This window comes from Nannobrachium achirus (genome assembly GCF_963921795.1).
Source record: "Nannobrachium achirus genome assembly, chromosome: 6".
NCBI classification, from domain to species: Eukaryota; Metazoa; Chordata; class Actinopteri; order Myctophiformes; family Myctophidae; genus Nannobrachium; species Nannobrachium achirus.
In genome coordinates, this window is record NC_137815.1 from 9,249,657 (window position 1) to 9,380,717 (window position 131,061).

General features: G+C 41.9%; 2 protein-coding genes across 2 annotated transcripts; one reads left to right on the forward strand and one right to left on the reverse strand.

Moving 5' to 3' along the window:
* Window positions 1-2,075: 2,075 nt before the first annotated feature.
* Window positions 2,076-6,153, reverse strand: LOC308286807 (lysophosphatidic acid receptor 4-like; the record flags this gene model as incomplete). The annotated part of the gene is made up of 4 exons (XM_080727931.1): window positions 2,076-2,399; window positions 3,557-3,733; window positions 4,981-5,224; window positions 5,882-6,153. The coding sequence occupies 4 exons, from the start codon at window positions 6,151-6,153 to the stop codon at window positions 2,076-2,078; spliced, it is 1,017 nt and encodes a 338-aa protein (XP_080584057.1).
* An 11,276-nt stretch (window positions 6,154-17,429) lies between these two features.
* Window positions 17,430-89,922, forward strand: LOC308286808 (synaptoporin-like; the record flags this gene model as incomplete). Its single annotated transcript, XM_080727932.1, has 6 exons — window positions 17,430-17,447; window positions 17,602-17,667; window positions 67,104-67,228; window positions 80,729-80,927; window positions 83,170-83,361; window positions 89,647-89,922. The coding sequence occupies 6 exons, from the start codon at window positions 17,430-17,432 to the stop codon at window positions 89,920-89,922; spliced, it is 876 nt and encodes a 291-aa protein (XP_080584058.1).
* Window positions 89,923-131,061: the final 41,139 nt, after the last annotated feature.

Here is a 131,061-nt window from a genome sequence, read left to right on the forward strand (position 1 = left end):
CCAAGAGGCCAAGAAGATCCCTGCCCTCAAAAGCTTTGTGCTTTATCTGTGAAGATAAAGCACAGTGCAGCGTCCCCCTTAGAGGACACAATGATTATGAAACTTAATGAAAGGGTTAATGAATGTGCCAGGAATCTAAGCGACAAGAAGTTCCTTGTAAAACATATTTGTGTCCTGTAAGGGGGACGTTGCACTCTCATCTTCACAGATAAAGCACAATGCTTTTGCAGGGCTGGGATCTTCTTGGCCTCTTGACATGGATATCTTTGGTATCGTCGGTGTCTTCAGCAGCAGTAGTTTATCCTTTTACCACCTTTTACCTGGCACTTTGATGTATGGGATACAACCAAGTTCATGCCTTAACCCTACACTTAATCCAATCATTCATGCCATTTAAATCCTGTGCGATCTGTACACCATCTGGTTTGTGCCCTGGTAGTGCAGATATTCACTCTTTTCTAATCTATCTATGATCAACAAATGTTGTATTTTGGTGATGTGTTAACTCATTAAAAGCCAACCCCGCGATGTCGCGGGAAAAGTAATAGAGTATCTATAGTGCCATCCACGCGATGTCGCGGGAAAAGTAATATATTACTGTAACGGCGAGTAAAAATACCTAGTACAATGGCCGACGCTCCGGAGACGAAATCCGCGCTGATTTGTCATCATCACGGCTCCACGAGCACACAATAGTCATCCCATAACATTGAGGTGGACGGCCGATCTCATCTTTAATGTCCATTATCTCAAAACTACACTTTAGAAGCTAGGATGGAGGCAGATGCTCGCTTATTTTACACAGTTATAAAAGCTCCCGGTCGGCCATTACACAACTCCACGTGGACACGCATCGGTTCCGGCGCACGATCCGATGACGTCAGACCGGAAGTACTTCCGGTCTAGACTTCTGGCCTTCAAAATAAGACAGCGGCCGTTAATGGGGCCGGGAGGGGGCACTCTGGACCCCCTAATCCGTTAATGTCCTGGGCTCAGAATGAGTTAAAAGTTGTTCTTTAACATAATCTAAAATAAAATGACACCAAATCGTCCTTAATGAAAAATAAATACATTTCTATGAGAAAATGGATCTTTTGAGGATCCAGGGGGCAGCCATCTTGAAAATTGAAATTTCAAGTGGCTGGAAGTGATTTCTTGTCATAGAGACTGATCATAATAATTTGCATGCTTGTGTCATTAACTAAACAATGATATTGCTTAATGCTCCATTTAGGTGGTGGCAATCTTAAAAAATGTCTGCCATCTTGAAATTTAAAGTGGCTGTGAGCATTTTCTTGTCAAATGAGCCTTTGAGACAGCTCATGGCAATTTTCATGCTTGTATCACCAAATAAACCATTATATCACTATAGTGCTCCCCTAAGGTGGTGGCCATCTTGAAAAATGGCCACCATCTTGAAATTTCAAGTAGCTGTGGGTGGCTTATTGTCAAGTGACCCACAGAGACTGCTCATGCCAATTTCCATGCTTGTATCATCAAATAAACCCTTATATCAATTAATTGCTTCACTACGGTGGTGGCCATCTTGAAAAATGGCCGCCATCTTGAAATTTCAACTGCCTCGGACAATTTTCTTGTCAAGTGATCCATGGAGACTGTTCATGCCAATTTTCACGCTTGTATCATGAACTGAACGATTCTGATGAAAAAGGGCAGTTAGCCGCTCCGCTAGCAATCTGGCCAGCCATCGTCAAAGAAAAGGTCCTTTTCACTTAACTTGAGCTCAGTTAGTCTGTTTTTGAGAGACTACTGTGTCAGTGGTGCTCAAACCTTTTCATGTGAAGGACCCCCAAAATGATATGTATTTGGCCACGGACCCCCATCTCAAAATATTTAGTTCCAGGGACCACCCAGAAGCAAAATTTGAGTTACAAACGTTCGCTTTAAAAATACATATATTCAAAGATTTGCACACATTTTCAGGACTTTTTCAAAAATAGCAGATCTACAAGCTTACAGCGGGCACTCTGTGCCGCGCTGTGAGCTTGTATATCTGCTATTTTTCAATAGCTAAAGCATTCAATAATTCTAGGCCCTAAATGGGTTTTAAAGAGTCAAACATTGACAAGTTCCTCGGTGGGGTGGTGGCTGCACCGCACGGAGGAGCTGTGACTGTTGCTCAACTGGAACCTCTTCCGCATGGCGTTCAGGTTCACCCTCCTCCGGAAGGTCTCCGTGGTGAAGTAGTACACCAGGGGGTCCAGCATGGCGTTGAGGCACGCCACCATCAGGGCGTAGCGGTAGGCGCCCAGCAGGGGGCAGGGCGTGTCCCGGCGGTAGAGGTAGAGCAGGGCCAGCACGGTGTGGTACGGGAGGAAGCTCAGCAGGAAGATGAAGAGGCTGCCGCCGACCAGCCTGCGGATCTTCTGGCTGTCGACCTATATAGTCCCGGGGGAAAAAAAGGGTAATTTTTTGGCTGAATGTGGATTCTTCGGTTAACGTTTTTTTTCCTCAACTGATTCTTGCAGCTTATAGGGTCACCTCTTAAAGGGGTACTGTCACTGTAAAGGGGTTGAGGGGCAGATTACACTGTGACATGAGCTTCTCTGAAAACGGTCTGAAACAGTCTGAAGCTCATGTCACAGTGTAATCTGCTCCTCGCCCCCCAACAACAGCTGACCAGTACAGTAAGTAGTCATACAGTCAGGCTATACAGACAATTAATTTGATTGGCTTATAATTGCGCATCCCCACGATGACATCATAAAAATATTAACTTGTTTTTTTAAGATGATTCTTAAAGTGACAGTAACCCTTTAGGTGACAGGCCCCCTTTAAGGATTCAAGAGGGTGCCCAGTGTTATCCCTTTAGTTATTAATATGCATTCATCTGAAAGGAGTAGAAAGCAGATCTGATGCATTTGATTTGATTTCTGTCCATGTACAATTTCACAATATCTCAGTGTTGTTCTGGGCATGAAGGGGTTAATATTTAAAAATGCATAAATATTAAAATCTAATGCACCACACATATTCACTTTCATGGATAAACACTGTAGAAAGCAAATTGTATGCATTTAGATCAAGTATTTTTGCATGAAATGCCATAAAAGTCAATTTTGGGTGGGTTTTTAGAGGTTTGGGCATGAAGGGGTTAAAATAAAAATGCCCCAAGGGATAACACTGGGCACCCTCTTGAATCCTTAAAGGGCCATTTCACCTCTGGGACAACCCAATCTTATTTTATTGTGTTTGGGACACGATCAACACAATCCTGAGTTATTTTTTGTGTTCAATCTGTGTTTTTAGATATTTTAGTATTTCAGCATGTACTAGTGATGCGTTTTGCATCATATGATGCGTTTTGCATCACTAGTACATGCTGAAATACCAAAAAATATCTCAAAACATAGATTGAACACAACAAATAACTCAGGATTGTGTTGATCGTGTCCCAAACAACAATAAAATAAGATCGGGTTGTCCCAGAGGTGAAATGGCCCTTTAAGAGGTGACCCTAAGCTGCAAGAATCAGTTGAGAAAAGAAAACGTTAACCCACGAAACCACGTTCACCCCCACAGCTCCCGGACTAACCAGGGGCGTCTGGGCCACGGGGCTGCGCTGCACGGCCCTCACCAGGCCCCAGGAGCAGGCCAGCATGGCGCCCAGCGGGATGCCGAAGCCGATGGACAGCGTGGAGAAGAGGATGCCCGGCTGAGTGTAGGTGTAGACGGGCAGGCTGCCGAAGCAGCGTGGCTCCACGTCCTCATGCTGTTTGAAGCAGAATCGGAGTCGTTATACGAAACTACCCAAAATGTCCAGTCTATACAATATTATATGAGTTTTTTTAAATAAAAGGACCCAGATTGTAACAATATTGTAACAATATCGATATTTCTACGTCCCATTAGTCCGACTAAGGGTTAGGGTAAGGTTTAGGCATAGTTTTACTGAGTTTAGGGTAAGGGTTAGGGTTAGGTTTAGGCATGGTAGCATTCCAAATGTTTGGAGTGACCAAAAAAGTGAGTGCGAGCTATTTTCTTTGTTCCTAGCATTACTGCGTTGGCAGTTTTAGCTCGGCACCGAAGAACGGAGGATGTGCTTTATTTTTCTTTGAGCATTCACCAGGTTAGCATTCACCAGCGTCGGCAGGTTCGCATTTCATCCGTTTAGCATTCACCAGCGTCAGACAAATGTGACGTCAAACTATCGAACGTCATAATAACGCTACGCACCCTCCCAAAAGCTTTCTTGAGGTGTTTATCCTAGTTGACCTTGTACCAGTGAACTGTACTGTCATGAAACTGTGCCTTTTCCAATGCAAACTTCTAATAAAACAATAGAAAGAAGTAAATGAAAAAATGAAATCATCTTTTATATTCTTTAACTCTCCCAACGCTTTGAACGTTCACGTTCGCCCGATTTCGCAAGACCTCTCCGCCAATACGGCGCTCGTTCGGTTCGTTCGTCTGATGACTGTAAGCTGATGAGGGGTCGCGCGGCCGTCTACTGTAAACACATTTTCCGCGGTGATGGTGTAAAAAATCCATTATGCGTTAGATCAACGGAGAACAATTCACTTCCTTGTTGATTTCCTCTGGCTGTAAGGCTCTGTGGCCAGTGACTGGTCTTCTTCTTCTTCAACACATAACAGGCAAATTCACATTCATTCTCGCATGACGCCGCCCTCTGCTGCCTGGCAGACCAAAGTGCACTATTGCACAACCCAAAAAAATAAAAATAAATAAATAAATGTCTGTCTGTCTATCTACTATAACGTCGCAAAGGTAAGCCGCTTTTTGATGGCACCAGACCCAATAAATAAATAAATAATCTGGCAGTAGGAGAGTTAATTACAAAAACTAAAGTTGTCCATTAATGCAGAAGGTCCCATTTCACACCCATTTCACAACTTTTCGAATGTATATAAATGTATGAAATATATTTGGAAATTGCAGATCTACAAGCTCACAATGCGTCGCATCACGATTCCCAGGCTACAGCACACACACACATACCTTCTGCAAGAGGCGGCTCGGCAGGCTGGAGCCGACGGTGAAGACCCAGATGCCGAGGCACACCCACGCCGACTTCTTGCGGGCCTCGCGCACGCGCGACGACATGGGGAAGGAGACGGCCATGCAGCGGTCGAAGCAGTTGCAGGTGAGCAGGAAGACGCTGCTGTACATGTTGACGAGCAGCGCCAGGCCGGCCCACTCGCACAGCCACTGGGGCAGCGCCACGCCCAGGTGGTGCAGGATCCTCAGTGTAGGGGAGGAGGCGATATGGAAAAATACAATATCATAATATTTTTCCCAAGCTGTATCACTGTCACCATACATGATTTTATCGCGACTCTTTTTCACATTGGTTTTTATGATTACTTGACAAAAACTAGACTCTCTGGGTTCCTTTTGGGAGGTCTAAATTGAACTTTACAAGTATGTAAAGTTCTTGTAAAGGGGGGATACAACGCTGAAGAAGACTGTGGAAGAAGACCGAAGGGTCGAAACGCGTCCGTTGACTCTGTCCATTGAGGTAAATAAAATCATGTAAAAAGGAGATTCCTTGACTGCTGGCGACTACTTCTTTCTCATATGCTATTTTGAACTGTGCACCTAAAAGCCTTCAGCTAACTTGGAGTGTTGCGGGCTGTCTGCTTTATTGCAGATACCTTTCTCTACTAGAGTTCAGGGGAGACCTTGACATTTTAAAGTTTGAGAACTACTGATTTTGACCAAAATGCAGGTTTAAATTGAATTCTGCAACGAATCTCTGTATTAACAATTAAACAGGATTTCTTACAAGGCTCCCTCAATTGTATCACGATACATACGATACCTCTGAAAAGGCATATCGTGGAGACATTGTATCGTCTCAACTCTCAACGATAATTATCACCTTATCGCCCACCCCTACCTCAGCGGCAGCACCAGCACCAGCAGCAGGTCGGCCACGGCCAGGTTGGTCATGTAGACGGTGGTGTGCGACGACGACGAGCGCCGGGACTTCATGCCGCCGCCGAAGACGGGGCAGCAGAAGACGAAGAGGGCGGCGAGGTTGGAGACGAGGCCCACCACGAAGGTGGTGCCGTAGACCGCCACGAAGATAGCGCCGATCTCCCCCGTGGAGCTGTCGTCACAGCCGGTTGTGTTGTTGTTGTTGTTGTTGTTGTTGTTGTTGTTGGACATGGTGGCCTCGGAGAGAACATGAAGAGGGAGAAAGACAATAGGCTATGCACAGAGGCCATTTTGGAGAGAAGTTGGGTCTCTTCTCACTTCCTTCACAGGTGTTACTAATAATACTAATGAAGGCTCTGTTGCATTCTGTTCAAACAGAGTGGGTGCTGATATTGAGCATGTTGGCTCACTGGAAACACTGCTACACCGGTGGGTCGCAAAACGTGGTCCAGGGTAACTTGATGGTTCCAAATTACCCCTTAAAAAGGTGTGTAACTCTGAGAGCATACAAATGGAGTTATGAGAGTCCTTGAAATAAAAGGTTTGAGAACCACTGTGCTACATGAAATGAAACAGAGCCTTCATTAGCATCATTGGTAACACCTTTGAAGGAAGTGAGAAGAGACCCAACTTCTCTCCAATATGGCTGCTGCGCATATCGCCTATTCACCCTTTGTCAGCCTTCTTCTGGTTGGTCCCTGACTGACCAACCAGCACGCTCTTTTTATGCCTTTATGCCTACTGAAACCAAGTTTAAAATGAGAATTGAATACACAGAATAACAATACGAAGCAACAGAAAAAAAAACTAATTATTTCAATGGTAGTGGATGGAGAGAAAGAATTGTTGTCCAACTAAGACACAGCAACCAATGGGTGCGAAGAGGGGCGTGACCACGGGCGGGACTTGAGAGGAAAGTTGAAAGTTCAGGGTTTTTTTGTGTCTGTAATTGAGTTCAGGAAACAAAAATGACAAATGTGATGTCACGAGACCTATGTTGGTAATTCGGGGCTATCAAAACCCCCCTTTAAATCGTATCGCACGATTCCATCGTCTTTGCCCGATGTGTTTGCGTTGATTGCGTCTGACTGTCTTTGGTTGTTCAGGTAGACAGATACAGTATACCTTTATTGATCCCACGATACGCAAGAGGTAGCACAGCAGTTCACGTTACGGATACAGGGCATTAGAAGTACATTAAGATAGAGATTAAAGGGATATTTCACTTTAAAAAAAACTTTTGGTAATTTTATCATCTAATCAGGCTTTTATGAACACCCTGAACAGTTTTTAATTTGCTTGATTCAATATTTAGATATTTGATGTAAACTTTACCAGGCCCTCCAGGCCCAGGGCCTCTCCCCACACACACCCATTGTAACTTCAAACTCCATTTTAACCATGATAGATTCCGTGTTTTATCCATAACTTTTTTCATTTATTTTTAATAATTATTTGTTGTATTTCATTTTTTTCCATTTTCCCAAATAATTATTAAAAATAAATGAAAAACGTTATGGATAAAACACGGCCTGCTCACGTATTAGGAGGGTAGTATGAGTCACCAGAAAAAAATAATGGGTGTTTTTAATGAATCTATCATGGTTAAAATGAAGTTTGAAGTTACAATGGGTGTGTTTATGGAGAGAAGCCCTTCCCCTGTTTCCCTGTTGAAAGTGGAATATCCCTTTAAGATTAAGGTTTATAAGAAGAGTAACATTCAATAAAACACTATCAATTATTAGTAAAAAAAAAGAAAAAAAGTATACAAACATTTTCACCCTATACAATAAAAGGTATAGGCCTACACACATACAGTATACAGTACACCCTTATGGAGTAAGCCAGGTGTAGCACAAGAAAGAAAGTATAAGCAAAGTCAAGTGTGACATGTTTTCAAGAACAGGAAACTTACTGAGTTTATCTTTTGAGGAATTCAAGTCTCATTCCCTCTCATTCCAGGATGAAATTGTGTCTCTTCCTGCGCAGCATGTTTCTTATTCATGCTATGTACGTCCATCCAGATAATATGTCCTGAGGCATCACCCTGTTACCTGTTACTGTACATTCGAAAAATCCCCAAATCTCTGTCTATGTAGTTATCTAAACTGTAACTCTCTCTCTCTCTCTCTCTCTCTCTCTCTCTCTCTCTCTCTCTCTCTCTCTCTCTCTCTCTCTTTCTCTCTCTCTCTCTCTCTCTCTCTCTCTCTCTCTCTCTCTCTCTCTCTCTCTCTCTCTCACACACACACACACACACAACACACACACACACACACACACACACACACACACACACACACACACACACACACACACATGTGCGCGCGCTCACACACGCACGCATGCACATTGTTATTCTTTCTAGGTTACAGCTGCAATAAAGGAAGACATTCAAGGAGGAGAATTTATGGTCCAGATTTGTGCCAGTAATGCAAACGTGACTGGACAACTAAAGAGGTGGTTAAAGTGTTGTTGTTTGAGCTCAAGAGGTGGCCTGGGGTGCTTTAGTCCAGTGGTTCTCAACCTGTGGGTCTGGAACCCCAGGAAGGTCCTTTAGGGGCCGGGTTCCAGGGGGTCTCCAGTTAAATTATTCATTAGAATCAGTTTAACCATTTCCCCCCCTCTACATTGGCTGTTTAAAAATACCCGACATGCAAGCTCACAACGCGTCACGTCGTTGCCTGCTTGTAGATCAGTTATCTTACAGTAAAAAGAATTTTAAAACATTCTGACAAAGTTTTTTAAACATTGTAACACAAGGCTTACACAAAACCGAAAATATTTTTTAAAGTCAGAATAGCAATGTTATGCAATCAGGAGAGAGAGAGTGAGAGAAACAGAGACAGAGACAGAGAGACAGAGACACAAAGAGAGAGCGAGAGAGAGAGACAGAGACAGACAGACAGACAGACAGACAGACAGACAGACAGACAAATAGACTGACTGACTGACTGACTGACTGACTCATTGGCTCACTGACTGACTGACATAATATTTGACAATTTGGCCAATGTTTAATTTGTCATTTAAATTGTCACTTTAGAAATGTGCAGATACCCTCCCCATACACTTAAACTTTATGTTGGTTTGTTTACTGTTGAGTGAGGAAAACAATGTTGCACATTAAGTTAATCATCTGCGGACCCCCCAAAATAATTTGGGGACCCGCCTGGGGGTCCCGACCCACAGGTTGAGAACCACTGTCCGAGAACACTCTCTCCTCATATCTTGCCCAGGATTTTCTCTTCACAGATGAGTAAGCCTGGCTATGCGAGGTTACCCTAAACCTAACCCTAACCACACGTCGCACTAATGAGTCGTCGGATCGAAACAACCCGATTTGGAACATCCTCAATATAGGCCTATGTAATCCTGGGCTCTGCTCTCCCTCTGCCGCGCCTGGGGAGACAACGGACTGGCCTCATGCTTCCTTCTGTGCATGACGTGTCCAAGTTGCTTCTTTTCACCCCACAGGGGGGATTTCCCCGGTTTGGACGTAGCGTGTGGAAGGAACACGTTATTCCTAACCAGTTCCTTTCCCCTCCTTCAGGCGCCCCGGCTGGCCAGGGGGAGGCAGTATATAGACCAGGATTACTGCATGTTTTTATGAGGGTATCTACCCTAGGAGACACGGGGAGCACATGCAAACTCCACACAGAAAGGCCCTTTTTCGCCAACCCCACCTAGGGTGTGGGCGCCGATGACGCGGAGGAGAGAACACGTCCCCCCAGCGCCCACAGCGTCCCCTGGTGGGAATCGAACCCAGGACCTTCTAGCTGTGAGGAGACAGCGATACCAACTGCACCACCGTGCCCCCGAATATAGGCCTTTTACTAGTGGTACTGCTACTTTATCCTTAACATCTGAGCACTAGGCCTACAGTAGTACTTCTTCCACCACAGTCTGTGTGATGTTAAACTGCAGACAGGTCAGGCTGCAGCCTTCCATAAAAGGCAGCAGTTCTATTGCATAATACTGTATGCCAGGGACATGCTGGGCCCCTGATTCAGCCCGGGAAAAAGAGTTGGAGAGGCCCTCATTGCGTGCTATAGAGAGAGATCTCTCTCTATAGCACTACTGCTGCTACTCAAAGATTTGCCATTTCAGATCATGACAAGTGACAAGCCAGTGGGCCAATTACATGAGTTATATTTCGTTGTTGTCGGGTGGAAACCTTGTATGTCCAAAACGGTTTGTTTTGTATTTATCATTTTAAAAATGATTTAAACTAGTGAAAACAGCCAATCTACAAGCACACAACGCCTCGCACCGCGAGGCGTTGTGTGCTTGTAGATCTGCTGTTTTCACTACTTTTGTGCGACGGCCTTGAATGATGAAGCAGGGCTTTGCTTTGCGATAAAATGTACACATTTGAAACTTGGAGATACGAGGTTTCTGCCCGACAGTGACAATTTACTTTGTTGGCCGCCCAGCCCCCAAAATGGAACGAAGCCCGACATTTTATTTATTTATTTTTTTTCACTAATGGCCGGCCTGGACCGGCCGGGAATGAACCAGCCATTCGGGAGTTGTCCCGCTTTTCCCAATGGCCAGCACGTCCCTGCTGTATGCGTAAGGCCCGGTCTCTCCTTATCAGACAGAGATCCTAGAAGTGGATAAAGCGCACATGAGAGGAGACAGCAGCTCCTCTCTCCTCGCATCCTTTTGATTTCATGCGGTGAAAAATATTAGCCAATCACATCTAACCGCTCGCTAATCGCATGGACAGAGCCCTTCGGGCTGCGGGCGGTGTGCGTGTGTGTGTGTGTGTGTGTGTGTGTGTGTGTGTGTGTGTGTGTGTGTGTGTGTGTGTGAGAGAGAGAGAGAGAGAGAGAGAGAGAGAGAGAGAGCGGAAGGGACCGATTGGAGATAAAATTAGCACGCTGTCAGAGCAGTTAGTACTTGGCTGTAGAGAAATTGTCATCAGCATAGTCATGGGGAACCCCCCCCCCCCCCCCCCCCACTCACACACTCCATATCTTTATGCCTGCAGTGTCTCTCTCTCTCTCTCTCTCTCTCTCTCTCTCTCTCTCTCTCTCTCTCTCTCTCTCTCTCTCTCTCTCTCTTTCTGCCTGCCTGGGCGATCCAATTAGATGCGAAATTCCTCCAGCTTCTCCAGAGGCTGGCTAAAAAACAGCAATCAGACAGTGAGGGATAATAATGAAGCAAACAGTACAATAATAAAAGCATTGGGGGAAATGGATAATCTGGCTGCACTCCATGCTAACTACACCGTCAAAACCACACAAATTGGTTATTATGTGTATATTATTATAAGTATAAGTGAATCATTCGTTAATTCGCTTACACGCACACCAGCATATGCATATCAGTATAATCAGTGGTGTAAAGTAACTGAGTACATTTATTTAAGTACTGTACTTAAAGGGATATTTCACTTTCAAAAAAACTTTTGGTAATTTTATCATCTAATAAGGCTTTTATGAACACCCTGAACAGTTTTTAATTAGCTTGATTGAATATTTAGATATTTGATGTAAATGTTACCAGGCCCTCCAGGCCCAGGGCCTCTCCCCACACACACCCATTGTAACTTCAAACTTCATTTTAACCATGATAGATTCATTAAAAACACACATTATTTGTTCTGGTGACTCATACTACCCTCATAATATGTGAGCAGGCCGTGTTTTTTGGATAACATTCTTCATTTATTTTTAATTATAATTTTTTTGTATTTCATTTTTTCCATTTTTCCAAATAATTAATAAAAATAAATGAAAAAGGTTATCGAAAAAACACGGCCTGCTTACGTATTAGGAAGGTAAAATGAGTCTCCAGAAAAAAGAATGGGTGTTTTTAATGGTTAAAATGAAGTTTGAAGTTACAATGGGTGTGTATGTGGAGAGAAGCCCTACCACTGCTCCCTGTTGAAAGTGGAATACTGTTTTGAGTTATTTGTCCTTTACTTGAATATTTCCAATTTCCAATTATTTTACTTCTACACCATTACACCTCAGATGCAAATACGTATTGTACTTTTACTCCAATACCACTGACTTTAATTGAAGTTAACTTTTCCCAAATATGGAGATGACTGACATCATAGACCACATGAGACCATATATGTCCATATATGGGCATTCCCCCCGAAAACGGGAATCGTACTTTAAGCATGATTCCCAGATGATGCCCTGCATAGGCCCTGTTAGAGTTTATAGATGCACTGTTAGGGTACCCCCTTATACTCATATATGGGGATTACAATGCACAAGACATAGGCCAGGGGCCAATTCTGATATCTTCACAAATTGGTACAATCCAAGGTGACCGTACATTTTGTACATTTTTTACTTCCTACATGTCTCCAGTTTACATTTTGGTATGATAACCCTTTCTGAGACCCAGCTTAATTGATGTTATCAGCCGCTAGAGTCGGTTTCCCATCGACTTTCTATACAGGAGGAAAATACCCAGAAAACATTTTTGCATTTGTTTTGCACAAAAAAACATTCCTTGGGCTACAAATGGCCCCAGAAAACGATGGTTTAGTGATGAAAAGTGATGACTCATCACTTTTCATCAGTTTTGTGGGCAAAACAAATGCTTGCAATGGATTCAGCATCATGACAAACCCCTAGTTAGACCCCTCACATCCTACTTAAATACCCAGAAAAAAAATGTTTTCTGGGTATTTTCCTCCTGTATAGAAAGTCGATGGGAAACCGACTCTAGCGGCTGATAACATCAATTAAGCTGGGTCTCAGAAAGGGTTATCATACCAAAATGTAAACTAGAGACATGTAGGAAGTCAAACATGTACAAAATGTACGTCACCTTGGTTAGTACCAATTTGTGAAGATATCAGAATTGGCCCCTGGCCTAACATAATTACAATGCCTTGCCCATAATAACAGTAGGCCTAATGTCAACTAAGGACGACTAGAACATCATATCACTACCTGGTTCCCAAACCTTTCAGGTCGAGACCCAAAAGAGAAATTAGACGTTTGCTCTGGGACCCACAGACACCAAACTGAGACTCTGCACGACTCTATACTCCGCACCCAACGGAAAACAACAAACAATGCTTGCAGGGCAGAATTAGGACGATACCCACTCATTATAAAAGTAAAAAAGAGAGCACTTAAATTCTATAATCACCTAAAATAAAGCAACCAGACACTCTCCATAACATAGCCCTCAACCATAGTGAAACTGTACCTTTTCCTATGCAAACTTCAAATAGTCTTCAATCAATCAATCAATCAATCAATCAGGAATAGATAGCACCTTAACTCTGCAGCCGCACTGAGGCGCTCCAACACAATAGTGCATCAGTTCTTTTAGTTGTGCATACTAGCCTAGTATCCACCAAATGTTTCCTCAGCTCCCCTCAAGTGCAACCAGTCATTATACAGACAGCAATGTTAACTTAGCTTAGCTAACGTGAATATTTTTTTGTTTACAGTGAGAAAACACTACAAACATAATGTAATGTCCTCTTCAAAGCATAAAACACAGACTGCAGTGAGGCCTCAGTGTAATCTCTTCCAGAGGGAGATTGACACTAGAAACTCAGCTGTTAACACAAATAGTAGGGGGAAATAAGGGTTGAACCATTACGCGTTGGATACACGCACCAACTTTGGTACACATGTCCCTTGGGTCATCCTAAAACATCCTAGAAGGGGTGCCCAAAAAAATCTTAAACAGGAAGTGAGTTATGGACAAAATTCAAAATGGCCGTCTAAACTGTTGACCGTTGACTCAAAAGACACCAAGATAATCTCCAAAAAGCATGAAATTTGGTACACATGTCCCTTGGGTTATCCTAAAACATCCTAGAAGGGGTGCCCAAAAACTCTTAAACAGGAAGTGAGTTATGGACAAAATTCAAAATGGCAGTCTAAACTGTTGACCGTTGACTCAAAAGACACCAAAAGAATCTCCAAAAAGTATAAGATTTGGCACACATGTCCCTTGGGTCATCCTAAGACATCCTAGAAGGGGTGCCCAAAGAAATCTTAAACAGGAAGTGAGTTACTGACAAAATTGAAAATGGCCACCTACAGTATTGGCAATTTACTCAAAAGACAACTTAAGAATCTCATAAAAGCATAAAACTGGGCACAATTTTGTCCCTTGTGTCATCCTAACACATACTAGTAGGGTTTTCCAAAATAATCTGAAACAGGAAGTGAGTTATTGACTAATTTAAAATGGCCACCTACAGTGTTGACAGATGAAGCAAAGACACCTTAATGAATGTCATAAAGGCATGAAATGTGGTACAAATGTCCCTTGAGTCTTAACGCATCCTACAAGGGGTGCCCAAATAGGTTTTAAACTGGAAGTGAGTTTTTGTCTGACCATGACCATGCACCTAAAGCAGTTGACACAAAAGAAAACATAAAGGGAAATTATTTGGCATGTACTGTACATTAAGTGTTCCTTATTATATCCCAGAAGGGGTTATTTATTTGTTTGGGAAGGGACCATATTGAAGAAATTTGGCTGTTTAAACAGTTGACAACTGCACAGTCTGCATAAACCTGGTGTATTTTCCAGTCTACTTTCTGCGTACATCATCTTCTCCACTCCCTCCACTGGCTCCATGTTGCTGCCCGCACAGAGTAAACACTGATGCTGTCCTTCAAAGCAGCCAAAAATATGGCACCTCCAATCCTCCATGCCTAAAAAAAGGTTGAACCCTACATCTTGGGCAGCCTCTAGCTAGCAAGAGCGTCCATAGGTGTCCATGAATCAGCAACGCATCCATATGTTTCAGGAGATGGTAGAGATTGCAGGTTTCTGGACCAAATGCCAGATTGGTAAACTGCTCGATTTGAATGTTTGTAGCAGTGCAACCTGTATGGGAGGAATGGTTTCCATTGAGAGACAATTTTGAGCTAACATGTCCCTCCTTATCATTGACATTTTCAATGTCAATTGTCTTGTCATACAGAACACAGGTGTATATTTCAAGCACTGTAAAACTGTTTGATTTCTGGGTGAACGCTTCAAAAGGATTAACCATACAAATAAATAACCCCTTCTACTCAATATGTACCAACTTATATAGGCTTTTATGAAGTCCCTTTTTAGGCAACCCTTGTAGGATGTGTCGAGATCACCCAAGGGACATTTGTACCACATTGCATGCTTTTATGAGATTATTTAGGTGTCTTTGCTTCATCTGTCAACACTGTATGCGGCCATTTTTTTATTTAGTCAATAACTCACTTCCTGTTTCAGATTACTTTGGGCACCTAGGATGTCTTAGGATAACCCAAGGGACATGTATGCCAAATTGTATGCTTTTATGAGATTCTTTAGTTGTATTTTGAGTAAATCGCCAATACTGTAGGCGGACAATTTTGTCAGTAACTCACTTCCTGTTTCAGATTTCTTTGGGCACCCCTTCTAGGATGTCTTAGGATGACCCAAGGGACACATGTGCCAAAGTGTATGCCTCTATGAGATTCTATAGGGTTTTAAGGCAATAGCCAACACTATAGGCGGCCATTTTTAATTTTGTCCATAACTCACTTCCTGTTTAAGATTTTTTTGGGCACCCCTTCTAGGATGTTTTAGGATGACCCAAGGGACATGTGTACCAAATTTGGTGCTTGTATCCAACGCGTAATGGTTTGGTCATTTTTTGCCCTTATTTCCCCCTACTAAAAGCAATCTGTTGGACATTGAGTTTGATATGTCCATTCTAAACAACTTTTGCAGTGGGCCGCTAGGCTAGGGGTAGCCTTACATTAATTCGCTCCTGTAGAAGTTTCTGCATTGATGACGTTTATGGCTACAGGAGCGTCTTAACGCTTTGACAGACATGTCGGGAGTATGGTCTGCAAAACTGCTACTGCGGCTCTACACATGCACACATGCGAGATATATCTTCCGTACAAGTTCGTTAAGGTTTTTGCGACTTGTCCGGTAGCCTTGTTTAATGTATTAGTCCGTATTGTTAAATAAAATGAGTTTTTACCAAGTGTGTGTCTTTTCCAAATCTAGCATCTCTGGTTTGGTTAAAGATGGCTGCACTTATCACGTGACGTTCATCCATTCCCCCATTCGCTCATACAAGGACATGACGTAAGTGTATACGGAAGAATGCACAATAATGCTTCCAGCCACCAACGGGCGCTGTTGCAGCTAACGTTGTAGCAAACGAGGAAAAGTTGTACACTTGCAACTCATTTTATTTAACAATACGGACTAATAAATTAAACAAGGCTACCGGACAAGTCGCAAAAACCTTGACGAACTTGTACGGAAGATATGTCTCGCATGTGTGCATGTGTAGAGCCGCAGTAGCAGTTTTGCAGACCATACTCCCGACCTGTCTGTCAAAGCGTTAAGACGCTCCTGTAGCCATAAACGTCATCAATGCAGAAACTTCTACAGGAGCGGATTAATGTAAGGCTAGGCTAGGGGGCTGCCCGGTGGCGGCCCCCTAGCCTAGCGGCCCACCGGGCATTTGCCCGGTATGCCAGATGGCCAGTCCGCCCCTGCAAACTATTCAAAATAGCAGATCTAGGACTACAAGCCCACAATGTTGCAGCATTGTGAGCTTGTAAATCGGCCATTTTTTAGATATGATTATTTGTTTGCTTTAAAATATGTGTTTTAAATGTAGGAAAGAAAATGGGATTTTTTACTTGAGCCGTGACTCGTGACCCATAAATATAGACCTATATCACTGTTAACAGTCCGAACCTATGGAATTAAGCACCTGCTGATTTAATGCCTGGTGCGTAATTGTGCATTTTACGCGCAGAGCGCTGCATGCGTACTGGCTTCTTCTGCAGAGGCGTCAATTGGGTATGGCAAGCTATGGCAGCTGCCATACCTTGGCTACAAGGGGAAATAATAAAATGTACTTTTCATCGTGCCTGTTGCTAAGGTATGGCAACATGACTGGTGTCTTTCATGCGCGTGAGGGCGCGCGTGCAAGACACCAGTCATGTTGCCATACCTTAGCTTTTTCTGAACTGACGCCACTGTTCCTTCTGCATATGGAAAGTGACTTGAAAGCACGGCAGCATTTTAACATATAAGCACGAGTCGACGATACATTGCCGAGCTATAGATTTCCCAAATAGTCACAGGCTACCACTGTTTTTTGTTTGTCTATGCAATGAAAGAAATGTCTAAAAGTGCTCCCTGAAACACACTTGTCTAAGGGAAAAGCAGCAGGAGTCTCACAACGACTCGCCGACTCGCTGTAGGCTACAAAGATTGAGGGGGAAAAAATTACAAAGCGCTTCATCCAATCATAAAAGCTCTTCTTCGTGAAGCCAATCCCATAGCTGTCTCTACGGCACTTTACATTATTCAGCAAGCCGAGCCGAGGATAGCTCGGTGCTTTCCGTATGGAGTAGTAGCCTAATTAGAGAGAGAGAGAGAGAGAGAGAGAGAGAGAGAGAGAGAGAGAGAGAGAGAGAGAGCGCGCATCAATCGGGGGGAGGGTTGGCTTGCATTATTATTGTTTACACTTTTGCTCTCAAATCCAGTGAGAAAGTCTTCTGGAAATGGATACTGCCAATCAGGTTCGTAAATCACTCAAACTTTTTCCTCCCTCTCCTTTTAGAAATGTGCACTTAATAATTCATCTGTTAATTGGACATACAGTAGGCTATAGCCGACAGCTAGACCAGTAGGCTATAAATGATTTGAATCTTTGTGTAAATTGTCCTTGTGCAGCTTGCATCTTCGGGGACATTCCAAGTGCTGAAATTACCCCTGGGATTTATCCGTGTCTTGGAATGGGTAAGTCGGAAGTTTTGCTTTTGCACGAAATAACTTTATTGATGAAGACGTTCTAGGCTACATTTGCAGATGATGAATTACATGTGTCAGCTGTGTCTCACCCGGATTGCAGGGCAGGCTGCCCATAGTGTCTGATGTAGATTGGTTGTAGATTGGCTGTTTTTTGGGGCTAATTTCTCCCCCGGTATCTGACGAATGTTGGGGACGGGGCTCAAGTCAAGTGGTTTATTATAGCCTACCCGACGCGCAGATGATCCAGTTGTCCATGGTTGTGTTTACAGACTTCAGACCCAATGTGCCACACAGAACCAATTGGCTGAAAAAGAAAAACCATAACATTCAGCTTCATTAGCATATGAGTTTGGACTTTAGAGAAATGACTGTAGCCAGAAGGAGAGCATAGGCTACACACCGTACACATTTGTGTTTATTTGTGTGTGTGTGTGTGTGTGTGTGTGTGTGTGTGTGTGTGTGCGTGCGTGCGTGTGTGTGTGTGTGTGTGTGTATGCGCGCGCGCTTGCGTGCGCGCGCGTTTGTGGACAGAGGTAGGTATCAGGACAGGTGTGTGAAGATTTTCTCGAGTGAATGAAATTGAGCAATGAAAACCACTGCTCATCAGACTTGTGTGTGTCACATTTGGGATGGTATAGAAGGCAGTGGTTCTCATAGTGGGGCCTATAGGGACCGTGGAGGGGTCCATTTTTAACCATTTTCACCATTTTCACCTATATTGTATACTCTGGATATTCAAAAATATCCAATCTACAAGCTCATTTAAGTGTTTTTGTGACGCACTGAGCTTGCATATCTTTTTTTTTAAGATTATTATTATTATTATTTACACAGCTCTTGGCACCAACTCTTTTGAGATGGGTGTCTGTCCGCGGCCAAATATAAGTCTCATTTAGGGGGTCCTTGAGATGGAGAACTCTGAAGAAGCATTGGCATAAGAGCAGACCTCTTGGCTGTTGTTTGGTGTGTGACTAGATAGACACAGACATTATATGTGCATGGGCCAGGGACGCGCAGAGAATGTTAGAGAGGCAGGGGCTGACATTTCTAAAAGGGTCTTTTGGTGAAAATATTGAAAATAGCAGACCTCCAAGCTCACAACGCGTCGCACTGCGACGCGCTGTGAGCTTGGAGGTCGGCTATTTTCGTACTTATACCACACTGAACTAAGCATAAAAAAGGCAATACTGGAGATGTGGCGTACGGCATGGATTTCTACACAGAGAGGGCAATTCTTTCAACATAAGATGATGTGTTCAAGTTCAGGAGAGTTTGGACAAGGCAATTCTCTTGAATGCTGCCTTCAGGTATGGCTTGGAAAGGGGGACATTTGCATTTCTTTCACCATAATAAAAACTGCATTCATGGTCTGGAGAGGGCACTTTTTTACAGACGGATAAAAGGGCAGGGGCTCAAGCCCCCTTTGATGTACTGTATATGTGTGCACGTGCCTGGTGTGGGCCATGCAGAGCCAAAAGAACAGGCAGACGATGACCCAAAGCAACATCTGTATGATGATGATAACACTGCAGAGTCCTGTGTGTGGGTGTATGTGCGTGTATGTGCGTGGGTGCGTTCGTGTTTGTGTGTATTCTTCTGAGACAGGCCTACCTCTATATTGACAGTTCATGAGTAACAATGTAATATAAAAGCATTTATTTTATTATTCGTAATAATACTGAAGTTATTATGAGACTATTACCAGTAAGACTCCCTAATCGGGAGATAAGCGACCGCCAGGTCGCATGTATACATGGGCAGTGGCAAGAATCGTCCACATGGTGGCGCTAGAAGAGGCCCATGTGCAGGTAGATGTGAAGATATTAAGTGGCATGTATGCCTATGTGTTGAGGGAATCTGCGTGGCTAATTGCAACAAAAAGGCATGTGGTGTTCATGATTTGCGGAAGGGAGCAAACCAGCAAACTTTAGAAGGCAAACGTTGCCTATCAGGAGGGAATATGGGAAATGGTACAGATGCATGTTGCTGACATGAGTTGCTAAATAGTGTGTACCACTTTGTGTGATTTTTAGGCAAGATCTGTAGGAGAAGTGTCCATTAATGTTGTCACAAAAAGCAGCCTCATGGTGGCGCTAGAACAGGGGCATGTGAGAAATGAGGGGCTGAGAGGTTGTGATTTGCCAGCCGAGGAGTGTGTGTGCAAAGTTTGGCATGGATAGGGGCAACGGTGCCGGAGATAAGGGTAGGGCCAAAAGTGTGACGTGACGTGACGGACAGACGGAGGAACTGACGGACAACTGCTGGAGGTTTTGATAGTAACTGCGATCTGGCGGTCACAATTAGACTACTTACTGTACAGTATGTAAAGTTTACTTTCAGAAATTTTGTTATTATAGGTTTTCCCCCCAAGCAAGAGTTTTCTATATCTGCAACGATAGAGGGCGCTGCAGCTTCGAGGTTGACACTTTATTTTAGGCTCGGTTTAACCACTTAAACCCCATTGTCCGTATTATTTTTCTTTTTCTTTTGCTAGTTGTTTTTATCGCTCTGACCTTTGGACACTGCACTATTAGGTTGTGTTAGTAGTTTTTTTTTAGTATTTCTGCTTGTGTTTGACATGATGTAGAGATACTTGTTGCACTAACTAGCATTGACTGTTATGGTCACTTTGATTTGGGCACTGTATTATATTGATAGTCGTGCTTTAAGACACTTTATGTACGTATATTATTCGTTCCCTTTCCTGTTGTACCTTGCTCTTACTGTACTTACTGTACTCTGTACTCTGTTCTTGTTTTTTCTTTTTATCTTTTTCATACTTCTCTGTAACTTTGTAAATAACTTTATACTGCTGTGCTGCCTCTGGGCAACACATTTTCCCCCTTGGGATAATAAAGGTATCTATCTATCTATCTAAAGCTTTCGCAGTTAACAGCTCACACCGCCTCGCGACCTGTTGTTGAGCTGTTCACTGCAAAACTTGCAAAAGCTTTCCCCACAATTACAAAACAGAAATTACACTAGTATAGAGCCCTGAGGGACTCACGGCTCAACCATATACCATCTTCTATAATATTACCAGGGGCAGCAGTGGCCTAAATGGTAAGATGAGAGAGTTTGTCACAGAATAAAGGTTTGCGAAGATAAAAAAAAAAAAGATCTGGGAGAGGAAGTGAAAGGTCCCCCACCCCCAAGCTTGGTAATAGGTTTAAAGAGGTGGTGCCATGATTCCCCCCCCCCCCCCCCCCTCCCCCCCCCCTCTAAAACATGATTATCAGGTATTATGATTATACTAGGAGGAAGATTTTTTCCAAAAAAGTAAACAGAAAGAGTTAAAAAAAAAATCTTATGTGGCCACACCCCCAGTTCATTAAGTATGCATGGATGTCATGGTGGGTGGTGACCCAGCTGATATAGCCACACCCCACAGTGTTGGGTGAATGGTAATTGGGGAGGAGTTGATACTGTGACACATAGTATCTGTGTTTTTTAACTGACACTTTTGACCACAAGGTGACAGCTTCCAAGAGAAAACAAACAAATACTAAGAGAATACATCATTTCTCAAAAAAACCAGGGGGGCTAATGAAGTACTTTCAACCTCCTAGACACATGAAAAACAGAAAAAGTACAAAACTATGGCACCGCCTCTTTAAAGTGGAGTGATTTGGAGGCTATATTAACTCATTTAGCTGGGGTCCCTGGACACTATTTTGATAACCACAGATTTAAATAATCTCTCTCTAACACGCACCAAGAACAAGCTTGCCTGTGTGCTCAGGCATGCGTGCAGTCTGACACTCACACCAAGCCTCCGGAAAACGCAACCTCTGCTATAAAAATCGCCGATGTCTGAAACCGTTACTTCTCAGGAAATGTGGAAAGAATAATCTGTGTTCACCATTATTATTTGGTCACTATAGCTCTTGTTAAAGGACAACTCCTCCCTAAATCACTTCTAGGCTTATTTTCCTACTTATATTGATCCAAAATTACTGTCCATGGGGTCTATTAGGCACAAATGCCCCTGTTGTCCAGTTTCCCCAGCAGAACCCAGCAGGTCTCGTAGCTTAGAGTGGAGCCTATAAGCCTATCGCTTTTACACTATTTGTTATGGTCAAAAGAGTTTTTATTTTTCATGAATGTGTTAGTAGTTGTCATCACAAACACATCCATGCCATCGTTGTCCCACACAAGCCTTCCCACTCTGCTAAACAGATGTTAGGCTTGTATGTGTTTTGCCAAGTGCCGGAAAAGAAGCCCTGTGATTGGCCAGTACAGTCACTTTGATTGGCAGTTGTGCCAAATGCTCACCCCAAAACATTATTTATGAGATTGTGGTGGCTTGTGTTGGACAACCAAGGCATGGATGTGTTTCTAATGACAACTAGTAACACGTTCATGAAAAAGAAAATCACTTTGGACCACAACAGATAGTGTAAAAGCGATAGGCTTATAGGCTCCACTTTATGCTATGACAGCTGGTGGGTTCTGCTGGGGAAACAGGAAAACAGGAGCATTTGTGCCTAATCGACCCCATGGACAGTAATTTTGGATCAATAGGAAAATGGGCCTAGGAGTGATTTAGTCTAGAGTTGTCCTTTAAGAGAGAAACGGAATATAACCTTTGCCGTAGCTCCTCTTAGCTCCCATCTCAAGAGGAGGAGACTGAAGCCAAGGTTCCCCTCAGGCTGCTATGGTTATGGATGCAAACAATTCAAATCATGACCTAACATATTCTAATGTATTCAAGAGGACAGGTTTGTACCCAGCAGTGATATCACCATCTTATTACAATAATAGCTGGGCTAATGTGTAAAAGATTATATAGGAGAGAGAGAGAAAAAAGATGTTGACTGCACACATTAGTGCAGTGCTTCTCAAAGTGGGGTCCGGGGACCCCCAGGGGTCCCGGGGCAGGTTCCAGCCAGGAGGTCCCCACCACAATTAATTGTGTAATAGTTAGTGTGGTTGCTTTAGGCAACACTATTGTTCTAGGTCAGCTTTATGTCAGCTAAAGTAAACCTTGTTTGTTTGTTTGTTTGTCTTTCTTGTTCATAGAAGACAATGGTGGTGAGACTTCCGGTGGCGAAGTGGTAAAGTCCCTGCCCACCACTGCAGAGGTTGTGGGTTTGAATCCACTTGTGGTGCACCCGGTTTTGTCGAGCGCCTATAAGAACTCAATTGGCCCGGGTTCAGGGGAGGGTGATACAAAGCACATATCCCTACGGCAGCGGTCTTCAACGTTTTCAGGCCAAGGACCCCTTAGTTGAGAAATAGATGAAGCAGGGACCCCCACAACCTGTTCATAGATTCCATATAGCGTAGTTTAATTGTTTGACAGCACAATCGTGAATCGTCAGTGTATTTTGGATTCATGTCACTTTGCGTTTTCAGTTATTTAACCACTTGAACCGTTAATACTTAACCCTTTTAGTGCCTATCCCGAACTAGTTCGGGATATTCGGGATCAAAAACAATTTTTTATTTGCTATTTTACTTACCCCGAGCTGCTTGGAGCAACGTGGGTGGTCCCGGCTCGCCCAGCGCTCACCAACGAGAGACGCTAGATGCTCCGACGATTTATTCCATTGAAAATGGTTTAAAATAAAGTTTAGACCCCCCCCCAATGTTCACCAAATGTTCATTGTAGGCGGCGCGACGTATTCCAGGGTGCCTATCCCGAACATGTCCGGGATATTTAATAAAATGAATTATTTTATCGGAGGCCTCAACGAAGCCCCGGTCTAGACGTCCATCCTTGGCCGGGACTTAGACTCGGCCATCCACGGGCCGTATTCGCGCTAACGGCCAAATCGCGCCGCCCACTCCAATAATAAATCACATCTTTAGACAGGATTTTCTCCGGATTGTGTCCCCAGACCCAATGAGAAAGTTTTTTGCGACTGAAATAGCTTTAGATCGGGCTTCTAAATGGGTTAGCATTTTGGCTACGTGTCAGCTAGCTTCCTCCTCTGGACACCCATAGGATTGACCGGAGTGAAAACACAGGCCAGTTGGGAGAGGGTCGACGAAAGCTATAAAGAAGGTCAATGGAGAAATTTCTGGCACTCTAGCACCCCTTGTGGCCGGATGGCACTGTATGAGTTAATTAACTTGACCTTTCGCTCTGTACTTAGTCTGCTCTTTTTCCCCTCTACACCAAAGCTCTTTGCCGAAAATAGCCGATCTACAAGCTTGTGAGCTTTGTGAGATTTACTATTTTTGGTTAAAGTTCTCAGAATATGGACACTAGGGTTCAAGTGGTTAATTGCGACCGTCAGGTCGCATTTACTAACCTCCACCGGCTTTCTGTCAGTCCGTCAGTCCGTCAGTCTGTCTGTCACGTCACGTCACGTCACGTCACGTCAGGTCACAATTCTGCCCTACTCATATCCCCGCCATCGTTGCCCCTATCCATGTGAGATTTTCCACACACACTCCTTGCCTGCCAAACCACAACCTTCAGGACCCTCGGACCTCCACGGACCCCCAGGGACCCCCTGCCACCGCCGCCAAATAGTGCAAAAATGACCAAATCAACACCCCAACTGGGCTGCTCACGGGGAATTCCCGGGGACCACCGACTCCTAGTGCTCCAACAGTCCTTCACCTTCATTGGTTTAACTTTGCCCCCACCCCTCCCCGCATTGGCCAGAACTTTATTTGGCTTTACTCATCAACCGTTTGTCGTACAAACTTGTGGGTGGTGTCAATTGACTTGATTAAGAGTCCTTAACCTTAATTGGTTTAACTTTGCCCCGCCCCCTCCTATGATTGGCCCAAACTTTATTTGGCTTTACTCATCAACCGTTTGTCGTACAAACTTGTGGGTGGTGTCAATTGACTTGATTAAGAGTCCTTCACCTTAATTGGTTTAACTTAGCCCCGCCCCCCCTCTGATTGGCCCACACTTTATTTGGCTTTACTCATTAACTGTTTGTCGTACACACTTGTGGGTGGTGTCAATTAACTTCATTAACAGTCCTTCACCTTAATTGGTTTAACTTTGACCCACCCCCTCCTCTGATTGTCCGAAACTTTATATGGCTTTACTCATCAACCGTTTGTCGTACAAACTTGTGGGTGGAACCAATGCCACTTACAGGCCTCTTTGTGTATACTGTGACCTGACGGTCGCTTATCTCCCGATTAGGGAGTCTTACTGGTATAAAAAAGGAGAAAAAAAACATTCTATCACTCAAAGATTTGGAGGACCCCCTGTAGTAACTCTGAGGACCCCCGGGCCTAGGGGGACGAACATTATTCATCATAGTTTTAGTCAATTTAGTTGACGAACACTGGGCACAGACTACTAGACTGTCTAGCTTTCCTCCTCAGATGAAGCCACCATGGGAGGAGACATATGGTCGTCAGTGAGATCCGTTTCCACGGCCCCCGGGCGGCCACAGGCATGTGTTGTTTGGATGGCCATTAACGTTTACTTTGCTAACCAAGTCTTGAATGCATCGCCATCGCAGGCTGCGCTGACCGCAACCATGACCAGTGTATAACGGTGCCATTGGTGTTCTTTTTAAATCTTTGACTACACAGGGGCTGTGATAAAAATCCATTTTCAGAGATTTTGTTTGGAGGATTGCAAAGAGAATGTTTTTTTTTTCAGCTCACGTTGTGTGTGTGTGTGCATGGGTGAGGATGTGTGTGAGTGTATTGTGAGTGTGTGTGTGTGTGTGTGTGTGCGTGTGTGCGTGTGCGTGTGTGTGTGTGTGTGTGTGCGTGTGTGCGTGTGTGCGTGTGCGTGTGCGTGTGTGCGTGCGTGTGTGTGTGCGTGCGCGCACGCTTGGTAGATGACATATTACGCTTCAAACGGCTTTAAGGTCCCCTTCTCTCCTCCATCCAGCAAGTCATGCAGAAGCTGTCCTTTGAGATGTGGCCCAACTCGTCATTGTGCGTGCGTTTCTTTGCTTTTGCATGCGTGTGTGTGCGCGTGCGTGTGCTTGCGTGCGTATGTGAGTGTCAAGAGAGAGAGAGAGAGAGAGAGAGAGAGAGAGAGATTGAGAGAAAAAGAGAGAGAGAGTGAAAGTGTAATTGGAGCGTTTATTGGGCATATCATTGCCCGCGTGGAAACCTTGTATGTCCAAAACCGTTCCTTGTTCCTTGTTTGAGTTAGACCAGGGGTCTTCAACGTTTTCAGGCCAAGGACCCCTTAGCTAAGAGACAGATGAAGCAGGGACCCCCGCAACCTTTTCATAGATTCCATATTGTTTCATTGTTTGACAGCATGATCGATCATCAGTGTATTTTGGATTCATGTCAATTTGTGTTTTCAGATATTTAACCACTTGAACTTGTCAATACTTAATAAACTTGGCCTTTCACTGTGTACTTAGTCTGCTCTTTTCCCCCTCTACACCATAGCTCTTTGCCAAAAATAGACGATCTACAAGCTCACAATGCCTCGCAGCGCTTGTAGATCGGCTATTTTTGGCTAAAGTTCTCAGACTATAAAAGGACACTAGGGTTCAAGTGGTTAGTATAAAAAAAAGAAGAAAAAATGTTTCTGTCACACAAAGATTTGGAGGACCCCCTGTAGTAACTCTGAGGACCCCCTAGGGGTCCTGGTCCCCCCGTTGAAGACCCCTGAATTAGACGACGCACAAGCTCACGGCGGGTTTTGTAGATCTGCTATTTTCACTACCTTTTGCTGCACTCTTGTAAGATGAAGTAGGGCAGGGGTGGGCAACTTTGATGATGGCGAGGGCCACTATATTCCACCTTCACTCCAGAGGGCCACATTGCATATCGCTACGTCCTACTTTGTCATTCTAGTATCTCATACAAAAGAAGCAAAAATAGCAGATCTACAAGCTCAAAACGCATCGCGCTGCGATGCGTTTTGAGCTTGTAGATCGGCTATTTTTGCTTCTTTTGAATTGGAATCCTGAATTATTTTTTGTTATTTTTGAATTGGAATAACATTCTGAAATAATTTCAAATGCATTTAGTTATATACTCATGTTAACGTTATGAACCTAAATACAAATACATTGGACATAAAAAAAGAAAAGAAAAAAAAACATTGTAATACTACTATACTAGTCATTAAGCTACTAATATAGACTGACGGAATTAAAGCAGTTCATGTTTGGAATTGTAACAGCTGAAATCAATAATATAACAGTATTCCGGTATTAACCTGCGGGCCGCATGAAGTGAAGGTGGGGGCCGCATGTGGCCCCCGGGCCGCCAGTTGCCCATATATGAAGTAGGGCATTAACTCACGAAAAAAAAGTGACATGGAGATCTGAGGTTTCTGGCCCGACAGCAAGGCTATTACGCAACTGATGTATATTCATCTTGCGAGCTGACACATTAGCACACAGTTTACACAGTGAACTCCATCATATCAATGGCCTCCCCGTGAGTCACAAAATATGACTCCCATGGCGAGTCCTGATTCTAACCATCCGCCCACACCCAGGCCCTCATTTATCAACGTGGTGCAGACCAAAATTTGGTTGTACACCGAAATTTTGGCAAGTCTCGACATTTATCATTTCAACGTGACTTTGACGTTGGCGTAGGGTAGGATCAAATCTCACGTCAGGTTCTGAGGTGGTGTAGGATTCATCTTACACCTCTTATTCCATTGTAGACATGCGGAGCAGCATTGTCTAACTATCTGACTCGTGTATCCACTAACACACTAATAAATAATCCCTGTGAAAATATAACATAGGCTACACACGCAGATTGTATTTCCAAGTTACAATGACAAGCAATTAAAATCTAGAGATATGGAAGCAATCTAACACAAGTGCTTTAACAGTCATTCAAATAAAATTGCCGATCTGACTCAGAGGAAGCTTATAGCGTGCGTGCGTGACCCAGCTGATATAGCCACACCCCACAGTGTTGGGTGAATGGTAAATAGGGAGGAGTTGATACTGTGACATACTTAGTATCTGTGTTTTTTAACTGACACCTTTCACCACAAGGTGGCAGCCTCCAAGAGAAAACAAACAAATACTAAGAGAATACCTCATTTCTAAAAAAAAACACATAAGGGGGTCTAATGAAGTACTTTCAACCTCCTAGACACATGAAAAACAGAAAAAGTACAAAACTATGGCACCACCTCTTTAAATGCCTAATCCTGATTCCAACCTGCATCTTTCACTAACTGCAAGCCTAACTCCCTTTAACCTAACGTAACCATAACACAGCCTCTTCTCTGGTGAGGGTCAGGAAAATGGGTTCTCATTTTTTTTTTTTTTTTTACATTCTACACTTTAGGGCAGTGGTTCTCAACCTTTTCAGGCCACGACAGGAGCACTAAGAGTTGAGGCATTACATTTTGTATAACACTGTTCTATTGTGAAAATAGCAGATTGTCTATTTTCACAAATTCTGCCTCTAATATTTGACAATTTGGCCAATGTTTAATCTTTCATTTTAGAGCTATTAAAAAGTCCTTAAATTATCATGTTAGAAATGTGCAGATACCCTCTGTACACTTCAACTTTAGGTTGGTTTGTTTACTGTTGAGAGAGAAAACAATGTTGCACATTAAGTTAATCATCTGGGGACCCCCAAAATAATCGGGACCCCCACAGGTTGAGAACCACTCCTTTGGAAGTATAGTAATACACACACACACAGACAGACACTGATAATATTGGTGTCCTTGTACGCTCTCCTTTTTGTGTGAGTGTGTGTGCGTGTGGCCGTGCGTGCATTGATTCATATAAATAAGGTGCTCCAGCCGGCTCTCATTGACTGCAATGCAATGCCTTGAACCTCCGGTTCCAGTTGTTCTGCCAGACAGCCTGACTCACATGCGTCAAGCGCTTCTGCCTTGGCGTCTGTTCCTTCTGTATCATTTCTGTCGGCTCTGATATGGTATATTTACAGATGTGTTCCCTTAATAAGTGTGCTTGGGTTGGTGGTAGGCGACTGTAGCTCCTGGGTCTGATGGGATGTTTCCTGATGTGTCAGGTCAGAGTTGAGTTGCCGTATCCCTCTCGGCTCGGTGAGCAACGCTATGCGGTCTGTCTGTGCAGGGAAAGGTTGGCCTGTCTGTGGCAGACATGAGTGGTCAATGAGGCCATCTCTCTCTCTCTCTCTCTCTCTCTCTCTCTCTCTCTCTCTCTCTCTCTCTCTCTCTCTCTCTCTCACTCTCTCTATGCACCCAATAGCCGGGGAGCCACTGTGCCAAAATGAGAGAAGACCTGTGATGTCATGACATACTCCAAATTTTAGTTTTTCCTATTAATTTGGTCAATAAGGTACACAGAATGAGAGGCCTGCTCTGCCGGAAACACTGCGAAAAAAAGTTTCCCATTGACTTCACTATACTGGAAAAAAACACACCAAAAGAAGTAACATGTGAGGGGTCAAACTAAGGGTTCTTCATGATTCTGAATCCATTGCAAACATTTGTTTTGCATGAAAAACATTCCTTGGGCTAGATTTCAGCCTCAAACCTGTGAAAAGTGATGAGTCATCACTTTTCACCGTTATTTTGGTCCGTTTTCTAGCCCAAGGAATGTTTTTCATGCAAAACAAATGCTTGCAATGGATTCAGAATCATCAAGAACCCCTAGTTTGAAGTCGAGGGAGTGAATATACAAATGGCCATAACTCTTTTTCGCAGAGTTTCCGGCAGAGCAGGCCTCTCATTCTGTGTACCTTAATGACCAAATGAATAGAAAAAACAGAAATAAAAAGTATGTCATGACGTCACAGGTAAAACCCTATCCTTTGAGCTTTTGGGCCTGTGGCTCCCCGGCTACAAACACAAACACCCAAACATGGGGACAGAAGACGGCTACTCCCTAATTGTTTCAGGATCTATATTTTGACTATACTGGGGCTATCCACAACTTTCCAACATCCTATCATACATTGCGCAGAATGTGCAGGCAGCTTCCCGGCGCCGCAGCCGAGAGTGATCTACAAGCTCACAACGGTTGCATCTGCGACGCGACGTGAGCTTGTATGTCTGCTGTTAACCGGAGTGTCCCGCAGATAATGCTACAGAAAGTTCTCGCGGAAACAGGTGGATACTGGGGCTATACTGCTGCGACGTTCTGAGCTTATAGATCTGCTATTTTTTGGTGTATGACCACGGCACACAACTAAGCTAGCTGTATACAGGTATAACCCTTAAGGCCCATTCCCACCGGCAGCGATAACGATGACGATAGCCATAAAATATCACAGCGATAATTATGCCTTCACATTTATGTCCGATAAAGTTATCGGACATCAATGTGAAGAGGCGTCAATTAACAACAGCCGCTCGCTCAGAGCGCATCGCGAGCTGTTTGTCAGAGACCCAGTTCCATATCACTGTGATCTATTCTTAACCACATCGTTGTTGATCCTAACGATGTAGTTGTCGGCTATCGTTGTCTTTATCGGTGTTGAGTGGATGCTGCCGATCCACTTCAATTGAAAACCCACTTTTTTAAATCGTTATCGTCATCGTTATCGCTGCCGGTGGAAATGAGCCTTTACCCCAATATGGGAACCCATTCAGATTTTTTTTTACTTTTTTTTATCACACAATTTTGTAACCCATTTTTTCACCCAGTGCCAATAGACCGTTTGTCAGCCTTCTGATTGGTCCCTGAGACTCCCTGACTGGCCAACCAGAAAAAAACATTCACTTTTTGCTATCGGGGGTGGAGTTTGTGCAGTGGAGAATATTGAATGTGGCTTTCAACAACTGTCCGCAGTGCGCGACACGGAGATCGGCCGGTACGGTGATAGCGACGGCAAGCGTCAAGCGATCTCGCTCATCATAACGAATAAGCTTCAACAAACTAGTTCACATGTACCTTATCAATGGTCTAAGAGTCACGATTGGGTACATATAATTTAAATGGGCAGAATTACGAAAAGCCAGCCTATTATGTGAGGAGAAACATTCTCTCTGTCCTCTTCCTAGTACCCAAGATGCAATGCGCTTCTCTTTCTATCTCTGATCCAGAGGATTAAACTAATTAAAACATTTATTTTTCGGGGGAAAACTACTGTTTTGCTATGTAATTACTGTACCTTTTTCTTCCCTTTTTATTAATATCACGTAGATGTGTTTTTTGTGGTACTTTATATAGCTGTAATGAGGCTATGAAGGGAAAAAAAATCCCATCCACTACCACTATAAAAGAATCTGCAAAGAGGATTCTGTCCCACTGGGATTAAACAAATTAAAACATATATTTTCGGGTAAATCCCCTGTTTTGCAATGTAACTACTGTACCTTTGTCTTCCCTTTTTATTAATATCACCTAGGTGTTTTTCCTTTGGTACTTTATATAGCTGTAATGAGGCTATGAAGGGAAAAAAAAATCCCATCCACTTCCACTATAAAAACAATCTGCCCAGGGTTAATGTCCCATCATAGTAACAGGGCAGAATGGGGAGGGATTTGCAAAAGGGTTTATTGCCTATGTAATCCTGGGCTCTGCTCTCCCTCTGCCGCGCCTGGGGAGACAACGGACTGACCTCATGCTTCCCTCTATGCATGAGGAGTCCAAGCTGCTTCTTTTCACCTGACAGTGGAGATTTCTCTGGTTTGGATGTAGCGCGTGAAAGGAACACGTTATTCCAACCAGTTCCTTTCCCCCTCCATCAGGTGCCCCGGCTGGCCAGGGGGAGGCATTATTGAGACCAGGATTACGTGCATGCTTTTGTGAGGGTATCAACCCTAGGAGACACGGGGAGAACATGCAAACTCCACACAGAAAGGGCCTATCGCCAACCCCACCTAGGGAGTGTATACAATCTTTGAGGGCAAATAGCACATTTAAAATAGTACAGATGTAGCAGTAGTTTTTCAAACAAACGCACACACACACAAACAGAAAGACAGAGAGGGGTGGGGGGGGGGGGGGGGAGTAATATTACATTCCTGCTGGGTGGCCCCTTGCAGCCTAGCTAGTAGTAAGTGTGGTGACACACACACGCACGCACGCACGCACGCACGCACGCACGCACGCACGCACGCACACATACACACACACACACACACACACAGCCTAGCTAACAGTAAGTGTGGTGACAGTCACCGCAGGGCACACACAGCTAGGGGCCGGGCTGCAGCCTGCGAGGTCACCTGACTTCAAGTAGCCATGGAAACCCCACTGGGAGAAGACGAGCATCGAGGACGAGAGAGAGAGAGAGAGAGAGAGAGAGAGAGAGAGAGAGAGAGAGAGAGAGAGAGAGAGAGAGAGACTGTGACAAAATAAAGTGGACATGTTCTGCCTGCTTGTTGAGAAAATATCAGAATCAACTTTAATGGCACGTCACTGGTTTCAAAAGCGGGCGGGGCGGGGAGAAGAAATCAAACATTAAATAAGCGCGTCAAAGTGAACATGAAAAGGATCTAGAATAGATACCCACTACAGTACACATAGTATAAGACCAGATACAGTACATACATTGGTAGGTCCACATGACAGCAGGTGTGTGCAAAATATGGTTCATTTGGCTACATTTTGAAAGGAGCATACTTAAATTCCCTATAACCCTATGTTCCCTCAGCTCTCTCAGAGTTAAAGAGGTGGTGCCATAGTTTTGTACTTTTTCTGTTTTTCATGTGTCTAGGAGGCTGAAAGTACTTCATTAGACCCCCTGGTGTGGTTTTTATGAGCAATTATGTATTCTCTTGGTATTTGTTTGTTTTCTCTTGGAGGCTGCCACCTTGTGGTCAAAAGTGTCAGTTAAAAAAACACAGATACAATTACATCACAGAATCAACTCCTCCCCAATTACCATTCACCCAACACTGTGGGGTGTGGCTAACTTAGCTGGGTCACCACCCACCATGACATTCATGCATACTTAATGAACTGGGGGTGTGGCCACGTAAAAACCCAATTTTAACTCTTTCTGTATACTTTTTTGGAAAAAATCTTCCTCCTAGTATAATCATAATACCTGATAATCATGTTTTAGAGGGGGAAAAAATCATGGCACCACCTGGCAGAAAGACTGGCAGAAATTGGTGTGTGCGTATACTGCATGTGTACATCGACTGATGCATCTGGACACATCCTCGGTGATGTTCCTGAAATCTTAGGGCGTTTCGGGTCTTTCAACATCATATACGCCCTCATCCAGGTGACCCAACCAGGGCTGATCTAGTCTGGTAGGATTCACCTTGAAACATGGGCTGCATATTGTTGTAGTGTTTTTGGTTGGTTTCTGTTCTGAATGTTTTGAAGGTTTGCACAGGGCTCTACTTCCTGTATTGTCCCAGCTCAGATTCTGAGCCTGGGACAACTTCCTGCCCAGGAATATCATAGTTTTGGCCCAGAGGTTCTTCTCGCCCCCCTAGTGGCGAGAAAAAGAACCTCTGGGAACTCAGATTGGGGCTGATCAGACCCCATGCAGCTTAGGCCTGGTGACAGCAGGTTTAGGTCAGTATGGCTGCGGCGGCTTCTCTCCTTCCATTCATTTATTTTTCTCTATGGCAGGGGTCTTCAACGTTTTCAGGCCAAGGACCCCTTAGTTGAGAGAGAGATGAAGCAGGGACCCCCACAACCTGTTCATAGATTCCATATAGTTTCATTGTTTGACGGCACAATCATCAGTGTATTTTGGATTCATGTCAATTTGTGTTTTCAGATATTTAACCACTTGAACCGTCAATACTTATAAAACTTGACCTTTCACTCTGTACTTAACCTGCTCTTTTTCTAACCTGACTTTCGCCAGATGGTTTGCAGCATTGCGTATGCCTGCATAACGCTCTGCTTTACCATCTGGGCTCGGTCCAGCACAAGCAATGTAAGGGGCGGGCCATTTTTTCAAATTCTAAAGCAGGTGATTGGATATGGCCGTGCCAACTCCAACCACTCATATTGGCCTGTCTGCATGACGTTGCACCCAGAATCCGCCTCCTGGGTTTCCACGTGGTCTGCAATCAGACTCTATTGGCTCAGAGCCGCTCAGAGCCCGCCCATAGCTGCCGCTGATTGGTCCGGCCCGGGACTTTACGAGTGTTATCAACTGTGCTGGAGCGAGCCCAGATGGTAAAGCAATGCATAAGCAATGCTGCCACCGTCTGGCGAAAGTCAGGTTACTCTTTTTCCCCTCTACACCAAACCTCTTTGCCGAAAAATAGCCGATCTACAAGCTCACAAGTTGTGAGCTTGTAGATCTGCTATTTTTGGCTAAAGTTCTCAGAATATTGATGTTGGGGTTCAAGTGGTTAATCTAAAAAATGAGGGTTAGGGTTAGGGTTAAATCTCACACAAAGATTTGGAGGACCCCCTGTAGTAACTCTGAGGACCCCCTAGGGGTTCCGGGCCCCCTGTTGAAGACCCCTGCTCTATGCTTTTACCACTCTTTATTCGGTTCTGTTCACTGACATGTGTACCTAGTACCAATACGCCCTTTCTTCTTGTTCACGCGTTCCGCTCTGTTCCACTCTCTCAGCTTGTACGGGAGAGGGTAGCAACACGTGTTAGGAGTTTAATGTCGGAGCCGCGTCTCCATGTGAAGTGTGCATCAGTCTGTGATGGCCTCTTGGCCTTCTGTTTTGTACTTAACTAGCTGCCGTAAAATTGCACATGTTGGTGGACAATAGTGATGTGTGTGTGCGTGCGTGTGTGTGTGTGTGTGTGTGTGTGTGTGTGTGTGTGTGTGTGTGTGTGTGTGTTTGTGTGACTATTGCTTCTGCTTGACTGGAGTGAGAGGGATATTTTTACCACCCAGCGCACACGCTCATAGTGAATAACATGCACGTACCGTATAAAAGCGCACACACAAGTGCACACATTCATGTTGACCACGCGTGTGTGTGTACACTCACTCACACACACACACACACACACACACACACACACACACACACACACACACACACACACACACACACACACACACACACACACACTGCTCCAGTGTGAACTCAACACTGTGATGATTCCTATCATCATTGACGTTGAATAGAGCAGGTGGAAGCCATGTACTATATTGCAGGGGTTTTTTTTTTTGCCGTGATGCCAGTCCAGGGGTGTCGCGAGATAGTTTGATAATATTTGGAATTCATCAATATCACTACATCAATATCAATTCACTATGCTTAGTAAAACAGACCTGATTTGCAATGTTCTTGATGAGTTCTTTTTCCATCTACGACAACTCTCTTCACCAAAAATAGCAGGTCTACAAGCTCACAACGAGTAACGTTGTGACATGTTGTGAGCTTGTAGATCGGCTATTTTTGGTGCACCTTCCCCCCAGAATAGGGATGCTGATGGGGTTCAAGTGGTTAAACGTCAAGTATAGCGTTATTTTGAGTCAGTTCTGATGGAAACGGACATTTCTCCAATAGGATGTAAGATTCTAAAAATTAACAGTGTAACTAATGAATGAATGAATGAATGAATGAATGAGATTATGGATCCCACTGGGAAAGAAGGATAACCACGCCCCGGACTCATTTTTGAAGCTTGTGATTGGCTGAACCGGAGGGGGGAGCGCTCCGTTGTAGTCACTTGGACCGCGCGAGGTGCACGGTCCGCTGGCCTTCGCGCCGCTTGCAATGTCGTGGACAATAACTGAAAACGAGCGCTCTATGCCGTTTCCATCCATCTTTCCCAGTGGGATCCATAATCAGGCAGAATGAATGAATGAATGAATGAATGAATGCCACCTCATGGCCCATCCCTCATGTGATTATGTCACACCTTTTCTGTGTCAAACCTCCGTGTACGCTGCCAGTAGACCAACTCCGTCCAAAGCATTTTTTTAAGACATTTATTGACTCTTGATTTGAATTGGCCAGACCAGGGGTTTTCAAAGTGGGTGACGGGGCACCCTGGGGTGTCGCCACGGCAGTCCAGGGGTGCCGCGAGATAATTTGATAATATTTGGAATTTATTTGGACACTTGAAAAAATATTTAGTATCCTTTTAAACTTGAAGTCATTTTCAGTTCTAACCAAAATGGCTATTATCTCAACGTTTTCCTTGCAACATAATCACTAAAATATCGTCACTGTCGGGCAGAAACCTCGTATCTCAACACCTCGCATCGCGAGGCGTTGTGTGCTTTTAGATCGACTGTTTTCACTAGTTTAGTACATTTTTAAATGATAAATAGAAATATAAGTATATACATATAAATAGAAGGTTTTGGACATATAGTTTCCACCCGACAACCACGATATGCTATAAATATAGAAAGGTGCTGGGAGTGAATATTATAATGTAGGGGTGCCTCGGATTAAAAAAAAATATTCATGGGGTGCCCTGAGACAAAAAGGTTTGGGAACCCCTGGGCCAGACTATCATAGAATACAACAGAACTTCAGAAGATACCTCTATAAAATGAAGCATGGATTGGCACACACATCATTCAGTGAAGGCAGTTCAGAAACACCCCAAATATTGGTGTGTGCTGCACGTGCCATGTTTCAAGAATCACATATTGGGACATTGGGTCTGAAAATAAGTCTTGGGATTTATAATATATTGACGATTTCATCAACAAAAGAAACTAGACTAAAATGTTGGGGAGGGACTAGTGGAGAAGAGATCCAGTAGAGCTAAAAGACAAGTCATTTTATGTTTGGTCGTGCTCGCACGTTGCACTCTGAAAATAGCAGATCTACATGGTCACTTGTGAGTTGTGAGCTTGTAGATCGTCTATTTTCAGCATGCAACCAGGTGTAAAATCATCATAGGTCTGCCAAGTGCCAAAACACATTCATAACGACAAAATCAACTGTAGATTTAGTCAACTAAAATCATATTATATTCAGTCGACTAAAACTAGACTAAAACTAAAACCTTTCAGGTGACTAAAATAAACTAAAGCTAAAATGACATTTCATTCAAAAGAGCCTGACTAAGCTAAATCTAAATGTGGGTTAGGGTCAAAATTAACACTGGTTTACAGGTGTGAAGAAGTGGGTGTAATTATTTCGTTTTTTGAGAGTGTTTCGTTTGTGGTTTTCGTGAGAAGAGCGAGCATAGACATAGGGTAGAGCAGTGTTTCTCAGCCACTGTGCCTGGGGACCTTTGGTGTGCCCCTGAGAAGGGTCAAGTGTGCCCCTTGAAACGGCTTGAAAGCCAGTATTGTATTTATCATTTTAAAAATGATTTGAAAACAGCCGATCTACACCTCGCACCGCGAGGCGTTGTGTGCTTGTAGATCTGCTGTTTTCACTACTGTTGTGCGACAGCCTTGTATGATGAAGCAGGGCTTTACTTTGTGAAGAAACGTACAAATTTGAAACTTGGAGATACAAGGTTTCTTCCCGACAGTGACGATACTTACACCCCCGTATTATGTTGGTGTGCCCATGGATTCTTGGGACATGAAAAGTGTGCCCATGCAGAAAAAAGGTTGAGAAGCACTGGGGTAGAGCAAGAAAGGTATAAGAAGAACACAGGTCAAATAAACTAATTTAAGCTATAATTGCGACCAAAGGTCACAGTTTACTATGAGAAACGTCACAGCTTTTCCGTGTGCGTGTAGACGTGCACACAGTTTTACGGCCTATGAGTTTGCCGCACTGACATCATGCTCTGATGTCACTGTGATGTCAGGGGAACCACTCTACCAGAATGGGTTTGCCACTCTGACATCACGCTCTGGCTTCACTGTGATGTCACACTAACAGAATCCCTTTTATACCCATATGTGACTAGGTCTGGTACTTTGTTCCTTATGTCTGCATTGGTCATTTTTCTTTTTTGTACATATTATCCAAGTACAGAATCTAAGCTTTCATATGATGTATCATTTGTTGAAAATGGAGCATATTTGAAGAAGTTATGGACATTTTAAACTTGTTGCACCATAAACCCCAAAGTGCTTAAAAAGCCATTTGAATGCCAGGAACATTTTGACACCTCTAGGTAGCCAGAACTGGGTGTGACAATGGGAGGGACAATAGGTACTTACCTACACCCCTAAATCACTCCCCCCAAGTCAAACCACACCCACAGTGGTATAGCTGTCAACTTCAAATGTACTTTTATTCCACTACAATTATTTAAAACTACTATTTAGTAGTAGACCTGTGGTAATATATTGTGCTATATGGCTGCAAGCACTATAGCACAATATATTACCACAGGTCTACTACTAAATAGTAGTTTCTAGTAGCTCCTACCCTCCTTATATGCTCATCCTGTCATTTTCTCCTTTTTGTAGTTTTTATTTTTCACTAAAATAGTGTATTACAAAAGAAAAAGTTTTTACAGTGTAAAAAAAAGTCTATTACAAAAGAAAGTGTTTACAGTGTACTCTTTAACGTCGGCTACGAAGCTTGCGGAGCATCTGCTGTACACAGCAAATAGTCCAGTCATTATATGAAAAAACCTAAAACAAATTGCAATAGTACTTACTATACACTACACTGTAGTGTATAGTAAGTGAAGGTAGGTAGGTCGTTTTCAAAACTTTCCCCTGATGGGATTCCTTGGGACTTTTTTCTCTCACTAAGGACATATTGAGGATACAAAATCAGTTGAGTTTGCTACTATTGCAATTTGTTTTAGATTTAGCCTAATTTTGGCCTAAAATTACTGGACTATAAAGCAGACAGCTAAAGCAGAAGCAGTGAAGCACGGTCTTCTACAGTTTGATCAATGGATTTACACGTTTTCTTTCTTGGGAGCATTAGCAACACAGAGCACGTTTGCAGCACGTTTTGTAGTAAGAACGTGGGAAGCGGCGGGCGGGCTTGCAAAACACTTTTTAGGGCACTCTAGCTCGGACACAGAACGGAGAAACGTGTCCGTTCATGGGCTGCAGCTTCTCATAATAAACAGCCAGCGCTAGCGCGAAGCTAACGCTATAACGTATCTCGCAACTCAGCCACTCGTCTGTAGTAAAACATAAAGCCCCGCCGTTCTCGAACGCTTCTTGCCTTTTGTGAACATTATATCCAAAAAGTAAAGGTCCTATGCCGGTCTCTCATCTGTTTACTTCATAAGCGTGGAAGAAAATCGAAGCAGCTTGTTGAAATAAAGTTTATATCACTCATTTTGTCAGCCGGTCCTTTGTTTTTACAGACGCTACCTCCCCATGTCACGTGGTATAGACAACGAATAATAGTGGGGAAAATAATGCACCGGCTGACAAAATGAGCTATATAAACTCTTTATTTCAACACGCTGATTGGATTTTCTTCCATGCTTGAAAGGTAAACAGTTGAGAGAAGTGTATAGGACCTTTACTTTTTGGACAGAATGTTCACAAAAGGTAAGAAGCGTTCGTGAGCGGCGGGGTTTTATTTTTTACCACAGACGAGAGGCTGAGAGAAGATCTGTGGTTTTTCCCGCAGGACAGAGAATGCAGCTTTTCTTTTCTTTTTCTCCCTTCTTCTTGGTCGTAGGCTACTGTGTTAAGCAGAAGCCTACTATGATTTGTAATGTAAACGCTGAGTAAGTGAGTTCAGAGTCTCTCAGCAGTTTAATGCTAAAAGCCAGTGAAACAATTAATAAACATCGACCGATTCCCAAGCGGTGTGTGCGTGAGGAGGAGACGCTTGACGCTATGTCACCAATGAGCCCTTACGAGGCAGGAACGGCGGCGCACCCTCTCGTCTGCATGTAATAAACATAAAATACGGTTCGTTACTCAACAAAACAAAGACGGCGTAAGGGTGATGGAAGCCTACTTTACTTAGTGGGAACACTCAGAAACCCCCACCTCACGTCTAAAATACACTTTAATACACTTTTTTTTACCAGAGAATAAACTTTTTCACCGGAGGTTTTAGTTACTCCACACCGCCCTCTACAGATCTTGTCAATAGAAATGTCCATTGACCACATTTTGCCTTACGGTGAAATATTCTGTTATCTGGATAAAAAAGTGTATTTTAGACGCGATGTTGGGAACTCTGAGTGTTCCCACTAAGTAAAGTAGGCTTTCAACTCCCCAAATCCGTCTTTGTTTTGGTGAGTAGTGAATCTGTATCTTTTATTTTCACTACAGACGAGTGAGCGTGTCGCCTGTAATGCCAGCACAAGGACTCATGATGATGACATAGCGTTTTCAACATGCTGCTTCGATTTTCCACGTTTTCTTTGTGTGTCCGAGAGCGACTGAGATCACGATGTATACATAAAAAAAATACATCCTTCCAGAATACTGTCTTCAGCAAACCGTTAACATTAGCGAGATGAAGTTAGTTACTGTGTAGACTGTTTACAAGCAGATAGCACGCTGTATGGGCGTGCTGAAATACGAGACAATGCATTCCTTAAACCAATCGTGCTCCCGTGAAATCGCTATGCAAATCTAAAGAGCTCCATTCTCCGCCTCCTAAAACAGCAGTAAAACTCTCCCAAAGAAGGCAACTTTGCTACACTAATGTTGCCATATACTGACCTTAACAAAGATATCTTATGGAATGAAAACCCTCTTCTATATTCAAACTGTTAATTATATACAAAAACGAAAAACAAAGAAAATTTTAAATCAATCTTATTTTCGCATTTTCTGACTTGTAAAATTGCCGACATTTGGCCGTTTCCACCAGCCTCGGACACACATATATGGAGATATGGAGATCCCTGTGATGCCAGGGTCAGAAATCCCTTTTATACCCATATATGGAGATCCCTGATGTCCACAACCCTGATGTCCACTTTTTTTTTTTTTTTCAAAACATTTTTTTTTCCCAAAAGGATTTTGGGGGGGTGGCGCAGTTCAGGCCAAAGGTGGTACTGCAGCTGAAAATGCTCTGAGAGCCATTCAAAATGAGAGAGGCTCTCTATTCAGGAGTGGTAATTTAGCCTCAAACCTTTTGAAAAACGTTTTTGAGACATAAACAATATGGCATAAATACTTTTTAAGCAACATTAGCATCATTAGCCTAGAAGCGAAAGCATAGCAGCAGGTGCAGTGTTCAATAAGTCATCAAGGGAAGGTGTACAAACCACATTGTCACATGATAGTGTTTCTCAAATGGGGGGACATGCTGGGCTCCTGATTCAGCCCGGGAAAAAGAGTTGGAGAGGCCCTGTAGCAATTCATAATGTAATAACGGCTCATAATGTAATAAGGACTCATAATGTAATAAGAAAAATGTAATACAAACTCATAATGTAATAATCAGCTCATAATGTAATAAAAAAACGAGCGCATAACGTAATAATGGATTTTTCAATAATGTAATAATGTAATAATGTGTTACATTAAGAACCTCCACATAGGAGGTTCATAATGTAATAAAACTTCATAATGTAATAATGTATTTTTATTACATTATGAGCTGATTATTACATTATGAGCTTTTATTACATTTTAATTATTACATTATGCAGTGTTTTTTATTACATTATGAGCTGATTATTACATTATGAGCCCTTATTATATTATGAGTTGCTACACACCCTGTCAACTTTGTTGATGAAGAATGGAGCAACTATCTGCTAAACATGCAGCAAATGAATACATATGGAGAATTGGGGATCATTTAGCTGTACAAAGAGCATACACAATGTTCAACATACAGTTCGTGATTGTATCGACACTGGGTGTTGATGCAACATCGATAATATCCCTGTGTGGTCAGTATGACGACAGTCTGCCATTGCTAGTTCTGGGCCACTTTGCTGAAGGTCATGGGGACCATTATGTAAGCCTTGATGGACCAGTCACACACTTGATTCAAAGAGTCCAGGAAGCAGAGGAGAGCGCACTATCTGTCCCTTACTCTGGCCCTAAGTCTAGCCCTCACTCTGGCCCTGACTCGGTACCTCACTCACTCACAGGCACACGCCGGCCACAAGGGGCGCTAGAGTGCCAGAAATTTCTCTATAGACCTTCGCTCTAGCTTCCGTCGACACTGTCCCAAGTGCCTTGGGATTTCACTCCAGCCAATGCTATGGGTGACGAGAGGAGGAAGCTAGCTGACACGTAGCCAAAATGCTAACCCATTTAGAAGCCCGATCTAAAGCTATTTCAGTCGCAAAAAGATGTGATTTATTATTGGAGTGGGCGGCGCGATGCGGCCGTTAGCGCGACTACGGCCCGTGTATGGCCGAGTGTGGGCCTGGACCATGGATGGACGTTTAGACCGGGGCTTCGTTGAGGCCTCCGATTAAATAATTCATTTTATTAAATATCCCGAACTAGTTTGGGATAGGCACCCTGGAATACGTTGCGCCGCCGACAGTATATATTGAGGTTTTTTTGGGGGGCTCTAAACTTTATTTTAAACCATTTTCAATGGAATAAATCGTCGGACCATCTAGCGTCTCTCGTTGGCTAGCGCTGGACGAGCAAGGACCACCCACGTTGCTCCAAGCAGCTCGGGGTAAGTAAAATAGCAAATAAAATATTGTATTGGATTGAAATAAAGCCGAACTTGTTCGGGATAGGCACTTATAGGGTTAAGTAGGGTGACCAGACGTCCCGGTTTGGCCGGGACTGTTCGTTTTCAAGCTGCGTGTCCCGGTGTCCCGACAAATATCTCTAAAAAACTAATGTCCTGCTTTTCAACATTCACTACAAAATTGTGCCAATAATAGTATCTGTTTTCAGTGGTTGCATAGACATTTATCATGTTCTTTTCACGAAAACATGCTCACTTGCAACACATTCTCACCCCTAAAGCGTCATACAACCGACGCGTTGTCAAGTACTGTACTGCGTCGGACGATAGACGCTTTGGGATTGCCTACTGTTTCACGGGTTGGACGCATTGGGTGGTCTAAGAAGAAAGAAAGAAAGAAAAATTCGATACTGCTTTGAAGGGTTTACTGGTTTACCAGCCACCCGTCGCTACCGCTCACGCCACACTATAAACGACGGAGCCGCGCCGTCTCAGGCGCCGATGAACGCCGAGAGCCGCCGCCGAGGGAGCGGTAGCGACCGAGTCGCCGCGGCGAACGGTGTGAACGGCGCATGAGCCGACTCAGCGGCGTTACCGAATTATGTGCCGTTATGGACAGAATAGTAAATTTTGACCAGGGGACTGCTTCCACGTCCGAATACGACTCAAAGAAGGGACTGTCAAAGATAAAAGCACAAAAAAAAGGGAATTTCCCAGTCGTCTGGTTAGCTCAATCGGTAGAGCATGGTTACGCAAATCCAGGGACCGGGGTTCGATTCCCTGTGACGGCCGTCATCGTAAAATGTTCCAGTAAACACATGTCGGCGCATGCGTACTAAGACTCTCCGTTCTCTTCCTAAAACTCTCCGTTCGCGTCCGACCGTAGACGCAGTAGGTGTTCCCAAAGCGTCGCACGGGTGAAGCAGAAAGCGAGTTGGGAACGTGTCGGACGGGTGAAGCAGAGGGGGTGAGAATGGGTTGTCACTTAAGCAATCAGAAAACATGTACAAATTCATTGCGCATCTGAATTCAACGCTGAGGCTGTTTGTCAATCACTCACTGCCTGTTTACAACCCTGCGGTGTATGTGCGCTTGCACAAACGTTAGAGAATGGGCACGCACATGCACGATAACGTGAGCATTGCTATAGGGTCCCGGTTTTAGGCAACAGTGGTTCGCGTCCCGGTTTGTGCGGCTGAAAATATGGTCACCCTACTATTAAGTCATTGTGCTAATGTGTGGACATCTCTGTTGTTTCATACAGCATCTTTGGGCATATTCTACACTATTGTTATATATAATTTGAGCTTGACTGTGATACATGTGGCTACCTGTTTGATTGATGTTTTTGTGGGATAGAGAAGCCAGGGCTTGTAGTTACTGGACTGTCGTAATTGTTGCTACCTGATACTGTATGCTGGTGGAGAAGGGGAAAAAGTGTGTGTGTGTGTGTGTGGGGGGGGGGGGGGGGGGGGGGGGGGGGGGGGTGTGTGTGGGGGGGGGGGGGGGGGGGGGGGGGGGGGTTTGGTGGGGGGCAACAAACTACAGGGCACCATGAAGGGTAAATCCTGCCCTGCTCTGGCCCTAAATATGGCCCTCACTCTCGCTGTAAGGCCCTCACTCTGGCCCTGACCCGGTACCTCACACTGGCCCTAAGTCTGGACAGATCGAAGTGGTGCGCTCTTTGAATCAAGTGTGTGACTGGTCCATCAAGGCTTACATAATGGTCCCCATGACCTTCGGCAAAGTGGCCCAGAACTAGCAATGGCAGACTGTCGTCATAGTGACCACATGGGGATATTATCGATGTTGCATCAACACCCAGTGTTGATACAATCACGAACTGTATGTTGAACATTGTGGATGCTCTTTGTACAGCTAAATGATCCCCATATGTATTCATTTGCTGCATGTTTAGCAGATAGTTGCTCCATTCTTCATCAAGTTGGCAGGGCGTGTAGCAACTCATAATGTAATAAGGGCTCATAATATAATAAAAACATGTAATAAAAACTCATAATGTAATAATCAGCTCATAATGTAATAAAAACAAGCGCATAATGTAATAATTAAAATGTAATAAAAGCTCATAATGTAATAATCAGCTCATAATGTAAAAAAATATATACATTATTACATTATGAAGTTGTATTACTTTATGAGCCTCCTATGTGGAGGTTCTTAATGTAACACATTATTACATTATTACATTATTGAAAAATCCATTATTACGTTATGCGCTAATTTTTCTTTTACATTATGAGCTGATTATTACATTATGAGTTTTTATTACATTTTTCTTATTACATTATGAGCCCTTATTACATTATGAGCCGTTATTATGAGTTGCTACAGGCCCTCATTCCGCATAGGGATCTCTCTCTATAGCGCTGCTGCTACTTTGCCATTTCAGATCATGACAAGTGACAAGCCAGTAGGCCAATTACATGAGTTATATTTCGTCGTTGGGGGGTAAGTGGGGAACATAGAACCTGGGGAACATAGAACCTGGGGAACATAGAACCTGGGGAACATATAACCTTTTTGGGGGGTAAGTGGGGAACATAGAACCTGGGGAACATATAACCTTTTTGGGGGCTAAGTGGGGAACATAGAACCTGGGGAACATAGAACCTGGGGAACATAGAACCTGGGGAACATAGAACCTGGGGAACATAGAACCCGGGGAACATAGAACCTTTTTGGGGGGTAAGTGGGGAACATAGAACCTGGGGAACATATAACCTTTTTGGGGGGGTAAGTGGGGAACATAGAACCTGGGGAACATAGAACCTGGGGAACATAGAACCTGGGGAACATAGAACCTGGGGAACATAGAACCTGGGGAACATAGGGTGGACCCCGTGTCTTTAAGGGACGTGTCGTTGCCCAGGAAACAGGTCCCCCCTCTCCTTGTCACCAACGAAGTCTGAGGGAAACATAAGAACATGCATACCGTAATTGCTGGACTATAAACCGCACCTGAATATAAGCCAGCTAAATTTAGGAAAAAAAAACAAATGTTTACATACCGGTATATAAGCCGCAGCTGACTATTAAGCCGCAGGTTTCCCTCCTGCTTCCCGCTAGAGCGCACCTGGTGGCCGTTAGCTGTATAAATCTACATATAAATCCTTGTTAAAGACCATTGTAAAACTAACTAACTGGCCGTTAGCTGCAAAAATCTTTATATAAGCCGCACCGTTGTATAAGCTGCAGGGTTCAAAACATGGGAAAAAAGCTCCGGCTTATTAGTCCGGCAATTACGGGTAAATGCATTTGAGAATAAATACAAATGTTACTTTTCAGGATTCAAAAAATAAATAAAAAAATGCTAATAATAATTCCGGATTCCAATTAAGTGCAGAGCCTTTTGAGGTTGTAAATCTGCATTTTTTGCTATTTTTGACTATATACTGTATGCATTGTGGCCCTCTGAAGTGAATGTGAAAATATAGTGGCCCTCTCCATCATCAAAGTTCTAGGGGGATGACCAATCAAGGTTGAAGAGCTCCCCCTGCCCCCTAAAGCCCAGGGTCAACATCAACACGGATGTTGCTTTGTCGGGTATTGCTTTTCGTCCTGCGGGGTGCCTGATGATCACCCTCGCTAAGAACTGAGACGCTCAAGGGGGTTGATGCTTTAGTCGCCGACGGCCCGACCATGAACTGGCAGTACTGGATTACATGGTTACCAGTAGCGAGAATTTTTCCCCGGCCAGACACTAACGCTGAATACAGTGGTGTGTTATTTCTGGATAATGACCGCTCCGCTCAATAACAGAACCTCTGTCTAATCAATCTGCTTGAATGTTATGCCGTATCCAACATGCCATGCCAACTAACACACAATGTCATTTACAACTAAACGTTGTTCTCAAGAATGTTTTTGAAAACGTTTGAAGCGAGAAATAAACGATACAGTATAACCGGAAATGGATTCTATTTGATTCAACACTTATACTAGTTTTCTGAGGCGACCATGTTGCGCTGGAGGATGGCAAGCCCAACACTTAAAGGGGCACTCCACCACTTTTCAACCTATCTTCATATAATAGGTCCTCACTAATGTTCATGATAAAATATCACAATTTTTTTCTACTCAGTGTGGGTCTCATAGGAGAGCTGTGGGTGGGTCAAATCCTTATACCGGTGACATCATCAATGGGAAATGCAAGCTAATAAAAACTGCAGGCTTTCTATTCCTGAAAAAGTTGCAATGTTAAAGTGGAAGCCATTGTTCTCGTGATAATAAAAATCTAAATATATTTTTTTTCAAAAAATATTATTTAATTATTTTTTTGTCAAACGATGATGTCACCGGTAGAAGGATTTGAGAGCTCTCCTATGAGACCCAGACTGAATAGAAAAAAATTGTGCTATTTTATTATGAACATTAGTGAGGACCTATTATATGAAGACAGGTTGAAAAGTGGTGAACTACTCCTTTAAGTATACTTTCATTACAGCAAGGAAATTAGCCTACTGTACATTACTTTTGGACCAATTTATATATTTCTTTAAAGGACAACTTAGTTTTTTTTTTACAAAAAGATGAGTGTTAAAACGTTTTCATTTACTTCTTTCTATCATTTTAGCGATGTTAATGACCTTGATTTCAGTGGTTGAGGGCATGCGTGCAAGTGGCTAGATATGTCTTTTTAGACAAAGATAAGCCCATTCCCAAGATGCACCACAATCTTTCATGGGCAGATGTGACTTATGGGGGCTAGTAGTGTTAGCAATAAAGAAATTCCCGGGTTATTGTGTCTAAAAAGCACATTTAGGCACTTGCATGCATGCCCCATGCACTGAAATCAAAGTAATTAAAATCACCAAAACAATAGAAAGAAGCAAATGAAAACATTTCTAACACTCATCTTTTCTTTTCTCTAATTACAATCTAAAATATGAACCCTTGTTGTAAAAAAACAAAGTTGTCCTTTAAGTAGCCGTGTAATAAACAGGATATAATTGTCAGCTCGCTGTTCGTTGTTTAAAAATAACCTCCTTCAGGATCATTAAACACGTTGGCTTTGCCTCGGTGACAATTACGCCTTGCATACTGCATATCGTCGTAGTCGGGTGGAAACCTTGTATGTCCAAAATCGTTAGTTTTGTATTTCTTCTTCTTTTTGGCGTTTTACGGTGGTTGGCAACCAGATTTTGGTGCATTACCGCCACCTTCTGATCCAGAGTGTGGATCAAACAAAAGTCTTACATTTAACGGTGTACTGTGTCTCTGTGCTCACCCGTAATCCCATAATAATCCCCCTTACATTGTCCAGACACTTCTAATTAACTCATTTCTCAAACCCATTGGTTTCAGATGGCGCAAACCCTTCCCTCAATGTATTTCATTTTGTATTCATCATTTAAAAAATGATCTAAACTAGTGAAAACGGCCGATCTGCAAGCACACAACGCCTCGCGGGTGCGAGGCGCTGTGTGCTTGTAGATCCGCTGTTTTCACTACTTTTGTGCGATGGCCTTGTATGATGAAGCAGTGCTTTAATTTGCGAAAAGATTTACTCATTTCAAAAACTTGGAGATACGAGGTTTCTGCCCGACAGTGACGATATTAAAGGAGCACTTCACTCTTCACATAATTGGTCCATATAATGCTCATTATGAAAGGCTACAGTTTCAGTCTCCTCAGCCCTCCTCTGAGTCAGAATAATGAGCATCAGTGAGCCAGGACCAATTATATGAAGGTTGACAATGGGTGATGAGTGGTCCTTCAAAACAGCACTTCCCAAACTTTTTGTCTCGAAAGTCGACTCGAGGCCCAAAAGTGAAATGTGATGTGTCCCTGTGACCCAGACTAGTGAAAATAGCAGATCCACAAGCTCACAACGCGTCGGCGCGTTTGAGCTTGTAAATCGCCTATTTTCTCTACTTTTAATATTTTGAGAAATGTCTGGATTATTTTTTTTATTCCTGGAAATGGTAACATTTTGAAATAATTAAAAACTAAATGTAGGGGGATATTTACTCGCAACGTGTGTGTGCGTAGCCGTGTGTGTGTGTGTGTGTGTGTGTGTGTGTGTGTGTGTGTGTGTGTGTGTGTGTGTGTGTGTGTGTGTGTGTGTGTGTGTGTGTGTGTGTGTGTGTGTGTGCGTGCGTGCGTGCGTGCGTGCGTGCGTGCGTGCGTTTGTGTGTGCGTGCGTGCGTGCGTGTGTGTGTGTGTGTCTGCGTGCATGTGCGTGCATGTAGTGTGTGCGTGCGTGTGCGTGCATGCGTGTGCACGCGTACGTGTGTGACGCAACAGCGCCACTTGGTCACCAGCGGTATTGCAGTTCACGCTCATGCTACATACCCACACGCATACATACACAGTAACCTACACACACAGTCACGCTTAGGAGTGGTGTGACCACCGCTCAAAAACATTCACTCACAGGCTGTTTGTTTTCTCTCCTGTACATTCCAGCTTTATCGTTCTCTCTCTCTCTCTCTCTCTCTCTCTCTCTCTCTCTCTCTCTCTCACTCTCACCCACTCTCTGTTGGTGCTCCCCGCCCCCATAGTACCAATCTCTCTGCTCCTCTATTCTCCTCCCCACCCCAACCACCCCCCCCCCCCCCCCCCCTCGAACACCCCATCCCATGATGACACCCCACCCCACCCCACCCCCTTTACTCCCTCTCTCTCTGCTTCCCTGAGGAGGCCAGCTGGGAGAGGCAGATAAACACACTGGGGGCTTAACACTCTCTCACACACACACACACACACACACACACACACACACACACACACACACACACACACACACGCACGCGCGCGCGCACGCGCACACACACACACACACACACACACACACACACACACACACACACACACCACGATGCCATGCTCGCCTGTTCAAACGCCCCAGGCAGAAATGAGAGAGGGACTTAAACCCAAATGCTTGAAAGTCACAGAGAGAGAGAGAGAGAGAGAGAGAGAGAGAGAGAGGAGAAAGAGAGAGAATGTTGACAGCAAACTTGATTTAGTTTTGTAATAGTCATATTATAGTCATCTGTTTTAGTCGAGTTTTAGTCGACTAAAACTACTGTTGATTTTGTCCAAAAAAAAGGCAGGCCTTGATCATGGCGTCGTAATGAAAATAGCCGATCTACAAGCTCACAACACGTCTCGCTGCGCCTCGTTGTGAGCTTGTAGATCGACTATTTTCAGAGCGCAACACCCGAGCGCAATCAAAAATAAAACTACTCGTGTTTTTAGTTCTACTGGATCATTTTGTTTTTATTTATTGACAAAATTATTATATATTAAAACTTTTTCGTCATAGTTTAATTAACCCTGGAAGAAGAGGCACACACATCAAAAGTAGCAGATCCACAAGCTCGAAACATGGTGCGAAGCGACACGGTTTGAGCTTGTAGATCTGCTACTTTTTCTATTTTTCTTTATTGAATCTTTAAAAGTAACAGTTTTGGACGTATGAGGTTTCCACCTGACAGAGACGATTATTGGCCTATGCTATTGTTAAATATTGGCCTCCTTTTTTTATCTTAAAGGGGAAGACCACCCATTTTCAATATTGAACTATGTCATTAATATACCTTAGAGGAGTTGTGTGGAAATAAAAAAAAAGTTCGCCCTCTTCTGTGTTGCCTAGAACTGGAGGATTGATTTTGGGGTTTGTATTGTAAAGTACAATGTGTGATGTCATCAAGTTGTACTTTACAATACAAACCCCAAAATCAATCCTCAAGTTCTAGGCAACACAGAAGAGGGAGAACTTTTTTTTTAATTTCCACACAACTCCTCTAAGGTATATTAATGACATAGTTCAATATTGAAAATGGGTGGTCTTCCCCTTTAAATGAATCATATTGGAACATTGGATCAGGAATGTGACCAAAAAATGAAATACAAAATCAATGATTCCAAGACTCAAAAACCCCAGGACGAAAATCCACTTGTCCTATCCACCTCTTTCCGCGGGAATTAACTGGAGAATTCTTTGCACCACACTTCCGGTTAACAGCAGATATACAAGCTCACGTCACGTCGCAGATGCAACCGTTGTGAGCTTGTAGATCACACTCAGCTGCGGCGCCGGAAGCTCCGTGCAACTTCTGCGCAATGCACTATGGGATGTTGGAAAGTTGTGGATAGACAATTCGCCCTCCTGGCCCCCAAACTGTGGAATAAACTCCCTGTCGCACTTAGAACAGCAGACTCACTCCCTAGCTTCCACCGGACTGAAGAAGACTCACCTCTTCAGACTCCACCATAGCACTTACCGTAGCACTCGTCTACCCTCAATGACCATACATGAAAGATAGATAGCATTTTGAGGTTTTCATATAAAGTTTTGTACTGATTATTTGCCTGGTCTACCTACGTTATTTTGTTCTAATTTATATATTTGATGTAGGCTACGGATGTTGATGTTTGGATGTATTACCTTGCTTAATGTAAATCGCTCTGGATTAATTGTGACTGCAAATGCCGAAAAATTGAACTATCCCTTTAAGGGTACAGTGTTATTCTGTGAAATCGTTGGCATGTGCTTGTGCTCGCACGCACATTTTCAATGCGTGCTTTTTGTTCACGCTCCCGTTATGTCTCGCAACAAGCAGGAATTCCCTGCAGTGGTCTCAGCTGTGTGCGCGGCATCGGCAAGCATGCAGCGCTGAGGCTACACCTGAGGCCACGGGATGCCTCGGGTCGTCACGATCGTGACATTCTATTTGTCCATTGATGACCCCTGATTAATGACCAGGCCAAGTCTGGCCGCGGACACATGTGTCAGTGGCAGGGACGTGCTGGGCCCCTGATTCAGCCCGGGAAAAAGAGTTGGAGAGGCCCTCATTGTGCGCTATAGAGAGAGATCTCTCTCTATAGCGCTGCTGCTACTCAAAGATTTGCCATTTCAGATCATGACAAGTGACAAGCCAGTGGGCCAATTACAGGAGTTATATTTCGTCGTTGTGGGGTGGAAACCTTGTATGTCCAAAACGGTTTGTTTTGTATTTATCATTTAAAAAAATAATTAAAATAGTGAAAACAGCCAATCTACAAGCACACAACGCCTCGCACCGCGAGGCGTTGTGTGCTTGTAGATCTGTTTTCACTACTTTTGTGCGACGGCCTTGTATGATGAAGCAGGGCTTTGCTTTGCGAAAAAATGTACACATTTGAAACTTGGAGATACGAGGTTTCTGCCCGACAGTGACAATTTACTTTGTTGGCCGCCCAGCCCCCAAAATGGAACGAGGCCGACATTTTATTTTTAATCTTTTCCTAATGGCCGGCCTGGACCGTCCGGGAATGAACCGTCCGTTCGGGAGTTGTCCTGCTTTTTCCAATGGCCAGCACGTCCCTGGTCAGTGGTGTACATTGATCTAGCGGATCGACAAACTAAGTGTTTGTCGTCATCTGCTGTTTTCAAATCAAGCCGTCTATATGCCTCTTTCCTGTCAATGTATGTTTTTTAGAACCCGGTTTCTTTTGTATTCTTAAAGGAGTAGTTCACCACTTTTCAACCTGTCTTCACCTGTCCTCACTAACGTTCATGAAAATATCACAATTTTTTTCTACTCAGTCCAAGTCTCCTAGGAGAGCTGTGGGAAGTTCAGAATCCATCGTCTTGTGACATCATCATTTTCCAAAAAAAGAAAATTCATCAATATTTTTGAAAAAGATATTTAGATTTTTATTATCGCGAGAACAATGGCTTCCACTTTAAAATTGCAACTTTTCAGGAATAGAAAGCCTGCAGTTTCTATAAGCTGGATTGGCAATCGATGATGTCACAAGACGATGGGTTTCTGACCTGCCCACAGCCCTCCTATGAGAAAAAAAAAAGAAAAAAGAAAAGCTATTTTTGAGTGAGGACCAATTATATGAACATAGGTTGAAAAGTGGTGGAGTTCCCCTTTAATTTCTCTCTTAGGGCACGGTCACACCGCATTTATATTCTACCAATGAGAGCGGATTCTGACGATGCATTTCAATGGGAAGATGGATCATTTATTGTTTATTTTTATCTTTTTTTTTCCTTTTTTTTTTTTGCAGAGATTCGCGAATGGCAGCAAATTGAAGCAATAAGCCACAATATGGCAACATGAAAAATCATAGACATGTACCAATTAAAACTGTTATATTTCACTAATAATTCTCTACAAGGTCTGCAAGAAAGTAGTTCCCAGATTTTTTGCCAACCATGCAGGTGCAGATAAGTGGTCCACTGTGGAACAGCGTGGAAAGAAATAACGCACCTGAGTTTGATATAAACTCATTCAAGGCGTGGATTATGTCTCATATACCACAGCAATTAAAGGGAAACCAGCCAATCAGAATCCCGGAATCAATGGAACTAGCCGTTTTAGAATGCTCCGTTTGAAATGCATAGACAGAATCTGCCCTCATAGGTACAGTAGAATTAAACGTTGGTGTGGCTGCGCCCTTAGGCCTACTCCCCATGCACATCTTCACATGAGTTCAATGAGTGGCTTTTACTTTTCCATTCACTGATATGCATTAAAGTAATGGAATTACCGTATTACCGGACTATAAGGCGCACCGGACTATAGATGCCTTAATGATCCACGTCACATTGATATAAACCAGCATGCGCACGCTGGTCGGCACCAAATGAACCCCACCGTTCATAGGATGCAATGGATGGCACTCGTGTTTAAAATGCATTCCATCAAACTTTCAGATGCCGCTTTTCTCCCAGTGTGGAGGAAGAATGCTTATGATTTTTACTGTAAATTCTCACTCTTGAAATATATAATCCTTAGTTTCTGTTGATTGTAAACAATAATAGCGATCAAAACAGTTGTCCTTCAAACCCCACCTCTATTCACCATCATCAGAACAGAGGGAGCGCTCCTCGTCCTCATGATCACCAGAGCGTCTACTGCTCACCCAGCTGCAGTCCATGAAGCCTAATTTATGCTCCGTCCTGCGACGGTGTCGCGCGCAGACCTCCAAGCTCCGAGCGGTTGCATTGGTGACGCGATGTGAGTTTGTATATCAGCTACTCTTGACGCGGAATACCGTTGCGCAATGAAGTATATATGTCTCGGTAAGGGCGCACCCATGGGAGCACCCCACTAGCACAAAAGAGGAGGTTGAATAACCAGTGCTCCCCAAAGCAACAGGTTTGGGGATCTGTTGGGAATTGATTACATGATACAGTCAGCTGTGCATTCAGTCTCAATGTTTGTAAACAAATAATTGGCCTATAAGGCGCACATAATAGACGCTACCGTTGCGTTATGCATCCAACAGATGGAGCTGTGCTAAAGGGAATGTCAATGTCAATGAATGATCCATATATATGGCGCACTGGACTATAATGCACACTGTAGTTTTTTGAGAAAATTAAAGGCTTTTAAGTGTGCCTTATAGTCCGGAAAATACGGTAAGTGATGATATTCCACTTCCAGGCCTGTGTATATTCTGGATGTTATGAATGCAGGGAAAGCAGGTCAAATTTTCTGTATTTGCTTTCACCCACAAGGTGGCACAAACCACCTGATAATGTACTGATTGGATATCCTATCAGACAAAAATGCAAAACATCACGAGTAGCCTACAGTGAAACACTTGGTCTAAAAGGATAACACAAAAAAATGGGGTCCTATATATTCAATTCACCAACACATAAAAAAAAAAAATTTAACAAAAAATACAATAGCTACCAGATTGTTGTTTACGCTCCCTCTTGTGGCTGTGGGTGTCGCTCACTTTTTGGACGTATTTTGTTAGATATGTGGGTATCTAGGGCATTGAGGGTAAAACCGCATTGACTATTTGACTAAGCCAGTCCCATTTTTAATTGCTTAAAGTAGTTCACCCCCAAAATGACTTTTTTTTTTCCTATCAATTATTCACCCCATGGAGACTATTTATGTATTTATTTAGTTTTTGTCACATTCCTAAGCCAATAATTTGATTATAATAAATGTACCCCCATTCATTCCGGAAGGAGACCCAAATGCATTTAGGTCTCCATCTGGAATGAATGGGCCTACAAAGAGTCTCCTCAAATTATTGGCTTAGGAATGCGACAAAAACTAAAACATATTATTGAACTCACGTCTCCGTGGGATGAGTAATCGATAGAAAAGTTTTCGGGGGTGAACTACTCCTTTAACCCTGTCTTCTACCCTGAGCCTTAAAGCTAGCAAAATGTTTGGGGAAAATGTGGGTCATGCCATGGACCCCAGGCCGAGAAGTACAGTAGTCAAATGATCTTGTTTTTGGAGGTTTGAAGTGTCTTTAGTGAAGATATTTTTTGTTTCAAAAGAGAAATGTCATCTGACCTGAAAAGTGTCAGGAACCCCAGAAGAGAAGATTTATGTAAAAGGTTTCCAAACAAAACCTTTTACAGTTAATAGTCAACGTATAAAATATGCATATAAAGGGTTGACATGATTGTGATGCTGTATTAACATATTTTGCTGAGTAACCCCTAACCCCCTCAAGGACCCCTGGGGGTCCCCGGACCCCACTTTGAGAACCACTGCAGTAAAGGCGCTCACAATCTAGAATGATTTCTGTATTCCTATATTTAGGAAATCGTGAGGTGCTCAACCATATCACTGTTTAACACAGTGAAAGTGGCTGGGCCTAATGGTCTGAACACAATGCAGATGAGGGTCCAGGGGCGTCACAAGGGGGGGAAAAGTGGGACTGAGTTACCAGGGCCCAAGGTGGAGGAGCCTTAATTATTTTATACTTTAGCTATTGAAAAATAGCAGATATACAAGCTCACAGCACGGCACCGAGTGCTGCGCTGTGAGCTTGTAGATCTGCTATTTTTGAAAAGTCGTGAAAATTTGTGCAAATATTTGAATATATATGTATTTTTTAAGCGAACATTTGTAACTCAAATTTTGCTTTTGGGGGGGGGTCCCTGGAACCAAATATTTTGAGATGGGGGTCGGTGGCCAAATATAATTTTGGAGGTCCTTCACATGAAGAGGTTTGAGCACCACTGACATAGAAACATGGGTTTTTCAAAAAACCTTAGAAGGAAATATTCACGATTTTCCCAGTCTAAATTGGTTAAACCCCTTCCCCTATGAAGAACATTCATGGGAGGCCCGCAGTGAATCCTTGTACCCAGGGCCCAGAATTTGGTGCGACGCCCCTGGTGAAAGTTGTTCCATTGTGGAGAACTTGAGGTTTCCCCTAGAAATGTCCCTCCCTTATGAATGAAATCCAAGCGCTTTCGTAGATATACCGGTACAAGTAACCTATGCTGTGTGTGTAGGCCTATAGATCGATATGTGGCGAGGTGGAAATAGTAACAAATATTTAGTTTACTACAGCAAGGGTGCGATAAACAATAGCAGAAAACAGCACATCGACAAGCTCACACCATGAGTTGTGAGCTTGTCTATCGGCTATTTCCCAACGAAAGCTTTCCCCACAATAACAGAAAACTAAAAAGACACAAGTATAGAGCCCTTAGGGACTCCGGTCTAGCCTGGGAACCAGACAGAGCTGCCATTGTAAAAAGAAAAAAGAAAGAAAAAATTGCCCTCGGCTTCGGCTACGCAGTGATATTAGTCTGGTCATGCCAGGCTAACTCCAGTCGGTCAGCCCTTATACACCAGGGTTTAAGTGGTTAATGAGGTCTCTTTGGGAGCAGAAACAACAACGTGGACATTCCTTCAATCTGTAGCATAATAGGAGCGTTTTCCAGAGCCATTCGCTGCCATTGACTCACTCATCAACATTACTGATTCACATTCAGTCATGAGTTGTTTTTGGAGTTTGTGTGTGAGCGTCTCGCGTCTGTGTGTCTGTGTGTCTATGTGTGTGTGTGTGTGTGTGTGTGTGTGTGTGTGTGTGTGTGTGTGTCTGTGTGTGTGTGTGTGTGTGCGTGTGTGCGTGTGTGTGTGTGTGTGTGTGCGTGTGCGTGTGCGTGTGTGCGCATGAGTACGTGCGTTGAAGCGTGCGGGTATTATAAATGGAAAGAGAAATTGTGGATTGCTATAGTAATTTTCAGATCATGCTATTGTATATAATATAGAAATTGAATTTCCACAAGGTAGAGTGACAATGAATACAATATGTTTATTAACAACAAAATCAAGAGCTCTGAGGAACACGCATGCTGTGTCGCTCCCGTTCTCTGGGCAGTGTCTTATTTATACAAGACAGTGTGATAAGAATAGGTGAAGGACAGGTCTATTCTTACAGAAGTCTTCCATATATGCACTGATGACGTCGGAGTAAGCGTGGAGCAACTGTCCCGGATAGACAGCTGTTGTGGAGTCAGTCTTTTTGCGTCAAGTAACTTTAACTTACTGAGGTAAAAGTGACAGATACACATTGCACATACTTTAACAGTTTTATAAAAATCTCTTACAGGATCTTGTTAACAATCTGCGATGGCCATAAACTTGTCTTTCCTCTGTGTTACAAGTAGTCTAGATATGGCCAGACTGTTGCCTCCCACAACTTGCAAATGCTCCTGTCATACAGTCTGGGAGACGGACGTTCTGATCATGAGTATCCAGCATGAGAAGCGATAAAGCGGATGTGAAGCCTCCTCCCCACTTCCGTTTAGTTTTTACAGTCGCGCACATTAATCCTAATATAAATAAAAGTCATCTAAGCATATTTAGCTTGCTGCTTAGCAGCAGAAATGCCAGCTTCAGTTATTCGGATTTCGGGAGGTATAGTTCCTGACTCCATGGGGCCCTATTTTCGTCCATGCTTTACCCCTTATTCCTAAACTCTTTTGCCATTTCTTACTATTTTAAATTGTATTTCTAAATATTTCAAACAGCTGATCTACAAGCTCACAACCTTTCGATGTAGATCGACTATCTGAAGTACTTTAAAATGTTTTTCAAAATAGTAAAAAAAAAAAAAGGCAAAGAAGTTTAGGTAAGGCATGGACAAAAATATAGCTCCATATAGCATTCGGAGATTATGGAATAGTTGTCTGGCTAAGCATGAGGTAGTTATCACTTCTCCCATTGACAGGCGAGAAGTGAGCTACCCAACCCTGTAGTGTTTTTATAACTGCGATGATTTTTGAATGTATTTTTTTTTTCATGAATTGAATACCAAGGACTTCCGTCGTGAACAAGACCGTAAAAGGACTTATTTGGGATGCTCCTTTTAGGCAGGGTGTTTAACTGTACTACTTTCTTTTATTGTATTGACTATACTTGTAGTGTTCTCCATTTTTGTCTATAAAATATTCAATCAATCAAGACTATGTTACAAGTAACACGTTGAGGGTATTGTCCTGTTCACCACAGAGGAGGAGGGTAACTTAGGGTGACCATATTCTGAATCCCCAGAAAAAAACAGGATTGTGTCAAAGGTCATGGGCCAACCCAGACACACAGGATCTCAGGCACGTGCACACATAGACATCAAAGGGGGCTTGAGCCCCTGCCCTTTTACCCGTGTGTAAAAAGTGCCCTCTCCAGACCATAAATGCAGTTTTTACTTTGGCGAAAGAAATGCAAATGCCCACTTTCCATGCCATACCGGAAGGCGGCATTCAAGAGAACTCTCTTGAACTTGAATGCAGCATCTTATTTGCCCCCTTATGTTGAATTGTCCTCAATGTGTAGAAATCCATGCCGTTATGCCACATCTCTTGTATTGACTTAATTATACTTAGTTCAGTGTGGTATAACGCACTGAAAATAGCCGACCTCCGAGCTCTGTCCTCCAAGCTCACAACGCTCAATGCGTTGTGAGCTTGGAGGCCGGTCTGCCATTTTTGATATTTCCACCAAAGGCCCATTTAGAAAAGTCAGCCCCTGCCTCTCTAATATTCTCTGCATGTCCCTGCAGGATCTAAATGTCTCAATGGAAGGCCATGGAGACCACCCAAATTGTTATATTTTAGGCTACTTAGTACTGACATACTTACCATACGGATTGGACAAAATAAATAATACATCAAAAAAAGTGATATAATACAACTTTTGTGATCTGTGCTCACATGGTTTCATTCAAGATTTGTTTGGAAGTTTTAGTTACTCTTAATGATCACATTAATAGAAATATTAATTAAGCCGTAACTTAATTCAGTCCAATACATGTATGCTACATCACTGTCAGATACTGTACATTCCATACACTTCCATTAGCGGTTGTGATTCATCAAGCTCAATACAGTACATATCAATTACATTTGCTTTTACTTTCCCATAAGACATCTATATTGCATGTACATGTATGCCTGCTTTTCAGTGGTACTGTAGTACTGTACTTAAGTACTTAAAGTATTTATTTTACTTTAGTACTTAAAGTATTTATTTTACTTTAGTAGAGTATAATTGTATTCAGTACAATTTTCTTTACTTTTCCTTCTACTCCACTGCACATATTGTACTTTTACTCCACTACAGTTAGGCCTATTTGAAAACTTTAGTTACTCGTTACTTTGTAGATTTTGATTACAAAACATAAATTAGCCACTTCAGCCCTAAACACATTTCAGCCATTTGAAAATAGCCAATGAATCTACAAGCTCACAATGTGTCACGATGCAACAAATTGTGAGCTTATAGATCTGCTATTTTTATACATTCCACACATTTGAAAATGTGTTAAAATGGACTTTCTGCATAATGATTACGTTCTACATTTTTTTTACTTTAAAGGAGTAGTTCACCCCCAAAATGACTTTTTTTCTATTGATTACTCAGGCCATGGAGAGTAGAGTTCATTAATATTTTTTGGTTTTTGTCACATTCCTAAGACAAAAATGTGATAACAATAAATTTACCCCCATTGATTCCGGATGGTGACCCGTTTCGAAACGGGTCACCATCCGGAATCAATGGGGGTAAATTTACTCGAATCAAAATTTTGTCTTAGGAATGTGACAAAAACCAAAAAATATTATTGAACTCTACTCTCCATGGCCTGAGTAATCAATAGAAAAAAAGTCATTTTGGGGGTGAACTACTCCTTTAAGTACATTTTGATACCAATACTTTTTTACATTTACGCAAGTAAAAGAGTATTTCTACATTGCAGTATTGATACTTTTACTCAGTAAAAAGTGTGAGTACTTCTACCACTGTCAATAAGCTTGCATGTTGTTCATGTATCATGGGAGGAAAACGGTCATCAAGCTCAATACAAAAAAAAAAAAAAGAAATCCCCATCAGAAATCTATACTGCACGTCTGCCTGCTTTTCCTCTCTCCCTCTAATTCCTATTGGAGAATAAGCTGAATATCTGACTGCTACGGCCCATTAGGCTTAATAACCTCCATGAACCTGCTGCGGAACACAAGTATGTTTCCTTCAAACTGTCTCTGTTTTCACTCACATACACTGTATGTGAGTACATACATCTATAACTATTAATTCACTGAGTGTCTGTCCGTCCGCTGTCTGTCTGCATGCTGACATCACTGATACTACACAGTGTCGCCACCATGGTAACAATGCCCAACTGACATCAACAAAGCTCAACTGACATCACTGACTGACATCACCACAGTGCCCAAATTCTGAGATGACATCACAGACTGGCCTGGACACGGAACACCATACGTGTGCCAGCCAGACAGACCCGGTCAGGGTTCTCCAACATTCTCACAACGGTTGCCAATGGCTTCCTCCCCACACACATTTCTGTCTCTCACAGGCCAGTGAGGAGCCCCCTACGGGAGGACGTAGAGACTTCGTCCTACTCCTCCCGAGTCTCGCCCAACAGGTGCCACCCCGCCCAGCCTATAAACTGGCCCGGCTTCCCTTCCCTGAACACGGGGCCAATTGTGTTTGCATAGACGCCCGACAAAGCCGGATGCACCACGGTGGATTTGATCCCACAACCTCCGTGGTGGCTGGCAGGGAGTGGGACTTTGCCACTGCGTCACCCGAACGCCTGAAAGTCTGTAGTTTAGCGTGGAATCCCCACTGTTGTTGTTAGTAGTGTGGTAGGCACGTCTCTGAACTGTCTACAGCCCACCTCTGAGACGCACACAAAGTATGCAGAAATGGTGCAATTTTATATAATTAGCATTAGTGAGGACCAATTATACCAGGGGTGGGCAACTTAGATTATGGAGAGGGCCACTATATATTTCCACATTCATTCCAGTCGGCCAGAAAGCATAATTTGCTACTGTCGAGCAAAAAACTCTCATCTCCAGTAAGAGTAGCAAAAAATAGCCGATCTACAAGCTCAAAACGTGTCGCAGCACAACGTGTTTTGAGCTTGTAGATCTGCTTGTGCTACGTTTGAATTGGAATCCTGAATTATCTTTTGTTACTTTGGACTGGAATCCTTAAATGTAACATTTTGATTGAATTTCAAATGCATTTAGTCATACTTTTTAACTTTATGAACTTAAATACAAATACATTGGACACAAAAAAAATACACATTTTACTACACTAGTCATTCAACTACTAATATAGGCTGAATTAGTTAAAGCGGGTCAGGTTTGCATGTTTGGAATTGTAACAGCTTAAATCAGTAATATATCAGTATTCCGATATTAACCTGCGGGCCGGATTAAGTGAAGGTGGGGGCCGCATGTGGCACCCGGGCCGCCAGTTGCTCATGTATGATTTATACAAAGACAAGGTTGAAGAAGATGGCCGATGTGCTCCTTTAATGTCTAATTGGAAGCTGGTCTTCTTCTCCATTAATTGATTAACCTACATGAGCAACATTATGTTTATTGGTTCTAAATTTCAAAGTGTTTTCGGTTAATTATCTTCACTCTCCCTGTGTCTCTCTCTCTCTCTCTCTCTCTCTCTCTCTCTCTCTCTCTCTCTCTCTCTGCTCCCTCCTCCTTACTTGGTCTCTCCTTCTCTCTGTTTCCTCATTTACTTCTTGATAACTGAGCTACAGGGGAGGGAGAGGAGGGAGAGAGATTGGGAGAAAGAGAAAAAAAAAAGATGCAGTCCTGTTTCATTCTCAGTCGGCTTCTTTGTAGCCTGGGTGTTTCATTGTCAGAATGGCAGAGAGCGCTTCTGGAACTCTTTTAATTTAAACTAATAGCAGAGGTCTGGATCCTTTCCCCTTCCTAAATGTGTATGGTGATATTTGCTCCGGTAAGTTCAAGTTTACTATAAGGCAGAGAGAGAGTCATACAGTATGTCTAGGTGCAATGTGTAGGTAGCCTACAGCAGACCATGAAGATTGGTTTTGTAAGATTATAAATGTTATATTGTGTATCATTTGAGTACCTGAGACAAAAAACTCTCTATGTCCATATTTAAAAAAATTGAATATAGATATTTTTTTTGATTTAGTCTGGAAATCACAAACTATACATTTGTTTACCTGTTAAATTCTTAATGCACTCCCCCATCATTTTGTTGAATTAGACATTTTTACTTATACATATATATTAGGAATTATAAAACATGATACTTATGGAAAGTGGAAAAACAGTACATCTCCAACAGTTTGTGGAACAACAGTATAAGTCCGTACAAGCAATATTCAGCCGACAAAGGGAGCAGATAACATTAAAACAGACAATTCTACAAAATAAGGGACGAGTGTGTTAACAATTTGACAGATTAAAAATTACTAGTTTGGGGTTTACAGTCAGGTAAATCCAAAAATATCTATATTAAAAAATATATATGGACTTAGACTGTTGTTACTCATTTGGCTGTGAACGGCAAAGTAGCCTATTTGAAATCTGTTAACTGTTTCTGTGTCCAATCTTTCAAAACATTCAGAGGTTTCTTTTTTTAAATTTTGTTGTAAATGGGACAGACATTTATTGATGCTAAATCATTTGATTTTGGATACATTTGGAAGGCATTTTAGGAAGCAGCATAGTGGAGATGACTTTCGCCAGTTTCACTGGCTTTGCCTTCCCTTCCTAACTAACCAGCCATCAGGTGGAAAAGCATTAATGCCACTGTGCCTTAGTGCAGTGGTTCTCAAACTGTTTTGGCTGCAGTACCCCCTTATACTGATTTCTGAAGCCAAGTACCCCCTTCCCCTGATTACAGCATTTTGCTAAGAAACATGTACATCAAAAGTCCAGTTCCCATGCCAATATGTTCAAAATAAAACAGCATAATGGCAAATAAACATTGCTTTCTATTCAATAACAGTTGTACTAGTCAACAGTCAGACAGAAGGGCAGCATTGATTACAATACGCCATGCATTGTGCTATTTAGGAATGGGAATGGAAAAACTAAAATGTATTGTTTGTACCCAGTACTTTAAAGCCCTATACGTACGTCAGCTATTTGAAAATAGCCGATCTACAAGCTTGCAACGCTGTGACGCGTTGTAACCATGCCAACTTCTCTGACATACCGGTAGTTGCATTCCTCAGACAGACAATATCGATGACAACACCCTGTCATGCACTGCGGTAATGAAATAACTGCCCATTTAGGCTATGACATGACCAAATCTGCTCGAGAGACAGAAAAAAAACTATGAATGTATTGACATTAAGTTGCCATTAAAACCTCACCTTGCAGTGCCGCTTGTTAAAATCAGCGGCCTTGATCAAGAAATGCAAATACAAAAGTATGACATACCAGCATTCCAGCATACTAGAATGAAGGGCAGTCCTTTACAAGTAAGCACAATAATAGCTGGTTACACAAGCATAGCTGTGCTTACTTTTGAGCCATTAACTGACACTGCTAACATTCCAGACGAGAAACTGTGAAAAAGAAGACTTTAATTTCAGTTATTCTCAAAATGTTTCATGTCAAGGATCCCTCAAATTGATGCATTAGCTAGCCCGCAGACGCCCATCTGGGTCTGTTGTGAGCAGTGATTTATATTGATTCTCAGCCTTTCAAATCTCAAGGAACACCAGTTTGGTATGTGTTATTAGCCCAGTGGTTCTCAAACTTTTCTGGTAAAGCCATAATAAGAAATAATGTGATTGTAATTATATTATGTTTTCATTAGACAGAAACAAACACAGTTATACCTTAATTATCCCTACATTATGTTCTAATTAGAAATCGAATAAGGGCTCGAACACACTGCCCGACTTTTTGAGACGATTGTGCTGTCGCCGACCATTTTTGGCTTTGCTCGCCGAGGTTTTGCTCGTTGTATGTGAAAAGCACTGTGAGAAGATCTGGCTGAGATTATAGCGCTCAGTGATTTGTTCCAGAGCGTTTCCAGATATCTACCAATTGATATTTGTCTCTGTCGCAAAACGGACATACATGAAAGAGGTTGCGCACCCTGAGAAGATCCATGTTAAATGATTACAACATAATGTAGGGGTAACTATGGTATAACTGTGTCATACCATATTCTTATGGTATAACACATTTCTTATTATGGCTTTATTCTGTCTTATTCTGTACTGTAAATTAGGGTGGGACCATATTCGCAGCCCACCCATCTCACCACTTAAACACGGCAGCCTATATATCGGCTGACATGTTTAAAGGTGTATTCAGTGATAATGAAAGTGGCCGGGGGTCATCTTGTCCCTTACTGGCCTTACAACGTGGAAATGTTTAGTTTTTTATAGATTTTTTTACACCATTATAATGTTCTCGTTTTGATCATTAGACCCAATCACTGAATATCGGTAAGCCTACATCTCCAGCTTCAGGATATGTATGATTCTGATTTACTACGAGACTGTGGCATTTTATGAGCCTATTACAATATAGGCATTTAGCAGACGTTCTTAATTCAGAGCGACTGTGGTTCTCAAAACTTTTATTTTGACCATCATAACTAAACATCATAACATAACTACGGCCATACTCTACCCTGATTGGTCGAGGACTGGCTGGCCACCTCTGAAAACCGAATCTAGCTATGCTCGTAACACGGGCCATGGTGGAAGTCCTTATATGGTCAGCACACATTCTAGTGAGGAGAATGAATGGAAAATGTTAATGAAAATTATATTTTTATTTGAATGAAATACAATCACTGAATATACCTTTAAGTGGTCAGTCAGACCCGACCCACTGTTAATTGAATGCTATTGGTTCAGTGTTGTGGGCAAGCATGTCCCTGCGCCGTCCCGACTTGGGAATGCATGGCATTGCACAGATACCACTGACAACAACACTCGCCATTCATCTGTTTGCTTCATAAATGGAGCATTGCCACCTGACTCATGGTCTGGAGAGTATAATCACATTCTGAGAGGAGGAGAAAAAAATCTCATTCTCACTCTCCTTACTCGTCTGCTTCTACGCATTCGTTTTCTGTCGGACAGAAGCCACTTATCTCCGTGTTTTCAGAGGTGGAAAGTTACTAATTACATTTTCTCAAGTACTGTACTTAAAGGAGCTAGTGTCAACGTTTTCTTGAAAAACGGATGCTAAAATAAAAATAATGTTTTGAAAATATTTTATAAAGAAATAAGCTTCATACATGTGTTTCAATTCAAAAATGACCACAAAAAGCGTAAAATAATGATAAAATAATAATTTTGGCCATTGTCAGACCGACACTTTGTTTACATTCTAGTCTATCCTTTGATAGTGTTAGACTAGGATGTAAACAAAGTGTCGGCCCGACAATGGCCAAAATGATTATTTTATCATTATTTTAATTTTTGTGGTCATTTTCTAATTGAAACACATGTATGAAGCTTATTTTTTATAAAATATTTTCGAAACATTATTTTTATTTTAGCATCCGTTTTTCAAGAAAAAGTTGTCTATAGCTCCTTTAAGTACAATTTTGAGGTACTTTTACTTTACTGGTGTATTTTTTAAGTGTGGTTCCTGTGGAAATAAGCTGTAGTGCTTTCTAGGATCTCCTTTTAGTTGAAATTGTACCAGTGATTTGTACTGTCATGAAACTGTACTTTTTTCTATTGCAAACTTCTAATAAATTCTTCAATCAATCAATCAATACATTTTCAGTACTTTTTTTTTTTTTAATCCCTCGATTTTGTAACCCATTTTCACCCAGTGCCAATTGCCTATGTAAACCTGGGCTCTGCTCTCCCTCTGCCGTGCCTGGGGAGACAACGGACTGACCTCATGCTTCCTTCTATGCATGAGGAGTCCAAGTTGCTTCTTTTTACCTGACAGTGGGGATTTCCCTGGTTTGGATGTAGCGCGTGGAAGGAACACGTTATTCCAACCAGTTCCTTTCCCCTCCATCAGTCGCCCCGGCTGGCCAGAGGGGGGCAGTATAGAGACCAGGATTACTGCATGCTTTTGTGAGGGTATCCAGGAGACGTAGGGAGAACATGCAAACTCCACACAGAAAGGCCCTATCGCCGACCCCACCTAGGGTGTGGGCGCTGATGACGCGGAGGAGGGAACACACCCCCAGCGCCCACAGCGTCCCCCGGCGGGAATCGAACCCGAACATTTTCAGTACTTTTACTTCTACTCCACTAACATCTCAGTCAGATATTGTACTTTTTACTCCAATACAATTATTTGATAACTTTAATTACTAGTTACTTTGTAGATTTTGCTTATTATTACAAAACATAAATTACCCACTTTTTGAAAATAGCCGATCCACAAGCTTGCAGATCTGCTATTTTCCCCTCAAAATTTAAAACATCTGAAATGGGACATTATGCATAATGAGTACATTCTACTTTTGGTACTTTAAGTACAGTTTTTATACCCTTATGTTTGTACATTTTGAATTCTGCACTTTGACTTTTATAATTTTTTTACAGAGTATTTCCGCATTGCAGTATTGATACTTCTACTTAAGTAAATATGAGTACCTTTTCCACCACATTTTCCCCACCTAAATGGATGCCATACTTCGTCATCCTGCACTAACAGTGTCAGACAAAGGCACCAAAATAGCGAATCTACAAGCTCTAAGCGTGTTTTAAGCTTGTAGATCACCCTATTGTTTTAGCTGTTTTTGAATCCTGAAAAGTAACAGTTATGAGGTTCCCACCTGACACAAACCCACTGCCTGTGTGCACCTCAATACCTGCTAAACAGGCCAGCCAGCACAGATATTCCCTATAAGCTCACAGCAGTCTCAAGACTCCACTAATGCACACTACTAATGCATTGAATTACAGATAACAGATACACCTGTTCCCACATGGGCCCTGTGTTGCACTCATAGACTGTAGAAAAATATGGACGAAGCGAAGCCATTGGTTTCTATGCAGCGCAAATGGCCCTTTCTACCCCTTGGAATGGGTGTCGCCATCATAGAATTGTAAAGGCATCAGAGATGCTATTGGCTGCCAACAGTCACGTGCAACGCAGGGATACATGAGAGAATGTGGTCGGAGCCTCCCGAAATACAGCACACGAAGAAGAACACAGCCGGCTGGTATTAGTTTAGTTGGCCACGCCCCCCCGCAACTTTATCATTTATTTTAAAATACATTGGACCACATTTCAACAAAACGAATATGATGGTGATTGAAAGGCAATTTCTAACTAGCGATAGGAACCATACAGTATTCATGAAAATGTTAATTAAGGTTAGAAAAAGAAAGGGGAAAATGAATGGGATCCAATGGTGGGCAATTCTTTTTGCGATCGGCCGGGGGGGAAAACAGCGCAACTAGCGGCCAAACATTGCACTTCATATATGTCTGCCTTCTCTCTGTTCAAAACACATACTGTACCAGGCAGGGACAGAAAGCGTCAATGTCTGTAAAGTCGAGGGACTGCATGCATTTATAGGGACAATGTTTCTTTCTTTATTTTTCGATTGATTGATAATTTTATTAGACAAAAATGGAAAACAGTACAAGTATATTCAATACAATTGAAATGTAGTACAGTACAAGTACAGTTAAACACCCTGCCTAAAAGGAACATCCCAAATGAGACTTTTTACAGTCTTTTTTTTTTTACGTTGAAAGCCCCTTGTATTTAATATTAATATTAATATGGGTAATAATAATAATAATAATAATAATAATAATAATATTCAGAATGAAGTCATTCCGAGTTTAAATATTATATATATTATATTTGGAAGCCTCTGTAATGTCCATACATCAGTTGCTAGAGGCCTGCAGGATTGCCCAAGCCGATCGGCTAAATTCTGTTCAGTGTCTGTGATAATTGGCAGTCGCCTCATAATTGGAGGAGGAGACGCTTCCTGTATCCGTGATCTGCATCCTGAAACATTTGTCGTGGACTTTCCCGAGTTTGTGCATCTTATCTTTTGTTTGTGAATTTGTGTTTAATAATTTCTTATTAATTGTGAAGACAAATAATTACGTGTGTGTGTGTGTGTGCGTGTGTGCTTTTGCGTGTGCGTGTGTGTGTGTTTGCACACAGCTGTTTGCCATCTTTGCGTTTGCAACATGCGGTGGCTTCACGGGCCAGCTGAGGGTCAGTGTGGACTGCATGGAGAGGGCCGCCAGCAACCTCAGCATCCGCATCGACTTCGCCTATCCCTTCAGGTCAGTGTACTCTGTGTGCAGAGGCGTCCTTTCAGAAAGAAATAGGGGGTGGCAAAAAACAAGTTACCACTGCCCCATTTCTAAAATAGCTAAATTAGTGGATCTATAATTTCTCAACGTGTCGCCAAGCGACGTTTTGAGAGCCTGTAGATCCACTCAATATTCGCCACTAATGGCATTCACAAAATAGGGACGCCGCGTTGAAATTAAATTATAACACATATCACATGTGTTGGGGACATTGGGCCAGGGGCGTCAATTGGGTATGGCAGGGGTATGCAGCTGCCATACCCTGGGTCCAGGGGGGAACATAACATTTACTTTTAAATATAAATCCATGAATGTCTCTTTGTCTATCTGTTCTGGTTATTATGTTGTTACATTACAGTAAAATATGACCAATTTTACAAAATGGTCACTTTAACAAGGTATTATAATGATATTCTCCACACTTGTATTCTCCCCATCTTGACAAAATGGTACAGGTGCAAATCATTATTGTTAATTGTGGCACGTTTACTATATAGCCTATGCCAAGTTTAGCTGCACTTGAACAACTGTTCCGGCTGCCATATCCAGCTCAGGAAACCATCCGGGGGGACAATTTTAATGTACTTCTTAAAATAAATGTATCATGCCTGTTGCTAAGGTATGGCAACATGACTGGTGTTTTGCACGCGCAAAGGCGCGTGTGCAAGACACCAATCATGTTGCCATACCTTAGCTTTTTCTGAACTGACGCCACTGGTAGATCCACTCAATATTCGCTAATAATGGCATTCACAAAATAGGGACGCCGCGTTGAAATGAAATTATAACACATATCACATGTGTTGGGGACATTGGCCCCGATTCATCAAGCGCTTCATGGCCAAATTACACCCATATTTTGATCTTACCGGCATTTAGGACAATTCCCAAGTTAGGGGTCAGATTCAGCAATGTGTTTTTTGTCAGGGATTTTGAAGGGATTTTGAAGGTAAGACAGAAATATAAGCCATATTTAGTCACTTTATTTACACTATATTTACGACCAGATTGTGCATAAAATAAATACATTTAAGGTTAAATGCTAACACTATGAGGTGGCAATTACCATACACCCTGATGACCCAAATGACACCCCTACGTCTACCCAATTGCTTCTCAAGCATATTTTGGGTCAAGGACCCCCAAATTGAAGCGTTTCCACGTGTCCCACACTCTTCCCCCTTCTGGCTCCCAAACTGTGGAACAAATTACCCATTGCAGCTAGAGCTGCACATCCAATTCCAATTTTCCTCCGTAAACTGAAAACTCCAACTCCACCTTAGCCCGTAGCACTTGACCTACAGTATAACCTTGACGACCCTGCAGTCTTATGCAAAGGTTACAGTTTAATTTAGATTGCATGTTATTTAGACAGATGCTAAGGTTCGTCTGTTTACCTGGCATCCTATAGTTTCTATAGTTTCAATGTACAGAATACATTTTTTTTGGCAATATATTGTTTAAGGTTGTTGCACACTGCTGCGTTTTTTCGGCTGAATATAGGAGCGGATTTCGAAGCACATAAAATAAATCTCAAGATGTTGCAAAAATGTCAATCACGTTTGCACATTGCCACCCGTTTCGTATAATTATTTATATTTTTTGTCGCATTCCTAAGTCAAAACATTGAATATAGTGAATTTACCCTGATGGTTTCCCCATCCAGGGCCATGCATTTGGGTCCCCATCCGAAATCAATGGGGGTAAATTCACTATCACATTTTTTGTCTTAGGAATGTGACAAGTACAAAAACAATATTACTGAACTCAAGTCTCCATGGCATGAGTAATCACTAGAAAAAAAGTCATTTTGGGGGTGAACTACTCCTTTAAAATCCCCATCCCCATGTGTTAATGGCTGACCATGCAGTACACCTGTGAATAGTATGTAGGTTGCTTACAGCCCTGCACCTCCCCGTAGGCATTCACGAATAGTGATTTTGTATATTCTAATTATTCTACCTCAAAGTATTCGAATAGTTGAATATTCGACAGGACTGGCCAAACTGTCAAATATTAAGTAAGCAAGAGGCGAACATTGTGAAAATAGCGTTGCGAGGCGTTGTGAGCATGTAGATCTGCTATTTTCACAATTTTTAACTGCGGAACCGAGTCACATTAAATGTAATACCTACAATTCCAAGTGCTTGTCAGGGTGGGGGTCCCCAGTTTAAATATGTTTATGTAACCCATGTTACTATGCCTTAAAATAAGATTTTAAGAGCTGCTTAAATAACTAATTTAAAATGCATATTTATCATGAATATTAAAATAGGATCAGCAATATACTACATATTGCATAAAATTCATAAAGGAAATATAGTTTTGTGTCTAAAAAAATAGGTCACTGCAGTACAATTATTCTCAACCTGAGGTCTTATATCATTCACTTTTAAGGTGAAGGCGTTTTATTTTGAAAGTGTAACGTTTTGATGACACTGGAATGGAACAGATCTGGGATCAGTGAAGCATTTTCACTGTCCAATCAGCGCCCTGCTTACTGCAGGAGAGGGTGTGACAGAACGTCATGTTCCAGAAACTTCCTCTTTGATCTCAACCAGGGGAGAAGCAAGTCGCGTTTTTGCCTGGAGATTGATTATATGTTTTGTAACGTTGGAAAGCTGATTAGCAATCTAGTTTTCAAAGAATCCCATTGATAAAAGGGAGAAGCCCCCGTTGTGTAGTGTTTGATCTGGAAACACAACGTTTTGGGCTTTGATCTTGGAAGAAATTCACGTAAGTGTTGATTGTCAATTGACCCACTTTTCACCCACATGTGCGCTACCAGCTAAATGGCTGCACACAATAACACCATATATTTGGCTGTGGAGTGATTCTAGACCCTAAAAAACCGATCTGTTCTGTTCCTATGTCACCTGTTACTGTATAGTGGATGGAACTGGGAGTATGTGATCCATGCCCTGTCACTGAGTATGAGAATTCATCTTGATTTGTTCTGGTGAGTTATTTACAATGGTTATATACTGTACAATGGTCCTCAAACATAATGTCATGACTGTTATGTTATTTCTGATGATATGATACCACTGTGATTTAATGACTGAAGATGAGTAATCAGCTTATTCTGTGAATATATAGAAAGTAATTCCCATTTTGGCCTATTTTAGGCTGGGTCTTTTGAGAATGGATTTCAACTGTTGAAGCCTCTGATCTACAACCACGGTGGTGAAAGAGTTCAGCAGTTTGGCGAGCTATAGCCCATCTGAGTCGATCCGAAAGAACTGTTGCTTTGATCTGGAGAACTGGTAGGATTGACTTTGCAAGGAAACACTGAAAGGATATTTTTTCATGGACATTTCATTCTTTCCACTGAGACAAAGGAAGGGAACACAAAAGAAGACACACTGGTTTTGCTTTGAAATTAATTTCATAGTCACTGATATTTGATGTGCATTAAACTGTCATTTCATTTAAAGTGAACTTTTGGTTAAAGGGTTCTGATACAAGTTCAAGGACACTGATAAGAGGACACATTATTTTGATAACAGGTTTAAACGGGATACTGTATTTTGATACAAAGGGAAAATATTTCATGCACTAAGAGGTATTAATTGTATATTTTTGAGTGTTAAAAAACGGGTACTACTGTAAAAGGTTCAAACCATTTCATTTCATGTTTTGGGTTAAAACATTTCATTTCATACATTGAGGATTAAAAAGTGGTTGGTTTAGATTTAAAAGAGGCGTTGAAATAAATAAATGGATAACGGGAAAAATAAATAAAACCGTTGAGTAACTTAACTGTAGGTTAAATAGGAACACTAAAATAGTATAAAATAAACCTTGGGTTTAAATCAAGTACTAGACTGACCACTAGTCTAGTTAGGTGGTATTTTGTTTTGCACACATTTTACAAGCTGGAAACAGCAAAGTGTTCACTGTCATCCCTCAAGTTATATTCTATTTTATTTTATTATTTTTTCAACTTGTAATACATCTAATTATCTTTAAACATACTTGTTGGTCTCTGAGTCTTCTTTACTGTTGTTGCTCACTCATTAACCCTTTAATACTCATCCCTCCTTCAACCGAACCTATAGTCTCTGATGCACTGGCCCAAACAAATGCTGATTTAATTGAAGTAGAAATACATGTCTGTACCACCCAGTGCCTACTAATATATGCTAGGACTGAGTCCGGGTTACAGAACTTGGCGAGAGCTAGCCAGGAGGGTTGAGTACAATTTAGTAGCAACAGTAAAATACAAAATAGAAATTCCAAATCACAGAAAATAGCACTATGGAAACAATTGTGAAAGAAGAGGGCATAGATGTCCTTAATTCAGTTATTATAGATGGTCTAACCCAAACTACACTGGATGAGGAGCTTGAAAAGCACCTAGAAACATACGGTTCTATTAAACAAATAGTGCGTATAGATGATTCCAAATCAGAATATCACCGTCACATGATCCTTGAATTCCACACTAGTTCCACTATGCACACACTACGGTCCCTACTACCAATTAGGTACCCGAGCTCAGATACAAATGTTATCTTCAATGTGCGTGCCCTAGATAGTGTTTACACTGTTACAGCCAGTAGCGCCACCAAGGGGTATCTTGAAGAACTGCAGGCTGTTGCTGACAAGAGTGGCAAGTCATTTCATGAAGTGCTCCAGGAGGAGCTAATGAAGATCAGCATGATGAAAGGTGTCAATCTTCCTGCCAGAGATAACACAACTCCCGATACACATTCCGTGACAGAACCCTCTTCTGAATTAACAGACACCAGTTTGGAAATTAAGGAAGTTGGAACACCATCTCCTTCTCTTCTGCTTGGCACTTCTCAACACAAGCTGGATAGGAGCCTGCCAGTGGTGTATCCCCCATCCCCTAGAGGGAACTATCAGATGACAACTTCACCGACATCTAACATGAATGATACATTGAACGTTCACCCCTACACACCTCTGTCCTCTGGCACGTCACACCACTCAACCAGGGAAAGTGCCAATGATGCCACTGCAATGATACATACTGCCCTCACCATGAACGACATTAACCCTCCGGCTGTGCAGCGGGTAGTTGTCGAACACGTCATGCGGACCAATGAAACCATGTCTCCGGTGCACACTTCAATTCGCCTACGCACCTTCTCTGGGAAAATTCCACGTCCGAACAGTGAACTAGATTATGACACCTGGAGGGCAAATGTTGAATTACTGCTCACTGATCCATCCTTGTCAGACCTGCATAGAACACGAAGGATCTTAGACAGTCTGTTGCCCCCAGCCACTGATGTCATCCAACACATTGGCCCTCAGGCTTTGCCATCAGTGTATCTCAAGCTACTAGATTCAGTCTATGGTTCTGTAGAAGACGGAGACGAGCTGTTGGTTAAGTTCATGGCAACATGGCAGGACAAAGACGAAAGCTCCTCCACTTATCTAAATCGCTTGCAAGTCACCCTGAGTGCAGTTGTCAGAAGAGGAGGTATTGCAGAGAGTGAACGAGATCGTTATCTCTTAAAGCAATTCTGCCGTGGCTGTTGGCAGAATAACTTGATCACGGACCTCCAGCTGGAGCAAAAGACAAAAGATAAAATACCTCCCTCCTTTGCAGACCTGGTGCTACTCATTAGGACAGAAGAAGACAAACAAGCAGCAAAAAACAAGCGAATGATACAACGCTTTGGGCTACAAAAGCAAAGTTGTACAGCACCCAAGCTACGAACTGCAACAAACCGTCTGACCACATATGTTGCACCTGAAGAAGAAATAACTGAGACAGAGTCACTTAAGGTACAGATCAGTGAAATGCAGGCTCAAGTTGCTGTCATGCAGACTACAACTCCTCGTAAGGCCAAACAGCCTAGTTCTGGAACAAGCGAACTCGATGCGCTAAAAAGGCAGCTTGCTGAAATCCAAGCCCAAGTCATTGGCATGATGACAGCAGCTCATGAAACTAACAAGGAACCCTCAGAACCTGCAGAGATTAAGATACTGAAGCAGCAGCTTGCCAAACTCCAAGCTCAGGTGACCACACCTCCAGTTAGCGGTCTGCAGACCATGACCTCTGCATGCTCTTGTGAGAGCCCCAGGAAAACTGAACACCAGCCTAATAGGCAGTATAGTACTGAGAAACCAAAAACCAACAGACCTTGTCCCTCTTACTGTTTCAATTGCGGAGAGGACGGACATCTTGCAGTCAACTGTGAGAATGAGCCAAACCCTGTTTTGGTTGAAGAGAAGAGGCAGCTACTTAAAGCGAGGCAACAGCAATGGGACCGTCGGAATGGTGTCACTGGCACCCAGCAGTTAAACTACTAGCAGCCCCTGTTGCAGGGCAATCAGGGACTGAGAGACAAAATGACCGCCCTAAAGAAACTAAGAGAGTGAACAGCAAACATGCTTCTGCTGAAAACACATCTGTCAGACTGCCATCAAGACTAGTAGGAACAAAATGCACCGCTCAGATCAAAATTGAAGGCAAGGAAGTCAGTTGTCTTCTAGACACCGGGTCCCAAGTGACTACCATTCCAAAGTCGTATTATGAGAAGCACCTACCTCGTCATTGCATGAAGTCCATGGATGACTTATTGGATGTGAAATTGGAAGTAGAGGGAGCCAATGGACAGGCAGTGCCCTACCTTGGGTATGTGGAGTTGAACGTGACCTTTCCCGAAGAGTTTGTAGGCAGAGAGATCCAAGTGCCCACTCTGGCGTTGGTAATCCCTGATGTGAATGACATGCCCCAAATTCTCATTGGTACAAATACACTAGATGTCCTCTACTCCAACTATGTGGAAGGAAATGAATGCCACCCTCAGTCATCCCTTCATGGCTATAAAGTGGTGTTGAAAATCCTAGAAGTGCGACAACGGCAAGCGGGCACTGGTGCCCTAGGTTGGGTAAAAGTACAGAGTGATTACCCTGAAACAGTGCCAGCAGGCAGTACGGTCGTTCTTGATGGGCTGCTCCATATGAGTAATGTTCATTGTGAAAAGTGGGTCGCTGTAGAGGCCCCATCGAAATCCTCTCTTCCTGGTGGGTTACTAGTGGCACGCTCCCTGTGCACCTTGCCTGATAAGCGCCCCTATCGTCTCCCAGTTATGATAAAGAATGAGAGTAAAAATGACCTTGTGATTCCTCCAAAGACGGTGCTAGCTGAGATCCATGCTATTCAGAAGGTGATGGGAAAAGAGCATTCTGCAGACTCAAACATCCCCCAAGCCAGAGAGCTGGATTTTGACTTTGGTGACTCACCTTTGTCACCTGAGTGGAGAGATCGGATCACAAGACAGCTCAATGCTATGCCCGAAGTGTTCGCCCTTCATGATCTAGACTATGGACACACTGACAAGGTGAAGCACCACATCAGACTGAGTGATAATACCCCGTTCAAACACCGAGCTAGACCCATCCATCCCCAGGATGTAGATGCAGTCAGAAAGCACCTTCAAGAGCTACTGGATTCTGGTACCATCCGGGAGTCCGAGTCCCCATTCGCATCCCCCATAGTCGTTGTGAGGAAAAAGAATGGATCCGTGCGTTTATGTATTGACTTCCGAAAGCTCAACTCTCAGACCATCAAAGATGCCTACGCACTACCCAACTTAGAGGAAGTGTTCTCTCTGTTAACTGGCTCGAAATGGTTCTCAGTCCTTGATTTAAAATCAGGATATTATCAGATTGAGATGGAGGAAGCTGATAAAGAAAGGACTGCCTTCGTGTGCCCCCTTGGATTTTGGGAGTTTAATAGAATGCCACAGGGAATAACAAACGCACCAAGTACTTTCCAACGGCTCATGGAGAGATGCATGGGAGATCTCAACCGCAAAGAAGTATTGGTCTTCATTGACGATCTAATAATCTTCTCTGACACCCTGGAAGAGCATGAGTCGAGGCTACTACAGGTCCTGAAACGACTAAAAGAGTACGGATTGAAATTATCTCCGGAAAAATGTAAATTCTTCCAACAATCTGTCAGATATCTTGGACATATTGTGTCCCAACACGGAGTACAGACAGACCCAGAAAAGATCGAAGCCCTTAAGACCTGGCCAGAACCCAAGAATCTTAAAGAATTACGATCCTTCCTAGGGTTCTCGGGGTATTACCGGCGTTTTGTGCAAGATTATTCTAAGGTCATCAAGCCTCTCAATGACCTAACAGCTGGGTACCCCCCTCTCAGGAAAAACAGCAGTGGAAAGGGAAGTAAAACGGATCAGTACTTCAACCCAAAGGAGTCGTTTGGAGAGAGGTGGACTTCATCGTGTCAAAGAGCCTTTGAAGAGATCATTACCAAGCTCACTACAGCCCCTGTTTTGGGGTTTGCAAACCCCAAACTCCCGTACGTCCTGCACACTGATGCCAGTACAACAGGGCTTGGTGCAGCGTTGTACCAAGAGCAAGACGGAGAGATGAGAGCGATTGCCTTTGCAAGCAGAGGATTATCGAGGAGTGAGGCTAAATATCCCGCCCACAAACTAGAGTTTCTGGCTCTAAAGTGGGCTGTCACTGCCAAATTCAGTGATTACCTTTATGGCACAGACTTCACCGTTGTCACGGACAGTAATCCACTGACTTATATCTTGACATCTGCCAAGTTGGACGCCACTAGTTACAGGTGGTTGTCTGCCCTATCAACCTACTCCTTCAAGCTTCGATACAGAGCAGGAACTCAAAACCAGGATGCGGATGGACTTTCAAGGCGACCACATGGAGAGCTCAAGAATGATGCAGTGTCAAGGAAAGAGAGTGAGAGGATCAAACAGTTTACTCTACACTATATGACAGATGAGGACAAGCAAGATGTTGTGCTGCCCGAAGCAGATGTTGTGCTGCCCGAAGCAGTAAGAGCCATCTGTGAAAGACATGAGGTCCACTGGGTTCATCGAGATTCTTCCAACTCAGACCCATCAGTCACTCTGGTGGAATCTCTGGCTATTCATGCAGATGCTTTACCCAGTGAGTTCCAGCAGGAAGACGATCATGGACTCCCGGTGGTGGCTCACTTGACTGTAGAGGAGTTAAGAGACAAGCAAAGAGCCGACTCAGACCTCAGAGCAGTTATTGAACACTTGGAGTTGGGAGAGCAGCCTTCTCCTACAGTACGACAAGAGCTTCCTGACCTTGCCTTGTGGCTTCGGGAGTGGAAGCGATTGGAGCTAATGGATGGAGTATTGTATAGGACACGACAAGAAAATGGACAGATCACACACCAGTTAGCTTTGCCAGTTGAACTGAGAGCCACTGTTCTGAGAAGTTTACACGATGATATAGGCCACCTAGGTATCGAACGGACACTTGACCTTGTGAGGTCGCGATTCTATTGGCCTAGGATGGCTGGAGATGTGGATCACAAGATTAAGACATGTGTGCGCTGTGTGCGCCGAAAGACCCCACCTGAGAGAGCAGCCCCCCTGGTGAACATCACAACCAGTAGACCTTTGGAGTTGGTCTGCATGGACTTTCTCTCATTGGAGCCCGACCAGAGTAACACTAAGGACATACTGGTGCTGACAGACCACTTCACCAAATATGCAGTGGCCTTACCAACCCGAAATCAAAAGGCACAGACTGTGGCCAAGTGTCTTTGGGAAAATTTCTTTGTGCACTATGGTTTCCCTGAAAAACTTTTGAGTGACCAAGGGCGGGATTTTGAGTCCCACACGATCAAAGAGTTATGCCGAATTGCTGGTATTCATAAAGTGAGGACCACACCGTATCACCCAAGAGGGAATCCGGTAGAAAGGTTTAATCGAACCCTACTCCAGATGTTGGGTACTCTGGAAAATAAAGATAAGTCTCATTGGCGGGAGTTCGTTAAACCTCTAGTGCACGCCTATAACTGCACACGGAATGACGTGACTGGGTTCAGCCCATATGAATTGATGTTTGGCAGACAGCCTCGGTTGCCAGTTGACTTGGCATTCGGCCTACCTGTCAGCAGTCCACCCAAGTCACACTCCCATTTTGTACGTGATTTAAAAGACCGTTTGGAAGAAAGCTACCGTGTTGCCATTGAAAATTCTTCCAAGATAGCTCAACGGAACAAGCTACGTTTCGACAAACGAGTTGTTGATTCCACCCTTGAGCCAGGCGACCGAGTACTTGTGAGGAATGTCCGGATAAGAGGGAAACATAAACTGGCCGATAAGTGGGAGCCTGACATATACATAGTGGTCAAGCGAGCGGGCAACCTTCCAGTGTACTCAGTCCGACCAGAAGGCCAAGAAGGTCCTCTCCGGACTCTACATCGTGATCTATTGCTGCCCTGTGGGTTCCTACCTGTTGCTGAGTTAGGAGAACCTCCACAGCCAACTGTGAACAGACCTAAAACAAGGAAGCAGTCTCGTATCGATGAGGCTGATATACTAGAAGATCAATCAGATTTTGAAGATCAAGACGACTACTACCTACCTGGAGAACATGCATCCAACACTGACATAATTGAAACAAGAATCCTGACCCAGTCAGAACCAGTACCTCCAAGGGAAAGACAGCCGATCAGGGAGAAAAACCAACATACATGTATGGTTGAGTTGCATCCTGCCCCTGCCAACTCAAATGAAGATGAGGAACATTGCTTTACCAGACAACTGGGGAGCGACCCATGTTCAGATTCAGAAAGAGGATCAGCCGAGAGGACTCCCCTAAATCTACCTGTTCCAGAATCCGAAGAATCAGATTCCCCTGAAACCGAAAGAGAAGCTGCTGGGAAATCCACAGAGAGTGAAGCCTTACCTGAACCCAATATCATGGATGAAACTCTCCCTGTTCCCTCAGACCTGTCATTTAGTGATAGCAGCAGCAGCGACGGGAGGTCAATTGACGGTGAACCTAGTCAAGTATCAGTGGAACGGAGCCATGAGTGTACGGATGCTGACCGTCTGAATGAAGGAACAACCCCCCCAACCTACACACAAGAAAGTGAAACCCCTATTAGGCGTTCCCATAGGCCCAGAACACACCCTGAAAGATTTCAGTACAATCAATTAGGAAATCCTTTGCTGTCTATAGCTCAGTCTTTTGTTCAAAGCCTGAATGTAGCTTTTGCAGATGCACTACAGAGCTTTAGTTATGACGATGCCCTTACCAAAGCCATGTTTGGTCAGTCTTGTAGGTGTAACGGGACGTACACACCTTTAGGGGGGGAGCATGTAACCCATGTTACTATGCCTTAAAATAAGATTTTAAGAGCTGCTTAAATAACAAATTTAAAATGCATATTTATCATGAATATTAAAATAGGATCAGCAATATACTACATATTGCATAAAATTCATAAAGGAAATATAGTTTTGTGTCTAAAAAAATAGGTCACTGCAGTACAATTATTCTCAACCTGAGGTCTTATATCATTCACTTTTAAGGTGAAGGCGTTTTATTTTGAAAGTGTAACGTTTTGATGACACTGGAATGGAACAGATCTGGGATCAGTGAAGCATTTTCACTGTCCAATCAGCGCCCTGCTTACTGCAGGAGAGGGTGTGACAGAACGTCATGTTCCAGAAACTTCCTCTTTGATCTCAACCAGGGGAGAAGCAAGTCGCGTTTTTGCCTGGAGATTGATTATATGTTTTGTAACGTTGGAAAGCTGATTAGCAATCTAGTTTTCAAAGAATCCCATTGATAAAAGGGAGAAGCCCCCGTTGTGTAGTGTTTGATCTGGAAACACAACGTTTTGGGCTTTGATCTTGGAAGAAATTCACGTAAGTGTTGATTGTCAATTGACCCACTTTTCACCCACATGTGCGCTACCAGCTAAATGGCTGCACACAATAACACCATATATTTGGCTGTGGAGTGATTCTAGACCCTAAAAAACCGATCTGTTCTGTTCCTATGTCACCTGTTACTGTATAGTGGATGGAACTGGGAGTATGTGATCCATGCCCTGTCACTGAGTATGAGAATTCATCTTGATTTGTTCTGGTGAGTTATTTACAATGGTTATATACTGTACAATGGTCCTCAAACATAATGTCATGACTGTTATGTTATTTCTGATGATATGATACCACTGTGATTTAATGACTGAAGATGAGTAATCAGCTTATTCTGTGAATATATAGAAAGTAATTCCCATTTTGGCCTATTTTAGGCTGGGTCTTTTGAGAATGGATTTCAACTGTTGAAGCCTCTGATCTACAACCACGGTGGTGAAAGAGTTCAGCAGTTTGGCGAGCTATAGCCCATCTGAGTCGATCCGAAAGAACTGTTGCTTTGATCTGGAGAACTGGTAGGATTGACTTTGCAAGGAAACACTGAAAGGATATTTTTTCATGGACATTTCATTCTTTCCACTGAGACAAAGGAAGGGAACACAAAAGAAGACACACTGGTTTTGCTTTGAAATTAATTTCATAGTCACTGATATTTGATGTGCATTAAACTGTCATTTCATTTAAAGTGAACTTTTGGTTAAAGGGTTCTGATACAAGTTCAAGGACACTGATAAGAGGACACATTATTTTGATAACAGGTTTAAACGGGATACTGTATTTTGATACAAAGGGAAAATATTTCATGCACTAAGAGGTATTAATTGTATATTTTTGAGTGTTAAAAAACGGGTACTACTGTAAAAGGTTCAAACCATTTCATTTCATGTTTTGGGTTAAAACATTTCATTTCATACATTGAGGATTAAAAAGTGGTTGGTTTAGATTTAAAAGAGGCGTTGAAATAAATAAATGGATAACGGGAAAAATAAATAAAACCGTTGAGTAACTTAACTGTAGGTTAAATAGGAACACTAAAATAGTATAAAATAAACCTTGGGTTTAAATCAAGTACTAGACTGACCACTAGTCTAGTTAGGTGGTATTTTGTTTTGCACACATTTTACAAGCTGGAAACAGCAAAGTGTTCACTGTCATCCCTCAAGTTATATTCTATTTTATTTTATTATTTTTTCAACTTGTAATACATCTAATTATCTTTAAACATACTTGTTGGTCTCTGAGTCTTCTTTACTGTTGTTGCTCACTCATTAACCCTTTAATACTCATCCCTCCTTCAACCGAACCTATAGTCTCTGATGCACTGGCCCAAACAAATGCTGATTTAATTGAAGTAGAAATACATGTCTGTACCACCCAGTGCCTACTAATATATGCTAGGACTGAGTCCGGGTTACATTTATTTTGGGGGTCAGGGCCTAAAAAGGTTTGAGAACCCCTGGTATAGAGCATTAACAAATTCATCCACCAGGGGCATTGACGACTCATTCTTATGACTTCCTATCTAGCCAAGCTTTATAAACTATATATTTTCTAAAGAGAAAACAATAAAAAAATAAAAAAGCGAATATTCGACTTCGGTGAACAACGTCGAATAGTGACTTTGATATTAGAATATTAGAATATTTGGTGAATGCCCTACCTCCCTGTGTGTGTGTGTGTGTGTGTGTGTGTGTGTGTGTGTGCGCGCGTGCGTGCGTGCGTGCGTGCGTGTGTGTGCGTGCGTGCGCGTGTTTGTGCGTCCATGTGTGCGTGACAGGCTGTACCAGGTGTCCTTCGAGGCCCCCCTGTGTGAGGGCATGATGAGGGAGCGCCTGTCCCTCGTGGGAGACTTCTCGTCCTCCGCCGAGTTCTTCGTCACCATCGCGGTCTTCGCCTTCCTCTACTCCCTCATGGCCACCGTGGTCTACATCTTCTTCCAGAACAAGTACCGCGAGAACAACCACGGACCTTTCATTGTGAGTGCTGCCGTCGCTGTCCCAGGGAGCAGGGGTGTCGCACCAAATTCTGGGCCCTGGGTACAAGGAATTCACTGCAGGGCCCCCATGAATGTTCTTCATAGGGGGAGGGGGTTTAACCCATTTAGACTGGGAACGCATTATTACACATTATTTCGTGCTTTAACCCTGCAAGGCCCAGCGTTGCTTTTTGGCAACATTTTTTAAATCATTTTTTAAAAAATGTTATGAGTTTTCCTGTTCTTTTTTCACATTAACATCACCATTAAATCCTATTGTTTAGTATTACAATGCCATTGGCCACGATATTTGCATATAAATACCCCCCACAGAGAATGACATTCACACCTCCCAGAGAAGTTGAAATTCCAGCGTCTGGACGAACAACATCTCACTTTTTAACTGAAGCTATTCCTCACTAAAACATAAGTAAAATGCCTGTAATATTTCTTTTCGTGATCATTAGAATGTCTAGAACATGTACATATGTTATTATTGTGAACATTATCCCCAAAATGCAAATTAGAGCATGATTTATGATTTATGATTTATGGCTATAAAACCTTACAAAAACATTATTAATTTTTTAACATTACATTTTCCTGTGATTAGGACTCCTACAACACCATCTGATTTTTTTTTTTTTTTTTGGGGGCCATGGTTGTTAACTATTCATTGGTGATTTTTCTTTTCTTCTTAGATTACTCTTCTATGCATTTGATGTATTATCTTGCTTATTGTGAATCACTCTGGATTAAGAGCGTCTGCTAAATGCTTAAAGGAGCTATAGTCAACATTTTCTTGAAAAACGGATGCTAAAATAAAAATTATGTTTCGAAAATATTTTATAAAAACAATTAAGCTTCACATATGTTTCTTTTAAAAAATGACCACAAAAAGCGTAAAATAATGATAAAATAATCATTTTGGCCGTTGTCAGGCTGACTTTGTTTAAATCCCTCTTCTATTCTTTTATATGGATCCAATTTCAAGAGTAGAAGAGAGATGTAAAAAAAAAAGTTGACTGTAGCTTCTTTAAATTGTAAATTGTAAAAACCCTTAAAATTTTCAGAAATGGACCAGGAGACAGGCTTCAGGGAAAAACAACGTTTAACATAGGTGAAAACATTTACAACTAAAAGAAAAAGGCAACTCAAAACTCAAACAATACAACCTAGCAGAGATGTCCATCCCTGCCTGTTGAGGACCTCTGCTTAGGCCTAGAATTATTGAATGCTTTAACCAGTGAAAAATAGCAGATATACAAGCTCACAGCGCGCTGCGAGCGTGTGGATCTGCTATTTTTGAAAAAGTTGTGAAAATGTGTGCAAATCTTTGAATATATGTATTTTCAAAGCGAACGTTTGTAACTAAAATTTTGCTTCTGGGTGGTCCCTGGAACTAAATATTTTGGGGTCCGTGGCCAAATAAATATCAGTTTGGGTGTCCTTCACATGAAAACGTTTGGGAACCACTGACATAGTAGTCTTTCAAGAACAGACGAACTGAGCTCCATTTAAGTGAAAAGGACCTTTTATTTGACGATGGCTAGCCAGATTGCTGACATAGAAACATAGGTTTTTCAAAAAACCTTAGAAGGATTCAAAAGGCACTTATAGAATCGTGTCAAAATCGTGTCAAAATTCAAATTTTCACAATTTAAAAAAATAGCAGATCTACAAGCTTGCAGCGCGGCACAGCTGAGCTTGTTTTTCAATAGCTAAAGCATTCAATAATTCTAGGCCTAAATGGGTTAAGCAGGCACAAAGAGAAGTCCTATTTCCTTTCACTCGTCCTCATTGATATCCCAGCACGGCTGACGCCTAGTCATTGATTCTTTTTTTTTTTTCATTTTCATTTTTTCATTTCATTTGAACGCTTGGAATCATAGCTACAAAATGATATATTGGTTGTGGAGATTGACCCAACAGTTTTGAAGATATGGCTTATAGAATGATGCCATGCTGAAATACTACTTTTGAGATATTCAAGTTCTAAATAAATTTCTAACCTGCAATGACCTGCATGATCTCTCACATTAATTAAAAAAAGGCTTATTTACATGCAGAGTTAAGCTCTGGCGTTTAAGTGAGATGTAGCCTGATATTTATGAAATGCTTTTGTGGCTTTATCTCATTTAAAAAAAAAAGTAATTTCAGCTGTGGTCTAAAGTAGTGGCTTCCGAAATGATTGCCCCTGTGTCACACTCAGTTACATATTGTCTTCATGTTTGTCCCATCAGGACTTCATAGTGACGGTGGTGTTCTCCTTCATGTGGCTCATCGGTTCCTCTGCCTGGGCCAAGGCTCTGGCGGAGGTCAAGGTGGCCACGGACCCCGACGAGGTGCGGCTCCTCATCTCCGCCTGCAAGGACGAGAGCAACCGCTGTGGCTCCGTGCTGGAACCTCGCTGGTCGGGACTCAACACCTCCGTGGTACGTTTCACTTTGTCGCTACTGTACACCGGTGGTTTTCAAAGTGGGTGACGGGGCACCCTGGGGTGCCGTGACGGCAGTCCAGAGGTGCCGCGAGATAATTTGATAATATTTGGAATTCATTTGGACACTTGAAAAAATATTTAGTATCATTTTAAACTTGAAGTACAAAGTTATTTTCGGTCAGTTCTAACCAAAATGGCAATTATCTCAACGTTTTCCTCGCAACATAATCACTAAAATATCGTCACTGTCAGGCAGAAACCTTGTATCTCCAAGTTTCAATTATGTACGTCTTTTGGTGCTTCATCATACAATACTGTCACACAAAGCTAGTGAAAACAGCCGATCTACAAGCACACAACGCCTCACGATGCGAGGCGTTGTGTGCTTGTAGATCGTCTGTTTTCACTAGTTTAGTACATTTTATAGATGATAAATACAAAACGAACGGTTTTGGACATACAAGGTTTCCACCCGACAACGACGATATGCTATAAATATAAGGTGCTGGGAGTGAAAATTATAATGTAGGGGTGCCTCAGACTAAAAAAAATATTTATGGGGTGCCCTGAGACAAACAAGTTTGGGAACCCCTGCTGTACACCTACACCAGTGGTTCTCAACGTTTTCAGACCGTGACCCTCAAAATAATTTGAACTGGGGACACCCCACCGTGCATAAGCACTTTGAATTTTAGGAGTTGGCATTACATTTAGTTTGACTCGTTCTGTTCCATTGTGAAAATAGCCGATCTAGATCTGCATGTAGATCTGCTATTTTCACAATTTCTGCCTCTAATATTTGACAATTTGACCAATGTTTGACCAGAGGTTCTAAACAGTCTTTAGAGTCTTTTAAGTGTCACTTTAGAAATGTGCAGATACCCTGTATACAGTACACTTTAAATACTGTATGTTGGTCTGTTAACTGTTGAGTTAGAAAACAATAACAGTTAGCTAATCATCTGGGGACCCCACTGGGGGTCCAGACCCACAGGTTGAGAACCACTGACCTAGACCACCTGGATGCGTTCTGGATTATTTCTCTGTACTGGGAGTTTTTTGTCTCCGCCAGGTTGTAACGCACGGTCCGTCTGTGATTGTGTTTGATTGATTGATAGATTGATTGATTGATTGATTGATTGATTGATTGATTGAAGAATGTATTAGAAGGTTGGGGTTGCATAGGAAAAAGTACAGTTTCATGACAGTACAAATTACTGGTACAAGGTCAACTAAAAGGAGATCGGCACCCTTTTCACATTGGCCTATTATAGCACCACCAGGAGGCCACAATAAGATTTTTAAGAACATTGGGCCCGATTCACCAACCTACTTACGAACGTTCTTACGAAGAAATTTGTTCTTAGACCCTTTTAAGAAGTTTTTTACGAAGATTTGGCATACACCAATGTTTTCTTAGCTGTGATTTGTTCTTATGTTAAGAAAAAATCTACGCACACTCCAGAGCACTCTTAGGATGGCATTTTAGTTCTTAAGTGTGACATGTATGTGCAAAAATAATTTATTCTTGCTGTTTATTCAATTACCATGTCTAATATTCTTAATACATACTTGTTATCAGATAACAAATATATATTAATATATTTGTTATCTGATAATAATTTTAATAATAATATATTATTATTAAAATATATATAAAATAAGATATAAAACAATTAAGCCCCCCCCCCCACACACACACACACACACACACACACACACACACACACACACACACACACACACACACACACACACACGTTAATCATGTAAATTAGGATCCAGGTTAATGGGTTGATTAGTGATTGACCATGCTATTTATAGGACCTAGTAGCCTATGGCCTCTTCTACACCCTGCAAGTCTCACAATGGCAATTTTGTTGCTGCTTCAAGATGCCGCAGACCGTGCCCTGGCGAGGGAACGTATTTTTCTTGATCATGTAGATTTATTTGCTCGTAGTGACTTTTATTTATTTTCAAGATTTAGACTCCCACGAGCAGTCTTAATGGAACTGTGTAACAGTTTGGAGCCAGCGCTGCAGCCCCGTACCCGGCGCTCCAATCCCGTGCCACCGCATGTGCAGGTACTTTGTACCGTGGGCTTTTTAGCCACTGGCACGTTTCAGAACTTTGTAGGAGACAGGGTTGGCGTATCTCAGCCGACCATCAGCCGCATAATGCCACGTGTCCTGGATGAGATCATTAAACTGGCCCCTCAATTTATTACATTTCCATATACAGCAGCTGAACAGGTCCCCATCAAGAGAGGATTCCATGGAATAGCTGGTTTACCCAACACTATCGGAGCAATAGACTGCACGCACGTGCGCATTAAGGCACCCTCTCCAGAACCCTTCCCTTACCTCAACCGTAAGCGCTACCATTCAATCAATGTCCAACTCATCTGTGACGCGGATAACCAGCTACTGAATGTGGTCGCTCGGTACCCCGGAGGTGCGCATGACTCATTCATTCTGCAGAACAGCTCTGTGGGTATGCGCCTGGCACAAGGTGCTGCTGGAGACGCGTGGCTCATTGGTATGTAAATTTCATTGCATATCTGTAGGCTACTCAATACAAATTGAGCTTTATAGTAGGCCTAATTTTAAATTACTGCACGGTGCACCTGTGGGCTTATATTAGACTATAACTTGTTTTATTAGGAGATCGTGGATATGCCCTGGCACCCTGGCTAATGACACCAGTCACCGGACCTCAGACTGCCCAGGAGAGGGCATATAATGAAGCTCACGCGACCACCCGCTCCATCATCGAGCGCACCATCGGGATTTTAAAAGGACGCTGGTTGTGTTTAGATGTATCAGGAGGCAAACTGCTTTATAAACCGGAGAAGGTGCGTTTAAATAGCTGAAAATGTGTTTGTTTTCCTAAAACGTTATAGACTAAAATGAACAGCATTAATTTAAGTGTGATAATAGGCCTATACTCTGGATTTATACCTCTTTTCTAATTTTACAATGTTTAATTTTACAAATGTCTTTCCATCCTTTTAGGTTTGTAAGATGATCATGGCCTGTGCTGTATTGCACAACATCGCCATGAAACGTGGTGTACCCCTTCCCCCACTTGTGCCACCAGAAGCGCGTCTTGACGAACCAGACGAGCCAGTCATTATGGGACCAAATAACAGACAGGCCCATTACGTTCAGCAACATTTAATTGCTTGTTTCTAATTTCTACTTTATTTTTATTAAGATAAAGCTACCACTTTTCTTTTTTGCAAGTTATACGGTCTCCTTTGTTTCTTTATCAGAAATCCCTTTTTGTTATCTCATTAATAAAAGAAAATATTCACACAACAAACCAGGTTTCAGAACATGTATGTTTTCTCTTTTATTATTCAATACAAATTAACAGACATGAATGAGAACTTCAAACTATATATTTTATGGTTTGAAGTTCTCATTCATGTCTGTTAATTCATTCAGGATGCGGGCCTGGTTTGCAGCCACCCCTCTCAGAATGTCGGCTATTGTGGCTAAATTTTGCGCTATAGTCCAGTCATTTTAGGCCAAAATTAGGCCAAACCTGGAACAAATTGCAATAGTAGCAAACTCAACTGATTTTGTATCCTCAATATGTCCTTAGTGAGGGAAAAAAAGTCCCAAGGAATCCCACCGGGGCAAAGTTTTGAAAACGACCTATCTACCTTCACTTACTATACACTACAATATAAAGGAAAAAATTACTGAAAAAAAATCTGCTTTAAGTGGGATATGAGGGGTCAAACTAGGGGTTTTTAATTATTCTGAATCCATTGCAATCATTTGTTTTGCACGAAAAACATTCCTTGGGCCAGAAATGGCCACTCAAAACGTCAATTTTCATCAATTTTCATCAATTTTCATCAATTTTCAGTCTTTTGGGGTCCGTTTTTAGCCCAAGGAATGTTTTTCATGCAAAACAAATGCTTGCAATGGATTCAGAATAATTAAAAACACCTAGTTTGACCCCTCATATCCCACTTAAAGCAGATTTCTTTTCAGTCATTTTTTCCGTTATATTGTAGTGTATAGTAATTGAAGGTAGGTAGGTCGTTTTCAAAACTTTGCCCCGGTGGGATTCCTTGGGACTTTTTTTCCCTCACTAAGGACATAATGAGGATACAAAATCAGTTGAGTTTGCTACTATTGCAATTTGTTCTAGGTCTAACCCTAAAATGACTGGACTACTATGATCTCGTTGGAGGCAGCAAGCCTTTCAGCTGCTGCTGCCAGCCTCTCTTGAGTGTCCAAAACTGCATCCGTTAAGATGCGGGCAGGCTGGGGCTGGGCAGAAGAACGGGTCCTGCGTCTGGATGTGGATGTGGAACCGCTGCAGCCGGAATGCTGTGATGGCGATGGTGAAACTGGTGGTGACTGTGACAAAAGTGACTCGTCCGAGTCAGACAGGCCCAGCCCCAGGGGAGCTGGAAAAAAATGAAGTTCTTGTCAGATAAAAATATATATAATGAATTAAAAATAAATATATATATATATATATATATATGCCTAATAAGATATAAAACATTAAAATGAAGGCATTAATGACCTTTATTGGGGGGGTTCAATAATGCACATGCAGCTCTAGGACTTCAGCAAGAGCAAAAGTACCTATCATATAACCTCCAAACAAAGGGAATGCTTAACACATGTAGGCTAAGTTGAAGTGATTTTTGATTCACAAATAGGCCTATGATCACTTGACACACGCAGCCGCACAAATTGCTAGCTCCTGTTATGTCACATCATGCACACATCTTTTATAGAGAAATGAAAAATATATAATAGAGAAATAAAAACGTAGGTTTTATAATATTACAATACTACGTTATATATATTATATAATATAAATATATGACAAAACAAACAAATCTCACCTTCAAGTTCCATGGGGTCGGCGTCGGGGAGAGGAGATGACGGCACTGTCACGGTGGTCAAATCGGTATCCAGATTTTCTGTGGATGGCACACCGGACAGTGCCGTCTCTCCGATAATCGCCCCGATCCTCTCGTCCATGTCCCTTATCTCCAACTGAGTTGGACCATGACCACCTCCGGTGACCAGGGTCTCCCGCCGGTACTGAGTTATGTTTTGCTTGGCCGCTGATTTTAAGTCAAACCATTTCTTCTTTACATCTGTTACTGTACGGACCTCAGCGGACATCACATTAACAGCGGCTGTTGTTAGTTCCCAATATTTGTTTTTCTGTGGCCCTTTGGTGCCCTTCACAACGCTGCAGAACATTATTTTTTTATGTTTTTCTACCTCCTGCAGCAGCACCTCCACCTCAGAACCCGACCAATTCTTTTTTCTTTTTTTTCCCTCAGCCTCCACAATGATGCCCTTTTCTTTCTCTTTTCGTTTAGGCATTTTAATTGCGTGTAGTTGGTTGGGTGTATATTATTTATTTCTTACAAGCAAGCGATCTCTTTCTTTCAGCCTCTCTGTCTGTGTGTGTTGGTCGGATTTACTTCCGCCATTTTTGCCCTTATATGGGATTTAAGGGCGTTAACCTATGCTAATTCTGATACACGGGAACGCGCTTTCCATTTGGCATTCATCAACGTAAGAAGAACAGGTGCGAACAATTTGACAGGTTAAGAACACTGTCATGAATGTGACTGACTTCTCTTAGGAATTCACTTAGGAAGAAATTTAAGAACAAGTTAAGAAGAAAGTTAAGAACTTATTGGTGAATGAGGCCCATTGTCAGCATTGTCAGGGCAGAATCTCCTAGCCTCGCAACAGCCAGACTCTGGGAGTCCTCCATAGACAACGCATTACACGATGACGTAGTTACTCACTTTCACTGACAGGTCCAGTCAGTAGCCACCAGCGCATCAAAACATCGCCGGCAGAACAGCAAATACGTCTTTTCCAGACAGAAATTCCAAAGTTGCAAACTGTTGTTCGTTTTTAAGTTATGAGATGCCGTTGATTTCAGATAAAACTTCGCTTAATGCAGCTTTTATTTGCAATTTGTGAACTCGCGTCGGACATGGGGTCCGCCATGTTTGTATACAAAATGCGAGAGCTGTAGCAGCCGCTCGACCAATCAGGAGCGCTGCGAGGCGGGTCACTCCAAATGCAGCCATTTGATTGGAAATTGGAAACCCAAGTTCTAATAAAGAGGCTCGATGGGAGGGACACCAGACCGAGAAAGGAAGCACATTGGTGATGACGTAGCTTGGGATAGCCTGCGAGGCTAAGAATCTCCATGAAATAAGGTTTTCCAAGAAATAAAGTTTGCCAATAAACCATTTTTCTTTTCTCTCCAGGTTTTTGGCTTCCTCAACTTTGTCCTGTGGGCCGGGAACATCTGGTTTGTCTTCAAGGAGACCGGCTGGCACAAGGGCGGTGGCGGCGCCAGGCAAACCAGCGGCCAGCCGTCTCAGAAGCAGGCGGGCACCTTCGCCCCGCAGCAGCAGCAGCCGTACAGCCAGGGCAGCCTGGGCCCGCAGGGCGGCGGCTACGGCGCCCAGGGCGACATGTTGGGCCAGCCGTCCGACTACAGCCCGGTGGGCGGGCCTACAGCCTACTCCAATCAGATGTAGAGTGGAGGAGGAGGTGGCCGCGTTTGTGACCGGAAACCTGTGCGTTCTAAAAACCAGGGTGAATCAGGGGGTAAAGAAATATGTGTGAAGGATGGATGAGGGTTCACTTTTTATGCTGCGTCCACATCGCTGGCGGCTACAACGCTACTAGTCAGGGGATATCTTAAAAAGTTCTGGGATAAATTCTTTACCAAAAAAAGTCTTCACCAATGTGTTTGTAAAGGTCTCTAGTAACACATCTCACAAAGACTGAAATTCAGTTTCCCTAGGAGAATCCTTGACAGCTACTGAAAGTTGGGGTCCCATTATCTTTTAACTATACAGGAAAAAAAACACCAAAATAAATATGCTTTAAAGCTATACTGTGTAAGTTGCTCAACTTGTGGTCAGTAGCTCTATAGCAAACCTCGGTCGCGTCCGCCGTTTTTCGGTTCTCACACCCCCGCGTCTGCCTCCACCTCGCCGAGATCTATCTTTTGAGGGGTCCCTGGTTGCTGTGCGTTCAGCCATTCCGGAGATACACTCCTTCACCCATGCTTACCGTGCACCCGAGTATAGAAACACACGGGAGACTACAAATATGGCCGCCCTAGCGACCCCACTCCAAGATGCGCTGTGATTGGCCGGCAGTGTATAACCCTCGCTGTGATTGGCCGGTAGTGTGATGACGCAATTTTGCCGCGAAATTCTCCCCCCCTCACGGCTCATAGAAAACATATAAAGAGAAGGCTTTAGAAGCTGAAAATAACGGAGTGGGGGTTCTAAAACTTTAGCGATTTAACAGTTAGGACAATTTTAAGATTTGTTTTATAAAAAAAGTTACATGGTATAACTTTAAGTAGCATGTCAGGGGTCAAACTATTTTCTTTTTAAATGACTATGAATCCATTGCAAGCATTTGTTTTGCACGAAAAACATTCCTTGGGGTAAAGGCGGCTCCCACAAAATTGTGAAAAGTGATGACTCATCACTAAACCATAGTTTTGTGGGGCCATTTTTAGCCCAAGGAATGTTTTTCGTGCAAAACAAATGCGTGCATCCAACTTTCAGCAGCTGTCAAGGATTCTCCAAGGGAAACTGAATTTCAGTCTTTGTGAGATTTGTTACAAAACACCTTTACAAACACATTGGTGAAGACATTTTTTGGTAAGGAATTTATTCCAGGATTTGACACTATTTCTGAAGATATCCCTCGTGAAGTTTGTGGCTGCTGCAAAAATCTACAAAGCTACGATCCGAGTTGAGCTGGCTTCAACTGCAGCCGTACAAACTAAGCCACCAAACCACCAATTTCCCCATTTTCACACATTATTCTACACACAATTCCTGCTTGTAATGGGGAGAAACTTATTAATTCGTTCGTTTTAGGAGTAGTTCCCAAAAAATGACTTAATTACCAATTGGTGTAATTATCAATTACACCAGGGGTCTTCAACAGGGGGTCCGGGACCCCTAGGGGGTCCTCAGAGTTACTACAGGGGCTACTTCAAATCTTTGTGTGATAGAAACTTTTTTCTCTTTTTTTATATTAACCACTTGAACCCTAATCTCAAGCTCACAACGCCTCGCGCTGCGAGGCGCTGTGAGCTTGTAGATCGGCTATTTTCGGCTTTGGTGTAGAGGGGAAAAAGAGCAGACTAAGTACAGAGTAAAAGGTCAAGTTTATTAAGTATTGACGGTTCAAGTGGTTAAAAATCTGAAAACACAAATTGACATGAATCCAAAATACAGCGATGATTGTGCTGTTAAACGGTGAAACTATATGGAATCTGGGGGTCCCTGCTTCATCTCTCTCTCTCTCTCAGCTAAGGGGTCCTTGGCCTGAGAAGACCCCTGAATTACACACTTCATGAAGCCTTGAATTTTTTTTTTCTTCCCATAGCAGACTCTGCTAATGGACACAATGACCCGGTCATCAAATTATTGGCTGAGGAATGCTACAGATTCAAGGCTTCGTGGGGAGTGTAATCAGTGCCGGATTCATATGACATGAGGCCCCTGGGCAAGAGGAAATAAAGAGGCCCTTGTGCGCGCTTTCAGAGCAGCTACATGCAGTGCGGCCAGCAGAGCAGAAGCTCTCAATGTTATTACCATAATGTACAGTAACTAAACACAAATATCACTTTATTTGGATTGCAATACTTTAAAATGTCATCATTTTCTTTTTTTTCGGAGCCCCCCCTTCCCCCGAGTGCCCACCCTTGCCCAATGGTAAGTCCGGCCCTGAGTGCAAACTAAGTGGGTGAACTACTCCTTTAACCCCAGGCATGATATTTTCCTTCATAATTTCTCCCTCGTCAGTCGGCGAGCGTTGACCATCACTTCGACAGCTATCGCTTTGTAGCTTTGTAATCTTTTGGACTGTGATGAACGCAGCGTTGGGCCCTCTTCTCCGCCACTTTTCTCATCATTCCGTTCTGTTGTGAAGAAATCGAATAATAAAAAAATATAGATATGGGTCTGTGTTTGTGACAATGGAAGTCAATTTTCACATTGTAAGTACACCAGTTGTATAGAGTAGGTATACCGCTAATATTGTCAGGTGTTGTACAGAGCAATTTCGTCTTAATTAATTATGTCTTTTACACTTGCGTTCTCCAGAGGTGTTATGTGGTGCTGAATGTCGTATTGCGGTGGTTCTCAACCTGTTGGTCGCAAGCGGGGCGACACGTAACATTATTATTATGAAACAGTAAAATGTATTATGATTTGATTATAGCATTTCTTCTTTAAAACCTTGAAAACTGTTATACTATGTTTAGTTCCATTGATCCAAGACAATCAAACACAATCGAATTATATATCCTTGAAATGCTCTGTAAATAGCCATCTGTCCTCCGCGAATGCTTTGTGGGCCCTGACCCAAGAAAGGTTGAGAACCACTGTTGTATTGCCTGTGAAACAAATGTTTTCTCCTTTTCTGTGCTCTTGGTGCATTGATGCCTGCCTTCCAAATGTTCCAAACGGTTTCGACTGTCTGTGGATGGAAGCAAATCAAACATGATGTCACTACTATGTGTTTACTAGATAAAAAAAAGAAAAGAAAAAGTAAAATAAATTGCAGGCAGCAGTTTGTCTCTGAAAGTTTACAAAATTGTATCCACCCATATCTTGTTTGTCACAGTGTATGGAATCATATTTAGATTTTTTTTCTTTTCCCAACAAAGAGTCTCCTTTTTTTATTATAATACTGGATTACCATAATTCACAACATACCTATCCGTATTACTTAGATTTAGCGTGCTTTCTTTGATCCATTTGATACAGCAGCAAAGTGTGACAGCTTTTGTCAATTTTATATATCCTAATGTCAAGTGGAAATTGGTACGGAGATCTTAAAGCTGTATGCTAAATGCTAACTACATCAGCGCTCTATTAGGCCTACATCACAAATCAAATAAATATTGTACAGTATCTCCATAATTTGAATGTTAGCTTTTTTCATAAATGATTGCCCTACATCAGGGGTCTTCAACAGGGGGTCCGGGACCCCTAGGGGGTCCTCAGAGTTACTACAGGGGGTCCTCCAAATATTTATTTGATAGAAACCTTTTTTTCTCTTTTTTATATCAACCACGCTAGTGTCCATATTCTAAGAACTTTAGACAAAAATAGCCGATCTACAAGCTCACAAGAGCTTGTAGATTGGCTATTTTTGGCAAAGAGGTTTGGTGTAGAGGGGAAAAAAGCAAACTAAGTACAGAGTGAAAGGTCAAGTTTATGACGGTTCAAGTGGTTAAATATCTGAAATGTACTTGAATCCAAAATATATTGATGATAGTGCTGTCAAATGTATGGAATTTCTGAAAAGGTAGTGGGGGTCCCTGCTTCATCTCTCTCTCTCAACTAAGGGGTCTTTGGCCTGAAAATGTTGAAGACCCCTGCCCTACATCATCAAAAGTAGCCGATCTACAACCTCACAACGCGTTGCACCACATCAGCTTTAGATCGGCTATTCGGCCTAAGATCGTGTTTTTTTTTTTGCAATAGTAAAGAGGAAAAGATTGTTCCTCTGCCTGTTTACAAAGTGGCTGCTGATGCTTCAAAGTGTTTTACGCTGCTGCTCAGACTGCTGTGAGATCAATAACATAATCATACACTCCAAACAGAGCATGCAGTCTGTCTTTCAATGTTATATGAGATACTTAAAGTGTGGTTCCTGTGGAAATAAGCCTCGGCTTTCTAGGATCTCCTTTTGGTTGACCTTGTACCAGTGATTTGTGCTGTCATGAAACTGTACTTTTTTCTATTGCAAACTTCTAATACATTTAAAAAATATATTGAAAAGGTATAAGCTCGCGGGAACCATCCCTATTTTATTACATGGATTCTATGGGAGCCGAAATAATGTCTTTCATTTTACATGATGTAAACTTCAGTGATAAGTGATTCATGATCACGCCATAGTTATTACAGTTCTGAAATGTTCATTTCATTTGATTTTTTTTTTCTTTTCTTTTCTTTTTTTCAGGTATTATAAGGCAGTGGTTCTCAAAGTGGGGTCCGGGGTCCCTCAATATAGCATTACGATCGGTTTAACCACTTTGACACTATTTTATTCTTTGGTTATTCAAAAATGTACAATCTACAAGCTCACAATGTGTTGCGATGCGCTGTGAGCTGACGCAGGTCTGCTATTTTAGATTATTATTATTTATTTATTTGAGATCTTGAGACATTATAATTCTTTTGAATAATTATTGAGAAAAAACAAATAGCCCAAATCTTCTCTTCTGAGGGTCCCTGTGACAAAAATTGATTTCACATGCACTTCTTTATTTATTCTGCTTTCGTTTTAGTCCGTTTTAATCTTTTGTTTAACTATGATAACCCTGGTTCAAAAACTCAGTTGATGAAGGCTAATCAACAGATAATATCTGTTTGCTGTTTGACATTTGATAATGAGTTTGTTCAACCATGTTTTTTCACTTCCTAAGCATGAGACTAGCATCCAGGTAATAACATTTAAAAAATAAAAACTCTGTTTAAAAAAAGAAGAAAAAAGAAAATGTTTATAAATGACTGTAAGTGTAAATGAATAATGTGTACTGGTCCAATAAAACCGCCTCTTGTATTTTGATCATTGTTAAGCGTGAATGATTTTACATGCTTTTGAAGTCATGCTAATGAAGCTAATTTACAAATATTATCCCATTATGATCTGGTTTCTCTCTTGGAGGTACAGTAAGATGGGTGGCAGTGTGAGAACACCTTGGAACAGTGGCGTCATTTCAGCAAAAGCTAGGGTATGGCAAAGATGGGAGTCCTCATGGAAAATAGGCATTACATTTTGGATAACACAGTTCTATTGTGAAAATAGCAGATCTACATGCTCACAACGCCTCGCGCTGCGAGGCGTTGTGCCACGTTGTAGGCTTTAGATCAGGGGAGAGCCCCCGCTCAGGATGGGCGTGTATACTTCTTTGATGTGATGTGCTGGTCGCAGTCTGTGACTGACTGCAGACAGTGGCTGGTAGGCCTAGAGTTTTTTTTTTTTTTGGATCGCGTTACTGTTGAGTTTTAATTTAAATCCCAATCATTCATGATACAACCTAATGGACGGACTGACGCCATGAAAAGTGTATCTGTGTGTGTGTGTGTGTGTGTGTGTGTGTGTGTGTGTGTGTGTGTGTGTGTGTGTGTGTGTGTGTGTGTGTGTGTGCGCGCGCGCGCGTGCGTGCGTGCGTGTGTGTGTGTGTGTGTGGGTGATCGAGTGAGTGAGAGGGAGAGGGAGCGGTGGAGAGAGAAAAAGAGAGAGATCTGTCACATACTATGCTCAGATTTGCGCAGCGGCTGTATTTTCCTCGGTCCCCCGCTGTTGTTCCAGTGTTCCAGACCAGTAGTGATCCAGGAAAATATCAAACATTTTTGAAAAGAGTTGGGCTGGCCCCGATCGTCCTCCGAGCCACTCGTTTGGGCTCCGAGTGGATCTGTGAGACCTCACGCTAGACGACATTCATGCCCGATAGTCGGGCCCGTTTCAGTCGGAGGCATGGGAGGGTAATTAAATAGCCCGATTATCGCATAGTGTACGGCCGCCTTTAGCAAGCTTCGGGAATTCTGAAGGACGCTTCCTTGGGCGTCACAGAATGGGATGCTCGGTAGGCCAATCAGATGCGGGACTGGCGCTGGACTGGCGGGACTCCCTCTTTCCCACTGCAGGGAGTTCCGCACTTCCGCCAGTCCTGTTTTACCAGTCGCGCCAATGAACTGCAGCGGCGGAGGAGGTATCTAGCTTTTTATATCTGTGCCAGCCATGCTATCATGTAGCCTACATCAGGGGTTCCCAAACCTTTTTGTCTCAGGGCACCCCATGAATATTTTTTTAATCCGAGGCACCCCAACATTATAATTTTCACTCCCAGCACCTTATATTTATAGCATATTGTTGTTGTCGGGTGGAAACCTTGTATGTCCAAAACCGTTTGTTTTGTATTTAGGCTATCATCTATAAAATGTACTAAACTAGTGAAAACAGCCGATCTACGATGCGAGGCGTTGTGTGCTTGTAGATCGGCTGTTTTCACTAGTTTTGTGCGACAGACGTTTCTGCCTGACAGTGACGAGGAAAATGTTGAGATAATAGCCATTTTGGTTAGAACTGACTGAAAATAACTTTGTACTTCAAGTTTAAAATGATACTAAATATTTTTTTCAAGTGTCCAAATATTATCAAATGATCTCGGGGCACCCCTGGACTGCCATCGTGGCACCCCAGGGTGCCCCGTCACCCACTTTGAAAACCCCTGACAGATGTACATCACTGGTTCCCAAACAGCGGTTCGGGACTCATTTGTGGGTCGCGGACACATTTTTAATTGTTTTTGTTTCCCACATTTTGTTTTTAATTCATATTATTTCAAAACATTATCTGTAAAAACATTCCCAAAAAAGCAACATTTTAAGTAAATTCATGAATAAATATAATATAAATCTAAGAAACCACTGATGAACATTCGAACATGAATTGTGTTGTTCCTTTACTTCCCAGTGTGGCCTTGTATTAACATAACTGAGACAGGCTACTAAAAATCACTGAATTGGTCGTTGACGATCGAGGGGCCTCAGACAGCCTCCGGCATCTCAGAATGGTCTGGAGTGAAAAGCTGTAGTATAACATTTGAGACCCACAAATTGGCCACAGTCTGTGTGTGTGTGTGTGTGTGTGTGCGCGTGCGTGTGTGTGTGTGTGTGTGTGTGTGAGTGTGTGTGTGTGTGTGTGTGCGTGTGTGTGTGTGTGTGTGTGTGTGTGTGTGTGTGTGTGTGTGTGTGTGTGTGTGTGTGTGTGTGTGTGTGTGTGTGTGCGCGCGCCCCGTGTGCGTGCATGCGTGATCATTAAATGGAGTTAGAGAAGTGATGCAAACCAGCCAACAGGGCATGCCTCTGGGACAGAGTAGTGGTTCAAAGTAATTAATGAAGTAATGAAAAAAAACATCACAAGGATGCAACTGGGACGTATCATCAGTGATGTAGCCTGGGGTCGACGGGTGTTTCGGGTCTCGCAACATCATACACCCTCGCCCAGGTGACCCAGCCGGGGTTGATCAAGTCCCGACTTACGTCCCAGTAGCTATCCACGATCAGTCCTATTAGGGAAAGACAGGGTCACTCAATATGCTGCACCGGAACAACTCTGCCGGGACTGGGGGTACTATTCTGGCGCGTGGAAGAACTAGGCTCTATGGCAGGGGTCCTCAATAGGCGGACCGCGGTCCAGGTCCGGACCGCGAGGCACCGCCGACCGGACCCAGGACGAATTATAGTAAAAAATAAAATAAAAATCTCCACGTTTTGGTTTCCACTTCTCGTGCGCTGAGAATGTATGTGTGAGAGAGAGAGAGAGAGAGAGAGAGAGAGAGAGACAACGACGCGCTGATTGGCTGATGCCGGGCAACAGACTATTATGGGCTGTCATCTCTTGATCTCTATGACAACGATGCGCTGATATAGGCTGTTACCACAGACCGCGGAAGTTTACGCAGCAGCACAACAGCAGCAGCAGCAGTAGCTTCAGTCACCAACAATGCAACTAGTTATAAATCAGTGGGGTTTCATTCACGCAAAACATCATCAACGTGAATACGTTTGCAGGATTGTAATCTATATCTCCAGAGTTTGTCGCGACGTGCCACGGCCCGACGGCCCGTGACGGCTGCCTCTCTTTCTGCATGGATATGCAGCGATCCGCACGCTTCGTCTCTGACAGTCTGACGTGACGCGCGACACCTTGTTTTCATATCGATATTCACGTTGCAAGCATAAATTATTTGAAGATTATCCCAGTTTGTTAAAAGAAACCAGAGCACCAGCGCAAAATATCTCTGCTCCACGTTGAACATTCTGTTCTCCCTGCTTTAATGGGTTGTTTCTCTTCAGTCAAGTAAGGCCCCCAAATGATTTTGGAGGAGTCCCCAGCCCAGATGACAGTGAAGTCATAATTTAAGGACCCTTTTAATAAAGAAAGAAACGGAAAAAGACCGTTACTGCATCAACAAACTACTAAAAAAAAACAATACTCATTGTAAAAAAATTAAGAAAGGGATCCCTAATTATGTAAGATGAACAATAATGAGGGCAAGTGGCCATTACGTGAGGGCAAGTAGAACATGACCTGTACTTTCCAGACGGACAAGTGCCTCTGAGACCATAGTGTCAACCCCTGGTTGGTACTTTTTTGTATCTTAGCCTACTATTTAAGATTGACCGACATAATAAAAATGGCAAATATATATATATATATATATATATATATAATATATATATATATATATATATATATAATTGTTTTATTTTTTCCCCGGACCCGGACCTGTTTCAAAAGAATATTTGTGGACCTTCAAGATTTGTATTTGAGGACCCCTGCTCTATGGGTTGACTCCTGGCCGGGCTCCTCCTACGTCTCACCAGGTCCTCTCCTGCTCTCACCAGGTTCAGAACCTGTGCGTTGCACCAGACCCCAATCCAAACATTCCATTCAGCTGCTGCAGTTGAATGGCCCTCCTAAAGGCCTCACCGTGGATTTGTTGGGCTTCTTCCTCACGGAAGACACAGGCTGGGGCGCTAACCCAACCTGCTCCTGGGTGCCTTCTAAATTCCGGCCGTCAACCGACTCTCTGGTGGTCACCAAACTATTCCTGGTTGTCACATAGTCTATTCCTATGAGCCACTATAAATAGAACAAGTAAATGTACTCAAGTACTGTACTTATTTTAATTTTTCAGCACTTTTACTTAAACTCGACGACACCTCAAATGTAGTACATTGATTGTATATGTATATAGCCTATATATACATACGTATATGTATTATACATTGAATAAAAATGTATTTTTTATTGTACTCCACTACAATTATTTGAAAACTTTAGTTACTTTGTAGATTTAGATTATTACAAAACATACATTGAAAACTTCAGCCCATACATTTCAGCCATTTGAAAATATACAAGGTTACAATGCACCGTGATAGAAAGCATTGTGAGTTTGTAGATCTGCTATTTTCAAAATATTTTATAGCCTATAAATATTTTCAGATGCATGGGGGTCCATGGCCAAATACTGTACATATTAATTTGGGGGCACTAGCTTGATATGAAAACGTGTGAGAACCACTGCTATATTCCATGTTTTGTAATAAGTAATAATATTCTGCCCCTCTACACATCAGCAATTCAATGAAACATTTCAAAAGAGAACTGTTCAGATCTATCCAACAACACACCAAGACAATTTTAATACCCTTTTAATACCTGTAAAATGAAAAATTGGCCAAATTGTCAAATATATAATAGTCAGAAATTGTGAAAATAGCCGATCTACATGCTCACGCTGAGCATGTAGATCGGCTATTTTCACAATAGAACCGTGTTAAAAGATAATGCTGCTATTTGTTGTTCCAAAAATACCCTGTATATATATATATTTCTACCACTTGTTGTGGTCACATGTTCAGATACTGGATTCTGATTGGCTTAAAACGGTGGTAAATCAGTCAACAACCTTGAGTTGGCTCATGGTTGGCTCACTGTTGTGTTGCAGTTGTATAACTAAATAACCTTGCAAGTTACAACTGTGTTTTCTTTCATTTAAATTTTATATAGTATAAGTGGTAGAAAAGCAATTTACCATTCGAGGGTCGTGAAACAACCCTGAAACAGTGGTAAATCAGCCAACAACCCACTCCCTCTCATGGTAAATGGCTTACATATAAAATGTCACAATGCGACATAGCTCTGTTTACACAATGCTGTACGGCTGTACCCCCTCCAACTAGTATATTCCCCATTTTCAACCGTTTTTATTTTATTTGTGACACTTGCTTTGGCAATGTAAACATATGTTTTCTCATGCCAATAAAGCTCCTTTGTATTGAATTGAATTGAATTGAATTGAATTGAATTGAATTGAATTGAATTGAATTGGTAGTAGCTTAGAACACTGCAGAGGAAGGGTAAAGGTCACTGAGAGGAGCAAAGTGAATTTACTATGCCAACATATGCAAAACGAGAGTGAAATGATCCTTGTCCAACAACACTATAAAGCAGTGCCCCTGAATTCACATAAGTATGCTATGAATAACCAAGTCTATTTGACTGTTAACCTATAAGAGATAGATAGATCCTGATACTGTCAGGGTGAGGGTTTTTTGGCCCTTGTACAGGTGCCGTCATCATTGTAGAAATCAACGTTCATTGGTAGAAATGGTACCATCTCGAATGCTATTGGCTGCCAACAGTCACGTGCAAACGCAATTGGGAGAATGTGGTGTTGAGCTTGCCGAAAATAAAGCACACAAAGAAGAATCATCACAAGCCCCTCCTACAGCATACTGCTTTTGTGGTGGAGAGAGTCGCAGCCCCAGCCTGAAGCCTCAAAAGTCTAGTATCTGCCCTCGTTCCATAGGGATATCCCTTTGGAGTAATGGTTAAGATATTGGACTTACACACGGGAGACCCAGGTTCGAAGCCGGGTGGGGAGGTTCAGATCACCTACATTACACTTTAACATCAATTATAACATGAATTGGACCACATTTTCACAAAAAGCACATCATGGTGATGTTAAGTTCAGGGGAAATGAATGGAATCCTATGGAGAACATGTTGCTTCTGGTACCAGAACAGCGCAACTAGCAGCCAATAATAGGAACTTTCAGTTCTGTGTTTGCTTGATTTTTAATCCGGACAACTGGAAACCCCTGACTGTACCACACTGACACGAATAGACGCTCTCATAAGGAACTGTCCTAACTGAACACTTGCTTTAAGGAACTGAACACAGGGGCATACAAAGACTAACTAGACAAAGACAACGGTGAACTCATAATACAATCAAGAGACGATTGGCAGAGGGGCTAACAGGAGTCAAGACACAGGTGGAGATAATTAAGGCACGCTACACACAGTTGCGACAGCTATCGTGTACGTGTAGTCTGAGAATGAGTGGGGGAGGGGAAAGTCCAATGCATTGTCAATGGAAGGTTGGTTGGTTTTTTTGTCGTTGCCGTGTCTCTTGGCCAAAAGACAGCCTTCGGTTGAGCAAGAGACACGGCAACGACAAAAAACCAAACAACCTTCCATTGACAATGCATTGGACTTCGCCCAACCCGCCTCATTCTCTCACGCATCTGTGTGAGTGCGGCCTAATAATCACAGAGAGGTGAGAAGGCAGGTAAACAAAACTAGGCAGACAGGAAACAATAGCAACGATATCCTAACACTATAAGATACAAAACACCAAGGCAACAACAGAGTAAAAGAATACAAGACTAATTTATAAGAACCATTCACACACTGAGCACTATAACTATAAAAGTAGTTTAAAAAAACATTCTATAAGTCAAGTGGGTGATAGTATTCACACAGACTTAAAGGTGATACACCATGCATTTAAAAAGTATTTATGTCATATTGTTTATGTCCCAAAAACGTTTTTCAAAAGGTTTGAGGCTAAATTACCACTCCTGAATAGAGAGCCTCTCTCATTAAGTGTGCCTGCCATGCAAAGCAATGGCAAAACACTTATTGTAATCCGCCATACTTAATGATAATCACGCCACAAATTTGGAGCCGTAATAACTGCCGCACAATTTACGCCACCGCCGCAATATATACATCAAAACGTGCGGCTCGGCCGGGAATGGTGTGCTATTACTTTTCTTTCCGATCCGCGTTACCATTGCGACGTAATTCGCAAAAAACGACGCCAAAAAACCCCATTCACTTAGAATGGGGGAAATTTCGGCACGTAATAACTGCCGCACGATTTACGCCACCCCCGCAATATATACATCAAAATGTGCGGCTCGGCCGGGAATGGTGTGCTATTACTTTTCTTTCCGATCCGCGATACGATTGCGATGTAATTCGCAAAAAACGACGCCCAAAAACCCCATTGACTTAGAATGGGGGACTCTGAAAAAAAACTAGAAACTTTGGCGCCACATAACTCTGCCATACTTTTGCCTAGCAACGTGATTTAAACTTTAAAATGCACACACAACTTTGGTCTTTTTCCAGCCAATAGGGATGAGCTGTAATTGATTAAGCCCCGCCCCCACTATAACAGGAAGTGCCCTTTGCCAAACAGGAAGTGCCTCTACATCTCATGAACCGTTTATCGTACAGACTCGCGGCTGGTGTCATAATTTTTTTTTCTCAAATTTTTTTTTTCTCAAATTTTTTTTTTCTCAATTTTTTTTTCTCAAATTTTTTTTTTCTCAAATTTTTTTTTCTCAATTTTTTTTTTTTCAAATTTTTTTTTCTCAATTTTTTTTCTCAATTTTTTTTTCTCAAAAAATTTTTTTTTTCTAAAATTTTTTTTTTCTAAAAATTTTTTTTTCTCAAAAATGTCTTTTTCTCAATTTTTTTTTTTCTCAATTTCTTTTTTCTCAAATTTTTTTTTCTCAATTTTTTTTTTCTCAAAAATTTTTTTTTCTCAAAATATTTTTTTCTCAAAAAAATTTTTTCTCAATTTTTTTTTTCTCAAATTTTTTTTCTCAATTTTTTTTTCCTCAACATTTTTTTTCTCAAAATTCTTTTTTCTCAAAAAGTTTTTTTTTCTCAATTTTTTTTTCTCTCAATTTCTTTTTTCTCAAATTTTTTTTTCTCAATTTTTTTTTCTCTCACACAAGGTTGCACAGACTTAGCGAGCTGCAGGCACACTTAAAATTTCTTAGAAATTTTCTTTTCTAGTTTTTGAATGGCTCTCAGATCATTTCAGCTGCAGTACCACCTTTTGCCTGAACTGCGCCACCCCCCCCCCCCCCTCCAAAATCCTTTTGATTTATGATGACGTCACAATCGGCAGAGGACGTCACAATCGGCAGCAAATCTGGATAGCCTGTTTTGAGAGCCCGTGGGATACTTTTAACCTTCACCTTCTCAAAACCAGAGAAAGACACAACGGTCAGAAATGGGACTTTGTGAGGATAGAAGGTGCTAGTGGGACCCAAAAAAAGGTTTTAAAATAGGAAGGTTTTAAAATAGGAAAAGTGAAATTTCATGGTGTATCACCTTTAAACAAAACAAAAACAAACTGAGGGAGAGAAGACTTCATCCAGGAACCTTTCACCACCCCCACCCACTTTCAACTATCTCCACCCACTTTCACTCACTTTCACGACCCACTTGCGTGTCATCTGGTGATTGTAGAGATTGTTAGCTGAGGTGAGGAGGAGATCAAGTTCTACCACTTCTATCAATCCAAAACTATTTTTAGGTATGGCAGCGACAGTTGTGGTTTCTTTCCATTACAGTGATATCTTGATGGGAAATCTTCTATCATGATGAGCAGGTCTTAGACCATGCATAGCTGTGATGCAAGATATGTGGAACAATGGAAGTAGAGAAAGTCATGTACTGTACATGATGAGTACATGACGAGTGATTAGATAATGACAAAGGGCATGCCAGGAATGCAGTCAACTACTCTCATGCAATGGCTCCTTTAATCAGAGGTGAGCAGATTTATAAGCTGGAGGTCTGATGGTGATTGTGGACCCTAGGCTGTGGATCAGTGGTTTCCACTGATTATGATTGTGGAGTGTTTTGTTACTACATTATATTGTTATTTTTGTACACTTTCAAACACTGTTTGAAAGTTATTTGTAACCAGCAATAAAATGGTTCCTTTTATGACAGTTGAGGATGGGCTTTAGCTACTGCTTTCCTGTGTGACAGTTGTTGTGGCTGCGTTGGTTCCTGTGTGGGTACAGCCACACATCTGACGACTGATGCATTGAACCCCATCCACTCCCATGTTAAGAGAATCATCATCATCATCGTCATCATGTCATTCTCTTAACATGGAGTGGATGGAGCTTAATGCATCAGTCGTCAGATGTGTGTGGCTGTACCCTATGGCAGTTGATCATGTGGCTGTGGCTACGTTGGTTGCTGTGCGACAGTTGATGATGGGGTATAGCGCTGTTGGTCTGGTTGATAGAATACCATACTGTTTGTTCAACTTTGCTGTGTTTATCAATGTTTAAAAGAAACGATGCAGGCAGATTCTTCATGCAATATAAGGTACATTTATTACTCCACCGCGCAGAAATCGTGCAGGGTTCCACAAGTAGCTCCAGCGACTTAATGGATCAAACATTTTAAACAAACAATTCGCGCCACAGAGACTTAAACACAGCAGGTAACTTGCGGTCAAAAACCGTTGCCCTTTCGGGTCAAAACCTCCCAAAGGTGCCCGTGAACTTGACCCTTTTATATTGTGCAGCGCCACCCCATGGTCACACCAATTCATGAGCAGGTTTTAATGATTTGAAGAAAAAAAAAACGATTGAACTACTCCATTAACTCTTTTCAGCAAGAGCTGTTGGCCGCCGCGTCCACGTCCATGGACGCGGCCGTGGACGCGTCCATGGACGCGGACGCGAAAAAAACGTCCGTGGACGCGAGGCCGCGTCCACGGACGCAAACGGCCGGCCGTCCCGGCCGTGGACGCGGCCGTGGACGAGGCCGTGGACGCAGACGGCCGGGGACGCGGCCGTGGACGAGGCCGCGGACGTGGACGCAAACGGCCGGCCGTGGACGAGTCCATGGACGAGGCCGCGAAAAAAAGGCAGCGAAAAGAAGAAAAAAAAGTGTCTATTGTATGTATTTTTTGATGGAGAATTCAAATATGACCTTCTTTTTTGCATAGGACAACTCTAACCTGCATCAATTGGTATTTTATAATTGCCAATTGTACCCTATCCATCTGAAAAACAAATTGGATGTCTATTGTATGTATTTTTTGATGGAGAATTCAAATATTACCTTCTTTTTGGGATAGGACAACTCTAACCTGCATCAATTGGTATTTTATAATTGCCAATTGTACCCTATCCATCTCAAAAACAAATTGGATGTCTATTGTATGTATTTTTTGATGGGGAATTCAAATGTTACCTTCTTTTTTAGATAGGACAACTCTAACCTGCATCAATTGGTGCATCAACCTACTATCTATCTATCTATCTATCTATCTATCTATCTATCTATCTATCTATCTATCCATCTATCCATCTATCCATCTATCTATCCATCTATTTATTTATACTTCACCTTTAGTCCAGAAGAGAGTTCAGCATCAGGAACTTGCACACATGTAACTGTGTCATGACTGTGTCATGGAGCTAAAACAGGGCTATGTTAAATACTCAAAATGACTCTGATGGACCAATCAGGGTGGTGGTGGGGGGAGGGATCAACAATAGACAGAAACTTGATAATGCTTTGTTAACTGTCCCACCTAAGTCCCTGCTAGTCTGAACAAACATCACCTTCCCTCTCATAACACTACTACTACTACATTTATATAAAGCTGCTCTTGCATTTGAATTCAAGTCTGACACAAGTTAAGGTTAACTTAGGTAGTATTTCATTTTGCTGGCTTTTAGGGTCTGTGTGTGAGTGTGTAGGCTCACAAATTATTATAATTGTCATTAAGTGACTCTATCTATCTATCTATCTATCTATCTATCTATCTATCTATCTATCTATCCATCTATCTATCTATCCATCTATCCATCTATCCATCTATCCATCTATTTATTTATACTTACTGTTTACATTTTCTATAAATATTTATTTCTATATAAAACTCAGTTGTGTGGAGTTATTGTGTGCCTTTTCTTGTAGCTAAAGAGTCCATTTGTTCACTAGACATTAAGTCAAGGTTACTATTTTGAGTTGAAGCTAAGTGTTTTATTGCTTTGTGGTTTAACATGATTTAAAAGGCAAATTCATTGTTATGGTTACTTTAGAAGACTGCTTTTGCATTCATGAGTTAAAAAGAGAGCCAAGCTAATTCAAAGAGTTAAGTTAAAGGAACACAAAACATGACCTAACTCGCTGCCATTGGACAGACAGTTACAACATAGGCCTACTCTTATCTTTCACAGAACAGACAATTATCATTTGTTTTATCTATTTGAGACTATGTAGCTGCTCTATGGGAAATAGAGCATTATATCAGCCTATTCAATTGATAATGACCAATGGGTGCCAGTTTCTAAGTAGTTAACCATATTAACATAACAATATATGTGGCCTAGACATGGATATTGCCCAATCAACTCGTAATCTACAGAAATGTCCACCACATCACACAGTATAAAACTTAGTAGGCTCAGTGGATTCACCTATGTTAAATCATGTCAGATTAGTTTGGTTCAAGGTTCAAGTATAATAATTTATGAGACAAAAATGTAAACAGCACAAATGTACAATCACATCTCGGCTAGAATGATAACATAAAGTCCTGACTACTCCTTGTTATTGTGGTCCTAAATACTACAATGATTAGTTTGGATGCATTGCTTCTATCATGTCCAATTAAAAATAAATACATTACATACATACAGAAATCTGCCTTCTCCTGTATTGTATTAGTGACATTCATTATAAATAGTAAAATAACAGGACAGAGCAAAAAAGGCCTCTGTTGTGTCTTTATCTGATCACATGCAATCAGACACTCACACTGCACAGCAATATATGAACTTTATTACAGGCTCAAGGCCCACAGGGTAAGAAGACAATACATTACAAAGATAATAATTAAAAAAAACAACAACAGAGAGTACATTCACAAAGCCCCACCGGAGCTAAAGAGGCACTCATGCCAGTGTCCTCTAACGGTAGACGTGTACCTGACAGAGCTTTCCCCACATTGGTTACAGATATAAGGTTTCTCTCCGGTGTGAATTTGTTGGTGTATTTTGATATGTTCCAGTCTAGGAAAGCTCTTTACACACTGGTCACAGCAATAAGGTTTCTTTCCAGTGTGATTTTTCTGGTGTGCTTTGAGATGATGCATATCACTGAACCTTTTCTCACACTGGACACAGCAGTATATGGCTTCTCACCAGTGTGGATTTTCAGGTGTCTTTTCAGAGCCGTCTTCAGAGTGAACCTTTTCCCACATTGGTGACAGCAGTAAGGTCTCTCTCAAGTGTGAATCTTCTTGTGTTGTACGAGGCTAGATTTTACAGTGAAACGTTTGCCACAGTGTTCACAGCAGTAAGGCTTTTCTTCGGTGTGAAATCTCTGGTGTACTTTCAGAGCAGCCATTAAACTGAACTTTTCCCCACATTGGACACAGCTGTATGGTTTCTCTCCTGTGTGAATTCGTTCATGTATTTTGAGATAAGACAATCGAGTAAAGCTTTTCCCACACTGGTCACAGCAATAGGGCTTCTCTCTAGTGTGAATTCTCTGGTGTTCTTTGAACAAATCTTTTCCCACACTGGTCACAACAATAAGGTTTCTCTCCAGTATGTGAACGCTTATGATCTTTTAATTGTCCAGACCGAGCAAAATACTTCCCACATTGTTCACAGCTGAATGGCTTCACTCCGGTATGAATTCTCTAGTCTACTTTGAGATAATAAATTGAGCTGAAGGCTTTTTCCACATTGGTCACAACAGCACTGTCTTGGTTTAACTGAGGACAGCACAGGACAGGGAGAGAAAACACACACCTGATAAGAGCCAGATTCACACATTGATCAGCATTTAAGTAACATCATCATTATTATTGTTGAGTCTGAAAAGAACAATACAATGTGATAGATCTTTACACATCTGACCCATAACATTATTAGCAATTCACATGGTTACTATAATAGGTGAGTCTTCTAGCTTTTTAAAAATGTAATATTTCATTAATTCTTTCTCTTACTAAGTGTAACATCCCACTTCTTAATTGTATATTATTTGGAAAGGGTTAGCAAAATGTTTGCCATAAATTCAATGCTGAGTTGCATTTGTTTTCCTACATTTTCCCCTTCAATGTATTATTACAATGTATTTACTATTTCTTACTTAGGTCTACTTAACTTTGTATTTTTACATTATTATATTGATCAACATTAACACATAGTGTGTGTTAGGTTAGATAGGAGGAAAGATACATTGTTTCAGATTGTTCCAGAGACTGATGACAGACCCTGGATGTAGCTCTGTCAGGTACACGTCTACCATTAGTGGACACTGGCATGAGTGGCATGAGTGCCTCTTTAGCTCCGGTGGGGCTTTGTGCATGTACTCTCTGTTGTTGTTTTTTTAAATTATTATCTTTGTAATGTATTGTCTTCTTACCCTGTGGGCATTGAGCCTGTAATAAAGTTTATATATTGCTGTGCAGTGTGAGTGTCTGATTGCATGTGATCAGATAAAGACACAACAGAGGCCTTTTTTGCTCTGTCCTGTTATTTTACTATTTATAATGAATGTCACTAATACAATACAGGAGAAGGCAGATTTCTGTATGTATGTAATGTATTTATTTTTAATTGGACATGATAGAAGCAATGCATCCAAACTAATCATTGTAGTATTTAGGACCACAATAACAAGGAGTAGTCAGGACTTTATGTTATCATTCTAGCCGAGATGTGATTGTACATTTGTGCTGTTTACATTTTTGTCTCATAAATTATTATACTTGAACCTTGAACCAAACTAACCTGACATGATTTAACATAGGTGAATCCACTGAGCCTACTAAATTTTATACTGTGTGATGTGGTGGACATTTCTGTAGATTACGAGTTGATTGGGCAATATCCATGTCTAGGCCACATATATTGTTATGTTAATATGGTTAACTACTTAGAAACTGGCACCCATTGGTCATTATCAATTGAATAGGCTGATATAATGCTCTATTTCCCATAGAGCAGCTACATAGTCTCAAATAGATAAAACAAATGATAATTGTCTGTTCTGTGAAAGATAAGAGTAGGCCTATGTTGTAACTGTCTGTCCAATGGCAGCGAGTTAGGTCATGTTTTGTGTTCCTTTAACTTAACTCTTTAAATTAGCTTGGCTCTCTTTTTAACTCATGAATGCAAAAGCAGTCTTCTAAAGTAACCATAACAATGAATTTGCCTTTTAAATCATGTTAAACCACAAAGCAATAAAACACTTAGCTTCAACTCAAAATAGTAACCTTGACTTAATGTCTAGTGAACAAATTGACTCTTTAGCTACAAGAAAAGGCACACAATAACTCCACACAACTGAGTTTTATATAGAAATAAATATTTATAGAAAATGTAAACAGTAAGTATAAATAAATAGATGGATAGATAGATGGATAGATGGATAGATAGATAGATAGATAGATAGATAGATAGATAGATAGATAGATAGAGTCACTTAATGACAATTATAATAATTTGTGAGCCTACACACTCACACACAGACCCTAAAAGCCAGCAAAATGAAATACTACCTAAGTTAACCTTAACTTGTGTCAGACTTGAATTCAAATGCAAGAGCAGCTTTATATAAATGTAGTAGTAGTAGTGTTATGAGAGGGAAGGTGATGTTTGTTCAGACTAGCAGGGACTTAGGTGGGACAGTTAACAAAGCATTATCCAGTTTCTGTCTATTGTTGATCCCTCCCCCCACCACCACCCTGATTGGTCCATCAGAGTCATTTTGAGTATTTAACATAGCCCTGTTTTAGCTCCATGACACAGTCATGACACAGTTCCATGTGTGCAAGTTCCTGATGCTGAACTCTCTTCTGGACTAAAGGTGAAGTATAAATAAATAGATGGATAGATAGATGGATAGATGGATAGATAGATAGATAGATAGATAGATAGATAGATAGATAGATAGATAGATAGATAGTAGGTTGATGCACCAATTGATGCAGGTTAGAGTTGTCCTATCTAGAAAAGAAGGTAACGTTTGAATTCCCCATCAAAAAATACATACAATAGACATCCAATTTGTTTTTGAGATGGATAGGGTACAATTGGCAATTATAAAATACCAATTGATGCAGGTTAGAGTTGTCCTATTCCAAAAAGAAGGTAATATTTGAATTCTCCATCAAAAAATACATACAATAGACATCCAATTTGTTTTTGAGATGGATAGGGTACAATTGGCAATTATAAAATACCAATTGATGCAGGTTAGAGTTGTCCTATTCCAAAAAGAAGGTAATATTTGAATTCTCCATCAAAAAATACATACAATAGACATCCAATTTGTTTTTCAGATGGATAGGGTACAATTGGCAATTATAAAATACCAATTGATGCAGGTTAGAGTTGTCCTATGCAAAAAAGAAGGTCATATTTGAATTCTCCATCAAAAAATACATACGGCCTCGTCCATGGACTCGTCCACGGCCGGCCGTTTGCGTCCACGTCCGCGGCCTCGTCCACGGCCGCGTCCCCGGCCGTCTGCGTCCACGGCCGCGTCCACGGCCGCGTCCACGGCCGGGACGGCCGGCCGTTTGCGTCCGTGGACGCGGCCTCGCGTCCACGGACGTTTTTTTCGCGTCCGCGTCCATGGACGCGTCCACGGCCGCGTCCATGGACGTGGACGCGGCGGCCAGCGGCTGTCTCTCACTCTTTTACCGCTTTGGACGTTCCCGTTCGCCCCGTTTTTCATGGCGGCACGCCGCCAATAGTACGTTCTTTGGCTCGTTCTTTTGCACTTTGTTTTGATGTCTGTAAACTGATGAGGGGTCGTGCGGGTGTGTACCGTTAACACATCTCCCGTAATAGTGCTCTCAAAAACCCACTGGACATTAGCATCAATGGAGTAACAAAACACTTCATTGTTATTTTCTCTGTGTCTATTGCTCTGTAGCGATTTAGTGGCCTGGACGGATGGGAGCCGACCGCGGCCATTTCACATTAATTCTCGCATGAGGCTGCCCTCTACTGCCAGTATAGCCAAAGTACATCTATTTAATGAGAAAAGAAAATAATAATAATAAAAAAAATGAATACATCTTTGTCTATAACGTCGCAAAGGTAAGGTGCTTTTGCTGGCACCAGACCCAATAAATAAATAATAACATCTGGCAGTAAAACTGTTAATGGTTAAACTGTTAACCATGGCCATCTCTAATGTGATAAATAAAAATACAAAAACAAATTAATGATTGTGAAATGGCACATTTTTATGGAACAAGGAACCAAATGCGCCTAGTAGGCCTACACATAACAGAGTCAGAGCTTAACCCTTATACAAATATAGAGAGTCAGAGCTTAACCCTTATACACATAGTTACATAGAGAGTCAGAGCTTAACCCTTATACACATAGTTACATAGAGAGTCAGAGTTAAGGCGTTGGGGCCACACAGAGGGAAATAAAACGCCTCCCTGCACAAACTATCCTATCACTATAACTGCAAAGACATGGAAATCTACAGGCTACGGGTTTGGGGTCTGATTCAATTCAAACAGTATAATTGTTTCAGTTGTTTTCTCAATGAGTGGGCTGAAAAGTGAGAGGGAGAAGCTATATGATACATGAACAGCTTCAATATTGCAGTGTTGCATATTACTGGTTCTTGCTGTATGGATCGGAAACCTGGGAGAACCTCCAACAACATCACCAATAAACTGCAGACATTCATCAACCACTGCCTAAGACTCATCCTTCTGGACAAACCGCATTAACAACATTAACCTGAGGGAACCAAACAAGAAACAATAGAGGTACAGCTTTTGAGGAGAAAGTGGAGCTGGTTTGGCCACACACTAAGGAAAAATAAAACTGCAATAACCAAACAGGCTCTAACGTGGAACCCACAAGGCAAGCGGAGCAGAGGAAGACACCAAAAAGACCTGGAGAATGAGCACAGAGCAGGAAGTGAAAGAGAAGGGACTGAGGTGGAAACAGCTGGAGAGGATGGCCCAAGACAGACCAGAGTGGAAAGCATTCATCAATATTCTGAAAGGAATAAAAAGGCCTAAGTAAGTAAGTAATCATCTCAAATGCCAATAGTACAACGTACAGTACCTGCCAGTCCAAGGAATCTATGACTGAAAAACAAAAACAATCTACAATCACAGATGGGACTAATTTTGTGAGCTTACAGTACGTACGCCATATCCGTTGTGGGCAACATAGTCACGCCACAAAGTATTCAGTCAGGCACTGCAAGACTGCTGCTTGGTAGGTGTATATTGACGAGTGCATCTCTCCACTCCGACATGTCTCCTTTCCGACATGTCTCCATTCCGACACTAACCCTATCTCTAACCCTAACCCTAAACCTTAGGCCCATGGGAGTGTCGCCACTCCGACAATAAGAAGTCAATTTCGGAGTGGCGACATGTCGGAATGGAGAGAGCCTCCCATATTGACCTACCTTGTAGGGCATGTACAGTACTACATGTACAACCTTTATAGAAGTGTGAGGTTGCACCTGTCAATTAGCCAATAGCTATGCCCCTCCCCTAAAAGCTTTTGTCCAATGCTAGCTTAGCAACCGGCAGCTTGCCAACTTCCTGCTTGCAGCCACTTCTTGCTTGCAGCTTGGCAAGCAGGAAGTTATTCTAAGCTAGCATTGGACAAAAGCTTTTTGGGAGGGGCATAGCTACTGGCTAATTCTGTGTGGGGCCTGATGGCGACTGATGGATGGATGGACTGATGGATGGACAGACGGGTAGGTGCTGACAGGGAATGACGTTCTGATGGACTGACTGACTGACAGACAGACTAATAAACTGACGGTGACTGACTGACTAAACTATGGTACCGACTACACCATGTAACTGACCAAATAAACTAAGGTACTGTCTACTCCATGTTACTTACTAAATACGCTATGGCACGGTTTCCCAAAGTGGGTGCCGTGGCACCCTAGGGTGCTATGATGCGGCTGGCATCATTGATGCCAGTCCAGGGGTGACATTTTATCATATCATATTTGGAATGCATCAATATCACTTCAGTTTAACCACTTGGACTCTCTATGCTTAGGGCGGATTCACACTGCAATCCGTTGGATTAGAACTGTTTCTGAAAACGGTTACTGGTTCACGCTGGCCAGCATTCACATTGGCAGACCTTCTGGCCTCCCTGGAGATCACTAGCACTATACATCCCGGTCCTATAGGTGGCGGTATGCACATAGTGCCTCGCCGGTGAATACAGACGTCATCAACTATGCGACATTGCTGATTCTGGTCGCCAAGAAATTCAGTCACGAAAGTTGATTGATTATTATTATTATTATGATTATTATTTTTATTATTTAACTCTCCCCACGCTTTGAACGTTAACGTTCGCCCCATTTTTTACAGAACCTCGATGCCAATACGGCGCTCGTTCGGTTCGTTCGTCTGATGACTGTAAGCTGATGAGGGGTCGCGCGGCCGTTTACTGTAAACACATTTTCCGCGGTGATGGTGTAAAAAATCCATTATGCGTTAGATCAACGGAGAACAATTCACTTCCTTGTTGATTTCCTCTGGCTGTAAGGCTCTGTGGCCAGTGACTGGTCTTCTTCTTCTTCAACACATAACAGGCAAATTCACATTCATTCTCGCATGACGCCGCCCTCTGCTGCCTGGCAGACCAAAGTGCACTATTGCACAAAAAAAAAAAAAAAAAAAAAAAAAAAAAAAAAAAATGTCTGTCTATCTGCTATAACGTCGCAAAGGTAAGCCGCTTTTTGATGGCACCAGACCCAATAAATAAATAAATAATCTGGCAGTAGGAGAGTTAATAATAGACGTAGCCTACAATTGAAACGCTTTCACAAGCCACAGTGTGGCTTAATATTCACATCAAGGGTAACAAGCACGTCAAGCAGGGTAGGTAGCTACCCTCACCGAAACATGCAGTAATCCTGGTCTCTATACTGCCTCCCCCTGGCCAGCCGGGGTGCCTGATGGAGGGGAAAGGAACTGGTTGGAATAACGTTGTTCCTTCCACACGCTACGTCCAACCGGGGAAGCTCCCCCCTGTCAGGTGATAAGAAGCGGCCTGCCCACTCCTCATGCACTGTAGGAAGCATGAGCTCAGTTCAGGGCTCTGCCCAGGATGGCAGAGGGAGAGCAGAGCCCAGGATTACAGTTTAGGCATTTGGCACTGGGTGAAAAATGGGTTACAAAATCTTGGGATAAAAAAAGTGCACAGCTGAGAGTGTAGCTGCTACATGTGAAAGCACATGCTTGAAAATAATTACTACAAATAATACATACATAAGGAGTCAGGTTTCAGGGTGGGTTCAAGCTGTACATAGCAGCACCAATCAGGGCTGGGACTGAACTCCATGGGTTGGGCCCACTTTTTAGGCCCGGGCAAGTCGGATCCCGGGCTCCCCCAGAAATACTGTCAGAGTCCTTGAGCAAGACTCTGAACCCCCAACTGCTCCTGATGAGCAGGTTGGTGCCAAGTATGGTTTCCTCTGACATCACTGTATGAATGTGTGTGTGAATGGGTGAATGTAATGAATGTGTGTGTGTGAATGGGTGAATGTAATGAATGTGTGTAATGAATGTGTATGTGAATGGGTGAATGTAATGAGTGTGTGAATGGGTGAATGTAATGAATGTGTATGTGAATGGGTGAATGTAATGAATGTGTGTGTGAATGGGTGCATAAAGGCTCTATATAAATATATAAATATATAAATATATAAACATATAAACATATAAACATATAAACATATAAACATATACATATATAAACATATAAATATATAAATTCTCTCCTCAGTCAGAGATACAGACACAGGGAGAGGAGCCTCAAACTCTACCACTTCCTGTTTGCAACGGCTTTCACTTCCTGTAAAGCTGAGACAGAGAAGTACACACACACACACGCGCACACACACTTAGCTGCGCTCCGTCCGTCCGTCCGTCCGTCCGTCCGTCCGTCCGTCCGTCCGTCCGGCCGTCCGTCCGTCCGTTCGTCCGTCAACCACGGCTGGGTGGTCTGTTAGAGTAATGTTAACTCCATAGACACATACAACACATATTATAACCACACCTGGGGGTCTGTTAGAGTAATGTTAACTCCATAGACACATACAAAACATATTATAACCACACTTGGGGGTCTGTTAGAGTAATGTTAACTCCATAGACACATACAACACATATTATAACCACACCTGGGGGTCTGTTAGAGTAATGTTAACTCCATAGACACATACAAAACATATTATAACCACACCTGGGGGTCTGTTAGAGTAATGTTAACTCCATAGACACATACAACACATATTATAACCACACCTGGGGGTCTGTTAGAGTAATGTTAACTCCATAGACACATACAAAACATATTATAACCACACCTGGGGGTCTGTTAGAGTAATGTTAACTCCATAGACACATACAACACATATTATAACCACACCTGGGGGTCTGTTAGAGTAATGTTAACTCCATAGACACATACAAAACATATTATAACCACACCTGGTGGTCTGTTAGAGTAATGTTAACTCCATAGACACATACAAAACATATTATAACCACACCTGGTGGTCTGTTAGAGTAATGTTAACTCCATAGACACATACAAAACATATTATAACCACACCTGGTGGTCTGTTAGAGTAATGTTAACTCCATAGACACATACAAAACATATTATAACCACACCTGGTGGTCTGTTAGAGTAATGTTAACTCCATAGACACATACAAAACATATTATAACCACACCTGGTGGTCTGTTAGAGTAATGTTAACTCCATAGACACATACAACACATATTATAACCACACCTGGTGGTCTGTTAGAGTAATGTTAACTCCATAGACACATACAAAACATATTATAACCACACCTGGTGGTCTGTTAGAGTAATGTTAACTCCATAGACACATATAAAACATATTATAACCACACCTGGTGGTCTGTTAGAGTAATGTTAACTCCATAGACACATACAAAACATATTATAACCACACCTGGTGGTCTGTTAGAGTAATGTTAACTCCATAGACACATACAAAACATATTATAACCACACCTGGGGGTCTGTTAGAGTAATGCTAACTCCATAGACAGTAAGGCACATAACAAACACAAACACAAGTACAAAACTATGGCACCCCATCTTTAAATATGTAGCCTACTAGGCCTACTGTATATTGTTTAATGTTTAAAATACTCACGCTTTTGTAAATTGATTTCATAATGTTTAAGCCATATTAAAAGTTGGATTATTCCTAAAACTCTGTCAGACACTGAGCCACGCTCAAACTAACTAATAAACACCATATAATAATGTGTTTCAATGTGTCAATGCTAAAGTGATTATTTAGTGAAGAACTAATAAGCCTCTTCTACAATAATTATTGCATGATGCTGCACTGAGATGCCACCCTGTGGCCACATTGGGTAACTGCACCTTCAGTGAGCACAACAATAATCAGTGAATGATGAAAGTCATGCAAACAGCAACACACTGACTGAACTGAGACGCTTGGTTCTGGAGAATGAATAAATGGAAACACATGGACCTGTAAGGGTCCATTTAGAACCCACTGGAGGAACCCTGGGGGTCCCTGGACCCCAGTTTGAGAAGCACCGCACTGAGCTCATTTCAAAGGTAGAGTTGAGCTACTTTAAGAGTTTAGTAAAAGTGGAAGCCAGGCTTTGTTTATGTTTCCAGGACTTCTAATGTTCTTTACATGTAAACATTGTTATCTTTAATTATTGTGAGCCTCCCTGAATGTCTTAACATTATTCTATTGTGATTGAAATGAAAATGTCCTCCTTCCAATGTTGCGCTCCATAATTCCAGTTTTCTGGTGTATTTATTGTGCAGTTGTGATGAACACAGCAGTGATGCTGCTGGTTATTTCTGTAGGATGTTCTGTATTGGGTAACATGGCATTGGTTGGACCTCACGTTGGTCTGACAACCTAAACCTAACCTTAACCTCAGTAAAACTATGCCTAAACCTAACCTTAACCCTAACCTCAGTAAACTATGCCTAAACCTAACCTTAACCCTAACCTTAACCTCAGTAAAACTATGCCTAAACCTAACCCTAACCTTAACCTCAGTAAAACTATGCCTAAACCTAACCCTACCTCAGTAAAACTATGCCTAAACCTAACCTTAACCCTAACCCTAAAACCTAATTGTAACTTCAAACTCCATTTTAACCATGATAGATTCATTAAAAACACCCATTATTTTTTTCTGGTTACTCAAACTACCCTCCTAATACGTGAGCAGGCCGTGTTTTTTAGATAACGTTTTTCATTTATTTGTAATAATTTTGTTTTGTATAAAATGTTTCTCTTTTTCCCAAAGAATTATTAAAAATAAATAAAAAAGGTTATTGAGAAAACACGGCCTGCTCACGTATTAGGAGGGTAGTATGAGTCACCAGAAAAAAAATGGGTGTTTTTAATGAATCTATCATGGTTAAAATGAAGTATGAAGTTACAATGGGTGTGTGTGGGGAGAGGCCCTGGGCCTGGAGGGCCTGATAACATTTACATCAAATATCTAAATATTGAATGAAGCAAATTAAAAACTGATCAGGGTGTTCATAAAAGCCTGATTAGATGATAAAGTGACCAAAAGTTTATTTGAAAGTGGAATATCCCTTTAATGATGGCCAAGGCACAAGGGTAAATGTGAACAGAGGTTCAACATCATGTCTGGACCTTACAGCTTGGTGAAGGCCTGTGAATGGACTATTTGAAGGAAAAGTCCTCACTGTGGAAAATACAAGTGTATTCATACAAGAAAGCAGTATCATTACCAGGTGGTGTTTTAACAAGGCTGATTGGGGGACATTTAAGTTGTGCTGTGAATAAACTGTCCAGTTAACATTAGAAGGAAGAGTACAGCACATACAGTATGAATAAACTGTCCCGTTAACATTAGAAGGAAGAGTACAGCACATACAGTATGAATAAACAGTCCAGTTAACATTAGAAGGAAGAGTACAGCACATACAGTATGAATAAACTGTCCAGTTAACATTAGAAGGAAGAGTACAGCACATACAGTATGAATAAACTGTCCAGTTAACATTAGAAGGAAGAGTACAGCACATACAGTATGAATAAACTATCCAGTTAACATTAGAAGGAAGAGTACAGCACATACAGTATGAAGCCACACAACATATTATTATCAATGCAGCAGATGTGAGCATCCCAAAGAAAAGCTCACAGGGTAAGAGGAAAGCAGTGCCTTGGTGGAATAAGGAGAGCAGCAGAGTTGTGAAGGACCCAAACAAAGAGAACATTCTAGATGATCAAAGGAAAAGAGCAGCAGCTCGTAAGACAACCAAGGATATAGTAGAGGAGCCTATCAATTTTTGTAATTTTGGAATGATAATTTTTGGAGACATGTATATCTTCATTCTTGGGGTTCTCACAATGCCAAAAAAACATGTCTTCAATTTTTCTTTTTGCGTTTAGCATGTGTAATTTGCATAATTAGCCAATTAATTGCCAAAAACAGTAAATGGCAATAACTTTGCTTCTGGGTAACTTATAAAGGTGATCTAAGAGTCTAAGTCCATGTTTGTGAGGTCCAGAAACTCATCTGTTACCATTGTGAAGTCATACAACCTTTCCTAATTAGCATAATTAGCATAAATTACGCAAAAACGAGGTGAAAATAAGCAAATTGCTGCATTTCTTTGTTTTAGTCAACTTTGAAAGCTTCTCACAGACTCTAAGATCTATGTTTACAAGTCCAGGAATTATTATTATCCTATACATTAATCATGCAACCTTTTGTCTGTGTAATAATTATGTAATAATCACACCGAAACCAGAAATAGCTATATTTATTTATATATCCCTCATATAAAATAAAGAACAATATGAGAAATGGTCACAGAATTATCAGATCGTTTATACTAATACAGTATGTACAGAAAGTTGTGGGTTAGGTACGTGGTCCTGATACCATACCATTGCCTGGTAATGGGCACGGGCAATGGCTTGATGTAATGCTCCTTGTGTAGGTGGCAGCTTCTCTGCTTCCAATTGTTTCTTTGTGAATAACCTCCACCTGAGTTCACCAACATCCACAAGATTTGTACCGGGCTCGTACAGCTGGCAAACAAATGCTTCAATCTTTTTTTCTGTGTCAGAACTGAGCTTTTTTGAAGTACCTAGAGTAGCAAATGCAGATACCACCTCCACAGGACACCGGTTTAGTGCTTGCCAACAGGTTAACTTTCCCTTTCCAGTGAAATGGCCTGTCTGGTCAGCTCCAGAGAAGGCATGGAACCCTGGTAAGGCTGAAGTCCTCGTTTTACCCAGTGCCTGCACTACTGGCTCCAGTGAGATGATACGTTTTTTGTTTCCCACACCGGTGATGAAATATGTATCCTTGTACAGCTGATTGTACCGTCGGATTGCAAGAACAAAGACATCAGTGTCCGGGGACTCAATGTAGAGCTGTGTTGCCCTCTTCAGACAGCAGGCTGTGCAGGATTATCCTTGTGTCAGCCTCTTCCTGTGAGCTGTGGAGATGTTTTACATCGATAGAGTTTGAGTGGACATCTTGCCTTGACGTGATTATGAAAACGTTGGGTTTCCCCTGGAAGTGTAGGAGGGCTTTCTTAGCAAGATAGACAGTCAGCTCATCTTTGGTGTGGATACCTGACAAGAACTGTTTTTCAGACACCTTCCCTATCGGTGTGTTGTCTTCCACATGATAAGTGGTAGGGGGCTTGCCACCCTGGCGTCGCTTACGCGTGGCCTCCTTCAGTGAAGATGCAATATCATAGCGGTCAAATACTACATGGGTCTCACTATGTTCTTTGGTCTTCCTGTCCAGTATGGCTATGAAGTGGTCAGCCCACTGGGAACATATCTTGATCCATGATGGCTTTCCCATTGCCTGTACCAATGCCATTCCATCTATGACAGTTACACTCTTAGATGGCAGGGGACAACTGTCAGTGGCAGCACTCTGTAGTTGCTGATCAACACCAACGTCACCAGTCCTCTTCTCATTCTGCAGCTCCTCGAGAATGCTTGCTCTTGTCTGTGCAGGGCCGAAGCTCACCAGTCACTGTGAAGAGAGCATGTGGTTTGGCAGTGAACTCGTGCTGGCCAATGGCTTCTTTGAGGTTGATCTCTGAACGTGATCGAGCAACAATCAGCATTCGAGCAAACAATGACCTGTCATCCTTCAATTCCACCACCTGGTCAGCGAGCTTATGTGTTTCACAACTTTTCCTGCACTCTTCCACATCTTCAGTTGAACCTTTTTCATTCTGGCCCAGACACTGACTTCATTGTTGTTATTGCGTGCTTTCACAAAAGCAACATAGTTCTGCTGGCCAATTTCGTCTTGGCTGCATACATCTTTCTCCACGTGGGGTGGCATCACAACTTTTGTGATGATATTGGGTAGGTCTTTGCCATCATATGTTAGAGGATTCAAAGATGACTTGATCACATGCTTCAATCGAAGTACATTCTTTTCCTGCCTTGTCCAGACAGCAATGGACAAGTCATGGTGCTCCTTTTGTGTAGCTGTTTGTGTGCCAGCCATCTGGCATGCTTCTTCAGCAAGTCTACTCAGCTCTGGTGCTGTCAAGAAGAACCTTTCCCTAGCACTAGCATTCTGAGTAATGCCCACAAGGCCTCCAGTGACATTCATGATGCGAGTGATGTGCTCAAGGGCATGATCCACCCCAATGGTGCAGAATGGTATCTGATTTTTATTGACAGTGAACTGCCCATCCATAAATTCTATCTCTGGATCTGTGGTCTGCAGGGCCTTCATTTCTGCTAGGTAGACTGGAACCAACCGGGCATACTTCTGCTTGTCATGAGCAAAGAAGTATTTGCATAGCTCATCCAGGGAAGAAAGATGAAGTTCCCAGAGGCCATCACGGGTAGCACGCATGAAAGTGTATATGGGTGGGTGACGTGACGTAACGTTTTCGCTGTCCTCGGTGTCAAACATGTATAAATAAAAAATATATTTGTCAAAAACCTTCTGAATATTGTGCAGGACATTAAGCTTTATGTGAACTTACTCAAGATTAAAACATTTCATTCCTCATTTCTTCAGAATTTTCAACCAAACATGGCAAAACTCATATGGTGTGACTGTCCTGACCTTGTTTCTCAAAGTGGGAACTTGAATAAAACTAAGAAAAAGAATAGCTAAAAATCATTTGAAAATGAATTTAGGCTAAAAAAAATGTCTATTTGTGAGCCTATATCTTTTCAAAGTCAAAGCATAATGTTTTCAGTCATTTCTGATCAAAAACATTTTGTCCCCCAAACCAAAATCATTTGGTGTGACACTAGTTTGGACAAATTAAACAGGCAATTATTTGGACACCTATTGGCTAGAGAGGTCCTTCTTCTGTAAGGCTATTCAGCACTCCCAGCACAACTGCAAGACAGGTGTCTGAGGTGAGTTATGATTTTAACATTTTCATGAAATGCCATCTTGTTGAAACTTTGACAAACTCACCACTTTGGATGTCTGTTGGTGTGACACCTTTTCATTAAAAAAAGCTTAAGTTATTTGAAGTTTTGGTCATATTTCCATGTAGATCTAGGTTGCTTTGTTATAGCTAGCATGCTGTTAGCATGCTAATGTGTACATAGTAGCCTCAAGGTAAACCTAAATGCAGAAAACGTAATATGGTGTGACACTTAATCATAATGGTGTGACATGTCTGCTTGTCACGCCATATGACTTGATTGTCACACCATATGATTTATACTGTATTTAACTACAGATATAACAATAAATAACAAAGTTCCATGTTTCTTTTGTACATTTAAACATTTGTTTTAAACATTTTTACATAAAATGTAATTTAGCTTCATTCAGTGATACTTCAAATTCATCAGGCAGAGCAGAAACCCCTTCACAGAAACCTTAACATATTGTTTCAATCTAAACAATATTTTCTCTTTGTCTTAAACTATACATTCCATTTTCTTTTGTCAGCTGGAAAATGACAAGTGCTGAGAGAACGAGAAAGTACAGGGAGAAACTAAACAATGACCCAGCAAGGAGAGAGGAGCCAAAGGGGCGAGACTGCATTTTCTACGAAGAGCAGGAGGTTGTCTGTGGCATAGCAGAACCGCAACAAGGCAGCCGGTTTGCTACCCTCACCAAATAGGACTGGCTGATGTACAATACAGTCTAAATGTATAATCTAATCTGATCTAATACTTTTGTACTTTCACTCACTGGACTGGACAGTGGACAGTGTTAAGGTAGGACCCGAGACAAAACTAGCGAAAATAGCTGATCTACAAGCTCTCAACACATTGTGCTGCGAGAGCTTGTAGATCAGCTATTTTCGGAGTTGCGCAACCCAGTACTCTTTAGCTAGTGGAGATGTGGTGTAATGTCATGATTCCTAATTACATTTGTTCAACACAAAATGCTGTGTTCAAGTTCAGGAGACTTCGGAAAAAAGCAATTTACCTGAATGCTGAGTTCTGTTTCCCCTAATTGGTGTTAATAAAATGTTGCCTTGGCTCCAAGTGTGGCTATGCGCCTTATTGTCTCTTTAGGATCCTTCTGCCGTGGGCCGGCAGAAGACTTAGGTGTGCGTAGCATTCCTGTGCACATCCTCATCATCCATCTACTACTACAATTCTTTCTTATCCCATGTTAAAGCCCTACAATAATATCCTGTTCAGAAATATTAAGGCCATGTTATCCTGGGTAATTGTTTAATCAATCAGTAAAGTTCAGTACTCACTAATAGGTAGGTTAAAACACAGTTTGCTTTGACACATGAAGATATGATCATACAGTGTGACACTAAATCATTTGGTGTGACATTCCAAATAGTGAAAAATCATACCTTTATTAATGATTAAACCAAAAAAATGTTTATGGATTACATAGAGAATATTATCAGGAAGAGTCACAAATATTTGTGTAATTTTAGAGAAAGTTTTGACAGAATACATTTAAAATATGTTGTAAGATCATGAACATGGGCCTCACACAGAGTGTCGATTATGAAAAAAATATACAGATATAATTAATTTTCAAAAAACTATAGTGGATCACTGGTTAGTTATGATAAAGGACTTTGATAAAGTGAGTAACTTAAGAAAGATGTACTCCATTTTCATTTTATGAACAATTATTTTCATGTCACACCATATGACGATTTTAGGCACAAGTACAACAAACTGCTGAATAAAGTCTGATTCCAATAAAATATCTAAAAACAAAATGTATTTCCATAAGGTTGAGAGTGAGTAGAACAAAAGTAAATAACTTTTATGCCTGCAATTTAAAGTTTTTTTAAAAACACATTTTTTGGGGCGTCACGTCACTGACCCATATCAGTAACACCATTTCAATAACTATGATTAGCTTTATCAGCTGTGATCCCTCACAGCTGAAGCACAGTTGCTTGACTCATTATGACAAAAATTAATCTATGGATATACTAACAGAAAAAGAAACCGGTAATTTCCTACTTTCAGACTAATTAATAATTCATGTATGCAGATTGTACTAATGACAAAAGGTTGCATGATTTACTTACATCAGGATAGGAATTTCTGGACATGTAAACATACTCAATTAGTCAATAAGAGTCTCAGATTATCTCTCCAAAGTCAGCTAAATGTGAAAAATGAAGCGATTTCCTGATTTTCAACTCGTTTCTGTATAATTTAAGCTGATTATGCTAATTATGAAAGGTTATATGACTTCACAATGGTAACGTATGAATTTCTGGACCTCACAAACATGGACTTAGACTCTTAGATCACCTGTATAAGTTACCTAGAAGCAAAGTTATTGCCATTTCCCGTTTTTGGCAATTAATTGGCTAATTATGCTAATTACACATGCTAAACCCAAAAAGAAAAATTGAAGATATGTTTTTTTGGCATTGTGAGAACCCCAAGAATGAAGATATACATGTCTCCAACAATTATCATTCCAAAATTACAACCAGCAGAATCACTTGATTGGCTCCCCCACTAATAGAAAAAGGAAGACATGGAGAGAGTTCTGTTCCACCGTAGGCAGAGGAGTAGAGTTGGGGAAGGCTTGGTCCGTGTTCAAGAAAATGAGTGGGAAAAGGACTACAGTTAAAATTCCAGCAGGGAAGGGCCTTCACTGCAGTGCATAAAGCAGATGCATTAGGAAGGACCTTCACTGCAGTGCATAGCAGATGCATTAGGAAGGACCTTCACTGCAGTGCATAGCAGATGCATTAGGAAGGACCTTCACTGCAGTGCAGAGCAGATGCATTAGAAAGGACCTTCACTGCAGTGCATAAAGCAGATGCATTAGGAAGGACCTTCACTGCAGTGCATAGCAGATGCATTAGGAAGGACCTTCACTGCAGTGCATAGCAGATGCATTAGGAAGGACCTTCACTGCAGTGCATAGCAGATGCATTAGGAAGGGCCTTCACTGCAGTGCATAGCAGATGCATTAGGAAGGGCCTTCACTGCAGTGCATAGCAGATGCATTAGGAAGGACCTTCACTGCAGTGCATAAAGCAGATGCATTAGGAAGGACCTTCACTGCAGTGCAGAGCAGATGCATTAGGAAGGACCTTCACTGCAGTGCATAAAGCAGATGCATTAGGAAGGACCTTCACTGCAGTGCATAAAGCAGATGCATTAGGAAGGACCTTCACTGCAGTTCAGAGCAAATGCATTAGGAAGGGCCTTCACTGCAGTGCATGAAGCAGATGCATTAGGAATAGTAAGGGGAACATAAGAAAATCTGCGAAGTAAATCGTTACCAAGAAATTTCTTCACCAATGTGTTTCTAAAGGTGTGTAATAATATGTACTAAAAGGTTGAAATTCAACTCCCGGGGGAAACCTCATAAAAAAACGGATTTGTGTCTGTGTCCCATTAATTTACTATACAGGAAAAAAATACCAAAAATAAATCTGCTTTAAGTAACATGTGAGGGGTCAAACTAGGGGTTTGTCATGATGCTGAATCCATTGCAAGCATTTGTTTTGCACAAAAACATTCCTTGGGCTACAAATGGCCCCCACAAAACGGTGAAAAGTGATGATTCGCACCAAACCATCGTTTTGTGGGTCCGATTTTAGCCCAAGTAATGTTTGTCATGCAAAACAAATGCTTGCAATGGATTCAGCATCATGACAAACCCCTAGTTTGACCCCTCACATGTTACTTAAAGCAGATTTATTTTTGGTATTTTTTTCCTGTATAGTAAATTAATGGGACACAGACACAAATCAGTTTTTTTATGAGGTTTCCCCCGGGAGTTGAATTTCAACCTTTTAGTACATATTATTACACACCTTTAGAAACACATTGGTGAAGAAATTTCTTGGTAACGATTTACTTCGCAGATTGGTGAAATATCTTATAAAATCCCCTTACTAGAAGGACCTTCACTGCAGTGCATAAAGCAGATGCATTAGGAAGGACCTTCACTGCAGTGCAGAGCAGATGCATTAGGAAGGATCTTCACTGCAGTGCATAAAGCAGATGCATTAGGAAGGGCCTTCACTGCAGTGCAGAGCAGATGCATTAGGAAGGGCCTTCACTGCAGTGCATAGCAGATGCATTAGGAAGGACCTTCACTGCAGTGCATTAAGCAGATGCATTAGGAAGAACCTTCACTGCAGTGCATAGCAGATGCATTAGGAAGGGCCTTCAATGCAGTGCATGAAGCAGATGCATTAGGAAGGACCTTCACTGCAGTGCAGAGCAGATGCATTAGGAAGGGCCTTCACTGCAGTGCATAGCAGATGCATTAGGAAGGACCTTCACTGCAGTGCAGAGCAGATGCATTAGGAAGGACCTTCACTGCAGTGCATAGCAGATGCATTAGGAAGGGCATTCACTGCAGTGCATAGCAGATTCATTATGAATGAATGAACTTTATTTATATAGCACATCTTCACAGCACGAATGCACAGAGTGCTTTACAGATACACAATACTCAATAAAAGTAAACTCTACAGTTGCAGAGATACAAAATAAAATAAAAATAAGCTCTACAGTTGCAGAGAAGGCATCAATAAATTAAAACACCCACAGTAACACGGAATACAAAAGAACAGTAAAAAACAAGGATGCCTATAAGTGACCAAAGGCCTGTCTGAACATGTGTGTTTTCAGATGCCTCCAGGGGCCCCAAATAACTTTGGGACCCAAAATTAAAATGTGTCATTTTAATTTTAAAATTGTGTCATTTTTTAATTTTTTTTGTCAATTTTTAAAAATGTGTCATTTTAATTTGGGGACAAATTATATTGGGGATCCCCAGATGATTAACTTAATGTGCAACATTGTTTTCTCACTCAATATTAAACAAACCAACATAAAGTTTAAGTGTATAGAGGGTATCTGCACATTTCTAAAGTGACAATTTAAGGACTTTTTTTAATGCCTCTAAAATGACAAATTAAACATTGGCCAAATTGTCAAATATCAAGTGGCAGAAATTGTGAAAAATGTAGATCTGCTAGTTTCACAATAGAACCATGTTATACAAAAGGTGGGGGGTCCCCAGTTAAAATATGATTATTTTGGGGGTCGCAGCCTGAAAAGGTTGAGAACCACTGCTGTAGCTAAATCTGTATCCATGTACAGTCAACTCACCATGCTTGATGAGTGGAAAGCAACAATGTATCCATGTACAGTCAACTCACCAACTGAATATATCAGGATGAAACAGGAAACAAACTCTTCCTCTTTCCATCAAACACATGGACAGACGGTCACAAAGTGTCACAGATAGCCTACAGCACTCTCTCTCTCTCTCTCTCTCTCTCTCTCTCTCTCTCTCTCTCTCTCCACCACAACTGGCTTCTGTTTACAAAGTGTCAGGAAGCCAAACGAACCAATCAGCTTCTATCTTGATCCTTGTGGAGTTGGAGCAGGGTTTAGTTTTTGTTGTTTCTGATGTTAAAACATCTCCGTCCCTGGGAGGATTCCAACCAGCAACCTTTGGGTTAACAGCCGTGTCATGACATGTGTCTGCATGTGTGTAAACTGTAAATAATTAATGTCACACTTGAGGTCATTCACGCTGTCTTTTATTTAGTTTTATTCCATATTTTACCATCATTGTTGTTATTATCATTTTATCCTGAGAGGCAGCAATGTCTGAGGAGACCAACAGGATTATGTTTTATTCATAAAATATATTATTTATAAAAACGTTACATTAAATATTGTAACATTTGTTGTTTTTATTCCAAAGGTTGTGGTTTTTAATCATGTCAACTTGTGTGGTGAATGCTGTTGCACTTTCACTGTTTCAACGACAGAGGGCGCCAAATGACAAGCAGAGGATTGGTCAAGCTCTAAAAGTCTGACAACAACATTTAAACATGCAGTTGTTTAAAGTCTGAGCGACAACAAAGATATTTAAACATGCGGTAGTTTAAAGTCTGAGTGACAACAAGGATTTAAACATGCAGTAGTTTAAAGTCTGAGTGACAACAAGGAACATGCGGTAGTTTTATTTATTACTGTTTATTTTAAATAATGCAGGGAACAGTGTGTTGTTACTATAATGCTATACATTATGTGTTAAGATTATGTATGAACGTACTTATAAACTTGACAGTGTGTCTGCCTGTTTGTTCTTTACACAAGTAAAAGGACAATTTTACTTAAAGGCCCGCTGACAAGCCCCGACATTATAATAGTATGATACAGTAGGTCACGTGGTCTCTATTAAATTATAATAGTATGATACAGTAGGTCACGTGGTCTCTCTGAAAACGGTCTGAAACAGTCTGAAACTCATGTCACAGTGTAATCTGCCCCTTGCTCCCCAACAACAGCTGACCAGTACAGTAAGTAGTCTAATTACAGTCAATTAATTTGATTGCGCATTCCCACAATGACATCATAAAAATATTAACTCGTATTTTAAGATGACTTTTTAAAGTGACAGTACCCCTTTAAGGAAATGTACAGAAGTATTGTCATCACAAATATACTTGAAGTTCCAAAGTAAAAGTAGGCCTCTTGTATAGCAGGTCAAGCTCTGGTTAATGAAGCCCCTCAAGGACCCCTGGGGGTCCCCGCCAGGTGACGTCACACCACGTCTTGTCTGAGCGGTGGAAATGTGGTCTCCAGGAGAAACTGACAGAGTGAGGAAATAATGATCTAAAAATGAATCAATGAATTAACAATGATTGATTGGAGTTCATTAACAACACGTTTAGCAGATGTTTGAATCCAGAGTGATTGACACAGTCCAAGATGAGAGTCAATGACAGGAAGTCTAGTTTTGATTGATTGATTGAATATTTTATTACCAGTTGTCATAGTTAAAGTACAGGACAGTACAGTTCAGATACAAGCTCTACTGATAGGATTTAAACCACAAGAAATAACTGTGGCTTGTTTACATTGGGGTCCTTTGTACTCAATTCATAACAGAAAGTATATACACAAAACTACTACAAAAAAAACCATCATGTAACAGTCATAAATCATAAATAAAAATCCATAATAGTCCAGTCAACCAACAACATGCTCACAGCAGTAGGAGAGCAGAGAGAGTGAACACATCAACCCTACAGTCACTGTTCTGTGACCGTGTCATAATAGATGAGAATCCACTGGAAATAGCAGACCTACAAGTTCACAATCACTGTTCATCTTGTCGACTAAAAGTATGACAGAAGTGTTCGTCGACTAACTTTTTTCACAGAGAAAACTCAATGAAAACTAAGCTATGCAGAACTATGACTAAATATATTGACAATTTCGTCAACCAATAAAAACTAGACTAAAATGTCATGGACGGACTGTGGAGAAGAGATCCATAGAACTAAAATAAGTCATTTTATGCTTGTGTGTGAGTGGCTGTTGCTTGCCGAAAACAGACAATCTACAAGCTCACAACGCGGCACAGACACGTTGTGAGCTTGTTAGGGATGGGTATCGTTCACCTTTGAATCGATACGATACCTTTTTCGATACCTGGGAATCGATACGATACCCTTTTCGATACCATTTTCGATACTTTTTATTTAAGTTTAACTTCAACACGGAAAGAGTGGTGACTCACTGCTGCGGTAGAGCAGAGGTGATGATGATGATCACACAGTGTGGCGGAGCGGAGAGTATAGACGTCGGATAATCATCATAATAATAAACGTTATAGGCTATTGTCGGCTATTTTCCACAGTAACGAGCATGACGCCTCCCGTTGTGTAGCCTACTAAAGCAGTCATTAAACTCTCAGTAGCCCAACTGTTACAGATGCGACCGGCCAGGGGTGCGTTCCAGAGTATCGAAACGAGGTATCGTTTGTGTTTACGTGAACCGATACCCGATAGTATCGACGTCATGCAATCGATACCATTAAAAGTATGAGTGATACCCATCCCTAGAGCTTGTAGATCTGCTATTCTCACCCAGGAGATCTGGTGTAGAGGTGGGGGAAAAGCAGGGGACCAATTACAGAACCCTGGGGAACCCCAGTCAATAAAGTATATGGGGTTCAAGTGGTTCAGTATAAAGGTTTATATACAAGAAACAATATTGATACTGTGACAATTACATCATCAAATATACACTTTATCTCTGTCTGTTGTATACAAATATCAAAAATAGAATATACATAAAATATGAGTTTGTATCAACATAAGAGACACAAGTATGACACTGATATTTACATCATCATCATTGATGGACAGTATTTATGATCCATATTTATAAATGTGTGGAGTGGAGGTTTGTGCACTTCTATCTGATCTAATCTAAGATCTAAAGCTCCCTGTGGTGACGACTCATTTTATACCATAGAGTTTGACCAGGGACCCCCATTTGAACACATTTGTACCAGGGACCCCATTTGAACATATTTGTACCAGGGACCCCATTTGAACATATTTGTACCAGGGACCCCCCCATTTGAACATATTTGTACCAGGGACCCCATTTGAACATATTTGTACCAGGGACCCCCATTTGAACATATTTGTACCAGGGACCCCCATCTGAACATTTCACTTATTTTGTGACGCCTTGTGAGCTTGTAGATCTGCCGTTTTTGAATAGCCAACATACAAATGGATAAAGTGGTTCAAACGATTGTGATGCACATTGGCTGCTTAAATAGCCAAAAAGACGTCTGGAAACGTCTTTATATCAAAATTGGCATTCCTGGCGTTTCTACCAATAAATAATAATCAATATTACTATTTAATCGCCAGATTAGCAAAAACACTACATTACCCTTAATTAACCAGACCTGGAAATTCGTCATTTTAGGGGCAAGGCCACTTGGCCTTTGGTGTATTTTTTGAGGGCACAAAGGCCAAATGCCAGGGCAGGAAGGCCATCAAATTAAACAAGATTTTAGTCCATTGAAATAATTTGTTGAATCTAAGGGTTAGCGATGATAAGCTAATCTGCAGTGAAATAGATAAATGATGGTGTTTACAATCTGATCCATGCTCAGCCCTGCACCAATCAAAGTCACTGGAAAGTGGATTGGTTTAAAGATGGGGACTCGGGAGTTAAGATTTCAGAATCTCAACAAAAGACACTGGTGTCTACATGACAAGAAAGAGACACTGGTGTGTACATGACAAGAAAGAGACACTGGTGTCTACATGACAAGAAAGAGACACTGGTGACAAGAAAGAGACACTGGTGTCTACATGACAAGAAAGAGACACCGGTGTCTACATGACCAGAAAGAGACACTGGTGTCTACATGACCAGAAAGATACACCGGGGTCTACTGTCTACATATTGACCTGACAGAGACAAGAGAGACAGAAGAGAAAGTGGTACAGCTGGGGCATTAAGGCCACTGTGGTCTGAGGTCATGCCATTGGTTTGAGGGGCATTAAGGCCACTGTGGTCTCAGGTCATGCCATTGGTTTGAGGGGCATTAAGGCCACTGTGGTCTCAGGTCATGCCATTGGTTTGAGGGGCA